This window comes from Tasmannia lanceolata, unplaced genomic scaffold, assembly GCF_043159265.1.
Source record: "Tasmannia lanceolata isolate RefF3 unplaced genomic scaffold, GAP_Taslan_0.1 ptg000002l, whole genome shotgun sequence".
In the NCBI taxonomy this organism is placed as follows: Eukaryota; Viridiplantae; Streptophyta; class Magnoliopsida; order Canellales; family Winteraceae; genus Tasmannia; species Tasmannia lanceolata.
Genome location: NW_027518679.1, coordinates 52,456,500 through 52,593,923, shown reverse-complemented (window position 1 = coordinate 52,593,923; position 137,424 = coordinate 52,456,500). Strand labels below are relative to the sequence as shown.

Below are 137,424 nucleotides of genomic sequence, written 5' to 3'. Positions count from 1 at the left end.
TTGCTTTTCTATAGCTTTTATGGGCTTTGGATGGGTATAAATTAAGGTGTTTTGGTTTTGGTTATTTTTGTAAACTGTAGAATGTAGTAGTTTTTTGTTTAGTGGAAATCTATTGAATTGTGTGACCAGATCTGAATTGTTGTTTTCTGATTGATTTGCCTTTTGGGGTATCATTTATATTCGTTTTAGGAGTGGACGAGTAGTGATGCTACTGCATCATAGTCTTGAAATATCAAATTTTAACTTTGAGTTTTATCAATTTCTTTTCTCATGTCAATGGGTTATATGTGGAATGTGAAGGATCACAAAATGTAGAGTAATTGAGTCGTCTTAGCAAAAAACCATCTAAGTTGTGGGCTTGTTCATCCTAGACTCCAATGTGGTTGTCGTAAGATGCGGTTCCAACGCTCGCCCCACGTACTAATTTTTGTGGGCTTGTGTTTCCTTTTCAGTCTGTATTTGTTGAAGTTGGAGCGAAAACACTCGAACCTCTCAGAACTTAACTAGATTCGTAACCTAGGAAGGGCCTATGACCTGTAGTTCACTCTACAATCCCTCGTCTGCATTTCTAAGCCCATGTTCATTTGGGATTGGGGCAGCCAATTGTGATTATTGGACTCAAAATTAATAATCACAATTGGCCACCACAATCGAATGCCACAATCTCAAACGAACCGTGCTTAAGTGGGTTTGTAACCAGGTTACGGAACCATAAGGTGTTAGGCACCAATTCTGGCTGATTCCAACAAGAGGGTCTCTATTAGAATACGTGGGGTCACCATATTGGTTTAAGTCATTGATTATTTAGTCAAGATGATAGATTTGGATTGTACACTATAGGCTAAAATCAGTTGCGTTGCTTGTAGGGGTGGCCAACCGGTTCGGTTCTCGGTTCTCGGTTCCTTTTTTTTCGGTTCTCGGTTCTCGGTTCCATGAACCATAAGAACCGAACCGAACTGTAGTACACAGTAGGACCGAACCGAACCGGACCGAACATAATCGGTTCGGTCCGGTCCGGTTCTTCGGTTCTAAAGGCTAATTATTAATTATTAATTATAATTTATAAAAACTTTTAATTAAAGTTATAATATAAGTTACTTTCTTATTATAAGAATAGTATTAACTATTACTTATTAATATTATAAGTAATTTATATTATTAAGTATATGTATAATAGAAATATAAAATATTATATATATATATATATATATATATATATATATCCAAAGTTCGGTTCTTCGGTTATGGAACCGAACCGAGAAGATTAGACCCGGAACCGAACCGAATAAGTTCGGTTCTTCATCAGTGGAACCGAACCGGACCAAAATTATTTTTTTACAGTTCGGTTCCGGTTCGGTTCTTCGATTCTGGTTCGGTTCTGGCCACCCCTAGTTGCTTGGTTCGGAAAACCCAAGGAAATGATGTGGAGAGAAGAAAAGAAAAGGAAATAGAAAATTGAGAGAGAGAATGATTCCACTCATTTTCCACTTTTGGAAGATGGAAAAGGGCTGGAATCTGTGTTGGGGTTTTTAGAAACATGAAAGAAAAGCTGGGGAGGACACACTGCTGCTGGGACGGGAACCAAACACGATGTCAACGAAGTGTTGATGGATTTTAACCCCCTTTTCCAACATTTTCTGCGCCAAGTCTCGTAACTGAGCAAGGCCTTAGTGACTGCGGATCCTATGCGATTGCAAATCCTTGGGAGTTACATCATTGCAATGTTGTGTGCGATTGAAAGGCATCAAGGACTTGCAATCACAGACCACTTCTAGCCAATCCTAATTTTGCATGGACAAAATTGATTTCGGTGTAAAGGTTCCTCGAGCATAGCCATTGGAGGTTGCTGGAGCCGTTTGATGAATTTAGGTAAACCCTAACATGAAAGAAAAATGACTAGCTATGAAATGATAAAAGAAACTAGCATTTATAGCATTTTAATGAACTTGAAAAACAAAAGGGGTCTTCATATTCAGGCTTCAACTCCGTGAAAAACAATGGATCTTGATACAACATGCGTAGTTTTGAACATTACACTCTCTTTAAAATACTAGTTTTCTTATATTATGCAACTTTAAAGTAGTCTTACAATGAAAAATTGCAGAGTTTTTTCATTCATGATTAGTTGAAAGTAGTCCATCTCGGCCTCCTAATTTTGTTATATATAATTATTGCCATTTCAAAAAAAAGGAAGATGGGGTTGTTCCAAAAGTATTTAAAGAGGACAAATCAAAAAGATCATATACATCCCTGATTATACTTTTGTTAAAAAAGGTATTAAAAGAGGACATGATAAAAAAGATCAGATGCATCCCTGATTATACTTTTGTTAAACTCATAGTGCACAATGCTTTTTAAGATCAGTACCGCAAGGGGCCATGAACTTACAGTTACTGAGAGAAAGGAAACAAACAAAAAGGTTCATATATGGAGTGTATCCAGATGGAGTGACTAAACCCTAGTGGTACATCTGAGAGAGAGATCAGAATATCCCAAAAACAATGTATTGGTCATGTAATCTGGCTTTGTGTTTTTTCAACCATTCCCTTGCCTTCACCACGTCAAACTTTCTCCGCTGCAAGATTGTCAAAACAAAAGCTTAGATAATTTTTCTATTCAATTTACTTAATTATCATGATCGCTTTTTTTCTCATTGCAGTAAGTAAAATCATGCCACTATCTTTATCATATTTATCTTTTTGTTCCTTACTATCTCTACTTATTTTTGGCGCATTCTTTCTTAAAATTTGAATGGAAATTCTAATGAAAACCCAAGATAAAATTTTGAAATATAGCATCAAACTAGCGAATTGGGCTCACCAAAATCTGATACGTCTGATCTCCCTAGTCCCATCAGGGAAGGACCTGATCATTAATGAGACGCCCGGTTGATCTTCTCCCACCCATTCAATCTCTTGATCATAAAAGTATCTCTTGGGGCTTGATGTGGAAGCTCCGTCCGAGGATGATGTATCTTTTATCATGCTCAAATGGTTATGACTCAAAGACTGCTGAATGTCGTCCGAGGAGCAGTGATGGCTCGAATCCGGGTTCTGTACAGATGAGCGCGAGGATACCACAGTGCACTCCTCAGCAGTGCTCTCCTCAGCAGTATTATATGGGCTCTAGGAAAGGAAAAAAATAGTGAATATTTTTCTTATGCTTCAAAGTAACTAGTAAAGTTAGATGTGTTAATATGTTAAAACTAGGAAAGCCAGAAGTGGAAACGTCATTTCTATAAAGAAATGGAGGTATGAAGTTCAGAGTTCATAGGCACTCTAATTATTCAATCAAAAGAAAATCTAGTATGACATTACTGGTAAAAGAAGAGAAATTAAGATGAAATAAAATTACCATTAAATAAATGAAAAGCATTTGAATAGATAAAAACATCTAAGATGGAGAAGTAGGAATTACAGTATTAATTGCAGTTTGCTGAAATACCAAGATTAAGCATTTAAGAAAAAAGTAGGACTAACCTCTTCTGGTGGATTTGATACTGGGACACTCTGTAGTGTCGAAATATGCAATCCATCAGAGCTCTGCAGTTCTTGTGGTGGAGTGCATGTTTGGACACTGTAGAGCTCCATGACTTTCTCATAGTTGTCTCTCCACCATGCTCGAGCATCCTCCACATCAAACATATCCTCACTGAATCCAGACAATTAAGATCCAATATTTTAAAAAGCTCAACAATCTCAACAACAAATAAGTACTGAAACAAAAACAGTGTAATTAAATATTCGATTGGTCGCAAAGTGTTAAACCAAAAAAAGAAGAAAAAAATTCTTCATTTGAAAGGTCTACCACCAAAAGTTCTACTTTTACTTAATGGATTGTCTAAATTAAGGGTCTCATAATCCACTTGTATTGTGCACATCATTCACACTATTTTTCTAATGGCAAAGAATTATGCATGCCACTATCTTTATCATATTTATCTTTTTGTTCCTTACTATCTCTACTTATTTTTGGCACATTCTTTCTTAAAATTTGAATGGAAATTCTAATGAAAACCCAAGATAAAATTTTGAAATATAGCATCAAACTAGCGTAATTTGGCTCACCAAAATCTGATACGTCTGATTTTCCTAGTCCCGTCAGGGAAGGACCTGATCGTTAATGAGACGCCCGGTTGATCTTCTTCCACCCATTCAATCTCTTGATCATAAAAGTATCTCTTGGGGCTCGATGTGGAAGCTCCGTCCGAGGATGACGTATTTTTTATCATGCTCAAATGGTTATGACTCAAAGACTGCTGAATGTCGTCCGAGGAGCAGTGATGGCTCGAATCCGGGTTCTGTACAGATGAGCCCGAGGATACCACAGTGCTCTCCACAGCAGTGCTCTCCTCAGCAGTATTATATGGGCTCTAGGAAAGGAAAAAAAATAGTGAATATTTTTCTTATGCTTCAAAGTAACTAGTAAAGTTAGGTGTGTTAATCTGTTAAAACTAGGAAAGCCAGAAGTGGAAACGTCATTTCTATAAAGAAATGGAGGTATGAAGTTCAGAGTTCATAGGCACTCTAATTATTCAATCAAAAGAAAATCTAGTATGACATTACTGGTAAAAGAAGAGAAATAAAATTACCATTAAATAAATGAAAAGCATTTGAATAGATGAAAACATCTAAGATGGAGAAGTAGGAATTACAGTATTAATTGCAGTTTGCTGAAATACCAAGATTAAACATTTAAGAAAAAAGTAGGACTAACCTCTTCTGGTGGATCGGTTACTGGGACACTCTGTAGTGTCGAAATATGCAATCCATCAGAGCTCTGCAGTTCTTGTGGTGGAGTGCATGTTTGGACACTGTAGAGCTCCTTGACTTTCTCATAGTTGTCTCTCCACCATGCTCGAGCATCCTCCACATCAAACATATCCTCACTGAATCCAGACAATTAAGATCCAATATTTTAAAAAGCTCAACAATCTCAACAACAAATAAGTACTGAAACAAAAACAGTGTGATTAAATATTGGATTGGTCGCACAGTGTTAAACCAAAAAAAGAAGAAAAAAAATTCTTCATTTGAAAGGTCTACTACCAAAAGTTCCACTTTTACTTGATGGATTGTCTAAATTAAGGGTCTCATAATCCACTTGTATTGTGCACATCATTCACACCATTTTTCTAATGGCAAAGAATTATATTAATAGAGAAAGGAACAGGTGAACCCATAGCATCCTCCATGGATCATCTTTCCAGTAAATATGCAAAAACTACCGTTTACAAAGCTGTTTTGATTAAACAATCCTAGCCTTCAATTTTGGGCCTTCATGTAGGACAGGTTTTCTTGTTTTCCCTTTGATTTTTTTCCTTTTTCTTTTTGGTTTCTTAGTCCTACTCTAATTAGAAGTCAGAATTATAGTTAAGGGTCATAGTCGAGTTTGAATATTATAAGATGATTTTTTGTAGAATAGGGAGAATAAGGTTTGAAAGTCTATAAATATGAGACATCTGTGTATGTAGAGATCTTTCATTGAATAACAAAACAGTCTCAGTTTTTTTCCTTTATCTTCCTTTCGGATTCAAGGTTTTATCCCTACAGGTTGAAGCGGAACATACCTGAAGTATACTTTCTTTATAGAGTTGCCTATAATGTTGGACTCAGAAATGAAAACTATATCTACTCCAGTCTCAACCTCGGCCGTCCATTCTACTGGCTGTTCTTCATGCCCCACAACATCTCCATTACTTGCACTGCTTGTTGTCGTTGTGGTTGTTGTGACCATCTCCATTTGTACATTTGGGATGGAACGCGGCTTCATGTGACGATAAGTTCGGAAAACTTTGACTACCTTGTCTTTGATCTGTGCTAAATGAATCCCATGTTTTGTAATAATGGAAAAAGAACAAAAAAATATATAAAAAATGGATTTTTGCAAATAAATACTTAGTTTTTCCATGGAATATTAGCTTACACAGTGGTAAGGAAGGGTGGTAGAGGGAGAGACATGAGTGAATGAGTGAGGAGAGGGCAAGAAAAGGATGAAGAAAGGAAAAAGAAAACTCCACTCAAAATACGATTTTTTTTTTCGTTGTCTAGCCACTTCTCACCCTTCCCACTCATGCTCTCTCAAGTCTCCCCTCCCCATTTTTCTCTCACAACTTGATTAAACTAATATACCAAGAAAAAATTTCATGGATGTCAAGCACAGCCTTAAGATATGATATTTTCCGAAAAAATTCTTGTTTTTAAGAAACAACTTAATTTTCTAATATGAAAAACATCAAGAATAAATATCTTAGGGAAAAATGATTTTAGAGTTGATTGAATGCATGTTGGACATCAAAACTTTATTATAGACCTTTTGAAAATATTTTAAAAAGTTAGCCATTTCATAACTTTTAATGACTAATATCGAAAAATTCTTTGCAAAGTAGGAAATTGTAGGGGAAAATCCCCACCCACCCAAAAAAGAGAGAAAAAAAGAGAGGGAAGAAAACGATAAACATCCGCCGCCTTTTAATAATAATAATGAGAAAAATGTGATCATACCTGAGTGAGAAGTCCTTTGGCTCTTCTACTGGTTTTGTTGTTGATGGCTTCTCTAGTGCCAGTTCTAGGACAGTATATGCATGTAAACATCTTATCTCCTCTTTGTTTCACTCTATCACCCTCTTCAAGCTTCATACACACAAAAATTCATGACGAAAAACGAAATTATTTATATTGCAAGGAGGGCTTAGTAAAAGTGAAAATTGAAGGAAATTCAATGAGTTTCTTAAAATGGGTTTTTTCTTTTCTTTTTTTTTAAAGTTGATTTGAGACATTTAGCCTTGAATTACGAAACGGTTACGAAACTACGAAACACATAGCTAAGAGAGGAAGGATTGAAACATGTCTTGCTAATGGCTTTTGAATTTCAAACCCATCAAATTGGACAAAAACATTTTGCAAACGTGTCTTTCGTTCGTTTTACTTTTTTAACGTTGAAATGGAGAAAATATTAGCTTCTTTCTAAACTTCTTGTCAGTTTTGCATTAATTACGTTGGTTGGATAGTGGAAAGGCACGTAAACTAATATAAATCCCTTTTGGAAATTCTTTAAAGTCTAAGGGTATAATGGTTCTTAGGCTGTAGGAGTTCAAAGAAGAAATTGATTTTGGTAAAGAAACAAGAAACGGAAGTATGGGAAAAAAAAAATGTTCTTGGCTGATTTGATATGAGGGTGTTGAATGGTTAGAAGAGACAAAAAGGGGTGTGGGTTTTACTTGAAACAAATGGGTTAATAAGATAACAGCAAGATGGTGGCTATAGGCTGAGATAATCAAGCGTAGGGATAGTGGATCGATGGGTGCAATTTGAAGCAGGAACGGCTGCATCAATGGGGATGAAAACTTGCATCAAGTTTAAAACCTGCATAAAACAGATTAGATAGATAAAAGACAAATTGAAGTTTTTGTGAAGAAAACTTACAACTTCTCTTCCGAACAAAAGAGCTAAAAGAGTAAACTTTCTCCACCTAAAAGAGAACGTTTTACAATGCCATATTTATAGGCTTTAGTTTGGACGTTTCCTACCTCTACAGAAACTAGGAAAGATAAACTAAAAGATCCTAAATTTTCTCAAATTCCTAAACTCTCTCTACCTTTCCTCAAATGTCTACAACTCCTAAATTACCCCTACTTGGACGTCCAAATCACCACAAATCATTCCAAAAATATTCTACTAACAATATAATTCTAATCAAACTAAAACTCTTTCTATTCCACGGATCAGCGTGAACCGTTGATCTCAATGATCTGATAATGCACCTGCATCAGAAAGGCAAGTTCGATGCATGGATAGGGCTGCAGGTAAGGATATTTTTGGGAAAAAAGGTGTACTACGGCATGCAAATTTGCAATATTTGTAGCACAAAAAAGAGGAATGCTGTCGTGCCACTCCTCTCTTTACTAACACTTATCTAATTATCTATTAGGATTTTTTTTTTCAAGCATAGGTAAGCTAGGATTTAACCTCTAACCTCCAGGTTGAAGAACATAGCCTTGACCATTGAGTTAGATGTCCAATCACTATTAGGAGATTTTTATATGCGCGCTGTGTGGGCGTTAAGTCCTCCGATCTTAGTATAAAATCTCATTATTTGCATCAGTAACTTCTACTTTGAATTTTGAAAAGGAAAATGATTTCATCGCTCCAATGTTTTGATAAACATGCGCTCCACATGTTTGTCGTGTAGCATTTAAAGGCTTTAAGAGCTTTTTGGCAACCACTGACAGCCCTTTAAATACTACATGACAAAAATTGGAGCGCATGTTTATCAAAACATTGGAGCGCAGAAATCATTTCCCTTTTAAAAAACAGGTGCAAAACGAAGGGGCCCACAACATTATAGAATACATATTAGGCTTAGGATTATCCTGTATATTGAGATGATTTATGAGGCACAACCTATTTACGTTGTGGCCCAACAAATGCGGAGTTTGGATCATCATATGGAGTGGGACCACTGTACTTTTTGGAAAATATTGGACTTCATGCGCACTCAATGTACAAAATCTCAGAGAAGTGATATATTCACCCCCTTTTCCTTTTCGTACCTGAGACTACTCTTTTACACTAGAGGTGGCTGTCCCAAGCAATAAAAGGGGCAAATATATCATTTCCCCAACTCTCATCTATAGAAGGTTGTTGTTGTTTCATCATCGTCGTGACTCAGGCGTGTTACCTAGAAATCAGCCTTTCACATTTTTGTGAAGGGCTGAGATAAAAGCTCACTCGAACACCATGCTTTTAATCTCAGCCCTTTACATTTTCTTAATAAATAAAAAAAAACTCAGCCCCTTACAAAATGTGAAAGGATGTTTTCTAGGTGACTGATGCAGGGTATTGGTACTGTAAATGTGCTTGCTAAGGGGATGCTCTGCATTAGTGTCCCTTTCCAAGAATCTTGCTTGGGAGCCTATTAATCAAATAACATAAAGTAAGAATGGCTTCGGACCAAAAACTTTTGGGAACATTCTTCTCAAACATAATTGATCGAGCAACCTCTAACAGGTGTCTGTTTTTCCTTTCAGACACACCATTTTGTTGAGGTGTGGAGATGCATGAGGTTTGATGAAGAATACCTTGATCTAAGAGATATTTTGAAGTGAAACTATCACTATAAGCTTCATAATTTGTTTTCTTTTAAAAAAAAAAAAAAAAACTATGTACTGTCAATCATGGACTGCGGATTTCATTCCCCCAAAAACTATAAACAAGTTAATTTTAGCTTCTTAATTACTTCATACATTATTATCCTTGACGGAAATGATATTTCCGGTCTCTTTCTCAACATTCCCAATTTTCCACCACTCCTTGTTTGCCTTTTTTTAAAAAATAAAGAAAAAAAATAAACAAATGGGAGTACAAATGCCTTATTAATTAAAAAAATATCTTATTTAATATCTTAATTTTTTTCCAACTTTCAAGGTTAGAAGTTAAGGATTCGCCATATGATCATCACTAAGCGCACGGTTGGCCACAATGAAACTTGTTTCATGTTAAATCAGTGTCTCCAAGTTGAGACCAGGGTGAAGTGGCTAAGGTCATGTTCGTTTGAGATAGTGACAACCGATTGTTAGCCCAAAACCAATTAGCAGACTCAAATTTAAATGTAATTTCGAGTCCAATAATAGGTTTGGGGCTCACCATTGGTTGTTACAATCTGAAACGAATAGGCCCTAAAAATCAAGAAACAAGAAACTAGTCTCCAAGCGATGAGAGGTAGAAACAAAAAAAATCCACTCAATATTGGATGAGTTTTTCTTGATTTTTAGCCACTTCTCAGCCCTATCTCATTCGTGCCCCCTCAAATCTCTCCCCTTCTCCCACCACCGCACCCCTTTCTCACCAATTGGAGAAATCGATTTATCGTAAAAAAAAATGAATTGGAATCAACCCGAACCCAGCCCGATTTTGTAGTAAAAACTCAACCAGAGTTGTGCCCGTAGTAAGTGTTGAATATTAACTCAGCACACACACATCTATATCCATCATTTGCATATGTTTCCATAAATTCACAGGATATCTACCGAACTTTTCATCCGAAACAAATATGTTTCTATTTCCATCACACCCAAAACACATTCCGAAACCTTAACTTCTGCTTTTGTTTTCAGTGGTTCTTCATTATTATACTAATTTGGTTGATGCTTATTGTTTTCGCATTTCTGTTTTTCCTTCTTCAAACCTACATTACACTCTCTCTTTTTCACTTATGGAATTGTTGTGCTAGTTATGCGTGTTCTTATATCGCAATCTGTGAATCAAACAATTTATCATTTCTCACATTCTGTTTCCATTATTTTGTTTTGAAAGATTCAATATTAGAACCAGTGGAATGTCCTCTCTTGTGCAGGCAGCTACCGTCATATCTGCCGAAGCAAACTGGAAATTTGCTGGAATAAAAAGCATCGGTTGGCGTTGGACTGGACTTGTTTGGCTCTTTAATATTGTAACTTACATGTTTCTTGATCCTCTCAAATTCTGTGTTCAATATGCACTCAGTGGAAAAGCCTGGGGTCTGGTTATGGATCAGAGGGTCAGTAAATTCAAATTTTACCATTCAAATACTTTTATATCTGTTATCCCATATTTTTTTAATGGCTCTTCTTCTATTTCTTTACGGTCGGCCTTATGTTTGAGCAGACGGCATTTACAAACCAGAAAGACTTTGGTAGGGAAGTTCGAAGGCGGCATGGGCACGTGAGCGGCGTACACTGCATGGACTTCAGTCGATAGAGACAAAGATGTTTGCCGATCGGACCACTTTCAGAGACATTAATATGATGGCTGAAGAAGCTAAAAGGCGTGCAGAGATTGCAAGGTTAGTAACAGAATCTTTGAAATTATTTTGGATTGTGACCCAGACGTAGATACAAAATCCAACGGAGCATTTTAGAATTTAGATCTGAATGGAGGGCACCAATGTATGAAAATACTCTTCAAGAAGGGTATTTTCATAACATTTAAAACCCCTACAACTAACAACATTTTATTATCCCTCTTCTCTTTCCATGGCAATTATCTTTATCTAGTTTGTTTCCCACTTCCCTCCCATAAACCTAATCCCTAACTGTGTACACTGTCTAATTTGTTACCATCTTTCTTATTATTGCATTTACAGGTTGAGGGAGCTCCACACTCTGAAAGGAAGGGTGGAATCGTTTGCCAAACTAAAGGGCTTAGACATTGATGCTATCAACCAACACTACACACTGTAGATGTGTTTCTTGAGGGCTCCCTACCTTTCCCAAATTTCTTCATAATCATATTACCCATTTTCCGGTACTGTGCTCCATTTTCCGGTACTGCTATTCCTGGATCTTTATTTATCATTATAAATGAATAAAATCTATTATTTATTTGCAAGTTTCATGGCCAATATGTAAAAGAAGGATTTGTAAATTTCCAAGCAATTATAGAGTTCATTTTGAGCTGGCAAGCATCATCACCATCACCATCAACTGTGATGCTTAATTGGAGCCTGGTCATTTGAGAGATAAAAAGAGGGGAAAGATCTCTAATAAGATCCTAAGCGTCTCTCAATGTCAGTATCCAAAGGCCTGTGGGCTCCACAAGTTTAGATGATCTAAAGCGTTCATTTACTGGGCCTTTCCTTGTATATATTTTGGGAAGTGATATATCCGCCCCTTTTGATTACTTGGGACACCCCGCAGCAGTGTGCATGGCAATCAGGCCCATTGAATGCTTCTGATGTGAAGTACATCAGCCCCTCTGCAGTCAGCTGCTGGGTGTCCCAAGTAATCAAAAGGGGCGGATTTATCACTTCCCTATGTTTTGCCCTAAAAATCTCCTCTACGTGATGATCCAAGCCCTCCGATTTGTGGGTCGGACCTTAAGTGGATTCCACACTGACCCCAGTAGGGGTGCAACTTTGTTGGTTGGATTGGGTTGATGCCAGCTCTAGCCCAACCAGAGATAGCATTCCCTCAACCCTAACTCGAGCCTCTGGTTGGTTGAGGATGGTCAACTCTAACCCAACCTGCCTCTAAATCTCTCAACCTTAACCTAATCCATCTAACCTGAAATCGGATCGGATTGAATCGGGTCGGTCAGAAAAATACAAGAAAATAACATAACCCCAATAAAATCATAGGAAAATTAGAGGGCGGAGGTCAGGTCGGGCTGCCAAGGCGTAAACTCCAACCCAAACCGACGAAATTCCAACCCAACTCGAGCCAAAATCAAGTTGAATCTGTTGGGTTTGGGTTGAGTCCGAACCAAGTTGCACCCCAAATAGTAGGGCTGTGGACTTTCACGCAACAAAAAGCGTAGAGAGAGAGAGAGAGAGAGAGAGAGAGAGAGAGAGAGCTGTCCATGGCAATTGCAATGGTGGCAGCAACAATAGTAGCAGCATCAGCATCAGCTTCTTCTTCAAAACCAACCTTCCTCTCTTCTAAAAAACACCCCACCCCATCCCCCCATTTCTTCCCACCAACCCCTCCCCAATCCCTAATTCCCTAAAACTCCCTCAAACCCCATCTCCCCTCTAAAGCCCCCTCAAACACTCTCCATCCCTCCTCTAATCCCCCTAGCCGCCCCCACCTCTCCTCCCCCTTCCCCCACCTTCCATGGCCAATGCTTCGTCCTCCCAGACAACATAGACACAGATCAAAATAATCCCAGCCGAACACCTAACCCTAGTCCCTTCAAACCCTAACGAATACCAAAAACTCGGAGCCCTAGCCCTAATCGGCCTCCCTTCCTCTTACCCAATCCGATTCATAGAACCAGACCAAACCCAAACCCAATTCTCAATCATAATCGCCGGCGCCAATTTCAGATGTGGGTCCTCCCATGAGCACGCTCCAGTGGCCCTCGGCACAGCCGGAGTTCGGGCGGTCCTTGCCGAGTCTTATGCTCGGATTTTCTTCAGGAATTCCGTCTCCACCTGGGAAATCTACCCGTTGGAATCCGAGGGAAAGTTATGTGAGGAGTGTTCTACTGGGGATTTTGTGACTATTGAGCTTGCAGAGTGTAGGTTGATTAATCATACTTGGGTTGAACCCAATTGGGGGATGCTGGGCTGTTATTGAAGCGGGTGGGATTTTCGCTTATGCGTGGAAGACCGGCATGATAAGGATGAACCATTGTAGTCCATTGTCCCACACAAACATACACAGATATAGAGAGAAATATGACTATAATATGATGCATTGCAAATTTCAAATCAAATGTTTATTTAATTGGTTTAATTATTTTTTTACAATAATTATGTTAAAATATTTATTATTATTTTCTTTTTTTGTATTAACCAACAAATTGTTTCATTTACCTTCTCCCACTTCGTTACCCCTTTCTCACCAATTGGAGAAATCGATTTATCGTTAAAAAATAAAAAATAAAAATTCCTTACTGCCAGACACGGCGTAAATTGCTTCATTTACCTTTATTTTTCATAGGGAAGTGATATATTTGAAGTCAAATCAAGTTACACGGCGTGTGAATTATCCTACAGGGGGAGCGAATTTATCATCTCCCCTCTTTTATCATAACCAACAAAAAGCGATCAAACCCACCCCATATGTCATCTGCCCGCACGAAAAGAAAATTCCGGGATTTATGAAAACCTTCCCAAAAGTTCCTGGAATTGAAAATAAAAAAGAAGAAACCCTAGATTCCTGCAAATCGATAATCCAAGCGTAGAAACAGCCTTGATTCCTGCAAATTCAATGGCTGCTCTACTGCTATAAATCTATCTCGTTTTCCCTAATTTTCTATCTAATTTCATGCCCTATCTCAAAGCTTTTTCATTTTGTTTGATTATAAGTCTCGTTTTTCTATTTCGAATGGCTGTATACAATCTATTATACAAAAGAAGAATCCTTTGATTGATGTTTTACATAAAATAGTGGAAATTCAGTTGCTAATTTCTATTTGAACTGTTATCTAATCATGTTTTTAAAGTTTCTAATGTATAATAATTTGTGACAGGCATTGGAGACCAATGCTGTAATCGAGGAATTGCACAGTTCACTAATAATTTAAGCAACTGGTCCAGCTCTGAAGGACATTGCATGTATGTACTGTTTCTTTTGTTTTATTTCGTGCGACATGGTGATTTTCTTTGTCCTATCTTATAAGATAACATGTCCAAACATGAACTCATGAATTGAGAATTATCTTGTTTGTTTTGCATATAATGCTAATACTCTTGCCTACACGCTGGAATTGTTCTTTTTTCACTGCATTATAAGTGATAGTTGGCAATCTGTTATGAACTTATGACAGGGGTACTAACAGTAAATTCGTTGGTGATATGTCTATGCTGGTTCAAATCCAGCTCTGCCCAATAATTTCCCGGTCCGTGAGGATCATATAACCAATTTGTCCTCCAGAAATTTCTGATATGGAGGAATAAATAGTCAATTTTTTCTGCTATATCTTTATATATTTTGTTGTTCCCACATGTTCTGATCTTTCAAACGATCTATATTAATATACTGTAAGTATAAGGAAAGGAAAAACAAGTCCTTTTTTTCATTGGAAGATTGATTATTAATCGATTGGAAATAACCACAGGATTAGTACTTACTAGTAATATGTGTAATTCTCAATATTATCTATTTTTATTTCTATATCAGTATATAAAGTTCTCAATCAATGTTTAGTGACTATAGCTAGTGTTAATCAATGATCATTACCATTTATCTTCTTTTTTTTATTGCTACATCTAAATTTGGGAAAATAGCCATTTAGACATTTTGTGAACATGCTATGGCAACCTTATTTGTGGAATTCAGCTTAATTTTTTGCCCATGGGAAGACAAGTTTTCTGGAATTGGGCAGTCTTCTGGTCCATAACCTTTGAAATAAAGTCACACCCAGGACTCCATAAAATGGTCTACGGATTAGCTTGAGACGGTGATTCTGAATGTAGCCATATGGTAAGTTGATTGACAGGTCCCTTTAGAGCTTGTGGCGTACTTGGCTAGGCAGGTCCTCGCCACCAATATTCTCCCATTGATTTTGTAGTTTTTCGTAGGATCCATTTTACCACTTGGAATTGCAGGAAGCTGCCTAACATTTCCAAGTCTAGTGGGAAGCTAAACTGTCATGAGACTTGTGGATGGCAGTGTTGTAATATTGTGTTGTTCTCATTCTTCTATCTGATTTTAAAGCTCCATCTTCTTGTATTTTATCTGAAGTGAAACATGCAAGAAGCTCACAATTAGAGTCGGGACTTCCTAATGAATGTGTGGCTGTCAATTTTAGAAATAAACTGGGTATGTAGATTATGGAAGCCCGTGATGATAAAAAGATGTCAGAACCAACTCAGACTACAAGTGAACATAAAAATGATTAAAAAAATCAGCATCGATCGTGAATATGTAGCAGATTCTGTGGAGTATCACTCTCACAACATAAAAAGTTTGTGGGTCATTCTATAACTTGTCAATAAAAAGTTCCACTAGAAGAGTGCATGTGGAGATGAGTATGAATCCAACACCATAACAGGTTTCTTAGTTACATTCTGGAGCATGTAAATGGAAGTTATATTGTTTTTAGAGTATCTGCTTTTTTAATGGTAAAATATCTGGTTACGTATCTGCAAGTTCACTTTCCGAAAACTTAATTCGTGAAACTTCCAAACACTTAGGGGCCGTTTGGATATGCGGATTTTAGAATCCAGGTTTTTAGTTTGAAAACAGGGTAAAAAAGGGTTCATGATCAAGCTGTTGTATGCTGTCTTGACAGCGTTTCTTGGATTTTGAGTGAGAAATTCAGGTTTTAAAAATCTCTCCCTCATCCTGTGATTTCTAAAACCTGGAAATGTGGGAGAATCTGGTACTCTTTGGTTAACGGAAAGAAGGCCGAGAAGTAAAAAACAAGTCAAAAACGACGACTGGTCCTCTTCTTCTCTTGTCTCTGAGCTACAATTTTGAAGAAATCCCGGATTCTAAAATCCGTGTATCCAAACAGCCCCTTACTCTCCAGTCAGTCTAAATTAAGGTTCAATTGTGAGCATTTACATTGGAATGTAAGAATTGGCTGAAAATCATATTTTTGGTATGTTTCTCTTGGTGGAACTTTGTTAAACTGAATTTTATTGGTCCTCAATGCTCCTAGTGGACCTCTTTGTGTAGATTTCTTAATAAATTCAAGCGAATACATGAATCCAGTGGTTGGGCGGCATTAACAACTAAAATTTATTGTTGCATTTATCAAGAAAATCCTTGTTTTCAAGTTTGAATGGTTTCCTTTTAAATTTTTTTTTGAACCGGTGCTCAATGCCACTGTTGTTAAATACACTTCACTAAGCTGTTCGCTCATGGAAAATTTTACAGGGGATCAATTGGCAATTGCCAAGGAAACTGGGCGTACGCTGGGAATGGGTACAAACATGTACCCATCTTCATCTTTGTTGGGGGAAAGCAAGGATGAGGCAGCTTCATCCCTTCCAATTGATGAACTTATAGAGAAAGCCGATGGTTTTGCTGGAGTCTTTCCTGGTAATTGTCCTGTTTATATTCCATGAGTTTTATGAATTTATCTTATTCTTGTCTCTGATTTCTCTGAGTTTGTCCACAGAACATAAATATGAGATTGTGAAGAAATTGTAAGCTAGAAAGCACATCTGTGGAATGACCGGAGATGGAGTTAATGATGCACCTGCTCTAAAGAAGGCTGACATAGGAATTGCAGTGGCAGATGCCACAGATGCCGCTCGAAGCGCTTCTGACATAGTTCTAACAGAGCCTGGGCTGAGTGTAATCATTAGTGCTGTTTTAACACAGTAATGCTCCATCCATTTTCATCTTTGAAAATCTATATGGTGGGTCACTTACACAAGTACCTTAATCATTTCATTTGGTATATTACACTTGTTCCTGAAAATAAGAGGCTATGCTTTTCTGCAGAAAAAGGGAAAAACATGGTGTATCATTTTCTAATGCTCATCGAGACAATTTATTTATAGTTTAATGGAGGGAAATATATTTGTCCTAAACAGATTTCTATGACTGTAGATGCTGACAGTTTCACTCATGTTTCTTTCTCGTGCAGATATATGCTGTGTCTATCACTATTCGTATTGTGGTAAGCTGTCAATTTTCCTCCCCTCCCCCCCCCCCCCTCTCTCTCTCTCTCTCTCGTTGTTCAAAATAAGTCTTTGGGTAGGTTTACCTTTCATGGATGTTGATATATGGATCTGCTAAGATATTATCTGAAGTAAATGTTTAAAATGCAATAACTTTTCCTCCAGCATGAAGCCATGGCTTCTCTTTAACATTCTGGGTTTCTGTGGAAACAGCTAGGATTTATGCTGCTGACGCTGTTCTGGAGATTCGACTTTCCTCCATTCATGGTTCTTGTCATTGCCATTCTTAATGATGGTTAGCAGTAAACTCTTAGCTTGAATTGCCTGTTTGGTTGTGGAATTTTTTTTCATCCGTCATTTTGATACACATTGCATAATGCTGAAATTTTTGTTTGTTTTTTGTCTTTCTTATAATGTTTGCTAATTTATGAGCCCATTTCCAGGTACTATCATGACTATCTCCACGGACAGAGTCAAGCCTTCTCCACTTCCTGACAGTTGGAAGCTCACTGAAATATTTACAACTGGAGTTGCCATCGGCACTTATCTTGCGCTCATGACCGTTATATTCTTCTGGGTAGCTCATGAAACTAATTTTTTCGCAGTACGTATGCCTCTTGGTTCTTCATTGTTGTAACAAAGACTTCACATTTCCGTATCTTTACCAATTTTTTCCTCACAACAAAAACACTCTTTTGTGGAATGAGAAAAACTACCGACTGTAAATGGACAAAATCCATTTAAGGCTCCCCAAAAATCCTGGTATCTGTGGGAAATGGTTTTTTTTTTTCATTTAGTTGGGTACTTGCCACCTGGAATTTCATGGCTGACATTATTTTTTCAAAAAAATAAAAAAGATGCCTGGGTCCTGGGAATTAATAAGCACGTGTTTCCTTCATCTTGTATATGTTTAGCTTTGCTTTGTGTTCTTTAGCTCGGCTGGTAATTTTCGTGCCTTTCAACTTGTGGTTTTGGTTTGTGTTCTATAGTTCTGCTCGTAATTTTCATTCCTTGCAAATTGTTGCCACAGTTCTCACTGTTCTCACTACTTGTATCTGGTTTTCTATACCCATGCTTGGTGATTAACTATTATCAGTACATTTTTCTTTAATGACCCATTACCTCCTTTTATGGGCCGTCTACAATATTAAGTGTCTCATATTCACATTTGTCACATAGAGATAAAATACACATTTTCACATGTGCTGGCACGAAGTCTTAATTCTTACTTATTTTATTTTTCAGAAAAAATTCCAGGTCAACACCCTCAATAAACACGAGATAAAAAATAACGATACAGATGCTATAGACGCAAACCAAAAGATGCTGGCATCTGCAGTATATCTTCAAGTGAGTACCATTAGCCAGGCCTTAATATTTGTGACGCGCTCAAGGAGCTGGTCTTTCCTGGAACGCCCAGGTCTTCTGCTTGTTGCCGTTTTCATCATCGCACAAATGGTATTACCTTTGAGACTTCTGTAGTTCTACTTCATTTTGATTGCTCAAGTTAGAAGCTATGTCACAAATATATCCGATATTTTCAAAATTTAGCGTTTTTATCGCAATATTTTGATAAAACGACAAAATCCCATTATAATACTCAGAATTTTAAAAATATAGCGATAATATCACAATATTTTTACGATATTTTAATGTTTTTTTTTAATTTATATATTTTATATAATTGTAAATAATTTTATTGTATCGTTTTTTTCCCGATATAAACAAAAAAATATAAAAAAATTAATATATCCCGAGATTTTCCCTTGCCGAGAAATTCCAGAGAACGATATTTGTGACATAGGTTAGAAGAAACCTTAGCAACCGGTATGCCTCTGGGATGGATTGATGATTCTTAAGTAAATTAACAGCCATCAATTCGCAGTTGGTTATTAAGTAACAACATGACATCAGCTAGCTCAACTTTTACTTGGGAAATTGGGCCTTGGATTGATTTTATTGTCCTAATTTTGTCTACATAATCTACATACCCAAATACATGTGGATGTACACATATCTAGATGCGCATGTGTTCATATAGGTAGATTGCCCTTGTCCCTTGCTTCCAATTTCTCTTCGTCTCACCCACATACCACTGTTTTTGCACTATGATAAACGATATTTTTCCACTAGAAATTGACACTTATCAGGGTATAAGTAGTTTAACAAGTTTTCCAATCAGTTGGTGTCGGGGGTACAATTTGGGCCTGGTTGGGTTGACCTTCTGCTGAAAATGAATTGGAGTCAACCCGAACCCAGCCGGATTTTGTAGTAAAACCTCAACCAGAGTTGTGCCCGTAGTAAGTGTTGCATATTAACTCAGCACACACACATCTATATCCATCATTTGCATATGTTTCCATAAATTGACAGGATATCTACCGAGATTTTCATCCGAAACAAATATGTTTCTATTTCCATCACACCCAAAACACATTCCAAAACCTTAACTTCTGCTTTTGTTTTCAGTGGTTCTTCATTATTATACTAATTTTGTTGCTGCTTATTGTTTTCGCATTTCTGTTTTCCTTCTTCAAACCTACATTACACTCTCTCTTTTTCACTTCTGGAATTGTTGTGCTAGTTATGCGTGTTCTTATATCGAAATCTGTGAATCAAACAATTTATCATTTCTCACATTCTGTTTCCATTATTTTGTTTTGAAAGATTCGATATTAGAACCAGTGCAATGTCCTCTCTTGTGCAGGTTGCTACTGTCATATCTGCCGAAGCAAACTGGAAATTTGCTGGAATAAAAAGCATCGGTGGGTGTTGGACTGGAGTTGTTTGGCTCTTTAGTATTGTAACTTACATGTTTCTTGATCCTCTCAAATTCTGTCTTCAATATGCACTCAGTGGAAAAGCCTGGAGTCTGGTTCTGGATCAGAGGGTCAGTAAATTTAAATTTTACCATTCAAATACTTTTATATCTGTTATCCCATTTTTTTTAATGGCTCTTCTTCTATTTCTTTACGGTTGGCCTTATGTTTGAGCAGACGGCATTTACAAACCAGAAAGACTTTGGTAGGGAAGTTCGAGAGGCAGCATGGGCACGTGAGCAGCGTCCACTGCATGGACTTCAGTCGATAGAGACAAAGATGTTTGCCGATCGAACCACTTTCAGAGACATTAATATGATGGCTGAAGAAGCTAAAAGGCGTGCAGAGATTGCAAGGTTAGTAACAGAATCCTTGAAATTATTTTGGATTGTGACCCAGACGTAGATACAAAATCCAACGGAGCATTTTAGAATTTAGATCTGAATGGAGGGCACCAATGTATGAAAATACTCTTCAAGAAGGGTATTTTCATAACATTTAAAACCCCTACAACTAACAACATTTTATTTTCCCTCTTCTGTTTCCATGGCAATTCTCTTTATCTAGTTTGTTTCCCACTTCCCTCCCATAAACCTAATCCCTAACTGTGTACACTTTCTAATTTGTTACCATCTTTCTTATTATTGCATTTACAGGTTGAGGGAGCTCCACACTCAGAAAGGAAGGGTGGAATCGTTTGCCAAAATAAGTGCTTAGACATTGATGCTATCAACCAACACTACACACTGTAGATGTGTTTCTTGAGGGCTCCCTACCTTTCGCAAATTTCTTCATATTCATATTACCCATTTTCCGGTACTGTGCTCCATTTTCCGGTACTGCTATTCCTGGATCTTTATTTATCATTATAAATGAATAAAATCTATTATTTATTTGCAAGTTTCATGGCCAATATGTAAGAGAAGGATTTGTAAATTTCCAAGCAAATATGGAGTTCATTTTGAGCTGGCAAGCATCATCACCATCACCATCAACAGTCTGTGATGCTTAATTGGAGGCTGGTCATTTGAGAGATAAAAAGAGGGGAAAGATCTCTAATAAGATCCTAAGCGTCTCTCAATGTCAGTATCCAAAGGCCTGTGGGCTTCACATGTTTAGATGATCTAAAGCGTTCATTTATTGGGCCTTTCATTGTATATGTTCTAGGAAGTGATATATCCGCCCCTTTTAATTACTTGGGACACCCAGCAGCAGTGTACATGGCAATCAGGCCCATTGAATGCTTCTGATGTGAAGTACATCAGCCCCTCTGCAGTCAGTTGTTGGGTGTCCCAAGTAATCAAAAGGGGCGGATTTATCACTTCCCTATGTTTTGCCCTAATACGTGATGATCCAAGCCCTCCGATTTGTGGATCGGACCTTAAGTGGATTCCACACTGACTCCAGTAGGGGTGCAACTTTGTTGGTTGGATTGGGTCGATGCCAGCCCTAGCCCAATCAGAGATAGCATTCCCTCAACCCTAACCCGAGCCTCTGGTTGGTTGAGGATGGTCAACTCTAACCCAACCTGCCTCTAAATCTCTCAACCTTAACCGAATCCATCTAACCTGAAATCGGATCGGATTGAATCGGGTCGGACAGAAAAATAGAAGAAAAAAACATAACCCCAATAAAATCATGATAAAATTGGAGGACGGAGGTCAGGTCGGGTTGCCAAGGCGTAAACTCGAACCCAATCCGACGAAATGCCAACCCAACTCGAGCCAAAATCAGGTTGAATCTGTTGAGTTTGGGTTGAGTCCGAACCAAGTTGCACCCCAAATAGTAGGGCTGTGGACTTACACGCAACAAAAAGCGTACACAGAGAGAGAGAGAGAGAGAGAGAGAGAGAGAGAGAGAGAGAGAGAGAGAGAGAGAGCTGTCCATGGCAATGGCAAAGGTGGCAGCAACAACAGTAGCAGCATCAGCATCAGTTTCTTCTTCAAAACCAACCTTCCTCTCTTCTAAAAAACACCCCACCCCATCTCCCCTCCAAACCCCCCTCAAACACTCTCCATCCCCCCTCTAATCCCCCTAGCCGCCCCCCACCTCTCCTCCCCCTTCCCCCACATTCCATGGCCAATGCTTTGTTCTCCCAGACAACATAGACACAGATCAAAAAAATCCTAGCCGAACACCTAACCCTAGTCCCTTCAAACCCTAACGAATGCCAAAAACTCGGAGCCCTAGCCCTAATCGGCCTCCCTTCCTCTTACCCAATCCGATTCATAGAACCAGGCCAAACCCAAACCCAAACCCAATTCTCAATCATAATCGCCGGCGCAAATTTCGGATGTGGGTCCTCCCGTGAGCACGCTCCAGTGGCCCTCGGCACCGCCGGAGTTAGGGCGGTCCTTGCCGAGTCTTATGCTCGGATTTTCTTCAGGAATTTCGTCTCCACCTGGGAAATCTACCCGTTGGAATCCGAGGGAAAGTTATGTGAGGAGTGTTCTACTGGGGATTTTGTGACTATTGAGCTTGCAGAGTGTAGGTTGATTAATCATACTACTGGGAAGGAGTATGGGTGGAAGCCAATTGGGGATGCTGGGCCTGTTATTGAAGCGGGTGGGATTTTCGCTGATGCGAGGAAGACCGGCATGATCGCGACTCGGTCGGTTTCGGATTAGAAGCCGGCATGATCACGACTCAGTCGGGTTCGGATTAGTAGGATATGGGCCTGGTAAGGGAGATTGAATCTTAGTTTTTTGTGTTTTGTTTTAATTTAGAATTGGGTCTTCTTCTACTTCATTGGGTTGGTTTTAGTTTGTATTAGACTGTTAGTTTTTGTGGGTTGTTGTTCTAATTTAGAATTGGGTCTTCTTCTTCATTGGGTTGTTTTTACATAGTATTAGACTGTTGCTGTTTTCCTGTTTTGATTGATAGGCATGTGGAGTTTGTTGTTTTTCTATAGCTTTTATGGGCTTTGGATGGGTATAAATTAAGGTGTTTTGGTTTTGGTTATTTTTGTAAAATGTAGAATGTAGTAGTTTTTTGTTTAGTGGAAATCTATTGTATTGTGTGATCAGATCTGAATTGTTGTTTTCTGATTGATTTGCCTTTTGGGGTATCATTTATATTCGTTTTAGGAGTAGACGAGTAGTGATGCTATTGCATCATAGTCTTGAAATATCAAATTTTAACTTTGAGTTTTATCAATTTCTTTTCTCATGTCAATGGGGTATATGTGGAATGTGAAGGATCACAAAATGTAGAGTAATTGAGTCGTCTAAACAAAAAACCATCTAAGTTGTGGGCTTGTTCATCCTAGAGTGCAATGTGGTCGTCGTAAGATGCAGCTCCAACGCTCGCCCCACATACTAATTTTTGTGGGCTTGTGTTTCCTTTTCGGTCTGTATTTGTTGAAGTTGGAGCGAAAACACTCGAACCTCTCACAATTTAACTAGATTCGTAACCTAGGAAGGACCTATGACCTGTAGTTCACTCTACAATCACTCGTCCGCATTTCTAAGGCCATGTTCGTTTGGGATTGGGGCAGCCAATTGTGATTATTGGACTCAAAATTAATAATCACAATTGGCCACCACAATCGAATGCCACAATCTCAAACGAACCGTGCTTAAGTGGGTTTGTAACCAGGTTACGGAACCATAAGGTGTTAGGCACCAATTCTGGCTGATTCCAACAAGAGGGTCTCTATTAGAATACGTGGGGTCACCATATTGGTTTAAGTCATTGATTATTTAGTCAAGATGATAGATTTGGATTGTACACTATAGGCTAAAATCAGTTGCGTTGCTCGGTTCGGAAAACCCAAGGAAATGATGTGGAGAGAAGAAAAGAAAAGGAAATAGAAAATTGAGAGAGAATGATTCCACTCATTTTCCACTATTGGAAGACGGAAAAGGGCTGGAATCTGTGTTGGGTTTTTTAGAAACATGAAAGAAAAGCTGGGGAGGACACACTGGTGCTGGGACGGCAACCAAACACGATGTCAACGAAGTGTTGAAGGTTTTTAACCCATTTTTCCAACATTTTCTGCGGCAAGTCTCGTAACTGAGCAAGGCCTTAGTGACTGCAGATCCGATGCCATTGCAAATCCTTGGGAGTTTCATCATTGCAATGTCGTGTGCGACTGAAAGGCATCAAGGACTTGCGGTCACAGGCCACTTCTAGCCAATCCTAGTTTTGCATGGACAAATGGAAAAATACTAGCTATGAAATGATAAAAGAAACTAGCATTTATAGCATTTTAATGAACTTGAAAAACAAAAGGGGTCTTCATATTCAGGCTTGAGCTCCGTGAAAAACAATGGATCTTGATACAACATGCGTAGTTTTGAACATTACACTCTATGTAAAAGACTAGTTTTCTTATATTATGCAACTTTAAAGTAGTTTTACAATGAAAAATTGCAGAGTTTTTTCATTCATGATTAGTTGAAAGTAGTCCATCTCGGCCTCCTAATTTTGCTATATATAATTATTGCCATTTCAAAAAAAAAGGAAGATGGGGTTGTTCCAAAAGTATTTAAAGAGGACAGATCAAAAAGATCATACACATCCCTGATTATACTTTTGTTAAAAAAAGTATTAAAAGAGGACATGATAAAAAAGATCAGATGCATCCCTGATTATACTTTTGTTAAACTCATATTGCACAATGCTTTTTAAGATCAGTACCGCAAGGGGCGATGAACTTACAGTTACTTACTGAGAGAAAGGAAACAAACAAAAAGGTTCATATATGGAGTGTATCCAGATGGAGTGACTAAACCCTAGTGGTACATCTGAGAGAGAGATCAGAATATCCAAAAAACAATGTATTGGTCATGTAATCTGGCTTTGTGTTTTTTCAACCATTCCCTTGCCTTCACCACGTCAAACCTTTCTCGGCTGCAAGATTGTCAAAACAAATGCTTAGATAATTTTTCTATTCAATTTACTTAATTATCATGATCGTTTTTTTTCTCATTGCAGTAAGTAAAATCATGCCACTATCTTTATCATATTTATCTTTTTGTTCCTTACTATCTCTACTTATTTTTGGCACATTCTTTCTTAAAATTTGAATGGAAATTCTAATGAAAACCCAAGATAAAAGTTTGAAATATAGCATCAAACTAGCGTAATTGGGCTCACCAAAATCTGATACGTCTGATTTTCCTAGTCCCGTCAGGGAAGGACCTGATCGTTAATGAGACGCCCGGTTGATCTTCTTCCACCCATTCAATCTCTTGATCATAAAAGTATCTCTTGGGGCTCGATGTGGAAGCTCCGTCCGAGGATGATGTATTTTTTATCATGCTCAAATGGTTATGACTCAAAGATTGCTGAATGTCGTCCGAGGAGTAGTGATCGCTCGAATCCGGGTTCTGTACAGATGAGCCCGAGGATACCACAGTGCTCTCCTTAGCAGTGCTCTCCTCAGCAGTATTATATGGGCTCTAGGAAAGGAAAAAAATAGTGAATATTTTTCTTATGCTTCAAAGTAACTAGTAAAGTTAGATATGTGTTAATCTGTTAAAACTAGGAAAGCCAGAAGTGGAAACGTCATTTCTATAAAGAAATGGAGGTATGAAGTTCAGAGTTCATAAGCACTCTAATTATTCAATCAAAAGAAAATCTAGTATGACATTACTGGTAAAAGAAGAGAAATTAAGATGAAATAAAATTACCATTAAATAAATGAAAAGCATTTGAATAGATAAAAACATCTAAGATGGAGAAGTAGGAATTACAGTATTAATTGCAGTTTGCTGAAATACCAAGATTAAGCATTTAAGAAAAAAGTAGGACTAACCTCTTCTGGTGGATCGGTTACTGGGACACTCTGTAGTGTCGAAATATGCAATCCATCAGAGCTCTGCAGTTCTTGTGGTGGAGTGCATGTTTGGACACTGTAGAGCTCCTTGACTTTCTCATAGTTGTCTCTCCACCATGCTCGAGCATCCTCCACATCAAACATATCCTCACTGAATCCAGACAATTAAGATCCAATATGTTAAAAAGCTCAACAATCTCAACAACAAATAAGTACTGAAACAAAAACAGTGTAATTAAATATTCGATTGGTCGCACAGTGTTAAACCAAAAAAAGAAGAAAAAAATTCTTTATTTGAAAGGTCTACTACCAAAAGTTCCACTTTTACTTGATATATTGTCTAAATTAAGGGTCTCATAATCCACTTGTATTGTGCACATCATTCACACTATTTTTCTAATGGCAAAGAATTATATTAATAGAGAAAGGAACAGGTGAACCCGTAGCAGGCTCCATGGATCATCTTTCCAGTAAAAATGCAAAAACTAACGTTTACGAAGCTGTTTTGATTAAACAATCCTAGCCTTCAATTTTGGGCCTTGATGTGGGACAGGTTTTCTTGTTTTCCTTTTGATTTTTTTCCTTTTTCTTTTTGGTTTCTTAGTCCTACTCTAATTAGAAGTCAGAATTATAGTTAAGGGTCACAGTCGAGTTTGAATATTATAAGTTGATTTTTTGTAGAAGAGGGAGAATAAAGTTTGAAAGTCTATAAATATGAGACATCTGTGTATGTAGAGATCTTTCCTTGCGGATTCAAGGTTTTATCTCTACAGGTTGAAGCGGAACATACCTGAAGTATACTTTCTTTATAGAGTTGCCGATAAAGTTGGGCTCAGAAACGAAAACTATATGTACGCCAGTCTCAACCTCGGCCGTCCATTCTACTGGCTCTTCTTCATGCCCCACAACATCTCCATCACTTGCACTGCTTGTTGTCGTTGTAGTTGTTGTGACCATCTCCATTTGTACATTTGGGATGGAACGCGGCTTCATGTGACGATAAGTTCGGAAAACTTTGACCACCATGTCTTTGATCTGTGCTAAATGAATCCCAAGTTTTGTAATAATGGAAAAAGAACAAAAAAATATATAAAAAATGGATTTTTGCCAATAAATACTTAGTTTTTCCATGGAATATTAGCTTACGCAGTGGTAAGGAAAGGTGGTAGAGGGAGAGATCTAGACATGAGTGAATGAGTGAGGAGAGGGTAAGAAAAGGATGAAGAAAGGAAAAAGAAAACTCCACTCAAAATACGATTTTTTTTTCCGTTGTCTAGCCACTTCTCACCCTTCCCACTCATGCTCTCTCAAGTCTCTCCTCCCCATTTTTCTCTCACAACTTGATTAAACTAATATTCCAAGAAACAATTTCATGGATGTCAAACATAGCCTTAAGATATGATATTTTCCCAAAAAATTCTTGTTTTGAAGAAACAACTTAATTTTCTAATATGAAAAACATCAAGAATAAATATCTTAGGGAAAAATGATTTTAGAGTTGATTGAATGCATGTTGGACGTCAAAACTTTAGTATAGACCTTTTGAAAATATTTTAAAAAGTTAGCCATTTCATAACTTTTAATGACTAATATCGAAAAATTCTTTGCAAAGTAGGTAATTGTAGGGGAAACTCCCCACCCATGCCAAAAAGAGAAAAAAAAAAAAAGAGGGAAGAAAACGATAAACATCCGCCGCCTTTTAATGACTAACATCTGCCGCCTTTTAATAATAATAATAATGATAATAATAATAAACTCCTGCTTACTTGACAAAGTGAAAATGTGATCATACCTGAGTGAGAAGTCCTTTGGCTCTTCTACTGATTTTGTTGTTGATGGCTTCTCTAGTGCCAGTGCTAAGACAGTATATGTATGTAAACATCTTTTCTCCTCTTTGTTTCTCTCACTCTATCACCCTCTTCAAGCTTCATACACACAAAAATCCATGACGAAAAAGGAAATTATTTATATTGCAAGGAGGGCGTAGTAAAAGTGAAAATTGAAGGACATTCAATGGAGTTTCTTAAAATGGGTTTTTTTTTTTAAAAAAAAGTTGATTTGAGACGTTTGTAAGATAACAGCAAGATGGTGGGTATAGGCTGAGAAAGAAACTCTTTCTCAGGCCTTGTTTGGGGCTGAGATAATCAAGGGTAGGGATAGTGGATCGATGGGTGCAATTTGAAGCATCAATGGGGATGGAAATTTGCATAAAAACAAGTTTAAAACCTGCATAAAAGAGATTAGATAGATAAAAGACAGATTGAAGTTTTCGTGAAGAAAACTTACAACTTCTCTTCCGAACAAAAGAGATAAAAGAGTAAACTTTCTCCACCTAAAAGAAAACGTTTTACAATGCCATATTTATAGGCTTTAGTTTGGACGTTTCTACCTCTACAAAAACTAGGAAAGATAAACTAAAAGATCCTAAATTTTCTCAAATTCCTAAAATCTCTCTACCTTTCCTCAAATTTCTACAACTCCTAAATTTCCTCTACTTGGACGTCCAAAAATCACCACAAATCCGTCCAAAAATATTCTACTAACAATATATTTCTAAAAAAACTCAAATAAAAAATTACACTTCATAGGATGACCCAAACCTTTCATTTGCTGGGCCACAACCTAAATAGGCTATACCCCATACATTGTTTCCATAGGATTATACTAATCATACAGTCTGTAGGTGTTGGACTATCCAAGGCATTGCAATGTGGCCGGTCCAACGTGTGGTCTGTTGAATGTGCGGGTGTGCCAATTAGCAGGATGGAGGTCCAAAATTCAATTCAAGAAGTAATTAACTCCGTCCCCTGGGACTAGATTTCAGGCGATGTAGAAGAGGGGAATGCAACTTTTTTCCTTGGCCTCTAATGCCTCTTTAGACAAGATTTCGATTAAATTCTTAACAGAAATACATAAACAGGTAGAAAGAGAATTAAAGAGAAATGCTCACAAGAGATGATGAATCCATTCCTTCAAATCTTCAATTATGTTGAAGATTTTATACGGTGTAAGCCCTTAGAGTCCCTTATTTTTCAAAAAGTAGGATGATCCAAACTGTCCATATGTTTGGCATAGCGTAAATAGGTTATGCCTAAAAAATCATTTCCACAGGATGACCCCAACCCTCCGATCTTAGTATAAAATCTCTTTATTTGCATCAGTAACTTCTACTTTGAATTTTGAAAAGGAAAATGATTTCAGTGCTCCAATGTTTTGATAAACATGCGCTCCACATGTTTGTCGTGTAGCATTTAAAGGCTTTAACAGCTTTTTGAGAACCATAATATTCCTCTGACAGCCCTTTAAATACTACACGACAAAAATTGGAGCGCAGAAATCATTTCCCTTTTAAAAAACGGTTGCAAAACGAAGGGGCCCACAACATTATAGAATACATATTAGGCTTAGGATTATCCTGTATATTGAGATGATTTATGAGGCACAACCTATTTACGTTGTAGCCCAACAAATGCAGAATTTGGATCATCATATGGAGTGGGACCACTGTACTTTTTGGAAAATATTGGACTTCATGCGCACTCAACGTATAAAATCTCAGAGAAGTGATATATTCACCCCCTTTTCCTTTTCGTACCTGGGACTACTCTTTTACACTAGATGTCGCTGTCCCAAGCAATAAAAAGGGGGGATATATCATTTCCCAAACTCTCATCTATAGAAGGTTGCTGTTGTTTCATCTTCGTCGTGACTCAGGCGTGTTACCTAGAAATCAGCCTTTCACATTTTTGTGTAGGGCTGGGATACAAGCTCACTCGGGATACAAGCTCACTCGAACACCATGCTTTAATCTCAGCCCTTTACATTTTCTTAAAAAAAAAACTTAGCCCCTTACAAAATGTGAAAGGATGTTTTCTAGGTGACTGATGTAGGGTATTGGTACTGTAAATGTGCTTGCTAAGGGGATGCTCTGCATTAGTGTCCCTTTCCAAGAATTTTGCTTGGGAGCCTAGTAATCAAATAACATGAAGTGAGAATGGCTTCGGACCAAAAACTTTTGGGAACATTCTTCTGAAACATAATTGATCGAGCAACCTCTAATGTTAGAGGTGTCATTGTTTTTCCTTTCAGACACACCATTTTGTTGAGGTGTGGAGATGCATGAGGTTTGATGAAGAATACTTTGATCTAAGAGATATTTTGAAGTGAAACTATCACTATAAGCTTCATAATTCGTTTTCTTTTTTAAAAAAAAAAAACTATGTACTGTCAATCAAGGACTGCGGATTTCATTCCCCCAAAAACGATAAACAAGTTAATTTTAGCTTCTTAATTACTTCGTACATTATTCTCCTTGACGGAAATGATATTTCCGGTCTCTTTCTCAACATTCCCAATTTTCCACCACTCCTTGTTTGCCTTTTTCGAAAAAATAAAGAAAAAAAATAAACAAATGGGAGTACAAATGCCTTATTAATTAATAAAATATCTTATTTAAGATTGTTGATATCTTAATTTTCTTCCAACTTTCAAGGTTAGAAGTTAAGGATTTGCCATATGATCATCACTAAGGGCACGGTTTGCCACAATGAAACTTTTTTCATGTTAAATCAGTGTCTCCAAGTTGAGACCAGGGTGAAGTGGCTAAGGGCATGTTCGTTTGATATAGTGACAACCGATTGTTAGCCCAAAACCTATTATCAGACTCAAATTTAATTATAATTTCAAGTCCAATAATAGGTTTGGGGCTCACCATCGGTTGTCACAATCTGAAACGAATAGGCCCTAAAAATCAAGAAACAAGAAACTAGTCTCTAAGCGATGAGAAGTAGCTAAAAATCAGGAAACAAAAAAATCCACCCAATATTAGATGGGTTTTCCTTACTGCCAGCCACGGCCTAAATTGCTTCATTTACCTTTATTTTTCTTAGGGAAGTGATATATTCGCTCTCTTTCTTCCCAGGGCTACCCCCCTCTAGTGTATTTATGAATTATGACATCTCTTATTACACTACAAGGGGTGGCCCGGGAGAAATGGGGAAGAATAAATCATTTCCAGTCAGAAATAATTTTGGATCCTATGATCGGATTGTAGATGTGTCTATGGGTCATACTAACGTGTCTCAAGTGAAGCACTACAGCATAGGGATAATTCCGTAATATTTATGTAATTCATGGTTTCTTTCCCACACTCCGATCTGAGAGAGTCCATACCGTGCAAGCAAAACATCCAACTCTAATACTTGTTGCAATGGGGCAGATCCTATCTCATGGGTAATGATAAATTCGCACCCCTTACAACGTGAATAGTGACAGCTTTCAACGATTTTTGAAGTCAAAAGACTCAAAACAAGTTAACAGGCGTGTGAATTATCCTACAGGGGGTGCGAATTTATCATCTTCCCTCCTCCTTTATCATAACCAACAAAAAGCGATCAAACCCTCCTCATATGTCCTCTGCCCGCACGAAAAGAAAATCCCGGGATTTATGAAAACCTTCCCAAAAGTTCCTGGAATTGAAAATAAAGAAGAAGAAACCCTAGATTCCTGCAAATCGATAATCCAAGCGTAGAAACAGCCTTGATTCCTGCAAATTCAATGGCTGCTCTACTGCTACAAATCATCTTCATCATAATCTCCTTTCATTCTTCATCCTCACTTCCCTTCATCGTATTACACGGTCAGTATAAATCTATCTCCTTTTCGCTAATTTTCTATCTAATTTCATGCCCTATCTCAAAGCTTTGTCATTTTGTTTGATTATAATCTCGTTTTTCGATTTCGAATGGCTTATATAATCGATTATACAAAAGAAGAATGCTTTGACTGTTGTTTTACATAAAATAGTGGAAATTCAGTTGCTAATTTCACTTTGAACTGTTATCTAATCATGTTTTAAAAGTTTCTAATACATAATTTGTGACAGGCATTGGAGACCAATGCTCTAATCGAGGAATTACACAGTTCACTAATAATTTAAGCAACTGGTCCAGCTCTGAAGGACATTGCATGTATGTACTGTTTCTTTTGTTTTATTTAGTGCGACATGGTGATTTTCATTGTCCTATCTTATAAGATAACATGTCCAAACATGACCTCATGAATTGAGAATTATCTTGTTTGTTTTGCATATAATGCTAATACTCTTGCCTACATGCTGGAATTGTTCTTTTTTCACTGCATTATAAGTGATAGTTGGCAATCTGTTATGAACTTATGACAGGGGTACTAACAGTAAATTCGTTGGTGATATGTCTATGCTGGTTCAAATCTAGCTCTGCCCAATAATTTTCCGGTCCGTGAGGATCATATAACCAATTTGTCCTCCAGAAATTTCTGATATAGAGGAATAAATAGTCAATTTTTTCTGCTATATTTTATATATTTTGTTGTTCCCACATGTTCTGATCTTTCGAACGATCCATGTTAATATACTGTAAGTTTAAGGAAAGGAAAAAACAAGTCCTTTTTTTCATTGAAAGATTGATTATTAATCGATTGGCAATAACCACAGGATTAGTACTTAGTAGTAATATGTGTAATTCTCAATATTATCTGTTTTTATTTGGATATCAGTATATAAAGTTCTCAATGAATGTTTAGTGACTATAACTAGTGTTAATCAATGATCATTATCATTTATCGGAATTTTATATTTTTTATTGCTACATCTAAATTTGGGAAAAGAGCCATTTAGACATTTTGTGAACATGCTATGGCAACCTTATTTGGGGAATTCAGCTTAATTTTTTGCCCATGGGAAGACAAGTTTTCTGGAATTGAGCAGTCTTCTGGTCCATAACCTGTGAAATAAAGTCACACCCAGGACTCCATAAAATGGTCTACATATTAGCTTGAGATGGTGATTCTGAATGTAGCCATATGGTAAGTTGATTGACAGGTCCCTTTAGAGCTTGTGGCGCACTTGGCTAGGCAGGTCCTCGTCACCAATATTCTCCCATTGATTTTGTAGTTTTTCTTAGGATCCATTTTATCACTTGGAATTGCAAGAAGCTGCCTAACATTTCCAAGTCTAGTGGGAAGCTAAACCGTCATGAGACTTGTGGATGGCAGTGTTGTAATATTGTGTTGTTCTCACTCTTCTATCTGATTTTAAAGCTCCATCTTCTTGTATTTTATCTGAAGTGAAACATGCAAGAAGCTCACAATTAGAGTCAGGACTTCCTAATGAATGTGTGGCTGTCAATTTTGGAAATAAACTGGGTATGTAGATTATGGAAGCCCGTGATGATAAAAAGATGTTAGAACCAACTCAGGCTACAAGTGAACATAAAAAGGATTAAAAAAATCAGCATCGATCGTGAATATGTAGCAGATTCTGTGGAGTATCACTCCCACAACATAAAAAGTTTGTGGGTCATTCTATAACTTGTCAATAAAAAGTTCCACTAGAAGAGTGCATGTGGAGATGAGTATGAATCCAACACCATAACAGGTCTGTTAGTTACATTCTGGAACTTGTAAATGGAAGTTATATTGTTTTTAGAGTATCTGCTTTTTTAATGGTAAAATATCTGGTTATGTATCTGCAAGTTCACTTTCTGAAAACTTAATTCATGAAACTTCCGAACACTTAGGGGCCGTTTTGATATGCAGATTTTAGAATCCAGGTTTTTAGTTTTAAAACAGGGTAAAAAAGGGTTCTTGATCAAGCTGTTGTATGCTGTCTTGACAGCGTTTCTTGGATTTTGAGTGAGAAATTCAGGTTTTAAAAATCTCTCCCTCATCCTGTGATTTCTAAAACCTGGAAATGTGGGAGAATCTGCTACTCTCTGACTAACGGAAAGAAGGCCGAGAAGTCAAAAACAAGTCAAAAACGACGGCTGGTCCTCTTCATCTCTTGTCTCTTAGCTACAATTTTGAAGAAATCCCGGATTCTAAAATCTGTGTATCCAAACAGCCCCTTACTCTCCAGTCAGTCTAAATTATGGTTCAATTCTGAGCATTTACATTGGAATGTAAGAATTGGCTGACAATCATATTTTTGGTATGTTTCTCTTGGTGGAACTTTGTTAAACTTCATTTACAGAATTTTATCGGTCCTCAATGCTCCTAGTGGTCCTCTTCGTGTAGATTTCTTAATAAATTCAAGCGAATACATGAATCCAGTGGTTGGGCGGCATTAACAACTAAAATTTTTTGTTGCATTTATCAAGAAAAAACAGCAACGAATTTTTATATGGATTAATTCCCCGAAATAGAATCTTATATGCCGTGGTTCTGTATTTTATTCTTCTTGCCTAGCTAATTGGAACTCTATGGGGCCGCCTCGTGATAAATAACAGGACTTCATTTCCAGTATTGTAACATTAAATATCTAGGGATTTGCTAGGGTCCATCTCAAAAGGCATTTCGCAGCTGGTCTGTCGCTGTCAGACCAGCCACCTCGTGAATGGAGACAACAGCTTTTGTCTCCATTCACGACGTGGGTGGTCTGACATGCGACAGACCAGCCGCAAAATGCCTTTTGCTATGGATGCTAGCAATTCCCAAATATCTAATAGCTGTTATATGTGTTCTGTATTTTATTCTTCTTGTCCAGCTAATTGGAACTCACTGGGGCCTCCTCTGGATAAATAACAGGACTTCATTTGCAGTATTGTACCATTAAATATCTAATAGCTGTTATATGTTTAAGGAAGGCTCTGTATTTAAATGTGTATGTGCAGATTGCACAGTATAGATGGCCTATGTTAAATGAAATGTGAAAATCAGATTGGCTTATTTCACTAATGCAGGTTCAGAAAGTATATGAATAGAAGGGAAAGTTATCGTACTACTTGTTTTGCTATTGGAAGACCCAATGATTAAAAGATGGTGGCAGTAACTGTTAATTTATTAAGTTATAGGTTGGCTGACAGAGTAGTCGATGATTTAGCCTGTGGTGGTATATTCTAGGGACCTTGTGATTGATGACCATCATCCTGTTGACGATTCGCCTTGAGCATGTTCCTTTTGCTTTCTTGACATCTACTTCTCTTTTTTGACCTCCTGGTCGGTTGAATATTACCTTCTTCTTTTTAAAATAAGGCTTCCTTGCCAAAAAAAATAATACCACATATTGTCCAAATTTTTTTGTGGATGTGTGTGTGGGATCTGCCTTGCATGTAAGCAAAACCATTTCTCAGGAGTCTTAACATGATTATTGATTTCCCCTGTAGAGAAATTGGAAAGGGATCATGGGATTCTTGGGTTATGCCCCTTCAGGAACAGGTAAAGCCTGCCATTTTAAATTCTTCTCTGTGGCGATATTATTGATGTTTTGTACGGCATTATATAACATTTTTTGGGCTCTCTTTTATGTTATGCAGGCAGAAATTGTTTGTGAGAAGGTGGCAAAGCTGTTTGGGTCATTTTATCTGTAAGTCCTATCATTGAACTGTTGAAAGATTTTGCTCAAGATTGCTTTGGTGGATTGACAGGTGAAGGCAATGAAAGAACTCAGTGGGGGTTACAATATTGTTGGACTTTCCCAGGTAATCCACAGTGATTAGGAGCTCTTTTATATATTCCAATTTCACTTTTTAATGCATATATTCCTTATAAATTCTACTTGTTTTGTCCAAAATATTCTGTGGTAATGTTGCATTGAAGGCATGGAGATTGCATTTGCTATCCATGGACATGTTGGGAAATCTTAACCCAGTGGCCATTGATAGAAGCCAGAATAATACTACAACCTTTGGAAAATAAAGAGGCTAAAAGAACACTACTTTTAGATTTGTTGTGATTCACTGATAGACATGTGTGTGAACTTATCTCAATGAATATTATTGCTTAAGTTATTTATCATTCTGATAATGTCAAATTCCAAAGGGCGTAAGGTTGCTCCATTATGACCTAGTGGTCAAGGGTTCGAGTCACGGAAACAGCCTCTCTGCAAAGCAGGGGTAAGGCTGCGTACATCTAGCCCTCCCCAGACCCCGCAATGGCAGGAGCCTTGTGCACTGGGCCGCCCTTTTTATAATGTCAAATTCAAGATATGGCACTTTCACGGTTTATTTTTGTAGCTTTAGTGCCTTTTCGTCTTACATTTTGTAATTTTAGCTGGCAGTAGATGAATATGACTGCCTTCCTTTGATATTCACTTTCTTTGCTATGTTTTATGTACTTAATCATGTTAAGAGGCACATGTTCTCGGCAGCCCTGAATTTATGAAGCACTTTTAGTTAGTAGCCATTAAGGTATTAAAAAAAATGTAACTAAGATTAATGTGGAAGCACAATTGCTTCTGACATTTTACAATTCAAAAAAAAAAATGCTTCTGACATTTTGCCGCCTTTTTTTCACATTTGCTTGATTTTGATATTGACACATTGTGCGCCAATCAAGGTTTTAAATTTCGGTTTCGGAGTGCGTTTCGGTCCTCACCGAAACCGAAATTTCATTCGAAAATCCGTCGAAATAGGAAAAAGTAATATTTTATCCCGTACGAAATTTCTGTAATTTCGGCTGAAATTTGGGGATAATATTAAATAACGAATAAAATTCAGATTTTTTAGGGACATTCCTTAAATTTCGGTCAAAATTTTGTAACGTATCAACTTAACCCAATTTCGGTTTCGGTCTCAACCGAAACCCAAAATTTCGAAATTTCGGATTTCGGTCTAAATTTAAAACCTTGGCGCCCATGACCCACCTATATGTGTAGCTTCCCCGCACCCCTACTCCCACTCCCACTCCCACCCCCACCCTCTCCTCCTCCTCCTCCTCTTCCGCTGCCATTGTTCGTCATCGGCGGGCTTATGTTGCTTATCATACCATCATGTTCTAGAACTTTGATTTACTTTATTGATATAATATCTAATAGTTTTACTTGGCCTGTTGCGATTTCTTTCTGAGGTAACTGGCACATTTACTACCAATTTTATCTGTCAATGTGATATTTGATTTCCCTAGATATTTAAAGTCCTCTGTGCTTTAGACTTGTGATTTTTCAACATGCTCATGATTTATGGTTTGCATATTGTGTGTTTGCATGGTTTTCTTCATATTCTGATAGTTCTAATCTGTCATGGTTCCACAAACTTTTTTTTTTTGAAAGGTATTCCAGAAACCTGTTTTCCGAAGTTAAATGTGCGGACATAAAGTTTCAAATTCTGATGCAAATGCCAGTTGTCTGTCTATTCTGCTTTATGTGAATATTAAAGTGCTTTGTAGCATCTGTGCTTCATGTCATGTCAAAAAAGGCTATTTCAATGCCACCTTATTTTCTTTCCAGATATCATTCATACTTGAGGATTCAAAACTTAGTCTTTACATTTATGATGCTTATATCACCTGATGATATAAATAAGACGTTAAGCTGTTTTTCTGCTTCCCAGGGTAACGTGATAGGTCGAGCAGTTGTCGAGTATTGTGATGGAGGACCTCCTGTAAGCTCTTTGAGATCCTGTACTTTCTCATATGGATATTTGCCATTTCTTGCATAGCTCGTCCTTTCTGCACCTTGATATCGGCAATTGTACTGATAATATTACAGTGAAATAACTGATAGTTTTTTATGGAATATCTGAATTAGACGCCCAAATCTAGAGTATAGCTTAAATAGTTGACCATAGGTTCAATTTGATGTCAACATTAAAATTTATATATTTGGGAAAAGATATTTACTGTAAGCGGTTGGACATTAAGGGGCCGTTTGGATACATGGATTTTAGAATCCAGGTTTTTAGTTTGAAAACAGTGTAAAAGAGGGTTCACAACCAAGCTGTTGTATGCTGTCCTGGCAGCGTTTCCTAGATTTTAAGTAAGAAAACCAGGTTTTAGGAATCTCAGGATGGGGGAGAGGTTTCTAAAACCTAGTTTTCTTACTTAAAATTCCAGAAACGCTGTCAAGACAGCATATAGCAGCTTGATCATGAACCATCTTTTACACTGTTTTCAAACTAAAAACCTGGATTCTAAAATCCGCGTATCCAAACGGCCCCTAAGTGTTAAACGATTACTTTTCTTTTAATTATTCTGTGCCCATCTTATTAACATTACCAGTATTCAGCCACTTAGTTTTTGAATAATTTTTCCTTATGTGCGAACAGGTTAAAAATTTCATTTCAATCGGAGGTCCTCATGCTGGTACTGCTTCTGTACCACTTTGTGGAGTAAGTGCTCTATTATTTACATCATTTGTAATACATTCACATACAGCATGTACAAAAAACTGCTTTTAGATCCAATGTTGGGTAATTTCTACCTGAAATAGGTATAGAAGATAAATTTTGGGTTGGACTAGAATTTGAAGCCATTGAGACATGAAAAGTGGTTAGGAAGATTCTGTAACTAACTAAAACACGGATGGCATTTACCACCAAGGTTTAAAATTTCAATTTCGGAATCGATGAAATTTTGGCTGAAATACCGAAATTTCGGCCGAAATTCGGTAAAAAAAAATCGTTAAATTCTGAATTTGGCTGAAATTTCAGCAAAAAATTAAAAAAATACAAAAAATTCAGAAATTTCGGCATTTCGGCCAAAATTTAAAACTATGTTTACCACTGCTTAATGAAGGGATAGATATTCTATAACCAACCTTAAATGTTATTCACTTCCACTGTATAAAGGTAAAACCAATTTCCTTCCCTCAGGAGACACGGAGAGTGGAAAATGGTCAGCTCTAGTTGATATTTGTCACTGCTTAATGGAGAGGTGATGGCTTGCTCACATTTTTTACGGCTTAAACAAGGAATTCTAGCATCATACCCCTTGCTTGTATACAACTAGTTTTTGTGGGCTATCACAATCAGCTTGCTCCATTAGCTGATCATTTTGACACTTATCTTTGGGTGGTGGTGTGTCTGGCCACTGGCCAGCCACCCTTTTCTGACATCAACAAACTTCCTCAGGTCTCATAGAGTCACAAATGCCACTAGGTACAAGTTCTTCATTCAATCATTCTAGGTTAACCATGTAATTGCATTAGAAATCTTGACTAAAAGTGGTTTGCAAATGTGATTTAAATTGTAAGCACTTCAAGTATAGGTCAATTTTGATGATTATGCATCCTTAGTTGCATGAGTGTTATCTTCAAAATCGGCATTATTCTATTCTCCAATTGTGGTTAATATTGTTATTGGTGCCTTCCTACTTTTGCAGTCTGGTTTCATATGCATTCTAGTGGACACCTTAATCAAGACAGAGATATATTCTGACTATGTGCAGGTCTGCATCTCTTTTCCAGTTTGTTTAGAACTCTAGTTTGCAGATAGATTAAGTGCCTTCTTATTAGATTACACTTATTTTTTCCCTTGGACTACTTATAGTGAATGCCTATGTGATTTGTAATGAAGCCTAAATTAGTACTTTGTGTTGGTTGAACTTTTTTTTTTTTTTTGAATGGTTTTGTGTTGGTTGCACCTAACTCTGATTTGATGGAATTGCAGGCTCACTTGGCTCCCAGTGGTTATCTTAAGATTCCTACTGTGAGTATATTCTTTCTATGGGCCCTTAGAGATGTTTAATCCGGGATAGTAAGCCAAGTCTTTAGCACTAACCCATGAGATATTATTTTGATATAATTTTAAAGCATGTCAGATTTGTTTGGAGTCTTCAACCATGACTGGTAGTAGACTGACAGGACAATGGGTAGCCAAGTCTTTAGCATTAAACCATGAGATGTTATTTTTTATTTAATTTTAAAGCATGTCATATAATATGTTTGGAGTCTTCAACCATGACTGGTAGTAGACTGAGAGGACAATGTGTAGACATGGAAAAAAAATTTCCTTTGGATTTGAGAGCAAAGCTACTGTGTCCATATTATGGGATTTGCTAAGCAATTTCTGAGCCATCTTTTGCATGTGATGACAGCCACAGATGTTGACTTTTTGGCGGATTTTGTCTTATTCAATTAATTCATCTGACATGAATGTCATAACTTGCAAAAGATGACTGAGAAATGGCTTTCCGAGAAATTGCCTAGCAAGTCTCCTATATTATTAGATGCAACTATGCAAGGTCCCATTGATCCACTCTCTGCATGGGTAGCCTCATATTCAGCACCTCATATTCAGCCAGTCCCCCTAGTATCTTATTTGGAGAAGTATTATCCAAAGATTTCACTTCACAATATGTAATGCTGTTTTGAGTTACTTAAATTTGATATTGCTTGTTATTTATGAAACCTGAATTTTTTAAATCTCTGTATTCTTGGTTATTTCTCACTAATGCCATAAGCTGCCAAATCAAATAGTACTTGTTCTTTATCTATGAACAGAAGTATCAACTTTTTTCTTTATTCCAGGATATTCCTGCATATTTAGAAAAATGTAGGTTTCTTCCAAAGCTTAACAATGAACGTCAAAATGAGAGAAACTCCACTTACAAGGAAAGGTTTAGTAGCTTGGAGACACTGGTACTTATCATGGTAAGTTCGAAAAGAACACTGCTGCCTTCGTTTTTGGCTCACTCCAAAGAAGCTTTGTCTTAGCTTTAGACCCACTTAAATTAATTGATCCTTTTCTACTAAAATTGTTTTAACCATTGAAATGTCTTTCTATTGGTCATCAGTTTGAGCATGACACAGTTTTGATACCTCGTGAAACGGCCTGGTTCGGATATTATCCAGATGGTTCCTTTGGTGAAGTTTTACCTCCACAGCAGGTATGTATTTTATTTCCATGCTATAAATCAGGACTATTTAAATACTTATGTTGTCTGAGATGTTGGACATTAACTTGTAATCACACGAGGTGAAACAAGCAGAGGTGCCTCCCAACAGTTGGGTGGCTTGGGTGTCTTTTAAGATAAACTGAGCTAAGGTCATGTTTGGCAACCATGAAAAATTATTCCATGGAATATTCGTGAGGCCAACTGTAAAAGGTGAGCTGAGGAGGAGGGAGGGGAGAACTGATGAGGAACAAGTGGAGAGAGCATGAGAAATTTCTAAACAAAAAAGATCAAGAAAAATAATATTCTACTTCAGATTGGGGGTGTTTTTTTTCTCTGTTTCTCAGTGGCCTTTCATGCTCCCCTCACTCCCATCTTCTCAAGTCTCCCTCTCCATCCATCTCTCATAACTGGCCCCACTAATATTCCATGGAATATTTTTTCACGGTTGCCAATCATGCCCTAGAGGTTGGATTTTTCCCCATGAGCCATCCATAGCAAGGCCTAGGAAATAAATGTTTGGATCACTGAACAAGTGGCCTCCACTTATACTTTAATCACTACAATAACCTGCAACTTTTTCCTGGGATGTCTGCCATGTCACACTATAGCAGGTCGTCTCTGTTGCAGAAAAATCATTTGTTGCTGTATCAGTAATGTTTCTGAACTATAGGATCGGCGACAATCATCCCATTGCATTCTATCTTCTATTATTTTTTCTAGCTTCGTGTGGTATTACATAATATTCCTTAACACACTTTGGATCTTGCAGACACAACTCTACATGGAAGACTGGATTGGTTTGAAGACCTTGGATGATGCTGGAAAGGTTAAATTTATTAGTGTACCAGGTAATCATCTCGGCATCTCTAGGAGCGATATGCGAAAGTACATTGTCCCTTACTTGGAAGAACAAGCACATGCGAAGATCATCCAAAAATCTTCTGCTTCTCAACAACCACCTTCCATCTGGAATGTAATTATGGGATTGCTAGGGTTTTGAGAAAATAAGTTGTGATGTATTCTCAAGTTCAGATAACCTCATCTCTCTCTCTCTCTCCGAGTGTGTAATTTCTGTGTTTATTTGTATATCTGCAGTAATATTAACTTTTTCATTTAAAGTTACTGGAACCTGGTTAAGATATGTTGCCAAGCCTAAGAAGATTTGAACCAGAGATTGTGGCATTATTCGGGAAGACAGTCTTTGCCTCCACATATGCCAAGCCTGTGTGTTGCAGCATGCTTATCATAAAGGACATAATCTTGTGCTTCTCCTATATGAAGGCCCTGTTTGTTTTAGATTATAACAACCGATTGTAGAGTCCCCAACCGATTATTGGACCGAAAATTGCACTAAATTTGAGTCCAATAATCAGTTGGGGACTCCACAATCGGTTGTCATAATCTAAAACAAACAAACAGGCCCAAAGACTCATCATTGAGCAAAAAAAAAAAAAAATTGCTTTTAGAGCATATTTTTGTTTTGAATTGTAATATTGTATGGAATGTGACTGTTTCGGCTAAATATGGTGTTGATACTTAATTGGAGTATGTTTTAGTATCATTCTTGGCCCATGCTATGCATTGTGTAAAATGGTGGGTCCCACTCTATGCAAGGGTGTGGGCGGAGATGATGGGCCCCACCCATCAAAACATGACGTGTACAAGGGTAGGAACCACATAAGCAATGGTGGCCCCATCCTATCATAATATGAGTTGTAGAATGGTGGCCTACCCATGTTATGCTGGACGAGTAAAAGAATTTCATGGGAAAAAAAAAAATCCAAAGTCTCTAGTAGGCTTGCAAAAAGTTTTATTTTAGAAAATAATTTCCGTGGAAAATTAAAATTTGAGATTAGATGATTTTGATGGATTATAAGGGATTTTTACCAGCAGCTACTCAAGGAATTCTTTGAATCATGTGATCTTGCACCATTGTAAAATTCATGTATCCAAACGGAGTCCAAGGCATGAAGTAAGCCTTTATAATTGCAATCTGTACATGAAGTAAAATAGGAAGAATAGAATAACACTACTAATAATTTTTTTCAATTATGAAAGAACCAAATAAAAAATATTGATAGTGCAAGCAACTATAATGTTTGAAAAGAATCTAAATTCACAGATGAGAAAAATCCTAAAAATTTTGCAGTGAAATATCAGAAATTTAAAACCTTCAAGCGATCTAATGGAGAAGGTTTTTGGGTCTCTTTATCTCCTATGAGTTGGTTTTAGGGTTTAAGAAGTATTAGAAAGACGCTTATGTCCTTGCCTTTAGTCACAATGACCTATCTATCCTTGGCCGTTATAAGATGGAGAAGCTTACTGAAAAATGAGAAATTATATGGTGCAAGGGCCTACAAGAATTAGGCCTTTGTACAGGCGAAGTACCATCCTTGACATTTGATCCAACAGCAGCTCCTCAAAAAGCTCAAATATCAAGGGCGGTACCCCTACCGTATTGCTGTAAACCCTTACACCAAATAAAATCTCCTGAAAAATATACTATTAGTTATCTTAGTATGAGAAGCTTGATATTGACACAACCACGTTGAAAGGGAGAGGATTTTTTCGCCCCCTCTGTAGGATAATGCGCCCCTCTTTTAACGTGAGTTGTCGGCGTTCAGTCAAACCTTTCAAAATAAACATTTCAAAAAAGAACACATGAATTGTCGGCGTCAAATCACATTAACAGTGGGGCGCATTATCCTTAGGAGGGGGGGGGGGGGGGGGGGGGGCGCGAAAAAACCATTGCCCCTTTGAAGTTAGTATGATTTTTACCTTTCATTTTATGGGTACTATCGTGGAGATGACATGACCCAAAAAACTCACACTTATATTGCGTGGTCTCAATTATTCAATAAATAAATAAAATAGCAACCGTCGATGTGCACTTTCTATGATCCAATGGGTAGAAATGTTCGATAAGAATGGGTCATGAAGGATCTGATCTCGATCATGCTGGCATCATATCCATGGGCCCAGGTCAAGCTAGAGATTTTATATAGTGGCTAGCGTCAGGTCTATTATTTTTCGAAAAATACAGTGGGATGATCCGAACCGTTCATTTGTTGGGCCACATTGTAAATTGTTTGTACCCTGCAGATCGTCTCTATAGGATCATCCTTAGGGATCGTCTCTTCGATAAGAATGGGTCATGAAGGATCTGATCTCGATCATGCTGGTATAATATCCATGGGCCCAGGTCAAGCTAGAGATTTTATATAGTGGCTAGCGTCAGGTCTATTATTTTTCGAAAAATACAGTGGGATGATCCGAACCGTTCATTTGTTGGGCCACATTGTAAATTGTTTGTACCCTGCAGATCGTCTCTATAGGATCATCCTTAGGGATCGTCTCTTCGATAAGAATGGGTCATGAAGGATCTGATCTCGATCATGCTGGTATAATATCCATGGGCCCAGGTCAAGCTAGAGATTTTATATAGTGGCTAGCGTCAGGTCTATTATTTTTCGAAAAATACAGTGGGATGATCCGAACCGTTCATTTGTTGGGCCACATTGTAAATTGTTTGTACCCTGCAGATCGTCTCTATAGGATCATCCTTAGGGATGGGCCCCACTGTACTTTTCAACAAATACTGGACTACACGCGATGGGCCCCACCATATATAACCTCTCTCGTAATATCATTCCGATCATCATAAAATGGCGAGATATTGCTTATTTTTCGATTATCGCGAGATTTTCGCAAATCTCCGCAAAGGGCAAATGTGGAAATATAATTTTGCATATCAGCAGAAAGTCGAAGCTAATGAAAAAGAAAAAGAAAACAAAGCCTAAAAACACAAAGCTCAAAGACAAAGCAAAGAAGAAAAGGGTTCTCTCTAAAACCAACCGAGGTGCGTAATACACCCCCTGTTTATTCTCTTTCAGAGTTTCTATTTTGAATAAGTTTAGTCCCTGTTGGTTCCTATAGAAACGATTCACACAATTTATTTATTTTTATTTTTTTTTGCAGTTTTATTAAATTAATCAAGAAATTGAATCATCTTTTATTTTTTCATGGAAAGGTTGGAATTCTAAGAATAAATCTTGGACAGAAATACCCATTTCTTTGTTTTTTGGGGAATTTGGGTGAAACCCAAAAATGTTACCCAGATGGAGCAGGACATATTGCTATTTCTCCAAGTTTGGATTACTGAGGAAAATGGAATTTCCAAAGGATTTTTACAGAAATTATTCTAAGGTTGCTGCTGCGGCGTCTACAACTATGGAGGATTCCCTTGCAAAAGGAGTCTCAGGCAAATCAAAGGTATAAAGGAAGACTAATTTATTTTCAATTTTAGGGTGAATATCATCGTCCAAGGTTGATATTCTTGTTTTATCATTACTATATTGAATTGGGTTTCCCATGAAATCATTATAGTGGATTGCTTGTTGGTTTTTGTTGATTTTGCTGAATTATCACTGATGTTTGTTGATTGGGGAATGATATCAGCACAACCATGTTTTAATAATTGCACTAACCCATCTTATCTTTTATTATTTAAAAAGCTGTAAAAGATTATTTTACTCCCCATAAAGTTCTCGCAAACCAATTAGAAAAGAAAAATCAAGCTGAGTTTGTGCAATTGTTAAAACATGGTTGTGTTGATATCATTTCCCTTGCTGATTTTGTCTTTCGTTCTGTTACTTTCTTTTCTTATATTTTGTATTTATCTTTCCAAAATTTCTATGATAAAATGTAACTTCAAAATTCATCTTTTATCCATAACTAAGCCCATTAATTGATGTACACTATATTATATACCATATGCTACATATTCTCAGTGTAATCTCAATCTGGTGTCTTAATTTCATGTATCGGTTGGCCTTCTCTTTGCATCCATCTCGTTAATACCTTCAGTTGGTTCATACTTATGCTTAGAGGAAACTATATGTTGTACTCTTTATTGATTGAAGCTCATAAGCCATGTGTTTTGACAGGTAAATTTAAATGCCATGTTTTGGTCTAGGCCACATTCATTGGCCTTGGCCCCGGACTCACCTTTGAGAATAGAAGAGCCAAAATATGATGGCTTTCGGTATTTTATGCTCAAGTTGTTGCTATTTTATAGTAAACAAAGCAAATCAATTAGAGGGGCAAATGCAGTATATCGGCGCATCATTTCGCAAGTTGATAGACCTGCCATATATAATGGTGAGTCTGTTTTTTTATAAGAACAATTTGCAAGAAAAAAAAAGGGTGTTTGCATCTCTCTCGTTCTCTTGCTGTTTGTACATGTTTACAACCTTCGCAGATTTTTGTTGGCCTACCTTGAAAGTTGCCAAAACTTATGCATCTATTATTTATTCCTGTTTCACTAAGGTAGAGTAGATACAATTTATGGATATCGCCATTAAGTTTGTTGTTGAGTTTGCCTAGGCTCATTTTATTGGAAGTTGGAACGAAATATATAATGTAAGTGTGTAATATTAAATTTCCTTTAAATCATCTCCGTGAGATGATCCTAACCCCACGATCTATACAGGTTTGTATAATGTGCAGTCCCTTTTCACACTGGAGGGTTAGGATCATCTTATAGAGATGATTTACGGCTGGGATACCGCCTATTTATGTTGTGGCGTATGAAATGAACAGCTTGGATCTTACTAAGAAGTGGGCCCTACTATACTTTCTGAAAACTACTGGACTTCACATGCACACATAATATAAAACCTCATATTTTAGAAAAAATTCCCATCGGTAGCAGCAAGTCCGAAATGGCCAATGTTTTGTTACATTCAAACCTTGAATAATACAACCAAGAGGGAACTTAGGAGAATCCCTTGCTGTGAAAAACTGTCTTAGAAGCTTCAAACATTGTATCAAAATCATTATGACAGGAGATTCCGAGCCAGTTGATCAATGAACTCCATGATGAGGCCCACCAAATGAATGGTCCACATTAAATCAGCTCCGCCCCGGATCCCGCCAAATTAATAGTCCACATCATATGGACACAAGGTGGTGGGGCAAAAAAGAATTTTCTGATGACTCCATGATCAAGAATTTGCCTCCACATATGCCAAGCCTGTGTATTGCAGCATGCTTATCATAAAGGACATAATCTTGTGCTTCTCCTATATGAAGGCCCTGTTTGTTTTAAATTATAACAACCGATTGTAGAGTCCCCAACCGATAATTGGACCGAAAATTGCACTAAATTTGAGTCCAATAATCAGTTGGGGACTCCACAATCGGTTGTCATAATCTAAAACAAACAGGCCCAAAGACTCAGTCATTGAGCAAAAAAAAAAAAATGCTTTTAGAGCATATTTTTGTTTTGAATTGTAATATTGTATGGAATGTGACTGTTTGGGCTAAATATGGTGTTGATACTTAATTGGAGTATGTTTTACTATCATTCTTGGCCCATGCTATGCATTGTGTAAAATGGTGGGTCCCACTCTATGCATGGGTGTGGGCGGAGATGATGGGCCCCACCCATCAAAACATGACGTGTACAAGGGTAGGAACCACATAAGCAATGGTGGCCCCACCCTATCATAATATTAAATTGCATGGATTCTTCACTCACCCATTTTGATATGCATTGGCTCAAGGGTCTTTGTGAAACACATTTTTATTATCATTTTTTTTTTTAGATTTTTTCCTGAATGGAGCTTGCCATTAATTTGCATCTACCATAGTAGTTGTATTCAGCCTTCAAATTCTATGTTTAGTTGAAAAAATCAAGATGTCTCTGCAGAATACCCATGTCAATATGGGGATATTTTTCCTTGAATACAAGCATCCTTGTAGATAAATGTCCATTTTCGGTAAATGTGATAAAAAGTTTTTTATTTTTCAGAAGGAAATTTGTTAGAATTTATCCTACTGATAATGGAGACTTATGTGTTGGGTTTTCTGTCCTTCTCGACGAAGATATCATCATTGTATAGTTATCATTCTAATATTTCATCATTTATTGTTTTCCATGTTATCTTGACTCTTGAGAGTCCATGAAAGATGTTATAACAATAACCTCTCCTCGTTATCCCTTGGTATTTATATGAAGATAAGCATCAATGCAAATTTGATGTAGTAAGATATTTCTGTCTTCCTAAACCCTTGCATTGCAGCCTTTAACCATTGTGCTTCCTGATGAGGGTTAATTTGTCTGTCATGATAGATTTACTAGACTGTATTCAATGGCAATTATTGGACTTTTGTATGCACATAGGTTTGCAATGCCATAATTTTATTTTTCCTTTCATTTATGCAGTATTTCAATTGGAGAAAACCTTTAGAACAACATTTTCTTTGCTTGTGCTTCATATGTGGCTTTTCTTACGACGCTTGAAAGAAGAGGGAAAGGAAGGTGTTGAGTTCGGGCAGTACCTATATGAGATTTACAATCATGATTTGGAACTGAGAGTATCTAAAGCTGGGGTTAGTGATCAATTCTTCATTAACTTTAAATTGATTTGGAATTTAATATAACTGAGCCATTTCTCTTCAGTTGGGTGAAATTCGCACATTATCAGTTAAAAATTAATCGAAATAATTTTCTTGCTCAAAGAATGTTGAATTTGAACTAGCATATTGCAATCCCTAGTCAGCGACATGGTTTTAAATTTCGGCCGACCCATCGAAATTTCGGATGTCAGTCCGGAGTCCGGACCGACACTGAAAGTACCAATTTCGGCCGAAATTTCCGAAATTTCGGGTAAACGTTGCCGAAATGTGGGGACAATAATGAAATTTGTTTTTTTACCGAATTTTGGCCGAAATTTCAGTTTCATCTACAGCTAAATCCGATACCGAAACCGAAATTTCAAACCTTGGTCAGTGATTCAGAAGTGAATAATGATCAACATCCTCACCCTGATGACTGGCATGATGATCAACATCCTCACCCCAACATTATACGGGCATAATGATCAACATCCTCATTTCCCGTCCTCACCCTGATGACTGATGACTTACAGAAGTTGAATCTCTGCCCCTTGACCGCCTTGTAGCATCTCAACACAGAGGTTACTTATCTTCTCTGTACAGGCCCCACTAAATAGAATATAGTAAAAGTTAATTATCTCCAATGCTCCATCTCAAATGAGTTGCACTTCAATGCATTGGGAGCTTGTAGCACATGTATGCCTGACCATCTTGTTAGTTTTTTTTTTTTTTTTTTGCAAGGATGCCACATTGATCTTTTGATGGCGGCTAACATTTCTTTATTTTGTTTGTAACGACCTTCTATTTGATCAAATCATAGTCCATCTTATGTTTATAGTGCCATATATTGGAGTAGCTAGTGGGCATATGGTCCTCCAATGATCACAACATGGAACTGTATTTTTTTTATATGGATCTGTCACAATCAATTTGTAATGGTATCATTCAAAAAAAATTTGGAATGGTGGGCTACCTGTTTTGAGTTATGTCACAAATATCTCTGACATTTTCAAAATATCACTATTTTATCGCGACATTTTGATAAAACGACAAAATCTCTACATTAAAAAAAATATATAGCGATATTTTCATTTTGATGGAGTAAAAAGAGATATTTGTGACATATCCAACGTATGCCTTTGGATGCTCCGGTGAGAAGAGGCGACTCGTGCCAAATTGATGGAGTAAAAAGTGGTAGGGACAGACTGAAAACAACTTGGGTAGAAACAATGAGGAAAGACTTGATAGCTAGGAACATAACAGAGAACATGACCTTGGATAGGATAGAATGGAAGAAAATGATCCACGTAGAAGAACCCAACTAGAACCAAGATTAGAGCCGGGTAGATTCCTTTTGCCTTCTTCATGATTCTTTTCTATGGGATTCATTTAGCCGACCCCAACTAGCTTAGGACAAAGGCTTTGTTGAGTTGAGTTGAGATTTTCATTTCGATCATTTACCATGAAAATATAATGCTAACATCACCATATTTTTACAATATATCCATTTTCTATTTTTAAATTATATATATATTATTTGTTTTTTTTTTTAATTATTTTATTTTATCATTTTTCCCGATATAAACCCAGAAAAAATAACAAATAAAAAATTATTGAGATTTCCCCTTGCCGAGAAATTCCCGAGAACAGTACTTGTGACCTAGGTTATGAATTGTGAAATGGCTTGGTTGGCAACTAATTTTGATTATAAATCATGTCAGAGAATTTAAAAGAAATCTCAACTCAAAAGATACGGAAAGTTTATGAAAAAATTCAAAATTTAATTGTATGCAAAGCTTATGTATGATCAACTTGGCTGGAAGCAAACTTAAATCCTACAAATGGGTTGAAGGCTGGTGACAGCCTGTCCTTTACGTTGTTTCTGTAACAGAGGGTTCGCTATGCATCGAAATCTATCGCGAAGATTTCCCCCTCCCCCCCCTTTTAACGTGATTTGACGTCAAAAAACGTTAAAATCTGCCCATAATTCACGTAAAAGGGGGGAGAGAGAGATTACCCTACAGGTGGGGGCGAAAAAATCATCTCCCTTATTTGTTAACCTTACTAAATGTGATTTGACTGCATAAAAGTCAAATAAATTGATTCAGATCTTTACAGTTCATTATCCCAAAGTGGCATGCATTTATCTCTTCTTAAACTTTATAACTTTTCTCTATCATGGATTCTAAGGATAGTTTATCACATGCACATCTCTTCCAGTGGAGCTTATGTGATCCTATCAGCTAGGAACAATTTAGACTTTTAACTCACTCTTCAGAAGAAAAATAAAATTAAGAAAATAAATTTTAACTTCATGCCCCACTTTATAAGCTACTAGAATAACTGCTACAGACCACTAGAACGTCCCCATCATAGCCATTCAACTTACCATGTGTTTTTCCTTGTGTACTATTAAATCACAGGTAAACTTGCTATTGAGTAAATGGATGAAAGATCTGGAAAAGATATTTTATGGGAACATTGTTGCTTATGATGCTGCCATGCTTCCTGCAGCTAAAAAAGATGAGTTTCGAAATGTGATTTGGAGGTAAAATATCCAGCAGAGCCATGTCAAGCATTTTAGCAACATGAAACTCCATTTTTTACTGATAAATCTCCCATGTTAGTGTTGAATTGGACTGGGAGTATCTACTGACTTATTATGATATGCTGCAAATTATCCGTCACATCCTTTAACGTAGGCTTTGCTTACTTTCCAAATCATTTTCATGGATGCTGATTGGAGGCTGATTATCATATGATGCTTGAAAATCTGTCTATGTTTTGGTTTAAGCTTTATAAATATTTTGGCCAGTTGCTAACTTCACTATGGTATCTGTGGAGAGTCTAACTTACGATGCCCTTGTTGTCTGTGTTAAACTATATATGTTTTGAAGCCCTCATTTCATTCAAACAAAAACTTTGAATGTTTTGAAACAGTCAAGTCATTAAGGCAAGAAATTTCCATATCATCCCACAGGGTCTTGATCCTGACTGCAAGGAATATGGGAGACATCTCGAAGTGGCTCCATTGTAAGCATGGGTCTATAATTGGTGGACCATTCTTGCTTGGGACTTAGACGGCATTCACTGATGGTTGGTCAAAATGTTGTCTGTGTAAGTATAAATGATTAAATAATGCCTTCTCCAACAGCTCAAGCTTTTGGAGTTACTGGTAGTTTCACATGGTATCAGAGCCAAAGGTCCTGAGTTCAAACCTCCTTGTTGTCAAAAATCCACATGCTATGGTCAACCCAAAAATGGGGCCACATGTGACACGTGTAGGCCAACCCAAAGAAAGAGGGGCCACAAGTGAGGGGGAGTGTTAAAGTATAAATGATTAAATAATGCCTTCTCCAACAGCTTAAGCTTTTGGAGTTACTGGTAGTTTCACATTGTCCACTGACAATAAGCATACATGGACAAGAACATGAAAATATACTTTGGTACTTGAATTGTGCCAAATTTTTATTTATTTTGTGCTATCATTTTAGTTGTGCACTGACAATAAGCATACATGGACAAGAACATGAGAATATACTTTGGTACTTGCTATAAACTAAATTTATTTTTATTTCGTGCTATCATTTTAGTCTGTCTGAATGTGACCATTTTAGCTTTAATGTATTAGGGGCTCTGACCACCCACCATAAGAGGGTTTTTCTCCCTACTTGGTGACGAGATGTGAAATCAGGTTCATTAGGAATAAAAAAAAGGAAGAAAAACTTATAGGAACCTTGAATTAGCCATAATGTTTGTTGGAACATTGAATTCGATGTAACACAATAAATTTACACATTTCTGCATTTAGAAGTGCTCTCCACCAAGAAGTTATAGAGATCATGATGGTAAGCGGATATTTCACCCCAGGTTAGGCAAAAGTATCTGTGGTTTTATATCCATTAAAATATGGAGACCTGACATCCACACTTCCACAGAGTTATAACCACTCACACTTGTTTGTAAGGTTGTGGATGGGTAAGACCATTTTATGAAATGACAAAATTGCCTTATGTGGTATTGGTGTACAAAGCAAGAAATGAGGAAGGAAGAGATTCAGGCTACTCTTGATATTCAGTTTTTAGACGAAAGACCTTGGCGGGCAGAAAAACAAGAGAAAGCACATAATCGTCGTAGCTTCAAATTTCCAATGGTCCCAAGAGTAGAAAATCCATGGATGCCTATGGGCACAACAATGATAGTAGATAGATAGATGGATAGACTATCAACTCCCAAATGATAATTAACCATGTGGTGCATGCAACCTCTTGCTTCCCTGCATAATCATGGTGCTTAGGAGAGCCACATGTAGGTTTTAGCATTAGGTTTTAGCACATTCATCATGTTCTTTGCCTCATCTCAATATTTAATGTTCGTTTCCTACTTCAAAATTTTGTGCTAGTGTTAAGATCAACCTTGTCATGGGATTGAGCTTCTAGCTCTATGGTCAAGGCTTTGTTCTTCAACCTAGAGGTCGGAGATTCAATCTCATCTTACCTAGCAAAAAAAAGATCAACCTTGTCATATTTGCACCTCTAGGTTCTCTTTACACGCCCCTCAAACAAGTAAGATGGTTTTGTACAAAAAAAGGTAACATGCTTGAAATAATGTCGAGTCAAATGATTAACTGTATAATGTGATGCCAAAGAATAATAAGGCTCATTTAATTGAATTGATGCAATTTTGATATTACGTATAAGTAACATATATTGATCATCATATTTGTAATTTTATGATGTGCATACATCTTATCGGAATATAACATATTTCTACTGATACAAACAATGTGAACCCTGGCGCAGCGACACTTGGACCCATAGTTTTGAAACTCCTCCCCATCGTCGTAGACTCCCCCGAGTTGACTCCTTTTTCCCTTGGCCGCGTCCTTGTCGAAGTCTGCTTTTTGCCCTACGAAGTCAATCAAAACTCCTTTTGACTCTCCCGAGTTATGACCGTGTCAATCAAGTACTCAGCTGTGTCAACCTGTACTCACCATGTCGTATTCAGGTCCAACTGGTTTTTGTGACTCAAATGAAGCAGAAACAAGAGCTTTATTATGGGGTCTCAAGTTGTGCGTGGAAGTTCGGATCAGCCCTCTCTTGATCAAAGATGACTACCAACATAATAGCATGGGCCTCAAAGGAAACAAAAGGCCCTTGGTTGTTGGCCCCTATCATTGCTGAAATTCGGGATCTCATTCGGATTGCAAATCCTCAAATCCAACACATGAGAAGATCAGCAAACGAAGCTGCCGACTCTTTGACAAAACAGGGAGTGGAATTGACTGAAGTACAGGTCATCGAAAATGTATTATCTCAGCCTTTAAGAGCCTAGGGCGTCGTCCGAATTTAGGTCTTTTGGCTATGGGGACTTGTTTCTTGGCAAATAGGGTAGTTGAAGTGGTACTATGGGCTGGTGATGCAATGTATTCTCGTGTAGGGATTTTGGTGTAACTGTTTATAGCATTTGTATGATGCCTCGCCCACCTGATGTATCTCAGTTGATAACTTGATAGCATAGGAATAAAGTTTCGTTACCTTTAAAAAAAGGGAAAAATACATTTACACCGCCTCCTCTAGTTTCTGACACATCCAACTCTAACCCCGACTTTCAAAACGTTACAAGTACACCCCTGAGGTTTCAATTTGTATAAGTTAGACCCCCTCCGTGAACGATCCATCAGTTTAACCTAACGGAAAGGCTGAAAGTTGAAACTAACCTAGGTTAAGATTTTGAGGACAGAAATACCCTCGTCACTGGTTTTAAGCCATTTACAGAGGGATTAGGGTTATGCCATTTCCTTCATCACTACCGCCGTCGCAATCTCCGGCCACCGCCATCGTCTACCCATCTCGGTACCCCCACCACAGACAATGAAACCCTACCCCATGGCTACATCAAACCACACATTTCAAGAAAAAACATTGATAAAGACAAAAAAGCCCTAAAATATTAGGGTTTTTGTTCAAAGCATGATAATGATGTGAAAGAAGACAAATAAAACCCCTACATTGAGGGTTTGTGTTGATAAATAAACGAGGGTTTGAATCAAACCCTAATTTTTCAGTTTTCAAGTATGAAAACCCTAATTCTCAGTTGGGGAAGATGAAGGCATTTTGGTCATTTCCGCCTCGCCGTCTACTCTGTCACGTTAAAAAAATCCATTATGACTTCAGGGGGTGTATTTGTCACGTTTTGAAAGTCAGGGTTAGAATTGAATGTGTCACAAACTAGAGGGGGTGTATCTGTATTTTTCCCTTAAAAAAATCCCATATAGAACTTTTCAAAGTCAACCAAATCATAAAAAAAAGTTACTCATGGTCAAAATAGTTATCCAAATGTTCCTTGGTCTTCGTTTCTTCTGCTGTTAGCACTTCTGATGATTGACAGGTCTGCTGGGGTGTATGTTTAGGGTGGGATTCGCTAGGTTATTGTCTAGGTGTCCTTAGCATATACACGGATACTGTAGTTGGGGGTTGGAGGTCTGCTAACTAAAATTCTGGGAATCTTTGGGATACACTATATGCTTACTGGTTGGTGGGACAACTTGTCCTCCTCTGTTGTATACGGTTATAACTTTCAATAAAATACTTGTTGCTTTTCAAAAAAAATATATATATGATTATTTCTTGTCTGGCATGACAAAATTCGGTGAGAAAGAAGGGCAAACTTTGATGCGAGAGCAAGAAAGCAATGATTCCAGGAACTTTAGGGAGTGGGAGCCCTTAGCTTATGAACTTTAGGGCTCTTATGAAGATCCCTTACTTTTTTTGGTGCAATGTTTCCATATGATTGATTTCCCATAAGCTTGTTCTTTTTTCATACTTTGTTGTTCTATTACATGTTATTACATGCAATTATTATTCATGCAATCTTGTTCGTCATTCTCTCTTCTAGGATGTTAGAGAATACATAATTCGATGTGTTTCTTTTATCCAAAATTTGCCTTTGCATATTAGTTGTCATGCAAGTTGATGATATCATGGTATAATTGCTTGGTATTGGGAATGATAATTGCACAACAATATGCCGAGACGCTTATCCCACTGATATTGCAGGAATGTTTTCTCTGATGATGGTTTGGAGACGCCGAATGATGCTGCAGCCACAGCAGTCCAGGCATGTTATTTTCTTCCTCTTTTCTGCTAATAAATCAGTTTTAGCTGTTACGAGGCATCTCTATCCTGTTTTGATGTACTTTTTATTGTTATCTTAATCACGATAAATGTACCAAACAGAGACTTGCATCCATGATGACAGCGTCAAGTTTATGCGAGACCACGTTGGCAAGCGTGCCCCTAATAAACCACGTTTAATTATTTATATTTCTTTAATCTGACAAGCCTATCTAGCTTCTAATAAATCCAAATCACCAACTATTAGAACAGACTCACTGTGATTGTGGTAAAATACTGATATACGGTTAGTTGGGTTCTTCAATCAGATTGTGTGTGTACATTTCCATATTCGATGTTTATCAATATTCAATGTCGATCAATAAAGTTCTCCTTTATGCTAGTAGGCTTTCTGTAAATATCCATATGTTGGATTGGGTGCATGTTCATGCATCTGAATCACGATTTTAAGATAATACCGTCATGTCAGTGTTCAATCTATTTGAATCAAAATTCAAACTCATGTGGACCAAATAGCTTAATTAACAAAGAATCCTTGCATTTTACGTGGACCTTCATTATAAGATGGAAGAAAATACATAGAATTGACCTGGAATAATATTACTACAGTAACCATTCAAAACAAAACGAAAAAAATAATATGACTACAGTAAATTTAATGTCTGGAGAAGAATATAATACAAGATGCATCTAAGAAAGTAGTTTAGGGACTTTTGTAGAGGCCCATCAAGCATGCGAAACGTGATCATTTTAGATTGAAAATTCAAACTGAAGTGAACTCGTCTCCCTTGCTTTCCACAGTATACCTGCTATGAATTCACAGTAGCTCACTGACCAAGTTTAAACTTACCTGAATTGTTTGGCGTGGTTCAAACTTCTGATTCCAAACTGATTTTATATGAAAAAAAAAACCCAACTGAGACTTTTTTATTTGTAAATTTGGTTAGTGCTTCATTGACTCAGCTGAGTCAAACTTGGAAACCAAAATACTTATTTTCATGTTGATTTAGGATATATGACTGTTTATGCAATGCACATACTTGCAAAAATTGCCCAAACAAACTAGTGCATCGGACACCGCTGAATGCAGATTTTTACACACTATTATCCATGTCGGCTGAACTACAAACATGAGCGTGTTTTTTAATGTTTTTCCATCTGTGGGAATTGTCCTCTAGCTGTGAAGAAACTGACTCCTGTTAGTTCATCTTATGTTTTCAGGCACTGTCGAGGTATGCTCGAAGGGAGTCTACTTGCCTGTCATTAACTGGTAACACAACATTTTTCTCTGTTCTCCGACTTTATTCATATTTTTATCTCTTTGGATGTAGTTAGCTATCTAGGTAATTTTTTAGCATTTCTTGCTAGTTAATTGTGTTTCTTTTTAGGTTTTAAAAGATATTCTTTAGAACTTGGTCTAAATCACTCTCTCTTGACAAGTTCTTGATTTTTTTTTTAATGGGCAGACAAGGAAGCAATATTTTCTGGTAACTTCATGTTCACATTATTGGAGTACCAGTTGCTTGAGGGAGCAAATTCACCGAAATAATATGGAGGGCTGTGGTGAGAATTTCATGGCATTGTGGGTATGAACAGTTGTTCCCAATGGCTCTATGGATAACTTTAATGAAACAATTGTAGAGTTTTATTTATCTCCATTGAAAGTGATTGTTTTGAGCAGCAATGGTTTAGGAAATAAATGAGCTTTGGTGTGGAAGCATTTGACTTGGATGATAATTTGATAGTTTTGTAAACATTGTTTTATTTTAGTTTTGGTAAGCAAGGTTGAGATACAAAGCAAGGTTCCCAATGGTCTTTGGATTGGCTAACTTAGCCTAATAAACGTAAAACAGGCAACTTGACTGAGTCAATGAAATCCCCTTAAATTTTGATGAAAAATATTGAAAAGAAACATCAAAATATCACAAAAATTCTAACCATGGAAGAAAAAAAGAGGGAAGGATCAGTTTTTTAATGCAACTTTGCCCACCAAACACTGTTTTCTTGTTCTTGCTAACCAAAATTTTATGTCTTTGCTTCATAATAATAAGTTCAGGTTCCATTTCTTTCAACATAAAATGGGCGTAAAAAAATAATTCTACGCTCATTTTTAAGTGTAAAAATTGGAGTAAAATTTGTCTTACACCTATTTTATGTCGGAAGAAACAGAGCCTTACAACAAAAAAAGGCAGGTGGTGCGGATCGTGGTCCAGTCAAGGCAACCGATTTGGGGTGCCAAGGACCAGAATTTCACAAGTACCATTGAACTAGTCCACACATACAAGTCATACTCTTGGGTCTAAGGTTACTGGCAACAAGCAATGAAGAAACGGAATAAGGGAGTATTTTGAGACAAAATATGGCAGTGCTGCCGAAATCAATTCCCTACATATATTACACTGAGACAAATCTAATCCAAAAACCAGAACAAGAGTGCGGATAACATCACCCAGGATAAAAGAAAAGGAACATGCAATCCTGATCACTATTCTTCCACAAATAAAACATTATTAGTATTTCCTTTTATATATACAGCCACAAGAAAAAAATATCATACCTTGTAATTATTTTTGCCCATGGTTAACAAGTAAATTTAAAATAGAAAAAGGAAGGAAAGAAAGCCTTTTTCCATCACTCACTCCTCAGTAAACAGGGATGTCTAAGCTGTCCACAGAGCAATTTTCCCTGCCCACCTTTTCAGCTGCCATTTTCTCATGGCACCGGAGCCACAAGCAAGAAAGCCTCGCAAGGGCCGCCTGTCCAGCGAACTGGACCCTGTAGACCAGGCTCAGCTCTGCCCATATTTCACGGCTTTTGTTGAACCCATCAAGATCGGATTCTGTCACAAGTACAACTGAGGAGTCGTCAAAAGGCATGAGTTTCAGAGCAGGTACAAAAGAGTGTGCTTTGGTAACTGGGTTGTATAAGCACCCAGTTTTCTTAACCCTCAGACTGTAATATTCTTCAACAGCCTGCAATTTGTAACCAAACCAATGTACATCAATGGCCAAGACTGACTGCAAACCATACAAGGGAGGTGAGAATCACAAAGAAAAGTTCCACCCTATGTTACACGAATTCTACTGAATGGGTGAAGTACCCATGTCAGATGCATGTTGGATTCCAATAATTCAGGATTCTACGTGACATTTGTAGATCTCTTTTTATCTGTTTTTTTTTTAATATTTCTACCATAACTTCACAATTACCACATGTTTAGAGTTTTATCCGTCATAATAGTAAGTTTTATATGAAAATATAATATTATATTTATATAATTTACTTAAATTTTTAATATATTACTAGTTATAATCATGTCATTACGCAAACAGCTTTAAAATTAAATTAAATTTTATGGCAAATCCACAAATCTTTCTTTTTGAGGTTTGCCAGAATCCAACACTCGGACATCTGCATACTCTGATGATTGTGGCCACAAACCAGAGACAGCTTATTTTCACATTAATCTCAGGTTCCGATCTAGTATCACTTAAAATAAGCCCGATTAAACAAACTTTTTTGACAAAACCAAGTCTTCAATTTAAAAACCTGTATACACTAGGCGGGAATGGTGCCTAGCATGGGGTTGAGACTCTAGCTCAATTGGTTAAGGCATTGTTCTTCAACCTTGAGGTCGGAATTTCAATCTTACCTACCAAAAAGAGGGAATAATGCCTAACACCTTCCATTCCCGTAATCAGGCAACTCGGGTTTGTGTTACAACACTCGTACTCATACAGATGCAAGCATGCAACATAGGTTCCACCACTTAAAAACAAGAGTTTAATGGTCTTCAGAAACGAAACATAATGAGGGCTTTAAGCAGTGCAGTAATCTGATTTCAGATATTGCCAAAACTAGCTGAAGACCCCACCTCACTTCGAAAAACAAAGCCAAGCGGCATTCTTGCAATAAAAGTGCCATATCTGGAGATTGGAACTCTACATGGATGGATCCTCCAAAAGGTAACTAGGTAAGTGACACCCAATAAACACTGCCACAATGACGGTGGCAATGTTGACAAGTGATTGCATGCTTTGTGGTTCCATGTGCATGTATATCATGCAATGTGAACATGCATTTGGGCATGTATAGGTATTTGCATGTCACGTAACTTATGAATATCTATGATAAGAACATATGTAGGTAGATGCTATGTATGTAAAATGCCTGTTTGTGCTTGTTTATTATTCGAATTACTGCCATCTCCAGAAGAATCAATTATTCTAAATTACTGCCATCTCCAGAAGAATCAATTATTCTAAATTACTGCCATCTCCAGAAAATTTGAGGTAAAAAACCAAAGCCAAAAAGAAAGTGAAACCCAGCTGAAGGTTAGAGCAGAGTACCTGCCGTTGTGAAGCAGCTAAAAGAACTCTTGGCCTCTTCAGTTTCACATACTCGAATGCACCATTAGGGGTCATCCCTTTGTGTTGCACCTGTAATAAGAAGTATTAATAACTCGGTGTGTTCGTTCCTTTTATTAGTATCTTTTAATTCAAAAAGGTTTATTGTGTCACCAACCAGGTAACATAGAACAATCGTCGTGCTGCGTCCTCGACCCGCTTTACAGTGAACATATGTTGTTTTCCCACAAGATGCATTATCTTCGTGAGGGCCCCACACGAGAACAGATAAAGAAAAAAACAATTAAAACAGAACAATGGTGAAGCACTTCACAAAGGAATGACAGCCATTTCTTACAAGTTACAGCACTTCCATCCCTAGAAGTATATACTTCACTTAACGAACAAGCACACCTTGCCAATCTAATCTGAACAAGAATCCAACAAATTTTCTTTACAAAAATTGTGTTGCAATAGAACATATTTTTTTGTACAATACTTCTACAGGGGGGATGCTGTAACACTTGAGGGAAATATTACCCAACACCATAGTTGCCAGAGTGTGAAGGGAGTGCGAGAAGCGATGTGGGAAGTGAAAGCGGGAAGCGAGGGTTTTAGAAAACAGAAAATGCGGGAAGCAAAAAGCTCTAAAGAAAGTAAAGAGAAAATGTGTGTAAAGCGTCGTTGAAAGTAAACATGAACCATTTCAAAAAAAAAAAAAAAAACCATTTCAAAAAAAAGAAAGTAAACATGAAGCATGCAAGAAACTTCATTGGAAGTGAACAAGAAGTAAGTAGAAAGAATAGGATTGTAGTAGCGTAGGGAGGAATGGTTAATACTTAATATAGATAAGATTACAAGTTGGAAAAAAAGAAGGCTACATGACTAATTGGAATTACAAGTTTTACGAATTTACAGTTTCACGTGTTTTATTCATATATATTTAATGTTTAAGAAGACATAATCACCTAAATAGGAAGTGTACTCTTAATTAAGAGGAAATGAGTAGGAAGCGTATGGGAAGTGCACTTCTCCTAAATTTGGGAAGCAAAATGCACTTAGCTTCCGAAGCGAGTTTCCGGGGAAGCGAGCTTCCCATCCCACTAGGAAGTTTCTAGTAACTATGCCCAAGACTGACATGACAAGTAGGTACCTAGGATACTTTGTTTTACTTGAAAGCATGAAAAAAAGGAACACGTCGTGGGAATTGATAAAGTATTTGAGAATGATAAAAAAAACAACAACTGCAAGATGCATCTCTTGAAAAATTGAATGAATGCCATTAAATTTGGAAGAACCATAGTTTTAATACTCCCCCGCATCATCCCGGATTCATCTTGGACCAAAGGATTCATCTAAAGCCAAGATCACTGGCTCTTATCACTGGGCTCTGTTTATATGTTAGATATCTGGGTGGAATTTTAGGGTCAAAGGGGACACATCAAACACAATTGGATGGGCTACAAGGTGGAGTATTGGCTCTTGGAGGTTTTCCCATCAGATTAACAAGTGTCTCGATCTCTGTAAAGAATTGGAGGTGCAATGTTCTCATGTTCTGAAGGAAGTGAATGGGTTCGTTTGATTCCCTTGCTAAGGAAGGCATTGGGAGAGTCCCTTGCCTTTGGAGAGCACTTCCTCTATAGTGTATATTGTCAGTCTGTCCTGTTTCTCATCTTGTTTCTTTATGTTTCTTTCTCTATTTTATTATCAATTAAGTGTGATATTCTTCAAAAGTGTTAAAAACTGCATTTTGTTTTGTAATTTAAAAAACCCATTTCATCACGTGACTTCAATAAAGAATATTGTTTTGTATGACAAACATTAGATACCAAGTTGAAATGAAAAAAACAAACCAGAAGTAAGGCTCCATGGAAAATTTTCAAAGGCTAGCATGCATGAAGTGATAATACTTACAAGAAAAGGAAAAGAACATACAAAATTAAGTAGAAAAAAATACTTTAAAAGGCAGACAATTTAAGAGAACACTTACTGTGAATAAAATCAACAGCTTGGCATATATCTCCAAATGAGGGAGCAAAAAGGTAATCTCTCGTAGGAATCACCAGATGGTCAATACCATAGGCCTACAAATAAATAAATAAATAAATAATTGGTCTTAATGAATAAATGTGTTAGTTAACATCAGAAGGAAAAATATGTCTCGTCAATGGTACCTAAAGACCAGGCATACCATGAGCAATACCCTACAAAACTAACTCTTTTACTACCAGTCATTGTAACAACTGGAAGACCACAAAAAAGGGACATATTTCAGGCCTGAAACAGCACATAGATACAGCAGACCCTGGAAACTAATACCAAACTTTGCAAGAACAAAAGAACTCTATGGCTTGCAAGTTCAACAAGCATAAAGTTGGCCACCAACAAGAGGAAAACTGGGAATACAGTTAGTTACTTATCACAAAATGGACAGATAGACCGAGTACCCTTAACCAAAAGGAAGTGAGATTCTCCAGGCTGTACTGTGAAGGTACAATATATTTTTTTCTTTGCTAAGATATACCATCTGAATGAGAGATAAATGTCCAAGGTCTCATAAAAAAATAATATAAAACTTCCTTTGAAGGCAGCCCTTTTTCCAAATCAACCAATGGTGTTATACCAAAGATGTTGGAATTCAAAATTGAAACAAGTGATGCCTGAGATGGACAATCGATGTAAGCACCAGGTGAAATTTTTCTAATGCTCAAACAGACAGTAAACATACTCTTTAAGTGACAAAGAAGCTCGAGTCAAGTATATCTGGAGTTCATACATAAAATATTATTTGAAAAGAGAAGCCCACATGGACTGACTCAACTGTGCAAGTGCAAACAACTGCAATAAGCAAACAATGAAGATACTCACAAGATATAATGCTGTAGGAACCAAGGTCTCATATGGCTCATTTAATGTGATCACTCCACGAACCCCAAGTTGTTTTAAGCGAGGGACATCAGTAGGAAATGGAACGGCGCCTAACAATATAAACTGAAAATGAAGTGTCAGTGCTACACGATAGAACAGAATTAAATAACTCCCTATATTATCTCAAAGTTACGGTTTAATACTGTTTAGGGTAAAGAGACCACAACTCTCTCAAACCCTTGAATTTTCTGATGAGGTTTTTTTTCTTTCTTTGAAAAGAGAATTTGACGACCTCCGAATGGTAGAAATTTCACCACTTTGGCACTTAAAATGAGAGAGTTACTGATGTTTTATTAAATAACTCCCAATATTATCTCAAAATTAAAGTATATTACTTCCTAGGGTAAACAACAGAGATCTCCATACATTATACATAGGGTCGATAAACCAAAATACACACGAGCATTCAGCACCAAAATGGATGTATGTATCAGATAAATGCACACACAGAAGGCAGACAATGGAAGCACTCTAAGGTTAAACATGCTAGGAACTAAATGTAAAAAAAAATTGACTGATTGCCCCCAGAACATAACAGCAACTTTCTATAATTGATCACTCAGTACAGATATTGCATGGCTTTCATCCAACTTGAAAGCTGGGAAAAGAAAGATATGAGAACTGTTAAACTTTCAGAAATAAAAAATAGTTATAAATAAGGGTTGAAGGCAAAAATGTTCACATTATTAGATGCCAAATGTAGCATCTCTTAAAATGTCAAATGAATTTTACTGCTGTTCTTGAAGAAACATCTTTACAACTATTGGTTGGGGGAAATGATATCCTCACTCCTCACCTTATAAAACACTTCTCTAATGGGATGTTGATAGCTTTTAGGGAAGTGTAAGTCGGTAACAGCCTTTAACAGCTGATTAGAGAAGTGTAAAAGATGAAGCAATATCTGAATAAATTTACTGGGCATATATAACTCCTTCAACATTACTAATCTGCAAAAGCATGGGCAGTTAAATATCATGTTTCTAGCCAAGCATAGCAACGCTATCAATCAGTAAACAACTCAGCTGGTTACTGTTGCTTTGCAATTTTTATTTTACTTGCGCAATTAATGACCTTCTTACCCTTAAAATGAGAAAAAAGAACAGAGATAGAAGCAGACAACAACGATAAAGATATTCCTATGATTTGTGGACACGGACACGTGTGTCGCGTGTCGACACTGACACGGAGTGTCGGACACGGCAAACACCCAAAATTTAGAAACGGGGACACGCCTAAAATACAAAGTATAAAAAAGGGCGGCTCAGTGCACGAGGACTAAAATACAAAGTATATATAATCATAATTTGTCGATACAGATTCGTGTGTCAAGTTTCGACATGGATATGAGTTGTCCGACATGGCAACATCTAAAAATTTAGAAACGATGACACATACATACCCATAAAATTATTAATTATTACACAAATACGTGTCCACACATCCATATTAACTCTAACACTCCTAGCAATACATTTAGAAGTGTTCAAAGGAGTGTCATGTGTGGACACGCGTGTCGTGTTGGACACGGTGAGACGTATGTCAGCAATAAATTCAATGTGTCGGTTAAATCATAGGGATATTCTCTGAGCCTTAGAAATGACAATATCACATGAAAAGAACCACAAAAACAACTGACCATGGACTCGAATCGTAAAACAGAAAGGTAGAGAATGCATGGAAAATGTACCTCATCGACCTCATCCCACCAATGAAACTCCGACTGGAACTTATTCCGGATAACATTGTACAGAAGAGTCGGGTAGAAAAGAACACGTGCGCCGGCTCCAACCAATATTCTTCTTGCATCTAATAACACAATCTCGTGGAGATAAACCTCTGCAACCGATTTTTCATCTCCACTTTCCGTTTCACCGTCCTTCAGCTCCTCAATATACATGCCTTCGTTCGAATTCGCGGATGAAACTCAACTCAATCTCTCCAAAACTACAAATATTCTTCGAATTTAACCGCCGCTATAAGAATCACACAAATAAGAAAAGAAAAACACTAATCACATAACCTAAACTGCTCTTTCTGATCTAGATCCAGATATTACAAGCATTCGGCCTTCTAAGCCAGGCCGAAATTTCAACAATTAAGATCCTTACCTCTTACATATCAAGAAAATCCCTAAAAGACACACCGATCTCCTCCGTTTTCCCATAAATAGCACTCTTCCCCTTAAATATTCCCAAATCTCCTCAAAACTAACGCTTTCTGCTTTCTCTACCAAAAAGTCCACCTAATCAAAAGGGAAAATTCACAAAAAATTGCATGATCCACGAATCAAATCCAAAACACGGCATAAACGACCAAAACCTTCGATTTCCATCTGAAAACGCGAGATTGGAAGCTGCAAAAAACAGATCTGAGAAGAAAAAACAAATACTAACATATTCTTCGGGTAAATTAATCCATTCTCCTCAAAAACAACGCTTTCTGACTTCTCTACCAAAAATTCCACCAAATCAAAAGGAAAAATTGACCAAAAAAAAAAAACATGATCCACGAGTTAAACCTAAAACACGGCGTAATCTTTACAAAAACCTTAGATTTCCAACCGAAAAAACCTAATCAAAAGGAAAAATTCACAAAAAACTCCATGATCCACGAATCAAATCCAAAACACAGCGTGATCGACGAAAACCTTAGATTTTCAAGTGAAAAAACGAGATCCGAAGCTGCAAAAAACAGATCTGAGAAAAAACTTACATATTCTTCGTCTATCAGATTGAAACTGAATTTCCAACCCAAAAAACCTAATCAAAACGAAAAATTCACAAAAAAACTCCATGATCCACGATTCAAATCCAAAACACAGCGCAATCGACGAAAACCTTAGATTTTCAAGCGAAAAAACGAGAACCGAAGCTGCAAAAAAAAAAATCTGACAAAAAACTTACATATTATTCGGCTGACTTAATCGAATCGCCGTCGATCAGATCGAAACTCGAGTGGAATATTAAGAAAGTGAGATGTTTCTACTGCAAGCGATTCCTTTCCTCTCGCAAGTAGTTTTGCTCCCAACAAACACCAAAAACAGAAAGAGCGCTCCCCAACAACTACTCAACCTCTACCAAATTAATTATTAAATAAGGGAAATGATATTTACACCCCTTTTATCACCAGGGACACCCATTTGCCAGTGTACTTTGCAATCAAAGCCTCTGGATTTTTCTGACATAAAGTACATGAGCCCCTTTTTTGCCATTGATACACTGACGCTGGGTGTCCTGGTGATGAAAAGGGGCGTAAATATCACTTCCCATTAAATAAATATAAAAAGAAAAAGGTGAGGCATGCTAACGTACACATGGTGCGTAAAGTACAGTTCTCTTCTTTAACGTACGCACAAATGGTAACGGCACCGCTTTTGAGGGAGAGGTTATAAATACTTAAATACATGTACCGTATTATAGTTAGCTTCTGCTTAGATTTTGGGCAGTGATAAATTCGCACCCATTGTAGGATAATTCGCACCCTGTAACGTGAATTGACATTCAAGTCTGCCACACCCCTCCTTTAAAGTAGTGCGAATTATCCCATAGTAGGCGCGAATTTACCATCGTCCTAGATTTTCCTGCGAATCGGTATCCTATTCCAATTTTTTCCTTATTCCGTCGTTTGATTCTAAAAAGGAACCGAATAAGGGCACGGAAATGACGGGGCGGAATTAAAGAATTCTGATTCCTCTACAAATGGAATGAACTTTTATTAGATTTTTTTTAAAATTAATTTTTTTTATTAAGGAATGATAGAGTGAAGGGCGCCCTTGAAGTTGATTTTTGCAAGGCGCCCTTCATTCTATCATTCCACTTTTTTATTTCACAAACATGTTTCTTTCTAATTTCTATTGCCATTTGTTTTCTTTCCAAGAAAAGATTTTATTGGAATACATTTTATATAGGGAAGTGATATATCAGCCCCTTTTTTTTTTAACTTGGGACACCCAGCAGTAGTGTAATCGACTGCAGAGGGGTTGTTGTACTTCATGTGGGAAGGATTCAACGGGGCCTGATTGCCACGTACACTGGCGTTGGCTCTCCCACCTAAAGAAAAGGGGCGAATGTATCATTTCCCTTTCTTTATACCTTATGTTTTGTTTCGACGAGGTGGGGCCAATATTTTATACCCAAGCATAACATTGGTAGGGCCATCATTTTACACTATTTTATACCTCATGCTATGATTATGATGGGCGGGTTCCAACTTCCATTATTTTATGGCTATGCCCAGCACGGGTGAGGCCCACCATTTTACACCTCATGTTATTGGTGAGATGGGATCCACCATCTCTACCCAAACCCACACCCTAGCATTAGGGTGGAGCCCGCCATTTTACACCTCATGTTTTGATGGTGTGGGGCCCACCATTTTACACCAATGCATAGAATACTAGTTGTCTTTACAGGAGAAGAAGAATGATTCGTAAGTCCACAACGCAGGCATTGGGTAGTGATAAATTCGCTCCTCTAAATTCCACGGCTATCCCTCGTATTGGTTTTATAACTAAAGAAAGAAGTCACCCATTGTCTCCAGTTGCAACTTTAGACTCCAAACTCCACCAAATACAACATCCATCTTGCATTGGAGCCTACCACCTCTGTTGCTATCAGAATTCTTCATGTCCCTAAACTCTTTCACATGTAGACGTACATGTACTGTGGAAACATTCCCCTTGGCTACGATTTTGATTTTGATTCTTGATTTTACCTTTTATTCTTATTCTGATTCATTCGAATTAGAATGTGACTTCATATAAAATTATTTATTTTTCTTTGGTACAAAATCATGTCTGGCTTTCAAAATTTATTATGACCTACAAGTAATAGAGAATCAAGAGATGCTATTAAAAGAAGAGAGAGTAAAATGTGGAAGTGTTACATATGAAATGACATTGCACCGAATGTTGGTATCATCAATCAACCAAGTAGTAGAAAATCGGGAGTGATATATATCTTGGTGGGTTGCTAGCAAAATGAAAATCTGTTTTGTAAAATAAGATGACATTGTTTATCATGACACGTGCACAAGAAAACAAAGAAGCTCGAATCCCCACAATCACCAAAAAGACTGAAAATCATTGGTCAATTCCACTTTCATCTTAATTTTCGGAACGGTTTCCTGTTTTAGAAGTGTTTCCTATAGGGCTGCAACTCGGGTCGGGCAGGTCGGGTTTTGGAGAACCCAACCCTACCCGAGAAATATCTCGGGTCGGGTCAGGTCGGGTTTTTTTTTCGGAAAACCCACGATTCCCAAACCCAGCCCTACCCGTGATAAATCTCGGGTCGGGTCGGGTAGGATTTTTTCACGTTGACGCAATTTTTTAAGGAAAATTCTTGTTTGGCAAGGCAACTCAGCTCATAGAAGTAGAAATTACACTCACAGTACACTTGAATCAAACAATGATGTAATTACACTCACATTATACTTGAATCAAACAATGCTGTAATCAAACAATGTTGTAATTACAATCAAACAATGCTGAATCAAACACTTGAATCAACTCAACTCATAGAAGCAGAAATTACACTCACATACAATAACAGTGGGTGCGTGGGTTTTCACTTTTAACTTTTAACTAACAGTAGAAAAAAATGTACATACTATAACTTATGTAACTCGGGTCAGGTCGGGTCGGGCCCCTTCAAACCCGGCTCGACCCGAGATTCATGCGGGCTTTTGAATGCTCAACCCGGCTCGACCCGAAACCCATGAAACCTGAACCCAACCCAGGCTATTTTCGGGTCGGGTCGGGTAAAACCCGGCTCAAGTTGCAGCCCTAGTTTCCTATATCTTATTATCATCAATTAAGCGTCAATAACAAAAATTAGAGTAAATGTATGTCCAAATAGGGCAGTGATATCTCTCCCCCCTGCGTGCGTGCGCCCTTTTATAGTTTTCGTTAACTTTTATGAAGGGGTGGAGAAGCAACAGTTAAGTCCAAAAGCATAAATGTTAACGATTTCTGTTGGGGGTGGGGGGTTATCACTACCCAAATATCATCCAAAAAAATGTCTACAATCATTTAAGCTCCAAGTATTCATTGGGATCTAGTCAGTTCATTTGCAATGAAGTTCCTAATAAGACATGTCCCTGATGAATTAAATTCATTTGAAAAATGACCAAAATACCATCTCATGAAAATAACCAAAATACCCTCGTTGCATAACAATTATCCAAGTACTCCTTGTCCTATCTCATAGAATATGACAAAAATGCATTGAATCCTTATGAGGTGTCAGTGAATAAAATATAGGAGTATTTTAGATGTATTATATTAGATCGAGATATTTTGGTAATCCTTTCTATTCTAAAAGCCCAGAGCAACGAAAGTTCGTCAACCATCTTCTTTTCAAATTCCTCATGTATCCCACCACATGTACCTTTCACCCACCTTAGATTTCACACTTATCCACTAAAAGCCATCTCTTTCGTTCATTACCGAACCTATTTTGGTCTTTTCATCCTCAACATTACCCTTGTAGAAACGCCCAGCAATCACCGTTCCATCTACCAATGCATGCTTTGCTCTTCTTTCATCAAGCACCACGTATAGCCCAAATGGCAAACATCTTCTACCATTGATTTGCTTTTCTGCTATCAGCTATCATTTGTCTTGATTTCTACGAACCCTAAACAGGGCGACCGAGAAGAAGACGTATATGCAGAGGGTATGTGGAGCTTATATTTATCGGATGGTTTTCTTCAATCTTCTCGAAGAGATTATGGATGATTTCTTATTCTATTTACTCTCTGAGGTTTTGTGGCTTTCATTTTCATATGGTGTGTGTAGAATTGTGTTTTGCTTTGGTTGAGTCTTCATTTTTTCTCGATTGTTTTCTCTGGGTTCTTTAAGGTTAGTTGATAGTTTTTGTTTGTTCTTTTGTTAATTTTTTCTTTCTTTTGTTTCATGGAATTTTCATTTATTAATTTCTTTTATGCCTTATTTTTTTCTGTTCATTTTGTACTGCAACTCTCTCTCTCTCTCTCTCTCTCTCTCTCTCTCTCTCTCTCTTAACTTGCTTTTCTGCCATAGCTGTGAGCCTCATAATGTGAAGTTCATAGGTTCAATCCCAGCTTCCCACCATACGGTTGAAGGGGTGTAAACTTCATGCAAGGTTCAGGTTTGTTTGCATTTTTCTTAAATGTTCATATTTTTCTTTCACAAGGCTGATTCTCATGAAATTCTGCTTTGCTGTTTTGTGATTCAGCATCCATGATATGCTTTCGGGTTAGGTGCACACACGATGTTTTGGTGACCAATTTTGTGGAAAATTAGATACTAAATTAATGTCAAGTATATCTGAAGCTAATTTATGCTTTATTACTGTTAATCTAGATTGTTTTTTTTATCATAAACATGTTCTACAAACAGAATTTTATTCATAACCCTGTTTGGATTGCAACAAAAACATTTCAGAGGGAAATTTTTTTCGTAAGAAGATATTTTCTTTCTACAATCTAGACGAAAATGATATAATTATGGCTAATTAAGAGGGATATTATCATAAATGGAATGGCACTTCATAAGTAAAAATTGAATAGGGTTTGTTTAAATCATCTTTTTGTGTGTAAAAAATAAATAAATTTTAGAAACATTTTTTCCTCTCAAAACTTTTCAAGAAACTTCCAGCAATCCAAACAGAGCCTAAAACAATATTATCTCATAAACCAGTCAAACTAAGTTAAACACTATACAAAATATTTGATCTGTTGATCATAATCTGCAACAATACCTTACTATGTATTTTGGGAAACTAAGAAGATCGAAGGCATAACAAGGAAGCTCATAAATCTGGAAACAGATGCCCTCCATAGATTGATGGGCAGGGTAACTCACTTTCATTGGTAGTGGACAGGCAAAGGAGATGCATCTCCAAATCTTTTCTCCCTTTGAGGCGAGACCTCTGAAGTGTGTCTTCCTCTTATCGTCTCATGATATAGAAATAAAACTTCCCAATGAATCACTTAGCAACAACGTCTCACTCAATCCAAAATACAATGTGCATTGACCTTTTAATATGTAAATGGCCGAATAAGGTCTTAATTTCTTTTGATCTCAACTGCACTACATATACACGTGAAAAAACATATCTCCACCTACATAAAGCAGCTAGCCATGTTCACTTAAATCAGATAAGAAACATGTTGAGTCACCGCCCAACTTAACATTGATACATACTGCAATATCTTCCCTCTCAAATCAGAGAAATTTATTTGCAACTAAGCCTCGACCAAATAAAATGTCGAAGATTTGCTGATGAGTCTCCTACTCCCTCATGAATAGATGATATGAGTGGCTAAAGATGGCAGTCATTAAACTGGTGCGCTTAGGCGTAGTCATTGTATGTTAAGATGATGAATTGATGATGACGCATCTATGTATTATGTCTAAATCTTGTAATTCTTCTCTCTTGAAAAGTCGGCGAGATGAAATCATTTATTTTCTGTATTTTTTTAGAGAGGCGACATTTTATTCTACAACTTGACTATATAGTCTCTGCCATAAGTGCTTCCTCTTTAGAAGAATGAGTCCAAAATGGTAAGAGTGCCACTACCTTCCTGATGATGATTGGTGAAGGTGACACTAAGTCTACCATTTAACATCACCCGCAAGATCCTTCAGCTCGGCAAATAACTCTGAAACTGAATTTATTAAATCAGAACTTACAATAATAGTCCTTGTTCATCCTATAAAAGATGAGTTTGTCTAGCCAAAATAGGGCCTTCTCTTGAACTCATGTCAAATTTTACATGATGCTGATACTTTTATTTTTGCAGGCTTTTGATGAAGCTATCTCAGAGCTGGACACTTTGGTCGGGGAATCGTACAAGGACATCACATTGATCATGGAGCTTCTCAGAGACAATTTGACACTATGGACATCTGATATTACGATAGGTCCTTTGCTTTGTTGATGATTGTTGCCTTTGTTGACTTGCTTGGCCTGATTTGCTGGGTGTTGTTCACTGCAGGAGGATTTTGGGGATGAGATTAAAGTAGCTCCGAAGTTTGAATCAGGAGAGGGATAGTAATGAAGAGTTCATCTTCCTTTGGGAAAAGGTACAGTTACTGGGTTTGTTATGCAGATGAACTAGGTGTAGAGATTCTATTGGATATGTCATAGCATGATTTAGGAATTAAAAGTTCTCAACCCTGTGAGGTGTGGATGAATTTAAGTTTATCAGAAAAAGAACATGGCTTAGCGATTGATTCTTATGCTACTTGAGTCAATTCTACTATATTGTAGTCTTCTCCGCTGTGATTGGCGAGGCAAGATCTATATAATCTTTGCTTATCTGAAAATTGTTGTTTTTTTTGTTGCATAACCTGGTGCGATTCAAAGGCTAGAACTGATTTATCCTAAATTTTGATCCATTTTAGAATATTGATCTATAGAAGAAACTAGCAGCCCTAGACAACGACAACCAAGATTTTATAGTCATCTTCGAGCTGAGGACGATAAATGAAAAAAAAAACCAATCATCCCCCCTCAACAATTCAAATAAAACTATCATGTTCCTTTTTGTATTGATAAGTTGCTTGTAGAGATTTTCGTCATTCAAGGCAACTCTGTGTAAAATTTCCTATCGAGCCAGGCCCCATTGGTGCCCCACTGGTATCACGGATTTAAATGAGATGGAAGTTTGGGCTCTTTGTACCATTGACAAAGCGGATTTGGAGCATCTCTTGATAGAGGGAGACTCTCCTAATGTTATTAGATGGATGGATGGATCTCACCTTCCCCCGTGACAATTGGCAGAGCTTTTTGATGAGATCCAGGATTGTCTTCCCGTCTTCCCAGTTAGATTTCCTCATGTTAAAAGATCAGATTGCCTAGCCCGATCAGGAATTTCTCGCCCCAGGTTTTACCATCTCCCCCCTGATTCTCTTATTTTAATGAAGAATAAAAACCAAGAATAAATCCAAGAGGAACGTGATTTCATAAAAATATAATTATGGAGTAAATCCATTGATAGATTTCACAACATCCCAAACCAATATCAAACCAAAGATTAACATATATCCATGGATACATGAATAGAAAATCAAGTAATAGCGTAATTAAAACCAGTCAAAAATATTCTCTTCAAATAGCTAACAATTTAATAACAATAGGATTAAAGCAGAGGATTGATCAGTGGTGAGCATTAATCCTAGAGATTATGATTGAAGTGGGTTGATGTCACCTTAATTGATTTCTCAATTCGTTTGCTAGGTATCGTTTTTTTTGGGTGAATCGATCTCAATGGTGAATGTGTGTTTTGCTTGCATAGTAGTTTTATGGTTTCTGTGTGAGCCAAGCAGAAATGAGGATTTTTCTGCCACTCGAATGGAAGAGTGCTAGATATTGCCTGCATTTGCTCTTCTTTCTGTCTTCTTGCTTTAACAAGCCCAAATTGGAGATCTTGAGGCATATGAAGAGAACCCAGTGCTGACAGCATAACATGATTTACATGTTGAGTTCCTAACTGATTCTTTCTCAGTGTCACATTGGTCCTTTAATTTTCTTTTAAATGTCCATTTGGAAATGATCTGAATTTTTTGATTCTTGAGCTCAGATTTGTAAAAGCTTTCATGTAGTTGTGAGTCTTGTGACCATATTGCCGACCCTTATAGTCAACAAAAGACACTAGCAAACAGTTCTCAAATAAGTTGTGTTCTGTCATGAACAATCATTTCGTTGGGTGCTTGGAGCATAATGGCAGATGTTGGCAGGATAAGGCTACTGACCTTACTGCTTCAAGGAATTCCATTAAACGTTTTTAGCATATGAAGCTTTACCTTTTGGGGATCTAAGCTGTTTTCCGGAAATTCGTTCTGATATTCCATTATATATGCCTTTGACTGTAGGATACTATTCAGGTGTTTATTCTCTACCGCAGTTGATGTGAATCTTGTGGATGATAGGTACATCCATTGTGAAGGTAAAAGTTCAACCTTAGATTATTTTATGAAGGTTAAATTAATCAAATATGACCATATGATTTAAGATCATATTTGATCGCTCTTTAGCACGTTTTGAGTTTGACCATAGGATTTAACCTTCGCTTAAGTGCTATGGTCATATTTGATTATTTGGACATGTTGCAGCTGTTTTTGTTCCACTAGATCTTTCTACCCAAGTTTTAATAAAATATTTTCAAATATATAGCACATTAGTCGCTATCTTACCACTTTTTACAGTTGCTAATTGTGATTCCTACAATAAATATTCTGGTTATTTTTAGTAGCGTAACTTGTGTTGGGCTTGTTTAGACAAACACAAAGTTGATTTTTAGTGTGGCTTTTCTTAATGACTGTTTCTTTTTCCGCTGATATACACTCATTAATAATCTTCACTGTGTCGTGATATTTCCACCAAATTCATGATTCTATCTTGCATATTCAAGAAGCCTCCAACCAATTGTAAGAAGGCAAACTACTAATACGAGTTCAGATTTAATGTTTGTCTCAAAATTGAAAAGCTCTAACTATTGTATTGCCGATTAATCTTAGAAGAAACCTAAAAAACCAAATCAACATTTTATCCCTTTTTGCACTGCTTGATAAAATGCCTTTCCAATGAATCTTTTTTTTAATGGTATTCCAATGAATCTCTATCACATAAAAACCAAAAAGCTTAAAAGCATGGTCTTCGGATGCATAAATTAGTGCCCTGTTTGTTTTTATTTTTAGAACCACTTGTATGTCCAAAACTGATTGTTGGACTAATTTTGATTCCAATAATAAGTTTTGGGCTCACAATTGGTTCTCAAAATCCAAAGCCAACAGGGCCACAAGAAAATTGAGTGATGTGGGTTTGCATTCATTGATATATATCAGGCCTTCCATGTGGATCACGGTAGCCTTATTAACCATCGGGGAGCCCTTCACATTGGCCCTGGTTCCTTCATTGGTCATTGGACCTCCAATGTGGACACTAGCTTTCTTAGTAACTGGACCTTAAATGAGATTTTTCTCTTATGTAATTTTGAAATTTTGTATATGTCACGATCTACTCTTAAGAGATTCCATATTCTAATTGGAACCGTCTTTCACATTTTATAATTTTTATTCTCAAGGTGCTGTTTATGACCCTCTTATTTTTCAATGACTTGCACAGGGTGGGAGGTCCTGAAAATTGAACAAGTTAGTAACATTTCCCTAGATTTTGGACATTGTAAGTACATGAACGAAGCAGGAGATGGTACTCATCTATACAGTTGATGTTCATGTGGACATGTTGAATGCTTCTTTTTTTGGCCATTACATATGCTATACCAAGGACATCGGTGGGAATTAATACAGGAATACTGACGGAAGGTAATTGATTTTAATAAACTTATCAGGTATATTTTACTTTTCGATGCTTTGTTTTGATTAAAACACATGATATTACATACAACAAACACATGAATTCTTAAATCTCACTTGTGGCTTTCTTTGCCATTAGTAGTCAGTATTTAAAGAACATTATTATCACCCTCAAATAAAGTAATCTCCTTATAATTTTTTTTTGCTTCATCATTGGTAACTTCTTTTAAGCCATTCGTATGTAAGTATTCATGACACTGATTTATGTTTGTCAATTCACACTCTTATTTTGAATTGTATGGTTGGGTACAATAAGCTCTAGCCTTGAGTTCTGGCTGAAGTTGGGCAGCCTTTAATTTGAGAAGGAAAACTTCTTGACATTTACAAATTAATTACCATATACATGTGGTTTCAAGGAAAAGGATAATTTGGCATTTTTTGGATAAGTAGCACAAGGAAACATTACTGAAAAAGGAAAGAGATGAACAGACACTAAAGAAATATTAAACTAAGGGCAGACTTCACATAGTAAATTTGAGTCCAATAATCACAATCGGCTGCCACGATCCCAAACGAACATGCCTTGAGTCTGTCAGGTCGTTTCTTTTAATGTGATGCAACCTTGTAATGAAAAGAAAAGTCTACACAAGTAATACTCAATCATGTAGCATTTCTGAATCCAATTAACAGCAACCTCTTTAACCAATGGAGAGGGCCGCGATGGGGTGTGAGGTCGGGGAAAAAGGAAAAGCAGAGGAGTGAGAAAAGGAAAAAAATTAAATAAATGTCATACCCAACATTTGGGAATAGGCTAGATACCATGGAAAAATGAAAGAATTCTTTAAAAAAAAACTGAACAGTATTTACAATCAACCAAAAAAATGTTATAGCTGCATCAAATAAAATCATTGATAGGTAATTAGGAAGAGATATAGCTGTCTATCTACCTATGGTTTGTAGGGATATATCCAAGAAAAAACTGTAGGAAAAAAATATCTGTCTTTTTACAGTATTTTTTGTTCCCTTAACGGACTTTATATATGCTTTCCTTACCTTACCATCCAGAGTTGAAAACTGTCTACTTGAAAGCAATAATTTAATAGGGAAATACCCATTTATTCTTTTTTCTTTTATTCTATTATGAAAGGATGAGTAGAAGAAGAAACTAATTTTTATAATGATGAAGATTTATTAAGTAAGACGAACAAACTCCTTAGCTAAGGCCCTGTTTCGTTTGAGATTGTGGTAGCCTATTGTGATTATTGGACTCAAAATTAATGTGAGTTAATGAGTAGAAGAAAGAACTAATTTTTTTAATGATGAAAATTTATTCAGAAAGATGGATAAAGCAAAAACTCTTGAAAACATCAGTACAAATGTGAGTTAATGGTGAACCATCATATATTTTGCTCAAGGTAACTATTGGTAGATTCCAGAGAATATAAAAAAAATGGATAATGCAAAAAGATATTAATAAACAAAAATGTAACCCATGTACCTTTATGAGGTACCCATTCCTATTAATAATACGTAAGCGGCATCGAGTAGATAAATAGATTAGTGGCAAAAGGGGGAAAACGGCAACATGAAAGAACACACAACAGGATATCAGTAACTGATTTGAATTACATGCAGTAAAAGAGAGTTGGTACTTAAGAAACTCTTTGAATGGTACTTGCCATTACAATTTGTTGGGCACATGCCTATTTGAAATAAAGTAACATTTCGTGTTCACCCAATTTCGATTTTGGTATCGACCGAAACCTGAAATTTCGGATTTCGGTAGAAGTTTAAAACGTTGCATGAAAGTAGACCTAGAGGAGGTTATCTTAGGGAGCGTATATGCTTATATTTAGCCAGGTAATATCAGCATTATCCTTTTTCGCATTTTGAAAATATCCATTTCGTGTTTTGATAGAAGAACAAACATTGAACAAGCCAAATTTCACAGAGTTTATGCTTTATGCAGAGTTCTATTTACATCTCAAGGTTTATTTTTCTTCTAAAAGTTGCATAAAGCCTCATAGTTTAGGAATTAGGAAATGCATGATTTTCTTTGACCTCGCATTCAACATATGGGGAGATCAGCTAATGAAGTAACAGATGAATTGGCAAAAGAAGGTGTAGAGAGATGGAAGTAGAGTTTTTTTAAGGATTCATTGGGTTAATGTTAGTAGCCTAGGGGTGGGTGGGTGGGTTAGTTTGGAATAAATTTGTCTATTTAAAAAAAAAATGATTTTATAAATTATGTAGTACACGTTGGGGATCTTTGGTAAGTCATCTATTGCAGTCTTGCAGTGTAGTTGGCCTTGAGTGGCTTTTGTTTTTGAGTGACATCTTAGTCGATAAGATGATTGAAAAGCATGTATTTTATCTATGGTTTTTTTGGGTTCCCTCTTATGGTCTATATTTTACAGCAATGTATGTGATCCAGTCCACGAAATGAATGAAATCGTTGCTAGATGGAATGAGCATGTTCTTTCCACTGACTGTGAAGGGAATCTTGAACAGCCATATCTGATTCTCTTACAACATTAGATTATGTCTTCGTAATGTTTTGTTGCAATATGAAAATATGTTGCATTGTACTAAGTGGTGAGGCTTATGTCAGGGCTCAGTTGACAGAATCAGTTGGTCCTTTATCTTATGGTAAAATACAAGTACTTTGAATTCATATGGCACCTTTGCAAGGATTGGTCCTCTTCGTGGAGAATTTAATTTTAATTTGCTCATGAACGCCATCATAAAAGGGTCATCTGATGTATTTGGATTTAACAAGAATCAATTCTCTATTAAATTGCTTAGTGACCATTGATATTTGTTTTCTTCTTTTTAATGTCTAAAACTTCTCCATCTCTTATCATCAGTAGTCACACGTGTTCAACGCACGTGCACTTTTACTAGTTTTATAGGAAAGGGATATTTTGGTCAGTTTTGATGAGACATGGGTGTTTTGGTCATTTTCTATGAGTAAGGGTATTTTGGCCATTTTATAAGCTAAGGGTATTTTGGTTATTTTAGGATGATGTTTTATATGGTGTAAGCCCTTATAGTCCCATGATATTAAAAAAGGTACTACTTTAAGGACCACACTATAGGATGATCCAAACCGTCCATGTGTTGAGACACAACGTAAATAGGTTGTGCCCCAGAAATCATTTCCATAGGATGATCCCAACCCTCCGATCCATAGAGTTCCGTAAATAGGTTGTGCCCCATAAATCATTTCCATAGGATGATCCCAACCCTCCGATCTATAGAGTTCTCTATAGATCGGAGGGTTGGGATCATCCTATGGAAATGATTTATGGGGCACAACCTATTTACGTTGTGTCCCTACACATGGACGGTTTGGATCATCCTATAGTGTGGTCCGTACAGTACTTTTTGAGAAATACAGGACTAAAAGGGCTTACACCATATAAAATCTCTTTTATGAGATAAGGGTAATCCAACGTAGTCCTTTGGATGCTCCAGTGAGAAGAAGTGACTCGTGCTAAGTTGATGGAGTAAAAAAAGGTATGGGCAGACCGAAAACAACTTGGATAGAAATAGTGAGGAAAGACTTGATGGCTAGGAACATAAGAGTGAACATGACATTGGATATGAGAGAATGGAAGAAAATGATCCATATAAACGAATCCAACTAGTGTCAGGATTAGACTTAGTCGATTTGAGCAGGGTAGAGCCTTTCACCTTCATAAAAATTTTCTAAAGGATTCATTAGCCGACTCCAACTAGTTAGGGACAAAGGCTTAGTTGAGTTGAGTTGAGTTGAGTTTATGACATAAGGGTAATCCGGGTTTTTTTTTGGCATTTTCCTAAGGGAGCTGCTAGGAAGAAACCCGAGTGAGCTTCCTGGCGCTCTCTCTATTTTGGGCACAACCAATAATGCATTTGTAATAATTTTTAATGACAAAAACACCCGTATACCAAAGGGAAAATGTCTAGATGTTTGGGAGAAATCTGAGACAAGCTAGTCTTCATATCATTTCCTTTTCAAAAATAAAAATAAACAAAGGTCATGCCAGCAACATTGAGGCATTGATATTTGCAGTTTTGCACCCCTGATGGGATTCTTTTTTGAAAAGATGGATTATAATTGGAAACCATCCTCCTGCAGTCGCCAGTCACCGTTGTGATTTAGGGAACTCTAGCTCAAATTGTTTGAAGATCTCTCATCAAAGAAGCCTAAACCTTCAACTCACTGGAAATGGGTTCTCTTTAATATGAAGAAGAAAGATGATAATCAGTCTAATTCAAATTCTGAGGGACCAGTTATCATATATGACGACCAAAATTCAGTTGATGTCCATCCTTCTAATCTGGATGCAAGTTTTTTCCTCATAAATCAGCCCCTGAAGGTGAAATTCAAGAGGATTTGAATTAGAATTTATCCGGCCCTGATCTCAACTCTCTTGCATATAAAGCTTCGGCCTCTATACTTATATATTTGAACACATTCCATGGTAAAGTGTTGAGTTCCTGCAAAAGCAAAGATCCCATGTCGGAAGAGAGAACCTTATGTGGATGGGCTTATAAGGACCTGGGCACCCTCCCCTTAACGGCTAGCTTTTGAAAGTGAGTTCTACCTGGGTCCCACCAAACGGTATCAGAGCTGGGGCATGGTAACTTCGATTCACCTTCGAGGGCGGAGAGAATCACCCGGGATGGAAAATCTCCTAGATCCCACATTGCTTCCGCTTGGAGGGGAGATTGTCTTCGAGGGCGGAGAGAATCACCCGGGATGGAAAATCTCCTAGATCCCACATTGCTTCCGCTTGGAGGGGAGATTGTTGGAGTTCCACACGAAAGCAAAGACTCCCACATCAGAAGAGGAATAAACAGGCAGAGATTAAGCATTTTCAAGACAGGATAGATTAAGACAGCCAAATCACTGAGTAGAAAACCAACAGACGCTTGTTCCATATTGCCACCAAATTTTTACTCTCTGCCTATTTATTCCTCTTGTGAAACAACCACTTACACGAAAAGCTTAAGCTGTTATATTTGGCTTTATTTAATCATTTATACTTGAACACTCCCCTCGCGTGTGGCCCATGTGGCCTCATTTTGGGTTGGCCTTACAAATGGATTTTTAATACTAACGAGCTATTGGGTTAGGACCTGGATAAGCAGTAGCTCTAATACCATGTGAAACAACCAATTACTCCAAAAGCCTAGGCTGTTAGAGTTGGCGTTATTTAACCATTTATAACATCTTTTCTTTGTTTAGTCCCACCCAAATACAGAAATGATGCAAATTGAGAAAAGCTCAGCTCTGCACTTGTGTAAAATGTGTATCAACCCCCTTCTCTCCTTCTCAGATCTTGAACCCATTTATGTAAATGTAGAATCAAAATGAATTCATTGACCATTCTATATAATTCAATTAAGATATTGTATGAAAGTATGATTCCTTCTATTTTCATTTGAGAATTGAAGGAGTTTTTATTTGGTTTATGATCAATTTCACCAAGCCAAGCTTGCACAGCAATCCCGTTGCAAAATCAACAAGTTTTTATTTGGTTTATGATCAATTTGACCAAGCCAAGCTTGCACAGCAATCCAGTTGCAAAATCAACAAGGCGACGAACTTTTTAACATATTTGTAAGTACAGCAGTCCCCAATCTTGTGAATGAGCATCTGCTCGTTGATCATGTAGCAGTATACATTATGATTACTTCTCATATATTTCATTAACCAAATTCAGTAATCTGGTGCTCCACAGTTAAAACGTGCATTCGTGGAAAGAACAGGACGCTTAAAATGGTTACCCTCACCTACACAAATGTTTGAAAAAATGAAAAATGGTGATCAAGAAACCACTTTCAGAATCTTATGGATTAATCAATTCAATGAGTTGCAATTAGATCAAAAGTTTTCCTTGTTCCAACTCAGATAAAATAGAGCTGAAATCAAATGATTAAAACAGACGAAAAAAGAACAAATATCCCCTGAATATCTAAGAAAATAACAAACGACCTTCATTCTGTAACTAAGACCGAGTGGTGCAAGTACTCAGTTAAAACACATTGCTATCAGCTATGATTGAAGCATCCAGTTCAAAAAATTGGAGACTCCCATATCCAAACAGGGCCCCTCTTAGTAAAGGAAATTTCAATCTCATTTTTCATTTATCCGGATTGAGCTTGCATTGGCCATTTGATCTTGCATTGGCCATTTGATCTTATCTAATTTGATGACAAAATGCCAACAAAGGTCTGTTGGTTTTATACTCAGTGATTTGGATGTCTTAAACTATGGTGTCTTGAATTGGTTGGAAGATGCGCAGGGGCTGTTCCAAAAGAGATGCTACAAACATGACATCAGAGCCTTGATTCTACCAGACGTGGGTGTGGGAAGAGGGGTCCTTATATGCCTTCCAACATGGGTATGAGTTCAGAGTTAGTACTACAGTGTTGGACAGGGAATCAATTCCACCCAAATGGATTTGTTACTAAAACCTCGGCGAAACTCTTCTTGGTGCATCCAGTACAATGTATTGTGAGAAACCCATGTTACAAAGGTATATGAACAGCAAAATGGTGCATTGTGCATCTCCTTTTAACACTTTAGTTATAGTATGAACAGATAGCGCATGCATAACCAAGAAAAAAACAAATGACCTTGATTCTGTAACTAAAACTAAGTGCTCAGTTAAACACATTGCTATGTGATTGAAACACCCAGTTCAGATCCATGGAAACTCCCAAATCTAATGCCTTCCAGAATGGGTATGAGTTCAGAGTTAGGACTGCAGTTTTGGACAGGGAACCAATTCAACCCAAATGGATTTGGTACTGAAACCTCAGTGAAAGTCTTTTTCGTGTATTCAGTAAAAGATACTGTTTAAATTGAGGAATCCATATTACACAGGTACATGAACAGGAAAGATGGAGCACTGTGCATCTCCTTTAACACTTCAGTTATAGTATCTGATATAGGTCTACCACTAAAAAAAGTATCTGATATAGGTCTACACTCTTTTGACCACCTCGGTCATTGGGCCATTGACCCCTTTTTAATAATAATAATTTTTTCATCATTCAAAAAAAAATCTGATACGGGTCAAAAAGAGTTGTTTGAATCTTAGCGAGGAATTAGCTTAATGTAATAGAATTACCTCTTGTATATGCTCTCATTCATTATGGTGTCTAACTGAGTGACTGAACAAATCTCTCTAGCTGTGGAGTCATAATTTCTTCTACTTTCACAACCATACCAAGAAGTGGAAAAGAAAAAAAAATGGTAAAAAACACAACCTCGCTACAGTAAATTATCCATGGCAGCACAACAAGCATGAAGTAGAACAATCACACATTTAGACAAGTACCCTGGTTTTTAAAGCAGTGCATCTCGATAGGCAATAAAATTCCATTGAAAGGATGATACTTTCAAGTACAACAACAGGGCATGTGATAGAATGCAATGACAATGCCATCACCAAGAAAATTAACGATGCAAGGATGTAAGGACCGTCGAGCAGCAACACAAGATAGAGATCACACAAAGATCAACTAAAACAACTCGTCGGGGTTTGAAAACCCCATACCACGGTTTTGGATAAAAACTCCAGTATAACACGCGAAGGAGTCAAGCTCATCTACACCATGTAGTGCTCAATCCAACGGTCAAATGCTGTGCTTCCGCATCAATTAATAACAGCAACTTTTGTCCAACCTTTTTACTGGTTTTACAAACTGTGAACCATGTAAATCATTATAGAGCATGACAGTAATTTGAAAACTCCGATATCCAATTAAAGAAAACAAAGAAAAAAAAGAAAAGTAGAAACAGTAGAATTGTTAAAATACAGAGAACATCATCTGCAACTTCATGTTGTTTGAATTGTGCGATAGAAGATTCGAGATTACCTCGAGTCTGTACTACTTCGCTGTCTGCTGCTTCTCTTGATTGATGCAATCCTCTGAAGTCTGATCTGCTCTCTAAACTTGGCTATGAATTCATCGGCCTTCTTATCCACCTCGTTCGCACCAGGACCCGCATCCACAGAAGATGTTGGGGTAGGTTCCTCTCCATGAGAGCTTTCATAAGAATCATCACTATCCGAATCTTCTAACTCTCCGATAATCTTCTCAGTAAGTTCCTTCTTTTCTTTCTGATATTTCTGTGGAGTGCGAGGGATTTCACGGCCCTGTTTATCAATACCGATTGAAGATTGATCAAATCCTTTTTTTGTTCCCATTTTCCCAGCATTCACCTCCAATCCACCATCGTGGATTTCTCTCGATTTTCTCACTTCTTCATTAGCTCTGATCGTTCGAACAGACTTTCCCATGGATGAGCCTTCAGTATATCGTCTGAGTTTCACTTCAGACCGAAAAGAACCACTACCCACATCTCTACTGCTCAACATACCAGACCTATTCACATTCTTTATCTCTTCTTTGAAGCTTTTCATCCCATCATTCTTCTCAGACGAAAACCCATCACCAATTCGCGTAGAATTTATCGATTTTCGACTAATAGGTGGCGGGGGAGGCGGGGCAGGAGGTGGAGATGACATGTAACAGCCCTTTTTCTTCCCTGAATCTTCAACAATTTTGGCTCTAAGTTCGCGGGACGGTGAAGGGGACAGGTTCTTTGGAGAGGGATTTGTAGAGGAATTCGAACGAGACGACCTAGAACGAAAAGACACAGATTCTAACCTATCAAAATCAGTTTCTTCATTACCGTCTTCATCTTTCATCTCCATCCTTCCTGATCGCGATCGCCATGGAATTGGCGAGGGAAGGACTACATTTTCCTTAACCTTGTTCTCAAACCCTACATGATCCAAACCCCCAATTTCCCCACTACCATTCCTTAATCTATTTGGACTATTAAAAGAGTCCTTCAAACCAGACCCAGACCCATGATCAGAACCCACAGACCCTAATTTATTAGGACTATTAAAAGAATCCTTCAAACCAGAACTAGAACCCAGAAACCCTAACTTATTCGGACTGTTAAAAGAATCCGTTAACCCAGATCCGGACCCATTACCAGAACCCAAAAACCCATCAATTTCATGATCAAAATCGCGCTCTTCCTCGTTTGAAACACGAGATTTCAAGCTCCTAACAGGCAATAAAAGAGATTTTTCCACAACCATTGGTTCATCACGAAAGTACTGAGAATTCCAAGTTTGGATCTTATTCTCATCGGACCCAGATGGGCTTTCCGGATCCTCATCAAAAACTGACGAAACTTGAAGGATTTTAGACACATAAGTCTGAGCATTATCAAATTTTGGTGGGTTTTCTTTCTCCGTATCCACATTTCGTCTGCTAAAAAGGCCATAAGAGACAGCAATTCCAACAAAAAGGAGATGGAGAAGCTCCCAGCTTCTGGTAATGAGGGTTTGATTTATAAAGTCAGGGGCTTGAGAAGGGAAAAAGGGTAAAATAGCGACTAAAAGGACAATGAAAATAGCTCTGTAGAGGAAATGAGAGTAGGACTTACTTGGGCTTGCTTGGTTTTGTGGAACTGGAGAGGCAAGACTCGAACTTGGTCGTGGGGTAATGTTGTAAGAGTCTGGTTCTGCCATTGAAGGAGGAGGGAGAAGGTATTTTAGGATTTTTTTGGGAGTTGCAGAGAAGGAGATGAAGAAGAAGGTGAGAAGGCTTAGAGGCGAAGGTAAATGAGAAGGGAAAGGTGATGGGTTTGGGAGAAGGATTGACAAAGCAGATCTCACGCTTTGTCTGGTTCTTTTTAGCCGTTTGGAGTTAAAATGACGGATACGGTCTTGTTTTTAATGAGATTAGCAAAAATACCCTTTTTAGAATTTATCTTTTATGAGATTAGCAAAAATACCTTTTTTAATGAGATTACCAAAAATACCCTCATGCTTTGAAGTTTGGTTATGAATCATAGTTTTCTAAACGTGATTCCGCGGTGAGGTCCAACCCGAACCCGACCGCGAGGAACCATTTACTCAACCTGAACCCGACCCCAACCAAGTTCCAACCCGATGAGGTCCAACCTAACCCGACCTGAGGAACCCTTTTTTCCAACCCGAACCAGACCCAAACTCAACTTGAGATGGGAAAACTTAATCCGAACCCGACCCAACTTTTTTCGGGTTGAACCCGACCTCAGCTGCACCCCAAGTTTTGGTTAAAAAAACGTAGTAAAAAACGGAAACACAAATTATACGTTTGAAATTTTATAATTTACAAAATATAGTTTGGAGAGGTAGCGTGGTTATAAATTGAAAAGACAAGAAAGGGAAAAAAAATGTGTCTATTACATCCTATCCCAATATGTGGAGCTGTGAGATTATTAAGGCTACTGATCTAGTGGGCCACCACATGGGTGGACTATATGTATAGCCCATAAATTAGAATCATCGCATAATCTTAACCATCCAATAAATGGTTAAAAAAGGTAAAATTGAGCAACAATAGGAGCTCCATAGGCAAAACTTACCCTCCAATTGTCAAAATGGTGGTTCACCAAATTAACACTTTGCAATGGGACTTGACTGTCATGGAAGCCTACTCCGTAGAAGGTGTATTAGTATTTTCTTTTGGTAGGTGAGAAGCTCACATTTACACGCTGCCATGGTTGGTATATAGATCTGCAACATGTGGAGATAGCATTAATTTTATTTTAATTTTGAAATATTTATTTTATTCTATTTTTTAAGGGAAGGAGGGAGATAGAAGACTCACTCAATTAAGCTACAACCAAGATTTCTTGTAAGGTTGTAAGATGATTTAGATTTATTTAAGACGTCTTGGTGTAGAGGTATTATTGTAATTATAAGAAATGAAAGGGAAATGATTTCTGCGCTCCAGTGTTCTGATAAACATTCGCTCTACTTGTTTGTCGTGTAGTATTTAAAAGGATGTCAGAGGATATTACGGTTCTCAAACAGCTCTTAAAATCCTTTAAATACTACATGACAAACAAGTGAGCACATGTTTATCAAAATATTGGAGCGCTGAAATCATTTCCCTTCTTTTAACATATTTTAGACTTTTTGACACAGAGAAAACCACCAGAATTTGAGGAAGAGCCTCCTGGAATGTTAGGAGTTAATGTGGTTCTTGAGATCCTTTGTGTTTTCACTTTTCCTTAGATATTGCTTCTAAGCATAGGTCTTGTTTTTGTTTTATTGGCTTGTATGCCAATTCTTGTGATAGGGTTAGTATTTTGTAGGCTGATTGTAATATCTTTCTCATTGATAAACCAGTAAACCCTAGCGTACATACCAAAAAAGAAAAAAGAATAGAGGTATTATTGTAATTATAGGAAAAGGAATGGGCAATTGATACTTGAAAATTAATTGTTAATATTTTTAGATAGGTGCTATATTGTCCTTTTTTCTTTTTACTTGGGACAGCCCCTATCCTGTATTCATGACTACTCTTTTACACTAGAGGGGGTTGTGCGGCTGTCCCAAGTCACAAAAAGGTGTGAATGTATCATTTCCCTATTTTTTTAGCACATTTACGACGTTTTAGATCAGAGGTAATATTGTTATTATAGGCAAAGGTAGGGTCAATTGATTCATGCATAGTTGCAGTTGGGATTCTTCTTTTGGGTAGCGTACGCTTTCTTTGGGGGGAGCGTAGAAATTTTGCGTGCTTCGTGAGATGCTATGAGCATCTTGCACTTTCCATTTTCTTGTTATCGTTATTTTAGGAGACTGATATTGAACTACCATATTTTGATAACAGCACCACTCTTTGTAACAGTACTTTTTATTAGGGCTGCAACTCGAGCCGGGTTTACCCGACCCGCATCGGCCCGACCCGAAAATAGCCTGGGATGGGTTCAGGTTTCATGGGTTTCAGGTCGAGCCGCGTTGAGCATTCAAAAGCCCGCATGAATCTCGAGTCGAGCTGGGTTTGAAGGGGCCCAACCTGAGTTACATAAGTTATAATATGTACATTTTTTTCTATTGTTAGTTAAAAGTTAAAAGTAAAAACTCACGCACCCACTGTTATTGTATGTTAGTGTAATTTCTGCTTCTATGAGTTGAGTTGATTCAAGTGTTTGATTCAGCATTGTTTGATTGTAATTACAACATTGTTTGATTACATCATTGTTTGATTCAAGTGTAATTACATCATTGTTTGATTCAAGTGTAATGTGAGTGTAATTTCTACTTCTATGAGTTGAGTTGCCTTGCCAAACAAGAATTTTCCTTAAAAAAATTGCGTCAACGTGAAAAAATCCGACCCGAGATTTATCATGGATAGGGCTGGGTTTGGGAATCGTGGGTTTTTCGAAAAAAGACCCGACCCGAGATATTTCTCGCGTAGGGTTAAGTTCTCCAAAACCCGACCCGCCTGACCTGAGTTGCAGCCCTACTTTTTATTTAGCTTTTCACGGTGGTTACTGAGTACTAACTATACTTAATATGCTGCTATCAACATCCAACCACTATAGCGTAAAATAAAGTAAGTAGTGCCATTAACAAATTATAATATTTTAATTTGGCTTTATAAGAGGTTAGATGCTCTTGAGGACCACGCACCTAGACAAATACAAAAGCGAGGAAGATATGCTTCTTTTACACGTGTCAAAGGGAGTCATGCGTGCTGTAGTGCACGCTTGAAATGGAAATTGAGTCAGCATTGGATGTTATGATAAGAGGATCTAAATTACATCGATACTACTGGGAAATAATATATTTGCCCATTTTTGTTAAAAAAAGGGATGAATTTATCACTTCCTTGATACTATTTAGGGGGATTTGCTAGCGTCCATCGCATAAGGCTTTTTGCGGATGGTCTGTTGCATCAGCAGCCACAGATTTTGTCTTCATTCACTCTGTGGCTGCTGTCAGACGGACGCTAGCAAATTCCTAATGCTCTGTTTGGTTGCTGGGTTTTTTTTGTTCCCAGGATTTATGTGGGTAAAGGTTTAGTGGTCACATCAGCTTTTTCTTGTCTTGAAAAGGGTGTTCTCTCTTTCTCTCTCTACCCTCTCTCTCCACTCATCATAATATCTTTCTCTAATTAATGCTTGTCCCCTCTTTTGTCTCCTACCTTTACCCACATAAATCCCAGGAAAAAAAAAAAAACCCGGCATCCAAACAGAGCATGGGTATATATTGAACCAACAGTGTATATAAACACAATTTATATCGTGAAACGATATCACCACAACTATGTTTTGATATATGCACGAACCTAGCCTTTTTTTCTCTCTTTAATTGGCTTGTAAGAGATATTTGGGAACTGTATTAACCTTTTGGCTTGTAAGCGATATTTGGGAACTGTATTAACCTTTTTGACAGCTCTTTAAATACTAAAAGACAAGCTAGGTCCGTGCATATAGCAAAACATTGTCGTGGTGATATCATTTCCCTTTATATCTCCTAATACTTTTTTTAAACCCGGACTTTAATTATCTAGGAACTGGGGCGGCACCTTAAAATTCATTTGGGATTTGCTAAGGTTCATCGCAAAAGGCATTTTGCACCTGAAAATGCCTTTTGCGATGGACGCCAGCAATTCCCAATTTATTAATATATTTCCTAATAAATTGATGGCAATAATGATAAATTGGAAGTGAGGTATTCGTTCCCTTTTATTTTCCCGGGCCACCTGCTCTAGTATCCCCTTCTATTGTATTTATACTTATTTTGCACTAAAGGGTGTACCCCCGGAAAGAAAAGGGGGAGAATATACCATTTTCCTAATTTGTGATGAAGAAGTGTGAATCTCAGAGTTGGGACTGCAGTAGAATCTAGAGGCACAACAAGAAAAACACCTTATCCCGATGGAAAATAATCCGGCATCACTCTTCCATCGCCATTTTTTTTTCTGTTGCTAATAGTTAAAGGATTCTTGCCACAAATTATAACTCTTTAGCGACAGTTTTTTGCCATCCATCGCCATATATAAACAAAATTAAGTGAATCATTTCCTTAATAATTAGCGATATTGAACTTAATATCAATCGTTGATTGTTCTTTTTAATCAACCCGCCGCCAGTTCCCGCCAATCAGGTCTTTTTAATTGATAATCTCGCTAACTTTTGGCAACAAATACTTTTTTTCAGTTGTCACAGGACTTGTTAGCAACAGAAATTTGTCTCTTCCAAGACGTCTACGTCCACAGGCGAGAACACGATCTTCCACTATGAGAAAAAAACAAAATACAAGGATTACAACGGATTAACATAAAACCCATAAACCTACAACCCTTTCCTTTTCCTCTCAACCAAGACTGTACACAAGAGAAACCCGAGAAAACCCCGAGAAGAAACTCTCTTCTTCTCCCTTTCTCTCCGGTTTCCGCAACCGTAACCATTTGTCACTCCAATTACTTCATCCATAAACCCTTTTGTATTATTTAAATAGCGCTAAGCTCTAAAAAAAAAGTAAAGGATAAGCTTGCATTCTAGAAGTTGAGTTCTGGCTGTTGGAATTGGAATAGGTTCGGCTTACGCATTGAATTTTTGGTAGTAGATCCATAATAATAATAAAAAGTGTTTGTGATTATTCCAAAAGAAATGAAACAAAAGAAACGGTAGAACTAGGACCACGCCAAAGATTGACATGTTTTCTCTTCTTATTATAAACCTGGGTTTTAGAAAACCTAGAAAACTTTCTTCGTTTGTTTCCCACCAAAATAATTTAGGAAACAAGGCAACTTTCCTAACAAATCGGCAACATATCATAGTCCTTAAAATTAGAAATTCCACTCTTTTAGATGATGGATTTGTAAATTTTGTCGTTGTAAAATTTATTAGCGATGGAAAACAGATTCGTCGCTAAATGTCCTTGCCATAACTTAAGACCCGAGGCTTCCCCTCCCCCCTTTCTTTCCACCCCTCCATCTTCGCAGGCCCTCCGGTACACTGGCCTTCACCCTCCGCCCTTGTGGATGACCAAGAAGTAGAAGAATGAAAGAAAGAAGTAGAATAATGTATTTGCAGAATCGTTGAATTGTTTTTCATCACCCGTCTTATTTGCCAAAATGAAAAAGCAATAGTAAAAACATACACTATATTCTTTTTGTAGGAGACTAAAAATTATATACTAAAAATTCTAACTTTATAAGTAATTTTAATTGTGTAAAATAATTGTAGAACCCAAGAGACTCTAGTGGACATTTTCATATTTATGGAACATTAGCAGGCAAGGAAACTAGAATCCGCAGCTCTAACGGAGTAGGACTCAACCAAGTTAGAATTAATTTAATTGGATTGTGATGAGGACATTGGTGGATCTAATTCTGTTGGGACCAGGAGAGAACTCACCCTTAAAAGCCAGTTGTTAAGGGGAGGGTGCCCGAGCCCTTATAAGCCCATCTACATTCATTCACTTTTCTAATGTGGGATCTTTGCTTTCACGTGGAACATCCAACAATCCCCCCCTCCATGCGGAAGTAACGTGGACAATCTCTCCCCTTCACGCGGGAGCAACGTGGGACTCCGAGATCTCCCCTGAGGGATTTTCTCCATCCTGGAGGGTACATTGGGGTTACCTAAAATTTTCCGAGGGCACACAGGAGTTGCTGCCCCAGCTTGATACTAGTTGTTTGGGACCCGGGTAGAACTCACCCTTAAAAGCTAGCCGTCAAGGGGAGTGTGCCTAAGTCCTCATAAGCCCATCCATATCCATTCGCTTTTCCACTGTGAGATCTTCGCTTTTGTGGACAATCTCCCCCTCCACGCGGACACAACATGGACAGTCTCACCCTCCATGCGGGAATAATGTGGGAACTACAAGATCTTCCTTGATGCTCCATTTGGTTGCTCGGGATGGCTCAGAAAGTAGTGGAATATGAAGTCAAAAGAAGTCAAATGGGAGTAGACAAGCATTTTGATTTGTCTAGAATTACCCCAGAGAATAGTGAAGCAGTGTTTGGTTGCAAGGCATATCCTCAGAAAGTAGAAGAATAAGTAGGGGTGCCATTACCAATATAAGGATAGAGGAAAGACAGAGGGAAGAGAGAGAAAGAGAGAGCATCATTCCCGAGAAAATTCAACCAAATTTATTTTTTCTTGGAAGGATTTGCTTTTAGAGGGAACAAAGTAATTCACATCATCACACAAGTAATTATTACATGGGAGAAATCCAAGGGAGTCCAATGCTATTTTGGCAACCAAACATGGAATGTCATGCCAAATCCAAACCAAATTCCGACGGCTGCCGAGCTTTTATGCAACCAAACGAAGCATGAGGGATTTTTTTTCATCATCGAGGATACACCGAGGTTACCGAGATCTTCCTCGAGAGATTTTTCCATCCTCAAAGGCACACAGGAAGAGCTACCACGTCCAACTCCGATACCACTTGTTGGGACCCGGGTAAAACTCACACTTGAAAGCTAGCCATAAGGGGAGGCTGCCCAAGTACTTATAAGACCATCAACATCCATTCCCCTTTCCGAGGTGGGATCTTTGCTTTCACATTGAACACCCAACAAATCTTAATTGGGTCCACTGAAAGCCATGCTCTTTTTGAGGAATCATTAGATAATCAATGACAGGTTGGTGATAGTAAAAATGGGAGTAAATTTTGTTTTACTCCCATTTTATGCAGAAAAAATGATACATGGATTTTATAAGCTGAAACTTGGATTTTATATGCTAAAATCTGGATTAAATATTTTAAAAGATTGTAAACTCCAGGTTTTGGCTTATAAAATCCGGGTTTTAGCTTGTAATTAAAATCCAGGATTGTAAAATCCCGAATTATAAAATCCGTGTATCCAAACTGCTAGCATTGAAGATTGGGTGAATCTTCATGGAATCAACATCATTTGGGTCATATATGGGAGAGAAGAAAATGTGAGAAGAGCCAGAAGAAAGAGGTAGGGATATCCTTTATTAAATGAAAGTATGGTGACAAGGTATATCTGTTTCATTTGTAAGCGACCGAAAGTAGTAGAAAAGACTCGTATAAAAACAATAGAACTTGATCCCATGCTTTATACAATAGAACTTGATCCCATGCTTTTGTGCTACATATTCATCACGTCCTACTCCAACCATGCCAATGTGATGTGATTCTAAGTGTGCCCCTCTTTCGAATATTATACATCTAATTGCTGCAAGCAAGACTACGGCCAAAAAACAAAAGAATGAAGAATTCCATCCTATGTATTATCTTTTAATTGCTAGATAAAGAAAAATAATACAGAAGCATGTAGCACAAGTGATCCCTGATTCTGATAGCAGTAAAATACAGGCTACTGATATTTGCACTGCCCTGTTTTGATAATAACACAAACTCACCTTGTCTTTTCCTATCAAATTGGCTGCCGACAGCTTTTTTGGGAACTGTAATAGCTTTGGACTTTTGGTAGCCGGTTAAAAAAATAAAAAAACAAGGTGAGTTTGTCTCATTATAAAAACATAGTAGTGGGAATATCAGCCACCTAAATCATTGATGGGTAAATCTTTTATTACTCTAGAGGCACCTGCTGGAATTCTCTATGGACTTGAAAGACATTGGGGCTGGGCCCCATTTGTGTAGTGGGATACATTTCGTCAAACCTGTGGCTCAATCTTGAAGGAGGGTTTTGACTTTTGATGTTTCCATAATCAATTTTGGACTCAAAATCCAATAATCAGCTTGACATGCATCCAATTAAATGCAATTTTAATCATGGCATGGCACGGCATACCACTGATTAGATAGTGGGCCCTTCCTCTGATTGTCCGTACCCTCTATTTAACAGGCCCTATGTTTGATGAAAAGTGGGGCCCGCTATGTAATAGTCTGGACTATTGTGTATATAGAAAGCCAAATTGAAAAGCTAAGGGAAGTGAGTGCTATGCCTAAATGTTGAGGGGCTGTTTGGATACAACGATTGCTGGATTTTACAATTACAATCCAGGATGCTTAAAAAAACCCAGGACTTAGCCTGTAAAATCCTGGATTTTACAACCCCGGATTATAAAATCGTTGTATTTAGTCTCTGTGTGAGGCACTCGTGATGTCGGACAAGATGAATGTTCTGCTCGACATAGGCAAATGGCAAAGATTAACATAATCTGAGTATTTTTATATGGTGATCCAACAAAACATTTTAATAGGATAATCCCAACCCTCCAATTTAGAGAGGTTTCCATAATATGCAGTTCCTCTATAGATCGGAGGGTTGGGATCATCCTATTGAATTGATTTTTGGCAAATGGCACACAATGTTAGATCGTGGCCCATCAAATGGATGTTTTGGATCATCCTATGGTGCAAGCCCTACGGTAGTTTTTGAAAAATACTAGACTACACTGCTACGATAAATGCGCCCCTTCTCATCACTTAGGACACCCAGCTCATCACTTGTGTCCCAAGCATGGTTTTAAATTTCAACCGAGGATTTCCGTGGGGACAGAAACCGGTATTCGGCGAAATTAGAAATTTCGCCATTTACCAAATTTCGGAATTTCGGTCCGAAATTTCGAGAAATGCATTTTTTATTTTAAAAAAAAAAACGTTACAAAATTTTGGAATACTTGTCCGGAATTTCGGACGAGAGTTTTCGGAAGTCCGAAACCAGTACCGAAATCGAAATTTTAAACCTTGGTCCCAAGTGGCCAAGTGATGAGAAGGGACACATTTATCATTTCCCTTTATAGAATCTCCCAAAATGCAAAGGACTTTTTTGGGATTAAAGAAATTGCAAGGGTCTTGATAGAAATTTCAGAAAGGGCAAAGAGAGTTATTTATAAAGGAAAACACTTTGAAAACGGGATTCCATTTGGAAAATAAAAACAGGACTGAAATGACAGTTGATTTGAGTCATCTGACCCTTCTCTTTTCTATGTGTAGTAATTGCTTTTATGGGGATTTGAGCTCCTTCATTTGTCTTTTAGTGGACGTGGATCCATTTTTAATGGCCGTTTTTTAACCCAAAACGCTATCCCGTTTTCCTAGCAGTGCTCTTTTAAAAAGGGCGGGAATGACGGGGAAAAGTGGAACACAAGAATCAAACACAAAACAAGAAAAATCGAAACCCAAAGTGGTCTTCATTGTTCTTTTTTTTTCCCCTTTGAATTTACCAAAATTGTTTTAGATTTCTTATTCAAATTGAATTGAGTATGTTCTGTTGACATTATGCAAAAAAGACTTTTCTAACTATTGTTGTTGGGATGCATTGGGTGGATGGTGTGAAACAACCAATTGGAGATCATTCCAACACCGATATATTTCCATTCGGGAGATATATGATATAGTCATCAACCTAGCTGACCGAATCATGAACCTCGAGACACACTTGGGAATAGTTGTAAATCCAACTAACCCGGTACGTGACCTCAGCGCCAATCTTGATGAGGTTGACCAGATGATTAGAGAAGATTCTGTAGAGGTTTCATCTGGCCCTAAAGACTGTTAACTTACCAACTTCTCCAACAGCTTAAGCTCTTGGAGAAAGGCGTCATTTATCTTTTATACTTTAACACTCCCCCGCACACGTGCCCACCTGGCAAACACGTGGCACATGTGATCCCACTTTGGGCCTGACCATCGCATGTGGATTTTTGTTATCCGGGAGGTTTGAACTCGAGACCTTTGCTCTGATACTTAAGCTCTTTGAGAAAGGCATCATTTATCTTTTATACTTTAACAAAGACACCGACCCTACTTTATGAGTGTTTCCTAGAGCCCCTCAAATGGTAAGCTTTACACTTACAATGATGAAACCCATGGCATCTTAGAGCGAAGAAGATGCAACTACGACCTTGTAGTCGATATTATGAGGAGGGACTCTTCTAAATTTGGCATTGACCTAAGTCCCATTGGCTCTATCGATTGGCTTGCAGTGATGAGAGAGTGCCTTGATTGGTATAAAATATCTAAGGACTGGATTGGTGGGTTCGTCAGAATGAAGATAGTTGGTCGTGCTCGCATATGGTGGCAGAATTTTGATAATAATGAAAACATTATGGATTATCCACCCATCGTTCTCTTGCGAGAGATGAAAGACAAACTTAAGGAGAAAGACCTCCCTAGAGGTGACAAAGATTTATAAGAGAAGGTTGCCAGAGCGGGAATCGAAAGCGGGAATCGAAGGCTCCCAGGGAAGAATCCTACTCAAGGTTGCCAGAGCGGGAATCGAAAGCAGGAATCGAAATGGGAATCGAAGCGGGAATCGGAGGCTCCTAGGGAAGAATCCTGCTTCCTTGAGCAGACCCCAGTTTGTATACCGAAGGCACTCGCCACACTCCTTGGCTGATGGTCTTACCAAAAGTGGTGTCGATTTACTGTCTACTTCTGTAACAATTAGGGAGGTCTGTTGATGTAGAGTCATCGATTATGTACATGTTGTTTGGGACACCTTGTCCCCTCTCTGTACTTTGACTCTTCTTTGAAATGAAATCGTTAATTATTATTTTTTTTAAAAAGAGTTATAAGAACAGACAATCACTTTACGGCAAGGCGCCCTGACTGTTTCCAAATATACACACAAGCTCGAGGAACTCACTATGTGATGCCATATGTCAGAAATCCTTACACAAACACTTTCACATTATAAGAATGGACTGTGGGCAAGTGTTTTTTTCTTTTTTGATAATTAAGCTGGGGTTAGGCAAGACCCCCACCAGAAAAATACAACAAAAGAAAAAAAAAAAAAAAGAAGAAGAAGAAAAGAAAGAGAAAATACAACCAAGAGGAATTTTGAACTAAATTCTTGTTAGTGATTTTGCATTTTCAAAATCATGTATATTACATGTTTTAGTGTTTTGGAAAATATTTTATCAAAAGCGTTTGGGAAAAAGAAAATGTTTTCTTGGAAATATTTGCTTTTACAAAAGGATGTAGAAGTGTAGTTGAAAAAGATAGTTCCACATCGGATGAGAGAAAAGAAAAAGAAGGGCTTATAAAGCACTACATTTTCTAACTCTTGTTGATTGCACATTGGGTTGAACCCATGGTTGGACCCGCGGGACGGTGCAACGCACCGTTCGCACACGCGCGCGCGCGGCGTGGGCAATGGGCTATAGGGCGCATAGTGGCGCTTTTTTAGGCGCTTTTTTAGGCGCACTTTGCACTTCGCACGTACGCAACGTCGCGAGGAGCGATTGGAGCCTTTAATTTTTCCAGATTTGATCTGCACCGTTGGATCCAGATGAAGGTGGACCGGTCGGATGGGTGGGTCAAATGGTTCGCAGGCCCATCAAGCCGAATGGTTCAGTTGGGTTGGGCTTCGGTTCGGGCCTAACGGTCGGCCCAACGGGCCCATGACTCCAACGGTCAAAGGGTGTGATCAAATGGGTTGTGTCCCTTTCCCCAACGGTCATGTGCCAAGGGGGTGCGATCCACACCATAGATGGTTGATCTAACGATGACTGGGTTGGAGAGAGGTTTTACTCAAGCCAACAGTCACATCTAGGATCGATCAGGACCGTTCAATATAAATGGGTGCGATCTAACGGTCAGATTTCAATCATTCTGGAAAGGTGCCCTGTAGAGGTGTTTTTCACACTGAAAGGACACCAGATGGTCTATAAAAAATGTGCAAACTTCAGTCATTTTACATAGAAATCGAATTGGCAATTCTGACTGACTTTACACTCTCTTCTACACTCCTACAAAAATCCCCAAGTATTTCTACATACTGTTTTTCTTTTATTTACTGTTCTAGATACTGTTTTTCTGCAGAAACAGAATCTAGAGATTTCTCTAAGGCTTGAAATTTCGGAAGGGCATTTCGGGTTTGATTCCGCTAGTGCTACGCGTCATCAAACATTAGTAGGGCTTCCCTACTAGGCTTCATTGTATCTTGGAGGCAATTCGCGGATCCCCTTTGCACACTACTAGTGGGGGCGAATCTTGTCTTAAGGAAAGTGATATCACGCCTTGAAGCAACAAGTTTCTGTTTTCTATCAACAACAGTACCCTCAACAAATTTTCCAACAATCTTAAGACAAGAATTTCTACTGTTGTTTCAATGGCACTTTATTCAGTTCGTCAAATGACCCAAGACTTTGTCAAACTCGAACGTTTCGACGAAGGAAATTTCAAGCGCTGGCAGAAGAAGTTGCACTTCATTTTGACATCACTCAAAGTGGTCCATGTTCTCACCACTCTAAAGCCGTCAGCAAATGAAAATGAAACTTTGGCGGAGGCTCGTGCAAGGATGAAGTGGGAACAGGATGACTACATTTGCAAAGGGCACATCCTAAATGCTATGTCAGATACACTATTTGACATATATCAAGGCATGGGATCAGCAAGTGAAATCTGGAATGCACTTGAAGCCAAATACTTGGCGGAAGATGCCAGTAGCAAGAAATTCACTGTGAGTCAATTTTTAAATTTTAAAATGGTAGATGATAAGTCTGTTATTGATCAATTACATGAAATACAACATGTAATTAATCAAATTCATTTGCAAGGCATCCTTCTTGATGATTCCTTCATTGTCCCGTCAATTATTGACAAACTTCCACCAAATTGGAAAGACTTTAGAAAAAGTCTAAAACACAAGAAAGAGGAAATGTCTATTGAAGACTTGGCTCAATGCCTCAGGATTGAGGAAGAGTCAAGAATCAGAGACAAGAAAGAAAATGAAACTGTATCCTCTAAGATCCATTTGGTGGAAAATGTCAAGAATTCGAACCAACAAAGAAAAGGCAATTGGAAGAGAAACAAACACCCTGAAAAGAATACTAATAAGAATAAGAAAAGAAAGGGTGCTTGTTTCAACTGTGGCAAACCAGGCCATTACAAGAGTGAGTGCCGACTTCTTAAGGATAAGAAGTCGGGTGCACCAACAGACAAAGAAAAGTTTGTCGCCATGATTTCAGAGGCAAATATGCTTGAAGATGGCAATGATTGGTGGATTGACTCTGGTGCGACGATGCATGTCTGTAAAGACAGGAACCTGTTTTCAACTTATGAAACAGTTGAAGATGGAAGCGTGTTATACATGGGAAATTCGTCGACAGCAGAAGTCAAAGGGAAGGGCAAGGTGGAACTTGAGTTCACATCCGGCAAGCGACTCACTCTAACCGGTGTCTACCATGTACCAGAAGTTAGAAAGAACTTAGTGTCTGGAAGCATTCTCAACAAGAATGGCTTCAAACTTGTATTTGAATCTGACAAGTTCATTCTTTCTAAGGGGGGTACTTTTGTTGGGAAGGGATATATGTATGAAGGAATGTTCAAACTTAATATCAATAAAGTGAATGTCTTTGCTTATGTTTTGGATTCTTCTTTATCTTTATGGCATAATCGTTTAGGACATGTAAATACTAGAAAAATGAATGATATGGTTAAGTTAACCTTAATTCCTAAATATGAAAATGACTTAGTAGATAGATGTAAAACATGCATGCAAACCAAGATAATCACTAAGTCATTTCCTAAAGTAGATAGAACTTCTAACTTGTTAGATTTAATTCATAGTGATGTATGTGACATACATAGTGTTCCCACAAAGGGAGGTAAAAAGTACTTTGTTACATTTATTGATGATTATTCAAAGTACTGTTATGTTTATCTACTTAGTCATAAAGATGAGGTTTTAGAAAAATTTAAGATTTATAAAACTGAAGTAGAAAACCAATGTATAACAAGCATTAAATGTCTCAGATCAGATAGAGGTGGTGAATATCACTTTCCTCATTTCTGTGAATCAGTAGGCATAGTCCATGAAACTTCTGCCCCTTATACACCACAACAAAATGGTGTAGCAGAAAGGAAGAATAGGACACTTACTGAAATGATTAATGCTATGCTTGTTAATTCTGGTTTAAATAAAAGTTTTTGGGGTGAAGCCTTACTTACAGCTTGTCACATTTTGAATAGGGTACCTAGTAAGAAATCTAATATAACCCCTTATGAATTGTGGAAGAAAAGAAAACCAAACTTAAGTTACCTTAAAGTTTGGGGTTGTAGATCTATAGTTAAAGTCCCTAAACCCAAGTTAAGGAAATTAGGTGAAAAGTGTATTGAGTGTATCTTTTTGGGATATGCTAGTCACAGTAAGGCCTATAGGTTCTTAGTTATAGAACCTAATGATTTCATAGATGTCAATACCATAATTGAGTCTAGAGATGCTTTTTTCTATGAAAATAGGTTCACTTCAATTCCTAAAGAAATTGAACCTACAACTTCTGTAGATCATCCTTTAGAATCACAAACAGAAGTTGGTGAACCTAGTGTACAACCTAGTAAAATAAGAAGAAGTTCAAGAGATAGAAGGGATAGGAGTTTTGGCCCTGACTTTGTAACCTACCTGGTAGAAGGGACAAGAGAAAAACTCCAAGGTTCTGTCTTGTTAAACTTAAGCATAGAAAGTGACCCTCAAACCTATGGAGAAGCCATAAAGTCACAAGATGTTGCTTTTTGGAAAGAAGCAATTAATGACGAAATGGATTCTATCATGGGTAATAAAACTTGGATTTTGGTTGATCTACCACCTGGGTCTAAACCTATAGGATGTAAATGGATCTTCAAGAAGAAGATCAATGTAGATGGGACCATAGAAAAGTTTAAGGCAAGGTTAGTTGCCAAAGGGTTTACTCAAAAACCCGGTATTGATTACTTTGATACATATGCACCTGTTGCTAGGATTTCTACCATTAGAGTGTTGATTGCCCTTGCTTCCATATACAAACTTCACATTCACCAGATGGATGTGAAAACCGCATTCTTAAATGGTGAACTTGATGAAGAAGTGTATATGGAACAACCTGAGGGATTTATTCTGCCAGGCCAAGAGCATAAAGTATGTAAGCTTATCAAATCTTTGTATGGGCTTAAGCAAGCCCCTAAACAATGGCATGAAAGATTTGATAAAGTATTAGTATCAAATGGTTATAAAATACATCAGTCAGATAAATGTATATACAGTAAATTTAAGGGTTGCAAAGGTGTTGTTATTTGTTTATATGTTGATGACATGTTAATTTTTAGTACTGATATTGAAAGCATTCAAAGTACTAAATCATTTCTTTCTCAAAACTTTGATATGAAAGATATGGGTGAAGCTGATGTGATTTTGGGTATTAGAATCATAAGACAGGATAATGGTCTTATTCTAACACAATCACATTATATTGAGAAAGTTCTCAAAAAGTTTAACCATTTTGAATGTTCACCCATTTCAACACCTTTTGACCCAAATATAAAGTTGTATCTTAATACTGGCAGGATTATTTCTCAACTAGGGTATGCTAGTGTAATTGGTAGTCTTATGTATGCTATGACTTGTACTAGGCCAGACATAGCATATGCTGTAGGTAAACTTAGTAGGTTTACCAGTAATCCTAGTTTTTCTCATTGGAATGCAGTCTATAGAGTTTTAAAATATTTAAAGAAGACTATAGACTATGGTTTATGTTATAGTGGGTATCCAACTGTAATAGAAGGATACTCTGATGCTAGTTGGATAACTGAGCGTATAGACCATTTATCAACCAGTGGGTGGATTTTCACCCTTGGTGGGGGAGCAGTCTCCTGGGCCTCTAAGAAACAGACATGCATAACAACTTCAACTGTGGAAGCAGAGTTTATAGCTTTGGCAGCATGCTGTAAAGAGGCGGAATGGCTTCGGAATTTGTTATTGGAAATTCCGTTATGGTCTAAACCAATGCCATCGATTTATGTCCATTGTGATAGTCAGGCCACACTATCAAGGGCATATAATCATGTTTATAATGGTAAGTCCAGACATATAGGACTTAGACATAGTGCTATAAGAGAGTTACTTACTAATGGAGTAGTAACTATTGATTTTGTGAGATCGAGCCAAAACTTGGCCGATCCATTCACTAAAGCTCTTTCAAGAGATCTGGTGTGTAAAACATCATTAGGGATGGGGTTAAAGCCATTAACCAATAGTCACCAATGATGGAACATCAACTCAACACTTGAATAAACATCAAGTCTTGAGTTCAATGAGTCCAAGTACATCATATGGAGTGATTGCAAGCACTATAATCTGTATTATTTGCCATCCCAAGGTAAAGTGCTTGGTACCTGTAATGTTTAAAAGGAGAAGGCTGAGTATTTAAACTCTTAATAGGCTTATAACATAGTGTTGGAGTGTTTTAGTTACAGGGACACTCTTGATAAGCCTACCTATGTGAGTGTGGAAGTGGTGCCGCTTCCTATGAGACATGGCTAGTCTCTAGAGCGCTCATGAAACCAAGATATAGACACAAGGCCAGTACATGTGTCGGTTTTAGAAATTGCCCAAAGAGGTGAAATCTTGTGTGTGAGACGTATCCGGTTAACCAAATAGAATAGCTAGTTCAAAGATACGTCTACTATGCAATTCTGGTTAACTTTGATATGTCCTCACTAAGTGAAGGTTCAAATCGAGAGATACCTTCATCTATGCATAAGATTTCCAAGCCTGATGAGAAAATTTTCTTTGATTTTGAAAATGGTGGGGGATTGTTAGTGATTTTGCATTTTCAAAATCATGTATATTACATGTTTTAGTGTTTTGGAAAATATTTTATCAAAAGCGTTTGGGAAAAAGAAAATGTTTTCTTGGAAATATTTGCTTTTACAAAAGGATGTAGAAGTGTAGTTGAAAAAGATAGTTCCACATCGGATGAGAGAAAAGAAAAAGAAGGGCTTATAAAGCACTACATTTTCTAACTCTTGTTGATTGCACATTGGGTTGAACCCATGGTTGGACCCGCGGGACGGTGCAACGCACCGTTCGCACACGCGCACGCGCACGCGCGCGCGCGGCGTGGGCAATGGGCTATAGGGCGCATAGTGGCGCTTTATTGGCGCTTTTTTAGGCGCACTTTGCACTTCGCACGTACGCAACGTCGCGAGGAGCGATTGGAGCCTTTAATTTTTCCAGATTTGATCTGCACCGTTGGATCCAGATGAAGGTGGACCGGTCGGATGGGTGGGTCAAATGGTTCGCAGGCCCATCAAGCCGAATGGTTCAGTTGGGTTGGGCTTCGGTTCGGGCCTAACGGTCGGCCCAACGGGCCCATGACTCCAACGGTCAAAGGGTGTGATCAAATGGGTTGTGTCCCTTTCCCCAACGGTCATGTGCCAAGGGGGTGCGATCCACACCATAGATGGTTGATCTAACGATGACTGGGTTGGAGAGAGGTTTTACTCAAGCCAACAGTCACATCTAGGATCAATCAGGACCGTTCAATATAAATGGGTGCGATCTAACGGTCAGATTTCAATCATTCTGGAAAGGTGCCCTGTAGAGGTGTTTTTCACACTGAAAGGACACCAGATGGTCTATAAAAAATGTGCAAACTTCAGTCATTTTACATAGAAATCGAATTGGCAATTCTGACTGACTTTACACTCTCTTCTACACTCCTACAAAAATCCCCAAGTATTTCTACATACTGTTTTTCTTTTATTTACTGTTCTAGATACTGTTTTTCTGCAGAAACAGAATCTAGAGATTTCTCTAAGGCTTGAAATTTCGGAAGGGCATTTCGGGTTTGATTCCGCTAGTGCTACGCGTCATCAAACATTAGTAGGGCTTCCCTACTAGGCTTCATTGTATCTTGGAGGCAATTCGCGGATCCCCTTTGCACACTACTAGTGGGGGCGAATCTTGTCTTAAGGAAAGTGATATCACGCCTTGAAGCAACAAGTTTCTGTTTTCTATCAACAACAGTACCCTCAACAAATTTTCCAACAATTCTGACATAATCTACTCCATTCCTATCTGAATTCAAATTTTGAAGAAGCTTTTGAGGGCCTATGAATGGAGGAATAAATTTCCTTTTACAAGGGAAGTTCCTTTTTGATAAAAAGTCAGCTGCCGAATTTGCCTCCCTCCGTGTGTGGGTGATTCTCCATGCGTTGAAGCTCTTTAGATTTTCCATGATTTCGCTAATGATAATTTCTTTTCGCCAAGGGCGATCGATTTTTCCTTCAATGACAGTAACCGCGAAACTAGAATCAGATTCGATCCATAATTACAAATTCCCTGATCCATCGCTTGCCGAACTCCTTCGTGAATAGCTTGAATTTTCAGAGCATAGATCTCCTCTCTGTTTGTGTTTATAGAATACACGCTTAATGCCATACCTTGATTATCTCTGAAAATGCCGCCTATACTACCTCCCTCAATGTCAAGGGAAGCATCAGTATTCAACTTGACCTCGCCATTATCTGGAGGTTTCCATGAACAATGCTTCTCTTCCCTGGTTTTTTCAAAGAATTTGTACCAAAAAACTGAAGCTATGTTTCTTCTTCCTTCAAAATCTTCATCACTGATCTTGATTCCATTAATGATTGTCTTGATGTCCAATAGGATGTCTTGAAGAATTGCCAGTTTATGCCTCTTTTTGCTCAAAAATCCTCTCATTTCTTTCTCTCCAATTCTATAGATTGCAGACGAGAATGCAACTTTTAGCACCATCGAAGCTTGATTTCTTCCTTTCCAGTTATTCCTTATCCAGTCTTCCTCATCTTGTAACTTTCTTTTTGGTTTTCTTCGCACTCCCATTCTCCACAGGATTGATCTCCAAATCCATGTGGTATAGCTGCAGTTGAAATAAAGGTGGTCGATACTTTCATTCTCAGAATTGCAGAGCACACAGGAAAGGTCTGGGATTGTATTCACCAGCGCTGGATGATCTTTAGTAAGCAACTTATTTTGGATCGCCTTCCAACTGACAAGAGCTTGTCTCGGCACATGACCAGAGAACCAAATAGTTTTGGTCGATGGAATGATCTTCTCCCAATACATTTCATGCTGAATTTTCCGTTGACCAACAGTCTATCCTATCCAAGGTCATGCTCTCTGTTATGTTCCTAGCTATCAAGTCTTTGCTCACTGTTTCTACCCATTAATAGTCTACTACGAGTAAGAAAGGTTATCGCTTTGGCTACTTGTGCTTATCCATTCATTCAAAATGTTTTATTGTTGATACAAATACCTGTGTTCACTGTGATGAGTGGAATAGTTTGTGTGAACTCCTGTGAACTCTTACACAAGTCTAGTATTGAGTCCAATCTTTCTATTGAGCTGTTGTTGGCGGGCTTTAGCTATTACAGTTAAAATTAACTAGGGATGTGACTCGGGTAGATTTTTGGGAATTCTGGTTGAGCTTTTATCATAAAATCGAGTTGGGTCGCCTGTTTTTATTCCAATTCATCTTTTAACAAAAGCTCAACCCCCCACTCGACTTGCACCCCTAGTTAGAATACATATATATCTCCAACCGTTCCAAAAGATTAGCCTTGATGAAGAAACTGATGACACTGATGAGATGAAAAACTTTACAAAACTAGCCTGTGGGACTAATATCTATGATGTGTCGACTTTTCTCCTTCCATCCGAGTTGTGCAATCATGTAGGTGATTGCATGTAATCGGTGGCTTGGGCTGCATTGTGTGTTCACTTACTGACACTGTAAATACTGTTTGATACTACTGTTTGGTCATATCTAAATTCTCAAGGCATCCGTAATAATCTTTTTTCCTTCCTTTTTGCTATTTATTACTGTAACATGGTCATTTTTCATCTATATATGTCGACATATCTCCATGTAATAAACATTTTCATGGTGAAACATTTGAGATCCCGAGTAATTTAGGTTGCAGAAACACATTTGGCACCATCAGGGGTGCAGATATCTATTTCATAAAATTCAGCATACAGATGCCATTTTCTTTCAAGCTAATGTGTTCTTTCTGTGAATGTTGGAATAATGTCTTATGGGGTTGGGTGATGGGATTGGCTAACCTGCCTGTTATAGAAACAGAAAGATTTGAGGTACAAACAGTGATGATTTTGCAGATAATTGCAGATTACGCAGCTGATTGGTAGAAGCAGTGGGACCCATAAGAAATTACATTCCCGTGTTCCTCAAACGTTTCAAGGGTCCCATAAATGTAGAATAAGAAAAGAAGGAAAATATTTCATGGTGTCTAACAATTCTCAAATACCCATTCAAATGATGAATGATGTATGATGTAGACCGGATTAGAGACACTAATACCAAAAACAAGGAGCCTTCCTCCACCAACATAAACAAAAGTCAAAAAGATAATACAAAAGAGTAAATTACGGCAAAGAATGCGCTCTTGAACCACAGCTCCATATCCCTTTTTGGAACTCCTTCAACTTATTCTATAACTCTTCTTTCTTTATTTCAATATTTTAAAACTGTCCCAAAGCTTATATGAACCACAGCTCCATATGTGGGCCCGAATCCACACACTACCAAAAACAGTGTGGCCACATTGTTTGGATGATCCAAAGCGTTCATTTGATGGGCCCTGATATAGATAGGGTGTGCCTAAGAAGCAGCTCCATCGGATCATCCTAACTCTTCAATCTGTGGACGAGCCGTCAACTGAGGGGGTCTATCTTACACAAATTGAAACCACATGGGGTGTAGTTGTCATGTTTTAAACTATAGGAGTAGAAGTGGATGTGTGAAACTAGAGAGGGTGAAAATGTAATTTTCCCTATAATTTTCTATCCGCCAAGCATAATATTGAGAAAAGTACGGAATGCAGGTACAAGTTTCGAGAAATTACAGATTTCGGGTACCTTTTAAAACTATCATCAAATGCAGGTGGAAAAAAGACCCTTCTGACATCAACAGAAATCTCATTTTTCAATACTGCCTATTAAATTAGCGCGCTTCACAAGGATTCTTTTGGTTCGTCTGAATGTTTTATTTGAACCAACAGAACCTTGGGTTCATTTTTATCTTGGCCATCGGAAATAACTAGAGACGGGTGGATGCTTGACACGTGTCGAAAAACTTTTTGGAACGATGGCACCTTTATATGGAACAGCTACGTCTTCTAATAATATCACCTCTTTGTATGAGATTCCGCCGGCATACCTATTATTTCTGTTTACACCCTATTTTCGACGGGGTACCCCTTGATATTCCTGCGGCGTACTCTAGAATCCGATGGCGTACTCGATATGTTTGGAAAAATGTACCCAGAAAATCCGGCAGCGTACTCGATATTCCGGCGGCGTGCTCCAAAATCCGACGGCATACCCATTATTTCCCCCGGCGTACTCCTGAATTCCGCCGGTGTACACCCTATTTCCTCTTACACCTTATTTACGGAGGCGTGCCCCTCAAGAATCTTGGAACACATGTTTGAAACCAGAAAATCGGGCGCGTACTCTATATTTCGGCAGCGTACTTAATATCTTTGAACAATGGGTGTTTCACGTACTTGATATTCCGGCAGCGTTCTCAGCCAAAAGAGACGTGAGAAATAATAAAATATTCAATAATGTCGTCGTTCTAAGTCAAAAGAGACGTATTCAATAACGTTACCGTTATAAGCCAAAAGAGAAGTGAGGACCAAAAGAGAAGTGAAAAGATTCTAAGCCAAAAGAGACGTATTTAATAACATTACCGTTCTAAGCCAAAAGACAAGTGAGAAAGATTCTAATCCAAAAGAGACGTATTCAATAATGTTACCGTTCTAAGCCAAAAGAGAAGTGAAGACCAAAAGAGAAGTGAAAAGATTATAATCCAAAAAAGAAGTATTCAATAACGTTACCGTTCTAAGCCAAAAGAGAAATGAGAAACGATAATGATTGACTTTGGGTTGTCAGCGTTCCAAAAAGTTTTCCAACACGTGTCAAGCATCCATTCGTCTCTAGTTATTTCTGACGGCGAAAATAGAAACAAACCTAAGGTTCTGTCGGTTCAAATACACATTCAAACGAACCAAAAGAAGCCTCGTGAAGCGCACCAATTTAATAGGCAGTAATGAAAAAGGAGGACTCTGTCGAGGTCAGAATGGTATCAGATTCTTTTTACTACCCGATTTTGAAGAATCACCCGTGTTTCATTCTTATTCTAAAAAGAACTCAAAATCCGTAATTCTTCGAAACATTTGCCTCCATTCCGTACATTTTTCCATGATATTGAATGACGTAATCAACTTAAAATCTTCTGGCGTAAAATCCGGGCAGTGATAAATTCACCCCCTTTGAAAGAACAATACACCCCATGTATTTCTGTTTCAGGGGGTGTATTCTTCTTTCCAGGGGGGTGAATATATCCCTTCCCGATCCACATCAATTTACTATTAAAATGGTGTAATTTTCTATATTTCCCCAGACAAAGCGTCGCCGAAAGTGCGTGCTTGCTGTCCCACGTGTCTCTCTGTTTCCACCGACAAAACCCATCATCTCCTCCGTACGGCTTCCCATTTCGAGCGCCCACGTGAGCCATGTCCTCCTTTTCCTTACCCGTTAAATTTACCGATATACCCATTCTCTTCTTGTCATATTTCCGTCAACCCCTTGGCGTGACAATTCAAGGGGGGCCACGGGCCACCCATTGATGTCTAACCATTCGTGGAGAAATTGAGGTCCCATTATCATATCTACCTACATCTCTCTTGTTTTGGGCCACTCTTTCTTGGACGGTTCAGATTGTCTCTTGGAGTCTCTCGAGATGGCCAGTATGCCCATCGATAGGGGCGTCAACGGATTCACTTAGGATTGAATCCACCTATGTCTTAGTCATGATCTATTTAAATCTCTTATCGGTCGAATCAGATTTGGAGTGTTCTTCGTCCCGTGTCCTGGTCTGTATGTCAGATCAATTTCAAATTGGACCGGACCGTCCATCGGAGTGTCCTTGTAGGTCCTAATTATATTTTACATTGTAAAAATTATCAGAAGAGGGAGAGTGCAAGCATGAGCCAAAATAGTATCGACACAGTGGGCTGATGACTTAGGGTAAATGGTTAGAAACGGATGAGAAGGGGGTTAAGTTCCAACTTGAGGGAATTAATGATACACAAAAATAGAGGGAATTCTTGTAAAATAATAGAGTAAAATCAGATCTAGGACAGTCCCAAGGGCTTTTATTAGCTTTTGCTAGTTGTCGATCGGTAATAATTTCAGATCCTATAATAGGGTTTCAAAATGTGTCCGTAGATCCTAGTAATGCGTCTACTTCATGTCCATTAAAGTTTGGATTCGAATGGTCCATCGGACTGTCTAGGTCCATTGACACCCCTATCCATCGCCTTGTAAAAATGATCATATTATGACTTCTTTCATCTATATCTATATGAAAGTTAGTTTCTAATCCCACGGTTAAGACTTTTTCAAGATTAGACGAAAAGGCGTGTGCATCCTCACTATTTTGAAGGCGGGTAGTAGCATTCCGGTTAATTCACAGACAAGAAGGCTATTATCTTCTAGGGCAGTTATAAATTCACCCCCTCTTAGGGCAGTGATTTTTCTAACCTGAGCTCAGCTTCCTGGTGCCAAATTGCTGATCCATGTGAATGGGCTTAGCTGGTTCTCACGTGCCCTTTGCCGAGGGAAAAGAAGGAAAAGAGACATGACTACTTGAGGTGCACGTGCGGTGTACGGACTCTTCCATATAGGACTATACCGAAGCGGAGGTTGTGCTCTTCATGTCAGCTTGAGCTGATTTAGGGATCAAATGGAAGGCAAGCTGGACGTAGAAGGGGATTTGTCAAATGTTATTTCTGTTAAAGTATAAAAGATTAAATACTGCCTTTCTCCAACAGCTTGAGCTATTGGAGAAGTTGGTAAGTTAACATGGTATCAGAGCAAATGCCTGGGTTCAAACCTCCTTGATAGCAAAATCCACATGCAATGGCTAAATCCAAAAGTGGGGCCACATGTGCCACGTGTAGGCCAACCCTAGAAAGTGGGGCCACACGTGAGGGGGAGTGTTAAAGTATAAAAGATTAAATACTGCCTTTCTCCAACAGCTTGAGCTATTGGAGAAGTTGGTAAGTTAACAATTTCTTGGGTTCAAGGCAAGAGCATTTGTCAATGGAGATTAGCAAAGTTTTTGGATGAGATTAGTTGTGCCAATGATATAGCGGGTCACCTTGCTAAATCCTCCATTAACGTTTGCATCATTCGGATCCATTGGACCATCCTATAATCAATAATTTTCTAACATGCATTTTTTCTTTTGGAAAATTAATGTTGACACTCTAGTGTTTCAATAATGGCACAAATAGCTTCTAAAGGTTGTTATCATTCCCAATATGCTCTTAGCATCTAATTAGAATAGTGGTTAACCAAGAGAGTGCGGATTTCATTTTCATTTTCTTTTCGTTTAAATCTCATTTGTTGGTTTAAAGTGGACGGCACGATATACAAACCCCAGAAAAATAGAGCTGACTAATTTATTTATTTATTTTGCTAAATTCACTAGCTCGAGTTCACCATATAAAAACTCAAGAACAAGAGAGATACATTAAGAAAATCTCCATTTAATTGATTATTTCGGAGATATATCTCAAATATAAAGAGAATTAATGACTTAAATTTAAGTTTGGAGGAAACACAACTGTTTCTATTGGTTGAGCCGGTAGCTTCTTCCGCGAAAGGCAACGCCAGCAGATGGGTTGGGCTCCACTGGACTGTTTATTTGAGCTCCCTTACCCCAAAACATAACCAGCTTGTGACTACAAACATGTTAAGTATAATAACATCTCATAACAAAAATGTAATGGATATTATTAACAGTTTTCAATAGAATTCCAATCGTTATTGTTTCTTTACTGCTGGAGTATTCATATACAATGTCTTTAGTCAAATATTAGTACTAGGGATTTGCGAGCCACCTTCTTCGAAGAAAGCACCTTCTCGCCCGTCCTTTGCATGTGATGACAGCTATCTATGTTGATTTTTACAGATTTTGTCTTATTCACTGCGGTGGCTGTCATCACATGCAAAGGACGGACGCGAAGGTGCTTTCTACGAAGATGGCTAGCAAATCCCTTAGTACTAATACCAGTGTTTTAAAACATTGCGGGCCAAAATGCGGTCAAAGCAAGCAAGGCCTAGTTGACTGTTGCGGCACAATCGAGTACTCGCTTGATGGGCTCAGTACTCGATTGGCGTGGCCAAGTACTCTGTTGACTCAGTCATAACTCAGGAAAGTCAATGTTGACTTTATAGGGAAAAACACAAACTCATAGTTTTACCTTATCTATTCATTGGTCTGTTCCTTCATGTTAGTGGTATTCTTAATTCGCTTACAAAGCAATTAAGAGTCTGGAAAAGAGAGGTTTAGTTGTCTTAGAGCCATATAATTTTAGAATGATGAGGATGCATAGGTTTGGCAAAAAAAAATGTAGTATTGTAAAAAGGATACACCCATAGAGGAGTCTTTAAGTATGTTTCTTCCACTAGAGAGAGGATAATCACTGTTAAGAAGTAATGCAGGTGCCCAGCAACTATTCCCATGAGATCAGGTTTCAAAGGAGATCCAAAGATCAAATCCAGTGCAAGCATCACCCAAGGAAGATAGAATCCCTACAAGTTCAGTACATTAATCATTAATGGTATAATTTACAACACATCAGTTTAGATGCAAAATAAGGAACACTAGAAGATGCAGGCTCATAGTTTGAGCTTCGAGTGTCATACTCGACAAACTTCAAAAAGAAAGATTCGCAGATTCACCAAAATATTTAATTTAATTTTAAATTTTAACTTTTTACATAATCATATGATTATAACATAGTAATATATCAAAATTTTAAATACGTTTAAGTCAGTATAAAATTGTATTTCCATATAAAAACTTACTATTAAAATGGATAAAACTCAATACCACAATATTTTCCATCCATTTTGCCAAGTATGTCAATATTGGCACAACTAATATATGTGCAAACAGTTCTAGATTTAACCATATCCAATTACATGACTTAAATGATTACTTGTAACTTAGATAAGTTGAGGATGTTTCCATTATTTAGAGTAATCTGCTTCTTAATCTGAGAACAGTATGCTCATTTGATCCTAAATAAGCATGAAATTAAGCATCTAAAGGATTTGGCTTCCAAGATAATATGTGAATCACTTTTTAAATGTGATAAATTAACACACCTTTAACGTCACAATGCCATAGATGCTGATTCTTGCATTTGGGTTCTCCCTACTCCAAACATAGACAAGCATGAAAACAAGAGAAACTCCCATGAAGGGAGACCATAATAGTGGCATGGCAGCAATTACAGTCAGTGTACATAATAAGAAAAAAAAAAAACGAGAGCCAAAAGTAAAAATGAAAAAAAAAAAAAACATGTATGTAGTGTTGGGATTTACGAGGAGTGACAATGCTCCGAAAATCATCATCCACAGAAAATCTGCAGTCCTCTTGTCAAATGCCCCCTTCTCTAGTAGAACTCCATATCTTGCTCTGTGGAGTTCAAGCTTCAAAGTGTTAAGATTCATCTTTAAAGAAACAGATGTTCTGTATTATTCAAAATACAGAATATGATAGAACTTGCAGAGTTGAAGTTTAGATTGAAATTGAGGGCAAATTGGATTTTGGGTTCAATTGTTTGTAAACTTCCAGTATAAAACAAAAAGTGTACTCAAAATCCAATCAGATTGCGCATCCAAGCTAGTCATATGGTTGATTTAAAGAAGGGGAAGATTGTTAGCATTTTCAAAATATTGTATATTACATGTTTTAGTGTTTTGGAAAATGTTTTATCAAAAGCGTTTGGGAAAAAGAAAATGTTTTCTTGGAAATATTTGCTTTTACAAAAGGATGTAGAAGTGTAGTTGAAAAGATAGTCCCGTACCGGATGAGAGAAAAGAAAGAGAAGGGCTTATAAAGCACTACCTTTTCTAACTCTTGTTGATTGCACATTGGGTTGAACCCATGGTTGGACCCGCGAGACAGTGCAACACACCGTTCGCACACGCGCGCCCGGCGTGGGCAATGGGCTATAGGGCGCATAGTGGCGCTTTATTGGCACTTTTTTAGGCGCACTTTTTCCAGATTGGAGCCTTTAATTTTTCCAGATTTGATCTGCACCGTTGGATCAAGATGAAGGTGGACCGGTCGGATGGGTGGGTCAAATGGTTCGCAGGCCCATCAAGCCGAATAGTTCAGTTGGGTTGGGCTTCGGTTCGGGCATAACGGTGGGCCCGTTTCGGTTCGAGCCTAACGGTCGGCCCAACGGGCCCATGACTCCAACGGTCAAAGGGTGTGATCAAATGGGTTGTGTCCCTTCCCCCAACGGTCATGTACCAAGGGGTGCGATCCACACCATAGATGGTTGATCTAACGATAAATGGGTTGGAGAGAGGTTTTACTCAAACCAACAGTCACATCTAGGATCGATCAGGACCGTTCAATATCAATGGGTGCGATCTAACGGTCAGATTTCAAACATTCTGGAAAGGTGCCCTGTACAGGTGTTTTTCACACTGAAAAGACACCAGATGGTCTATAAAAATGTGCAAACTTCAGTCATTTCAAATAGAAATCGAATTTGCAATTCTGACAGACTTTACACTCTCTTCTACACTCCTACAAAAATCCCCAAGTATTTCTACATACTGTTTTTCTTTTGTTTACTGTTCTAGATACTGTTTTTCTGCAGAAACAGAATCTAGAGATTTCTCTAAGGCTTGAAATTTCGGAAGGGCATTTCGGGTTTGATTCCGCTAGTGCTACGCGTCATCAAACATTAGTAGGGCTTCCCTACTAGGCTTCATTGTATCTTGGAGGCAATTCGCGGATCCCCTTTGCACACTACTAGTGGGGGCGAATCTTGTCTTAAGGAAAGTGATATCACGCCTTGAAGCAACAAGTTTCTGTTTTCTATCAACAAATTCTCCAACAAGGATAACACACATGGAAAATGGACAAGAAAAGAAATTAATATCAACTGAACAAATATATAATATTAACTTTGACATGTGCTGGGATCAAAGACAATCTTTCACTATCTCAAAAACCAGTATCAAAATTGATCACTTTTGAAAAATGGTAAATTAATACAAACATAATGTGGTAAAGGAAATATAGTATAACTAGATAGTTTATTCAGTTTCTTACATCATCAGAAGACATACAGTAAATCGTACAGAAAATGGACCAAGGAAAAAGAAATTGGTAACGAGCCTCCATATCTGCATTGTAAATAATTTGGTGGCCAAAATCATAAATACAAATCAAGCTATAGAAAAAGTTAGAGTTCTCATAATAAAGGATTCAGAATCTCCAATCCATAATAGATAGATGCAATGTTCTGAAAACTTAATTGCGGTATAGAATCATAAGAGGGTCTGAAATTTGAATTACAGTATAAAATCATAAGAGGGGTTATAAAATCTTATTCTAAATTTGGAAAGAGTTGTTAACCTTTTATATATGTTTAATTAAAATGCAGAAAATACATATTGTATATAGAAACAAGGTAGAAACAATGAAGCTTATTCCAACACTCCAATGACAGTTTAGTAACTCTCCATAAAAATGTGGATGGAATGTTCTAAATTTTCTTTTCGATCTTGCTTTTGCCCAAGATCCTAGAGTCTATATCGGTTAATTATGTTAATTAAACATAAATAAATACCTCTTTGAAGAAGAAATCAAGGAACCGCGTTGTTTGATCTACTCCTTTGACGGTTGCGATCGTTCTCAATACCACGAACCTCACAAGTTGAACCGATAGATTCTTTTCTTTGCACTGTTGATAGTAAATGTGAATAACACTTATGCACTTCTTTAACGTCTGATCTAATCAATACCTTTGATATAAAGTTCAGAGAATTATATTGGAAGCCTGTCTCTTTGAAACTATGTAGTGTAATTCCAACAATTGAAGAAGAAGAAGAGAGGGTGTGTGTGTGTGTGTGTGTGAAAACGATTTTCTCAAGGGAGGAGAAGAGGTTGACGAATTTTGGAGATGGAATACATCGAAAATTCGTTCAGCCTTCTCTCTTAAATAATAAGAAGTGTTTAGTTTGATATTCTCCTTGTTTATCTCTCCCAATTCCTATCCAATACGAAGACTAGTTGCATTAAGACTCCTTGATGAATTGAGACTCTTCCCAAACATCCAAGGCTTTGTGGGGACGCCCAAGATACATAGGAGAATGCATATTGAAGTCTCTCTCCAGCCCTTGTGGCCTTATCTCATAAGAGTTGATGTTGGAAACAAATTGCTTACTTTGTAGATTCTACAATTTAGCAATTCTTATCCAAAAAGAAGTTTGAGTGCAACTCAAAGTCCTTGATCAATTGGGAACGTTTTCCCCAGCTCTCCAACTGTTTTGGGAGTGTGGTGGGTCCTATAAACCTTATCCAAATGTGTAGTCCTATGCCAATTCCCAGTTCCGTTCCAATTCTGCAACTTTTGCAAAACCGGTTTGGGAATAACTATCAACATTTGGATTTCATATTACTATACATATTATTAATCAAATTAATAATGTATAATTAAGTATAATAAATGAATAATTTAAAAAAAAAGTATGAATAATTTATTAATAATTAATTATCCATTTAATTACTAGCTCGCATCCAATGACAGTTATTTCGGCTCCAATTTGTCTTCAAAAAATTATCTCATTGTCTCTTGGTAACAATTAACAAAGACATGTATACATATACATATATCAACATATATATATATCAACATATATATATATATATATATATATATATATATATATATACTTAATTAATGTCCACATTGATCTAATGGATCATATCCGTCCATGCAATTACGTAAAATACGGAATCCTGATCTGTTTGGATGTTATCAGGTCATTCTAGTTGTGAGTGGGATAGTCGGAGGGATCTGACGGTCGATCCTGCAGAACCCTATGGTGGGCCCACTTCGATATCGCTCTGTAGTTAAACTACACTCGCATTAGGTCAGTAGCCTCCATCGAGACATAATCATGAAGAAGATTGTCAGATCATCTTACCCCTAATCACATCTTATATGTGCAAGTTCTTTCTTCTTGACTACATCTACTGAGTTGAGTCATACGGGGGGTGGACATCTCTTACCCCCTTGGCCCACGCTTGGTATACCATTGTGGTCAAGCAGTGTTCGGCCTCCAAATGCATTTATAAAATCCTTTAAAAACTTTTTAATGTTTCATAAAACATTCCGATAAACATTTTTTCAATTCCTCATTGCCATGCTATTTTATAGGCCTACCGCCCTGACAAAATTGTAGATGTCAATCTCTAAATTTTAGGACGAAGAACCCCCTGTTGAGTATCACTATTGGTCTCGAGAGTTTGCCCTAGGATAAAGCTCTATCCGATTGTGACTCTAAATTAGAATCACTACGAGTTAGAGTAAGACCCTAGAACGGGCCGACAGACCAATAAGATCCCTCATGTCTAAGGCATGTGAAGGGTCATGTCTGGAAGAATAACTTTATAATCTCTTATCCACAAGTTTATCTTTATTTGATCTGGTTCGGATGCGCGATCCAATCGTCGCACCCACTCTTCCTGCTTAGGATCCGCTGCCCAGATGACCGAGATAAGTCAGCTCATGACACGTGCATGTAGGTAAGATTAGTGCTAGTTGTTTACAAAAAGAGATGTCCAGTCTCTTTCCCAACTAGGAATTATCAAGGCTTGCATAGAACCGAGATGCCATATCTCCTTTGCTCCCTTAGATCTGTGAATCCTTTAAGGATGGCATTTCTACTATGCTACCTGAAGACGAACATGCGTTAATAAACAAGCACATCACACACATTCATTAATTTAATTACCCATTCATGTAATGAAATTAATAAATCTTTATTGATTAATGAATGTCATTCTACTAGCTTTTCAGGACATATAATCTAACAGATATGTGGTAGGATCTCATTATAGGAATTTTAGAGATCAAAGGATATCATGATCAAACCTAAAAAGTGGAATCGAAACGACGTTGGACACAAGATTCCTAATGCTGAAAAGGGAGTGGGAATCAGAACTAAGGAATGCGATTGAGCCAAGGTTCCTAATGATAAAAAGGATCAGGAATCATAACCAAGGAATGAAATTGAGCCTAAGATCCTAATGATAGAAAGGATAGGAAATCAGATCCAAGGAACAAAATTGAGCCTAAGATCCTAATGATAAAAAGGAGCGGAAAACATAACCTGAGCTAAGGCATAAGACCATGGCGGGGATTAAAGTTTTGAAAAATACTGCTTCCTATTTTTCCTATGTAAACTCTCAGTTAAAGGATTAGGTTGCTTTCCTATTTTGTAGTTATTTGATTTTATCCTATGAACGTAAAACACGTTATTTAAGGGAGGTTGATGATGGGTGTGAGAATGTGAAGCATTCCTTATCTTGTATTTTCTGTTGCTGGTGGCGATTGAGGTCCAGAGAGGCTATAGATAAGAGATGGAGCTCAATAGAGAGAGAGAGAGAGAGAGAGAGAGAGAGAGAGAGAGAGAGAGAGAGAGATGGAACAGATGGTGATTCAGGTCCGAAGGGCGTTTATTGAGTGTTTAATGGGGTACAAAAGTGACTATTCTGCCTTGTCTTCATCTGATCCGAAATTGTGCTTGCTTAGTTAATAGCTCAATGTATTTAAAAGATGCAAGTTCCAACAACTAAAGGAGAGAGGTTATGGAACCGAGACCCTTGGAAAATGAATATATATGGAAATGAAATCCCACCTAAGAATTAGATCAATTGCCACTAAGTTTAATTTCTCATGGCTTCCTGTCATCAAACTTTCCAACCCTCTTTCTTTAATTCACTTATTGAGATTGAATGTATACTAAATTGGGGGGCCATGGCCCCCCTCATGCAATATGTACCTCTGCCCCTGTGTGTAAATGAACAAACCTATGCTGAGGAGACATATCGGCTACAGGTGCCATTTTGTTTCAAGCTTATGTTTTCTTTTGCGAATGTTGGAATAATGTCTTATGGGGTTGGGTGATGGGTTTGGCTTACCTGCCTGTTATAGAAACAGAAAGATTTGAGGTACAAACAGTGATGATTTTGCAGATAATTGCAGATTATGCAGCTGATTGGTTCTTAATTACAGGTCTAGTAGGGTCCAGATTGATTGAGAGAATATGCCATGCCCCACCTCCGGAGTTTTGACAGGTATAAGTGAGATGGATCTGGATTAGGTGCATTTTTTCAAACCCATGACTTAAATCCACTAAAAAGGCATAAGTTCGAGGTTGTCTATCTTTCCTTATCTAAGCTTTTTTTTTTAAATTATTTTCCATTTGGGACTTGGTGTTTCCAATCCTGTGGATGCCATCATGTATGAAGAATCACACCGGTTGATCCTAACCATCCGTTGAGAAGCCTTTTCTCCCTCTTTTTTCTTAGGAGTATGGTTTGGGACAATTGTATTGGTAGAAGCAGTGGGACCCATAAGAAATTACATTCCCGTGGTCCTTAAACGTTTCAAGGGTCCCATTGATGTAGAATAAGAAAAGAAGGAAAATATTTCAGGGTGTCTAACAATTCTCAAATACCCTCTAATTCAAATGATGAATGATGTAAGATGTAGACCGGATTAGAGACACTAATACCAAAAACAAGGAGTCTTCCTCCACCAAGATACACAAAAGTCAAAAAGATAATACAGAAGAGTCAATTAAGGAGAAGACCACAGCTCCATCTCCCTTTGTGGAACTCCTTTAACTTGTTCTATAACTCTTCTTTCTTTATTTCAATAGTTTAAAACTGTCCCAAAGCTCACGTTGATTTAATGAGACCAACAACCGTTTATTTAAAGGTCGATGCACACCTTCTTCAAGTAGTCATGTGCACCAAAAGAAGGAAATTTTTATCATTTCGTCCAGAAAAAACAGGGGCACGTTGTCTTAAAAAATGGTCACTTATGTGTTAGTGTACATGTGAAGCAAGAAGAAGGCATGCAGATATAAGGCCTTCTGTTCTCCAATCAAAATATTTGTTATTATGTACTTGCTACCTATACTATAAATATGAGATTTTATATGTTGTGAGAAATTTTCCATCAGTGCTGTGCGGGGCTCGCTCAATACGATGATCATATTTTCGGCCACAACGTACATAGGTTGTGCCCCAAAACTCATTTCCATCGGATGATCCCATCTTATCTATAAAGGAAGAACAACATATTTAGTTAAATGGGTAAACTTGGGTAGCTGTGGACGAGTCCGTAGGTTATTTTAAACCTTATAAAGTTCATGTTTTGTGCATATTAGATACCTTATAAATATAAATAGGCATTAAGCATATTACTAAGACAACTATATTTAAGGAATCTAATATATATAGACTATATTATAATAGGATTTAAATGTATGCAAGTATTTAATACGATGCCAACGTCTCCCCAAAAGAGGAAAACTGAGCAATATCCAATATAATTGAAACAACTTAATTTAGGGCCCGTTTGGATACCTCCCATTTTGTATTTGGATTTGAAATTGAGTTTTGAATGCAAAATGAATAGATCCGTCAGCTCATGTAGAGGGAGACAGAGAGGGAAGGGGGTACTTCCTAGTGGAGGGGAGAGGTTGAGGAGCAAAGAGGGTGAAGGAAACTCCCAGTTCTGTGGATTTCCAATTTCTTATTTCCACAGCAAACTTAGAAATCTGATTTTTTTCACTTTCAGCTGCTGAATTAGAAATCCAAGAATTTGATCCTAACGAAATTACAATGCAAAAAGGGCTGCAAATGTGAGAAATCCAAATCAAAATCTTCTCGGCATCCAAATGGGCCCTTAAGGAATTTAATATATTGTTATAAACTATATTATAAGAGGATTTAAATGTAGAGAAAAGCGTTCATGGGCTGCAGCGCAGTTACGTTCCCTGGTTCGTATAGCGGGTCCTCCTTTGAAAGTATAGCAGGTCCACAAGAAGTGACGAATGGGAGGCTTCATAAACCACTAAAGCGCAGGGAGCGTAACTGTACTGTAACGCAGGATGTATGCAAATTCTCATACAAAGAAGAAAAGTGAGCAATGTGAAATGAAAATTAAAGAGCAAAACTCTCCCACACCCTAAATCCAAGAATTATTATCCTTCAAATTGATGGGAAAGAAAATGGCAAGACCATTGCAGCCGGTCCTACAATAATTGAAGAATCTTGGTACTCTAATCAAATTTTAAGAGCCTACCAAAAGAAGCTAAAATGCTGATTTTAAAAAAAATTGTTTTATATTATTGATCTTGATGAATGATGAGATGGTGAATGTGGGGTGGGTCCATCATCCATGGTAAGAGAACTGGGAAATTTTCCTTTGCAAGCCCAATCCACCAAACATCCACCAAACCAATTAAATACTTATATCATCATTGTCATGTGATTAGAAAAAAGTTGCAAAAATTTACAGAAAGTTGGGAATACCATGATGCATGACAGCGTAACTCCCATTAAAAAAAAGTAAGAAACTAAAGTGAAGACCTACGCCCACCTTTCTTTTCTTCTCTGTGTCTCTTAAATAACAAGACAAGAGAATTTTTGCCAACGTTAGCCAAATCTCACCCCCCATCATACAACATCAAGATCTACAGTACTACAATTCAGTATTAAATATTATCATCGGATAATCAAAATCAGATCCGTAGGTGGAAATGACCAACATGCCCATCCAATTAATATTATTTTTCCGTTTCAGGAACGGGAAGGAGGGATCTGGGGTGGGGCCAATGGAGAGATGGTGCGGGGGTGGTGGTGGTGGTGGTCGAGGGCCATCCGCTCGCAGGACGGGCACATGGTCAGTGTAGTGGGCGGGGTCATGTGCATGTAGAATTGAGGGGAGAGCTTTAAAGCCCTCAGTTCATGCGCCTCTTTCTGCAGCTTTCTGTTCTCCTCGGTCAGATTCTCACAGCACCGCTTTAAGAACTCGCAGTCCACTTCCGTCTGCTTCAGCTTCGTCCTGATTTTTTTTTTCATTACGATTCCTTGTTAGGCACCATAAAAAAATGAGGCTCGACTTAAAAAAACTAGTGATTTGCCAGTCAATTTCACGGAAAGCCAGTTCGCAGCTCACTGTTGCAGGCGAGAACAACCACACACACAGGCTCGATCACTTTTTAGCAGATTTTGTCTTATATTCATGTGGGTATGTCTTAATGCATTTGAGGTAGCTGTTCCGCCAAATTGGCTAGCAAATCCCAAATAAAATTAGTCCCTCACCTTGCTCTGCGGTTTTGGAACCAAACTTCTACTTGTCGAGGTTGGAGATTCAGTTTCTTAGCCAAGGCAAGCTTTTGCTTCTGAAAAGAAATTTAAACAAAATTAAAACTTGACGATTAGAGGGGTGCGAATAATCCTAGAGAGGGTGCGGACTTATCATCTCCCTTTTTTTTAATTTGATTTGATTAAAGAAGAGAAGTACAGATTGAAATATTTCACTTACAGGATTGAGAGTGCTGTGTTCTTTGAAGGTGTCTTCAAGGATAGCGGACTGATCTTTGGAGAGTCTGAGCTTCTTCCTTGATGCCTCTCCGTCTTCCTCATCGGAAATCCCTCGAGAGGAAGACCTCTCTATCTCGTTCTCCTCTCCATTTTGATCTCTCTCGCTCCTCTTCCCGCTCACGCTTGATACCGTGCTGTTTGGAGAGGAGACAGTGGCTTCCTGCTCATTTTCACCCGTTGATGGCATCCGATTCACGTCGATTCCTTTTAGAAAAGATCGAGTCTCACCATTGTAGATCTCGGAATTCCTCTCTGCAACATATAAGGAGGAAATTAAGGGAAAATTGAATGAAAAAAAAAAGGTTGAAAAGTGAGAGAGAAAAATTGCAAATGAAAAAGAGAAATCAAAACAACATGAAAGAAAATCATATACTTCACTAGATCTAGAGATTCCTAAAGCTAAAAAGGCAGAAAGCAAGAACAGATCCCACAATCGGAAAGGAAAACCCTAAAACTCAATCTCAAATACCTGATGATGCAAGAATTTCATTCCAAGGGGTATTCTGAAACATGAAAGGAGCCGGAGAAGACGCGATCGATGTAGGCATGAGATTCAACTGCAAAGGATTTCGATTTTTCGAAGAGCTTAAACTCAAACTCAGCCCTAGATCTTCCTTTTCAATCACCATTCTCCTGCTTTTTGTATAGTTATCCTTCTTTTCTTCTGTTAGAATTTCGCTTTAGACTTCTCTGAAGCCGATCTGCTGTTCTTCTTCTCCTCGAAGATCTTTTTAGGGTTAGGGTTAGGGTTTTGGAAAGCGAGGTAACCGACGGAGAAAGGAGGGGAATTTGTGCTTTTCAGAAGAGGAGTTTGTAATTCAATCATGGACCTGTGTCAGGCTAGCCAATTATCTAAATCGTGTGGCCTTCCTCTCTGTTTCCTATTTAACCTAACCATGGTTTGGAATTCTGACACTTATTAACCTAACCATGGTTAAGTTGTTTCAGTTCTCGAGCCAGGCAATTATCGTATTTTTTAGTGGCAATTTTTCCTTGGAATATAAAAGTAGGCGGGCCATCTGCCATCGACTTCCACCAGATGGTACCAACGGTAAATTTGCGATGTTCCTAAAATGACTACAACCATTTGTGATAATTGCACTAACTCACTTTGTCTTCTCCCTCTTCACTTCTTATTTCACTGCTCTTTGAGCTATACCGTGCTGCCAAACATAGCTATATGCTATATTTGGTTGCTCATTTTGAGGGGATTGTAGGAGTTTCAATGTTTGAGATCTTCCAAAGATCTTCTCAAAGCATGTTTGGTTGTCATTTAGACCTTTGACCACTAGACAACTTCTAGACATGTTGATTGCAGCTAAAGAGACCAGTCGCCAAGAACCCTCGGATGGAAGTGAAGCAGAGGACAACAATAGAGAAGAGGCAGAGAAACCTCAATCTCAAGGAATAACTTGTAGAAAGGAAAAGCAAACACACCAATCCCACGAAAAAGATGCATGGCATGAGCAGGAGGTGAGTAGAAACCCCCGGAATGTGCGGAAGAGCCAGACAGCCACGAAGTTTAGTCGAAGGATGATAGATGCCCTTGATTATTAGTGGTTCTCAAGATTTCTTGCGCTTTCACTTTTCCTTAGATATTTCTTCTAAGAGTAGGTCTTGTCTTTGTATCTCTATTCATGTGATATGGCTTGTGTTTTATATGCTGATTGTAATACTTTTCTTATTCTAATAAACCGGTAGGTGTCCCCGCCAAACCCTAGCTTACCTATAAAAAAAACACTTCTAGACGTTATTATTATTTTTTATCCTAGGTGGCACCAACGTGGCAAAGATGTTTCCCCCAAAATCTTCTCCCCAAATTTTACCATTTTGGTGGAATTTGAGGAGAAGATCACCAATCTTCTATATTTCTGCTCGCAATCTTCCATGCTTGTCTTCTCTCTTTTGCCCACTTTTTCTACTAGTCACCTACCCAACTTCAAGCAACTTTGATTTTGGATTCCATTTTAAGCATACAAGGGCGTTTGATTTTTTATTCCATTTTTTAGTTTCATGAGATGAGCTGAGCTGAGAGGTGGAGGCTTGAGCTGCCAAGTCCCGACAAAGAGGTGTGGCCGTCACATGGGCATAAGATGTGTCGTACTGACATCGGGGCCCCACATCGGGAGTACGTGTCATCTTGTTCTCCCCCCCCCAACACCCCGCACTCGCCCACAATCATTGGCACTCCCCAATCCATCACGTCATCCACTTTTGGTTCATAAATATAATTTTCTATCCCAGAACTACCCCCTGCACAGTATTAAATGACGTAAAAGCCAATCCCCATTTTGGTAATTGCCATCTGCACCCCATTAATTGAATACACAACAATGATCTTCGATAAATGAACAGGCGTCAAAGTAATCAACTTTAAATCTTTCTTGCGTAAAATTTGGGCACTGATAAATTCACCCCTTGAGAGAAGAATACACTCCCCCTATTTCCGCTTCTGCTAAAAGGGGGTGTAATCTTCTTTATGGGGGTGAATTTATCACTTCCCTATCCGCATTAATTTACTCCGAATGAAAAAAATGAGAGATTTTATATGGTGTAAGGCCTTCTAACAATAAGGTAAGGTAAGGAATGGTTACCGTACCGCCCTTGATCTATTTGATCTAACGGCGAGGAGCTGCCGTTGGATCAAATGTCAAGGTTGTAAGCCGTTAGACCGTATAATTTCTCCGAACACGGTGTAATTTTCTATATTTTCCCGGACAAAGTGTCGCCGAAACTCCGTGCTTGCTGTCCCACGTGTCTCTCTGTTTCTACCGACAAAACTCCATCATCTCCTCCGTACGGCTTTCCATTTCGAGGGCCCACGTGAGCCATGACCTACTTTTCCTTAACCGTTAAATTTACCGATATACCCATTCTCTTCTTGTCATATTTCCGTCAACCCCATGGCGTGACAATTCAGTGCGGGGGCCACCCATTGATATCTAACCATTCGTGGAGAAATTGTGGTCCCATTTGTTTGGGCCACTCTTTCTTGGACGGTCTAGATTATCGCTTGGAGTTTCTCGAGATGGCCAGCATGCCCATTATTGGGAGTCCAAGGATCCACTTAGGATCGGGTCATGATCCATTTATACCTCTTATCGGCCGGATCGGATTTGGAGTGTTCTTCAGATTCTTCGTCCCATGTCCTGGTCTGTCTGTCACGATCAATTTTAAATTGGACCATCCATCGGACTGTTCTTGTAGGTCCTACTTATATTTTACAGTCAAAATTCTCATAAGAGGAAGAGTACAAGCATGAGCCAAAATAGCATCGACGCAGTGGGATGATGACTTGTGGTAAATGGTTAGAAAGGGATTAGAAGGAGGTTAAGTTCACACGAGAGGGATGACAGGAAAAATAATTAAAAGATAGGAATTATTCAAGAAAAAAGTATATGGCTTATTTTTACTAAAATATCCTTAACATAACAATTATGCTTGAATTGGGACTGTATGGTGCATATATATGGTGTATTCTGACCTCTATGCTTTGATATTGAAACCCTTTCTTTTTATAGGAATTCAATTGACATTAAGGGAGAAGTAAGGTCAAATTCAAATTCGGAAATAGACGATGTACGGCATGGCCCATTTGGATACCTCCCATTTTTTATTTGGATTTGGAATTGAGTTTTGAATACAAATTGAATAGATCTAGCAGCTCATGTAGAGGAGAGAGGTTGAGGAGCAAGAGCAACCGAGCGAAGAGCGTGAAGGAAACTGCCAGATCTGTGGATTTCCAATTTGTTATTTCGACAATAAACTTGGAAATCTGATTTTTTTTTTCACTGTCAGCTGCTGAATTAGAAATCCATGAATTTTATCCAATCCAAATTACAATGCAAAAAAAGCTACAAATGTGAGAAATCCAAATCAAAATCTTCTCGGCATCCAACCAGGCCCTAATGATATACACAAATAGAAGGTATTTTTGTAAAATAATACAGTAAAATCAGACCTAGGACTGTCCCACGGTAATTGGGTTTCAAAATGTGTCCATAGATCCTAGTAACACGTCTACTTCATGTCCATTAAAATTTGGATTCAAAAGGTCCATCGGACTGTCTAGGTCCATTGACACCCCTATCCATTGCCATGTAAAAATGATCATATTATGACTTCTTTCAGCTGTATGTATCTGAAAGTAAGTTTCTAATCCCACGGTTAAGACTTTTTCATGATTAGACGAATAGGCGTGTGCATCCTCACTATTCTGAAGGCGGGTAGTAGCATTCCGGTTAATTCACAAACAAGAAGCCCATTATCTTGTAGGGCAGTGATAAATGCACCCCCTTTTAGGGCAGTGATTTTTCTAACCTGGGCTCAGCTTCCAGGTGCCAAATTGCTGATCCATGTGAATGGGCCCTTTGCCAAGGGAAAAGAAGGCAAAGAGACTCTTCCTTATACTTTATCGAGAGTATGCATAATTAAATGACCATAATGCCCTCACCAGTAATGAGGCCTGGAGTAGGGGTCAATAGACAATTTCGGATCATGACCTAGACATAGCCACAAAATCCGATGGAGCGGATCTAAGTAGATGGTGCCAAGGTATGAATTGCCTTTCATATTTTCATTCATTAACTTCATTTAATCATTCATTTATTTTTAGAGATAGCAATGGCACCATCATCTACGTGTCTTCTCTGGGCCGCTTAGAAAAGCGGCCTGTACCGAAGCGGAGGTTTGTGCTCTTCATGTCAGCTTGAGCTGATTTAGGGATCGAATGGAAGGCGGCAAGCTGGAAGTAGAAGGGGATTTTTCAAATGTTATTTCTTAGGTTCAAGGCAAGAGCATTTGTCAACGGAGATTAGCAAAGTTTTTGGATGAGATTAGTTGTATGATTAATGATCATTTTCTGTTTTTTTGTTCATATCCCTAGTTGTGCCAATGATATAGCGGATAGCCTTGCTAAATCCGGGGCATTGTAGGAATCTTTTTAATTTAGGGCTTCTCTCCCCAATGATGTGAATATATAATCTCTTAATTTTACTCTTAATATAGTTATCTTTTACTCAAAAAAAAAAATTTCATTCATTTGTGTAATTTTGAGGGTATTTTTGTAACATTAAAAACCCTACTAAAACCATGAACATTTCATTTTCTGCTTTTAATTTCAATCATGATCCGCCTCTCCTTGTGTTTCCTTTTTTTAATGACATAGGGTATCCCCACCCCAATTTTGAGGGCAGGACTATTCCCTACATATGCGCACAATCACCCGTAAACCACGCACATCGGGTAAGCTCGAGCCGTAAGCTCGAGGGGACTCGAACTTGCGTCATCGTGGCCTAGACTCAATAAGATTCGAAAAACACTATGAAACAGATCCAAGGACATAGGTCGATCTAATCCTAAGTGGATCCATTTACACCCCTAGCCATGTGAGTAATCTATGCCCCTAAAATTAGGACAGTTTGGTCATTCACATATTGACTCTGCTCAGTTTCAACTTTTAAAATGGAGGTCTTTAGACATAAATGAACCAAAATATGAAGGGTGTTTGCATACATTGGTGCCGTCCATTCAAATCTAGGACACTGTTGTATTTCGTGGCTACGTTTGGGTCACGATCCAAAATAATTTTGAACCTCAGGATATAGATTCGACATGGTTCGGATCCAGATGTTGGGCCCAAATCCTCCATTAACGTTTGGATCATTCGGATGCATTGGACCATCCTATAATCACGAATTTTCTAACATGCATTTTTTCTTTTGGAAAATTAATGTTGTGGCACACAATAGCTTCTAAAGGTTGTTATCATTCCCAATATGCTCTTAGTATCTAATTAGAATAGTGGTTAACCAAGTGTAGAGTTCACCATATAAAAACTCAAGAACAAGAGAGATACATTAACAAAATCTCCATTTAACTAATTATTTCAGAGATATATCGCAAATATAAAGAGAATTAATGACTTAAATTTAAGTTTGGAGGAAACACAACTGTTTCTATTGGTTGAGCCGGTAGCTTCTTCCGCGAAAGGCAACGCCAGCCGATGGGTTGGGATCCACTGGACTGTTTATTTGAGCTCCCTCACCCCAAAACATAACCAGCTTGTGACTACAAACATGTTAAGGATAATAACATCTCATAACAAAAATGTAATGGATATTATTAACAGTTTTCAATAGAATTCCAATCTTTGTTTCTTTATTACTGGAGTATATGAATACAATGTCTTTCATTATATATTAGTACTAGGGATTTGGTAGCCACCTTCGAAGAAAGCACCTTCTCACCTGTCATTTGCATGTGATGACAGTCATCTATGTTGACTTCTGACAGATTTTGTCTTATTCACGGCGTGGCTGTCATCACATGCAAAATTGCAAAGGACTGGCCCGAAGGTGCTTTCTACGAAGGTGGCTAGCCAATCCCTTAGGACTAATACCAAGTGTTTTAAAACATTGTGGGCCAAAATGCCGTCAAAGCAAAGCCTAGTTGACTCGTTGCGGCACGATCGAGTACTCAGTTGATGGGCTGAGTACTCGATTGACTCAATCATAACTCGGGAAAGTCAATACTGACTTACTTCATAGGGAAAAACACAGACTCATAGTTTTACCTTATCTACTAAATGGATTTAGTCCCATATTGTCCGTGACAGCTTTATATAGGTCTGCTCCTTCATGTTATTGTTATTCTTAATCTGCTTACAAAGCAATTAAGAGTATGGAAAAGAGAGGTTTAGTTGTCTTGGAGCCATATAATTTAGAATGATGAGGATGCGTAGGTTTGGCAAAAAAAATTGTAGTATTGTAAAAAGGATACACCCATAGAGGAGTCTTGAGTATGTTTCTTCCACTAGAGAGAGGATAAATCACTGTTAAGAAGTAATGCAGGTGCCCAGCAACTATTCCCATGAGATCAGGTATCAGAGGAGATCCAAAGATCAAATCCAGTGCAAGCATTGCCCAAGGAAGATAGAATCCCTACAAGTTCAGTACATTAATCATTAATGCTATAATTTACAAGTTACAACACATCAGTACGTTTAGATGCGAAATAAGGAACACTAGAAGATGCAGACACATAGTTCGAGCTTCGAGTGTCAGATTCAACAAACTTCAAAAAGAAATATCCGCGGATTCGCCAAAATATTTCAATTAATTTTTAAATTTTAACTTTTTACATAATAATATGATTAAAGCATAATATATCAAAATTTTAAATAAGTTTAAGTCAGTATAAAATTTTATTTCCATATAAAAACTTACTGTTAAAATGGATAAAACTCAATACCAGAATATTTTTTATCCATTTTGCCCAGTATGTCAATATTGGCACAACTAATATATGTGCAACCAGTTCTAGATTTAACCATGTCCAATTACAGGACTCAAATGATTACTTGTAACTTAGATAAGTTGAGGATGTTTCCATTATTTAGAGTAATCTGCTTCTTAATCTGAGAACAGTATGCTCATTTGATCCTAAATAAGCATTAAATTGAGCATCTAAAGGATTTGGCTTCCAAGATAATATGTGAATCACTTTTTAAATGTGATAAATAACACACCTTTAACGTCACAATGCCATAGATGCGGATTCTTGCATTTGGGTTCTCCCTACTCCAAACATAGACAAGCATGAAAACAAGAGAAGCTCCCATGAAGGGAGACCATAATAGTGGAATGGCAGCAATTACCTATAATTTGGACTAGTCAGTATTCATAACAAGAAAAAAAAACAAGTGCCAAAAGTAAAAATGAAAATAAAAACATGAATATGATGTTGGGATTTACCAGGAGAGACAATGCTCCGAAAATCATCATCCACAGAAAATCTGCAGTCCTCTTGTCAAATGCACCCTTCTCTAGTAGAACTCCATATCTTGCTCTGCCGAGTTGAAGCTTCAAAATGTTAAGATTCATCTTTAAAGAAACATATGCTCTGTATTATTCAAAATACAGAATATGACAGAACTTCCCGAGTTGAAGTTTAGATTGAAATTGAGGGCTAATTGGATTTTGGGTTCAATTGTTTGTAAACTTTCAGTATAAAAAAATTGTACTCAAAATCCAATCAGATTGCAGATCCAAGCTAGTCCTATGGTTGATTTAAAGAAGGGGAGAATAACACACATGGAAAATGGACAAGAAAAGAAATTAATATCAACTGAAAAATATATAATATTAATGTTGACATGTGCTTGGATCAAAGACAATCTTTCACAATCTCAAAAAGTAGTACCAAAATTGATCACTTTTGAAAAATGGTGAATTAATACAGACATAATGTGGTGAAGGAAATATAGTATAACTATACAGTTTATTCAGTTTCTTACATCATCAGAAGACGCATGGCAAATGGTAAAGAAAATGGACCAAGGAAAAAGAAATTGGTAACGAGCCTCCATATCTGCATTTTAAACAATTTGGTGGCCAAAATCATAAATACAAATCAAGCTGTAGAAAAAGTGAGAGTTCTCATAATAAAGGATTCAGAATCTCCAATCCATAGTACATAGATGCAATGTTCTGAAAATTGAATTGCGGTATAAAATCATAAGAGGGCCTGAAAATTGAATCACAGTAAGAGAGGTTATAAAATCTTATTCTAAATTTGGAAAGAGTTGTTAACCTTTTATAATGCAGAAAATACTTATTGTATATAGAAATAAGGTAGAAACGGTGAAGCTTATTCCAACACTCCAGTGACAGTTTTAAGTTAGTAACTATCCATAAAATTGCAGATGGAATGTTCTAAAGATTGAATTGCAGTATAAAATCATAAGAGGGGTTGGATCAAATCTTATTTTAAAATCAAATAGTTGTTAACCTTTTGTTATGTGTTTAATAAAAATGCAGAAAATACTTATTGTATATATAAATAAGATAAGAACAATGAAGCATAGTCTAAGATTCCAGTGAAATTTCTGAATTAGTAACGCCCGATGTCATTTTTTTATATGATGAACTGTACTGTTGATCATTCAGTCAATCAGACGAGTGAAAGTAATTGGTTGTAGAATTATTTTGCTGTTCCATTTCATTAACTTAAAATCCATTTAAATCATGAAGCCCTGCTCATTCCATTTTCCAGTGGCAAAAAATTCATCACAAAAACTATTAAATTCCTCAAAGCATATCTTTATTACTTCTGAAACAAATCAGATTTTCTCAAATTTTTGGGGCATCAGTGATCTAAAGATAGTACAATAAATTCAAGTAATTTAAGTCTGGACAAGGAAAAGGGGATAACACCCTTCCCATTAATATAAGTTTCTATAGCTCATGTCTATCAACAGATTAAGCTTATTCAAGCTTTACAAATAGTGATTTACCATTCCAATTGGAGATGTTTTGTTGAAAAATGATCTTTGTTCATGACTACGGTAGATCTCTACTAAACACTTGTAAACATTGTGGCAGAGTTCTACTTCCAGGTGATCGACACAGAGTTATTCTGGTGCTTAAAGATCTTTTTTGCGCCCACCAATATTGGTCCCTATTTGCAAATTTTGGTGTTGGAAAAGTTGCCTTATTTCCCACAATCGATGGGAAGGCAAAAAAAAGTGAAATTAGAAACTGATTCTTATTAGGCTTTTTGGAAACCTAGTATAAAAGGTTGGTTTTCACGGCCAAGGTGTTGTGGGAACGGCAAGAGGCTTGGGTGTGCTCGGATGCCCAAGGGGAGAGAGAGAAAGAGAAGGGAAGAGAGAGAAAGAAAGAGGTTCTTCCTGGGGTTTCATCTCAGGTTCCTCTCGGGGTATTTTCTCTTGGGCTTTTTCTCTTGGATTACTCTCTTGTAGGGACTTGGGTTGAGAAGCAAGGAAAGGGTTGCAGGTTTTGGATTTTGAGTTTAATCCATTGTAATCCTTGTATATTATTTTCTTATAGTGGAAGATCGTGTTTTTTGCCCGTGGACGTAGGCTTGGTGTTCATCTTATGGGTTGTGGTTACTTTTATTTTTCTGTTTAATTTGTGCATGATTGGATTGGATTTGCCCAGCAGATTTTCTCAACATTTGGATTCTTTTATTTTATTCTTATTTGAAAATGGGACTTTTGGGGCTCTGTGTTGTAGTATAAATGATTAAATAACACCAACTCTAACAGCTTAAGCTTTTGGAGCAATTAGTTGTTTCACACTCTGAAAGCCATTAACTATATCTTTTCTAAGACTATTACAATCATTTTCTGCAAATTATTAAGACCCTGTTCATTTTGGATTTTGGGAACAGATTGTGAGTCCAAAACTGATTACTGGACTAAAAGTCGGTTCTCAAAAATCTGAAAAAAAATCAGGGTGTATACTTATACTTAACTTCAAGATCATCTGCATATAAGATTATATGGTATCCAAAGAGGGCTTAAGATAATACCTGAAAATGTTTCAGCGCTAGCTTGTAGGATAAAAAGATATTTTCAGGCTTAAGATAATACCTGAAAATGTTTCAGCACTAGCTTGTAGGATAAAAGGATCTTTTCAGCATCATATAACTGGAGGTAATAACCAGTCGTTGTCAATAGGCAGAGCATGCCATACGCCTTGCTCACAGGTGGAAGAGATCTATAGTATCTGAAGCAGTATCAAAATGAAAAATTAGAGCAACTAGTATCTAAATCGAATAAGAAAAGCATAAGAAATGAGGGAGATCCTCACTTCAAAGATTATATTCTTTCTTAACTTGGAAAAAACTTGATTTTGAGAGCTAGGCCCCTGTTTGTTTTGGATTTTGAGTGCGAACCAACCAATTACTCCAGAAGCTTAAGCTGTTAGAGTTGGTGTTATTTAATAGTTCAGACTTTTTGGGAGTCCAAAACTGGTTATTGGACTCGAATTCACATTTAGTTTTGAGTAGTTGGAGACAATGTCGAATGAATGTACAAAAAAGTGGATAAAAAGATTAAAAGAAAGCAGAAAATAATATATCTAAATTACAGTACCAAGCAACAAAAATCTAATGTGTTACCCAGAAAGACAGAATTGCAAAAAAGAAAAAAAAAATCAAGAACATAACCTTCTGACTAATGTTAAAGTATAAAAGATTAAATAATGACATCTCCAACGGTTTAAGCTTTTGGAATAATTGGTAGTTTCACATGGTATAAGAACAAAGTCCATGTTTCAAAACTCCTTGATATTAAAAATCCACATGGAATGGCCAACCCAAAAGAGGGGGCCACATGTACCACTATAGGCCAACCCTTAAAGAGAGGGGCCACACGTCAGGGGGAGCGTTAAAGTATAAAAGATTAAATAACACCATCTCCAACAACTTTTAAGCTTTTGGAGTAGGGGTACAGTGTAAATAAGCCGAGCAGAGCTGAGCTTGGCCCAGCTCGGCTCGGCTTGTTAAGCTCGATACTTGGTCTCGAGCTCAGCTCTGCTCGTCCAGGCTCATGAGCCTTACCGAGCTCCACTACTCTTTTTAGTTTTTACAGCACACGGGGTGGTCCAAGCAACAAAAGGGGTTCCAAAAACGGAGTGATATATTTTGCCTCCCTCTTTCACTCGTTGTACGCCTGTACCACTCTAGCTTAGTAATCTTATTTGCCATGATATATTAAATCCTTAACGAGCCGAGCTGAGCCGAGCTCGGGCTTGGCTCGTTAAGCTTAACGAGCCAGCCAAGCTCGAGCGAGCTTCCAAGCTTGAGCCAAAACTGAATCCCTATTTTGGAGTAATTGGTATTTTTAGAGTTAGAACCATGAAAACATGATAACTGAAGAAAGATGGTGAAATATGTGAGCATGTTAAACAAAATAGTATCTAATAATAAGCGATCAGATAACCCAAGATACAAAAAAAGAGAACTCTTTAAGATTGGAGAGATAGAGAGATGGCTTACTCTCCAGGTGTAGACATTGAAAAAAGGTTGTGATAGAGTGAATATGAGAGTAGAGAATTGAGATGGGTTCTCTCTTCTTTATGAAGATGACTTGGGTGGCGGAAAACACCAAGTCTTGCTCTGTCGTTTTTCCTACGGCAAAGAAGAAGTCTTTGTGGCATCTTTTTCTATATGAATTTAAATTTTCGAAGACTAGAATTGTGGAAGTTGCTTTCCATTTCCAAGTCATGGACCCTTGTGGAAAAAAACATGCATGACTTATTTTTACTAAAATACCCTTAAAATAATACTTAAAGTTATAAAAATTCAGAGGGTGTTTTCATAAAATAGTCTAGTAGGACTATCCCGCATGCTTTTTGTACTTGTATGGATCCGATTGATAATAGCTTCGGATCCCGTCCTTTTAAGTTCGGATTCGGATGATCCGACCTTCTGGGTCCATTGACACCCCTATCCAAAAGGGCCAAAACCTTAATAAGGACAAAACCGTAATATTGTAAGAATAGAAGGCTAAGCTTGGACAAGCAAAACGGAGTGAAAGTTTTAGCAAAAAAAGGGGCCAACTCTAAACCCTACATATCATTTCATCTTCTTCAAGATACGGAGGCCCATCTCAGGGAGCCATAGAAGAAAGAGAGGGTGATGAAAGATGGAGGAAACGAGCTTCGGGTATTGGTGGTGGGCCCTTAGCTCGGCTCAATTGGTTCTGGGCCTGGCTTCTTATCGAAGAGGCTGTTCAAATTCTTCGCTCATGCCTTTCAAAGCCTTCACCGTTGCCTCTCTCTTCGTCGGCGCCGGAGTCACCTCCTTCGCCGGAATCCTCCACTCCTCCGGCGTTCATAAGGTAAAAACCCCTCCCTCATTTCAGATTCCGGCAACTTACTCGTGGCCGTTGCTAAATTACGCTTCGGGTGCGAACATGTCTTAACCTACGCATCTCTTTGAAAAGACTATAATAAATTGTCTTTGGTCGATCTGAGCCATCCATCTAAGGGTTTCGATTTGATAGTTCTGAACGGTTCCGATGTTCAGATCTTATAGGTGTCTTCAAGTGGGCCACAATCCATGTTAAATTAAGTAATATAAATGGGCGATGATATTTTCACCCCTCTGCGTACTCATTCGCCCCACTCTTTTGGGAATTTGACGTCAAAAAAGTGTTAAAGTTGCCTACTGTTCACGTTATAAGGGGGGGCGAATGTGCACGGCAGAAGGGGTGAAAATATCATCTAAAACCTCTTATTTCTTTGCTGTGGGACCGGGTATTATATGATTGGTCTAATGAGTTTTTTCCTTTCTGATTTTTTTTTTTTTTTTTTTACTTTCTTTTGGAAATTGGAATTTTCAGGTGGATGACTTGAAGGAAGTGGGAGCTGGAATAAGGAAAAGGCTTGGAATTCCGCCAAGGAAAACAAAATAATAATTTTTGGGAAGTGAAATTTACGCCCCTTTTGATAACTATGGACACCCATCGTCAATGTATCAGGACGATCCAGTGGCTCTGATTGCAAAGTACACTCACATATGGGTGTCCCTGGTGATAACAGGGGTGGGGTTTTTTTTTTTATCTGTGGAATTTCATTCTTATTGTAATGCTTTATGGCTTTTGAAAAATGATTTATGGAAATGGGGTGGCCCACTTTTACACATTGCACAGATGTATGGTTATTATGGTCGTTATTTGTTGATCTTGTGGGCCACATGATGAATCAGGACGATCTAGAATCTACGCCCAAATGGCTCAAATTTGGGTTGAATTTTTGAGTGTGTACTAATCTTATTTTCCATGGAATTTCTCCAAAATTAAAAAATTTACCCTATTTTCAATGAAAATTACAAGCCTAGCGGATTACTTTCTCTCCTTCGCGTTACAGAGAGAAAGTGGAGAGAGAAAGACACATAAATAGGGTGTGTACCAAAAATCAGATCATCCTCACCCTCTGACCCATCCAAAAGTTAAGGAAAAAATGGGCTCCACTTTTGGGATGTGTTAGGCTGATCCTATAGATCTGAATTTTTTTATCACCCCAAAAATGTGGGCCCACCCTGTTATATATAAATCAGCAGGTGGGGTCCATTAAGTTTTAGATGGGTCAGTCTATCTATCGACGGATGGGAGGGAGGAATAGTGAGACTTTCGCACCATGGTCATCATGTACACGTTTTATTTAAGGTCTGAAATTCGGAATTGGAGAAAGAAAGTTGTAGAGAAGAAATGGGAGAAACCCTAAACCTTCCTTCAATCGACATATCTTCTCCAGATCGCATCTCCACTGCCAAATCGATCCGTGAGGTATTGCTCTACAAATCGAGTCTATCTTACCCTTACTTTTTCTTTGTTTTTTATCACAATCTGACGGTATGAAATTGAATCATGTGAGGAGATAGGGTTGATTATGAATGTGTTTTTTTCCTTCATCGTTAAATTATTTTCTTCTCTTACATCATAATTCTTGGATTTAAATGGTTTCTTTCAATATAATCTCCATTTTGAATTTCAAGGCATCTGAAGTCGCCTTCAGATCATAACCTGGTTTCAGAAAATATTCGGCACACTGACAGTGCAGTTGATGGATAGCTGAATAGTTCATTTACAGGCTCTTATGCTTCAGCAACCTCAGAAACCCCCTAACCCCTTTGATGTCCATTTCTGCACTTTGTGGATACCACTAGCAAGTAGGTGGTTTCGTAGATGTCTTTAGTTTACTGTCTCCAGAGGGTTTCTTGTCAGCCATGTCCGGTTTGGGCCGGTACAGTGCAGAAATACTAATTATTCTCTCCAGATTGCGTGTCAACTGCCAAATCCATTCTCATGTGATGCTCTTAAAATCTATCTTCCAATCATTGTTGCATTATTTTAATAACGTAGTTATTGAAAGCTTCTTATTCGGGTTGGATTTTTCGCTTTCATGGAAGCTCGCCTTGGAAGCTAAATACTTCCTGCTTCCCAAATTTAGGGGAAACACACTTCCCAAATACTTCCTCTTAATTAGGAGCATGCTTCCGATTTGTGTGATTATTTCTTTTCCTCAAAGAGTTTTCTCTTTTTGATAATGCCAAAGGAGTGTGTTTAAAACTTTAAGACCTTAAGTTTCAAAAAAAACTTATATGGATTCTTTTTCCAAAAGAAAAAATAAAAAGAAAAAAAGAGAGCCACGTCCTTACCCACATCTGCATTTTTAAACACACACACACACACACACACAGAGAGAGAGGCGTTTTCTTGCTGTTAGCGCATCCGTTTTCTTGCTGGTTTCAGTGGTTCATTTTTAGCAGGAGAGAGAGAGAGAGAGAGAGAGAGAGAGAGAGAGAGAGAGAGATCTATCCTGTAATTACATTAGGCTGATGTCTCTCAAACCATAGGTTCTGGTTTTCGTATGATTCTAGCACATTATGGTTATCTGGATCTCATGGCAATCGATGTTTTCCCTGGAAGCCTGTTTCTTCTTGGCATGTTGATGTTGCAAATAGCTTCATTCCACCGTAATTGTGTCTTTCAATTTCATCTATTTTCTTCATTTTATTACGAATTCATCACATTGCATAGGAAACTATATCATAAACTTTTAGGTATTGAGAAACTAATTTATTCTTATGATTCACTCAGTTGGAGAGATTTTATTTATCGCAAATGCTCTTACGTCCTTTTTTTTGCATCATTAAGTAACATGCGAAGCTTCCTTTTATGAAAGTTTAGGGGTTTTAAATGCTCAACTTTACGCTTTTATTTATTTTAAGTTTGTTGTATCGTGAATAACTTTGATTATGGAAATGGATGTTCTGGAAGCTTTTTTTGTTCTGTAGTGTGATCCTTTTTACTGGAATTAACTGTTCAGAGCATCATCCTTATAGCTCTTGTTATTTTGCTACAAAAATTCGAGCATGCTTGGACTATGGTTTCTTCTTCCTTGTAAATCACGGGATTGAGGAAGAGATATTTAAGCGAGTGTTTGATGAGAGTAGAAATTTCTTGTCACTGCCTCTGCAAGAGAAGATGAAAGTCGCACGTAATAAGGAACACAGAGGTTACACGCCCTTGTACGCTGAAACCCTTGATCCTTCTATACAATCCAAATGTCCCTTTTCTTAATTCTATAACAGTCTGTCTTTCAATTATAGTTCTCTTATCTGCAATTATTTATTAATGTATTACATAAGAACATTTTGTAAGGTTTTTCTTATTTGAAATTTCTATAGATTCATTTTTTAAACAAGGGAATGTGGATATCGACGAGCCAACCGTATCACCTGTTTGGAGAACTGAAATGCTCGAACTAGCAGCTCTCTCTTGGGTCACCCTTTTGTCATCTTTTGCTCTGTATCCCTGGCTTATAGTCCTCCCATTTGGTTTTCTTTGTCTGTATTTGACTGTACATCCATATAGACCCTTTAGCATTAACTCCTAATGCCTTTCATGATAATGAAAGATTTCCTGAAATAAGTATGTTTTCTTTCTGTTTTCGATGAGAACTGCGAAAATTCAGGTAGGCATGTTAGTAGGATTTCTATTTGAAGATTCCAAACACTTTGTGAATTCATTCTTCTTCTTCTTCTCAGCAGCTTTTCTGTACCTTAAACTGTATATTGCATTGGTCGTTTTGGCTTTGCTCCCAAAATTTGTCAAGTTAAGGGATTGGTAACTGGGAACCAAAAAAGTTCAAAAGTTGATTTAGTTGTGGGCCGTTTTATTTTGTAAACTAAATGGATGATGTTTCCATCTTCTGAATTTCCTGTTGTTCCAAGACGTTCTGTTATGTGCATAATAATTATGGTGTGGATGTTAGTTGTGGGAATGTGTTTTAGAGTTATGGGTGTTAGTTATGGTGTATGTGTTAAGTAGTGGGTGTTAGTTATTTGTGATGTGTCTTGTTAGTGGGTAAGTGTGCTTGTGATGTGGCACTCTCTCTTGCTTGTATTTATGTAGTAGTAATCTAATGAAAGGAAAAAAAGGAGAGAAGATAATTTACAGCAAAGGAGACTTTGTTTAGGAGAGTCCTGGCTCCTCTCGAATCGAGCCGTTAGGAGGTCCGGTTGCCTCGAATCAACCATTCCCCCCTCTATTTCTCTTTTATTTTGTTTATTTCTGTTACGGCCGATCAGGCACGTAACAATTGGTATCAAAGCGGTAGATCCTACGCCATGGCTGTGCCGTTAGAGCTTTTGGAATCCCTACGCGATGATTTCCGGCAAATCAAAGTGAAGTTTTTTAAAATGATGGAGGAGTATTGGCGAATCACGGAAGGCTTGGAAAAAATCGGCGTAAAGAAGGAGCAAAGTTATATCTTGAGAAAGTTGATGCTCACATAGAGAAAATCGTGAAAATCAATGGTGATGAGGATGAAAAATTTTATTCCTTTCCAACTTCGAGAGCAACAAATTTTAAAAGCAGGTTCGAAAGATCACGGTTGTTACTTTTGAAGAATACGTAGGTCTAAAGTTGATTGTGTTTCTCAATCGAAGTGTGCCCAACAAGATTGGGACCCCAGCGGAATACAATATTTTCTACCGTAATTCGACCTTGAGGACAAGGTCGATTCTAAGGGGGAAAGAATGTTATGTGCATAATAATTATGGTGTGGATGTTAGTTGTGGGAATGTGTTTTTAGAGTTATGGGTGTTAGTTATGGTGTATGTGTTAAGTAGTGGGTGTTAGTTATTTGTGATGTGTCTTGTTAGTGGGTAAGTGTGCTTGTGATGTGGCACTCTCTCTTGCTTGTATTTATGTAGTAGTAATCTAATGAAAGGAAAAAAGGAGAGAAGATAATTTACAGTGAAGGAGACTTTGTTTAGGAGAGTCATGGCTCCTCTCGAATCGAGCCGTTAGGAGGTCCGGTTGCCTTGAATCAACCATTCCCCCCATCTATTTCTCTTTTATTTTGTTTATTTCCGTTACGGCCGATCAGGCACGTAACAATTGGTATCAAAGCGGTAGATCCTACGCCATGGCTGTGCCGTTAGAGCTTTTGGAATCCCTACGCGATGATTTCCGGCAAATCAAAGTGAAGTTTTTTAAAATGATGGAGGAGTACTGGCGAATCACGGAAGGCTTGGAAAAAATCGGCGTAAAGAAGGAGCAAAGTTATATCTTAAGAAAGTTGATGCTCACATAGAGAAAATCGTGAAAATCAATGGTGATGAGGATGAACATTTTTATTCCTTTCCAACTTC

At 37.8% G+C, this 137,424-nt stretch overlaps 7 protein-coding genes, 2 long non-coding RNA genes and 4 pseudogenes across 21 annotated transcripts; 8 read left to right on the top strand and 5 right to left on the bottom strand.

Annotated features, from left to right (window-relative positions):
* The first annotated feature begins 10,335 nt into the window (after positions 1-10,335).
* Positions 10,336-11,359, top strand: LOC143892903 (plasma membrane ATPase 2-like; annotated as a pseudogene). The gene is made up of 3 exons (XR_013255653.1): positions 10,336-10,536; positions 10,644-10,821; positions 11,122-11,359. The product of XR_013255653.1 is annotated as a plasma membrane ATPase 2-like (transcript).
* A 976-nt stretch (positions 11,360-12,335) lies between these two features.
* LOC143892893 (3-isopropylmalate dehydratase small subunit 1 pseudogene) lies at positions 12,336-16,497 on the top strand (annotated as a pseudogene).
* Positions 13,545-20,777, top strand: LOC143878316 (plasma membrane ATPase 2-like; annotated as a pseudogene). The gene is made up of 10 exons (XR_013250934.1): positions 13,545-14,037; positions 16,307-16,471; positions 16,551-16,729; positions 17,025-17,057; positions 17,272-17,353; positions 17,502-17,662; positions 18,304-18,516; positions 19,766-19,948; positions 20,055-20,233; positions 20,534-20,777. The product of XR_013250934.1 is annotated as a plasma membrane ATPase 2-like (transcript).
* A 976-nt stretch (positions 20,778-21,753) lies between these two features.
* Positions 21,754-26,782, top strand: LOC143892884 (3-isopropylmalate dehydratase small subunit 1 pseudogene; annotated as a pseudogene). Its single transcript, XR_013255645.1, has 2 exons — positions 21,754-22,557; positions 26,433-26,782. The product of XR_013255645.1 is annotated as a 3-isopropylmalate dehydratase small subunit 1 pseudogene (transcript).
* LOC143892873 (protein Brevis radix-like 2) lies at positions 24,974-26,685 on the bottom strand. Its single transcript, XM_077397787.1, has 3 exons — positions 26,450-26,685; positions 25,639-25,810; positions 24,974-25,282 (listed from the first exon to the last, which is right to left on the bottom strand). Exons 1-3 carry the CDS (start codon positions 26,683-26,685, stop codon positions 24,974-24,976), a joined length of 717 nt encoding a protein of 238 aa, XP_077253902.1.
* Positions 26,783-31,049: 4,267 nt separating the features above from the next.
* On the top strand, positions 31,050-41,438 carry LOC143878297 (uncharacterized). Its single transcript, XM_077380605.1, has 12 exons — positions 31,050-31,297; positions 31,544-31,628; positions 34,800-34,851; positions 34,950-34,970; positions 35,061-35,114; positions 36,963-37,013; positions 37,677-37,739; positions 38,731-38,796; positions 39,018-39,056; positions 39,878-40,000; positions 40,144-40,236; positions 41,015-41,438. Exons 1-12 carry the CDS (start codon positions 31,216-31,218, stop codon positions 41,243-41,245), a joined length of 960 nt encoding a protein of 319 aa, XP_077236720.1. The 5' UTR covers positions 31,050-31,215; the 3' UTR covers positions 41,246-41,438.
* Positions 41,439-43,956: 2,518 nt separating this feature from the next.
* On the top strand, positions 43,957-56,579 carry LOC143878283 (ubiquinol-cytochrome C chaperone family protein). Of its 2 annotated transcripts, none has more exons than XM_077380585.1 (8): positions 43,957-44,104; positions 44,276-44,517; positions 45,192-45,405; positions 47,474-47,640; positions 50,070-50,194; positions 54,705-54,765; positions 56,004-56,052; positions 56,249-56,579. In XM_077380585.1, the coding sequence occupies exons 2-8, from the start codon at positions 44,353-44,355 to the stop codon at positions 56,329-56,331; spliced, it is 864 nt and encodes a 287-aa protein (XP_077236700.1). In that variant the 5' UTR covers positions 43,957-44,104; positions 44,276-44,352; the 3' UTR covers positions 56,332-56,579. The 2 variants fall into 2 exon arrangements, with proteins under 2 accessions (XP_077236700.1, XP_077236709.1); XM_077380594.1 differs by having other exon boundaries at positions 43,986-44,104; positions 44,224-44,517.
* Positions 56,580-57,237: 658 nt separating this feature from the next.
* Positions 57,238-65,118, bottom strand: LOC143878263 (Phosphotyrosine protein phosphatases superfamily protein). Of its 3 annotated transcripts, none has more exons than XM_077380563.1 (8): positions 64,960-65,118; positions 64,165-64,298; positions 63,744-64,029; positions 61,997-62,119; positions 61,119-61,212; positions 59,307-59,389; positions 59,132-59,221; positions 57,238-57,754 (listed from the first exon to the last, which is right to left on the bottom strand). In XM_077380563.1, exons 3-8 carry the CDS (start codon positions 63,951-63,953, stop codon positions 57,425-57,427), a joined length of 930 nt encoding a protein of 309 aa, XP_077236678.1. In that variant the 5' UTR covers positions 63,954-64,029; positions 64,165-64,298; positions 64,960-65,118; the 3' UTR covers positions 57,238-57,424. The 3 variants fall into 3 exon arrangements, with proteins under 3 accessions (XP_077236678.1, XP_077236693.1, XP_077236687.1); XM_077380578.1 differs by having other exon boundaries at positions 63,744-63,955; XM_077380572.1 differs by having other exon boundaries at positions 64,165-64,409; positions 64,960-65,117.
* A 3,566-nt stretch (positions 65,119-68,684) lies between these two features.
* Positions 68,685-77,187, top strand: LOC143886812 (uncharacterized). Of its 4 annotated transcripts, none has more exons than XR_013253925.1 (7): positions 68,699-68,730; positions 69,125-69,183; positions 70,841-70,961; positions 71,036-71,123; positions 72,915-72,988; positions 74,167-74,366; positions 76,775-77,187. It is a non-coding gene; the product is annotated as an uncharacterized LOC143886812 (long non-coding RNA). The 4 variants fall into 4 exon arrangements; XR_013253926.1 differs by lacking the exon at positions 68,699-68,730 and adding an exon at positions 68,795-68,915 and having other exon boundaries at positions 69,096-69,183; XR_013253927.1 differs by lacking the exon at positions 68,699-68,730 and adding an exon at positions 68,806-68,915.
* Positions 77,188-79,990: 2,803 nt separating this feature from the next.
* Positions 79,991-84,066, bottom strand: LOC143878238 (uncharacterized). Of its 3 annotated transcripts, none has more exons than XM_077380555.1 (2): positions 82,236-84,066; positions 79,991-80,141 (listed from the first exon to the last, which is right to left on the bottom strand). In XM_077380555.1, the coding sequence occupies exons 1-2, from the start codon at positions 83,909-83,911 to the stop codon at positions 80,138-80,140; spliced, it is 1,680 nt and encodes a 559-aa protein (XP_077236670.1). In that variant the 5' UTR covers positions 83,912-84,066; the 3' UTR covers positions 79,991-80,137. The 3 variants fall into 3 exon arrangements, with proteins under 3 accessions (XP_077236670.1, XP_077236658.1, XP_077236664.1); XM_077380543.1 differs by lacking the exon at positions 79,991-80,141 and adding an exon at positions 81,860-82,061; XM_077380549.1 differs by lacking the exon at positions 79,991-80,141 and having other exon boundaries at positions 81,860-84,066.
* A 24,381-nt stretch (positions 84,067-108,447) lies between these two features.
* LOC143878222 (derlin-1.1-like) lies at positions 108,448-131,408 on the bottom strand. Of its 2 annotated transcripts, none has more exons than XM_077380535.1 (7): positions 131,257-131,408; positions 129,848-129,983; positions 127,748-127,821; positions 127,206-127,299; positions 126,980-127,108; positions 126,232-126,392; positions 108,448-108,691 (listed from the first exon to the last, which is right to left on the bottom strand). In XM_077380535.1, exons 1-7 carry the CDS (start codon positions 131,271-131,273, stop codon positions 108,580-108,582), a joined length of 723 nt encoding a protein of 240 aa, XP_077236650.1. In that variant the 5' UTR covers positions 131,274-131,408; the 3' UTR covers positions 108,448-108,579. The 2 variants fall into 2 exon arrangements, with proteins under 2 accessions (XP_077236650.1, XP_077236643.1); XM_077380528.1 differs by lacking the exon at positions 108,448-108,691 and adding an exon at positions 125,201-125,520.
* Positions 118,383-120,289, bottom strand: LOC143886804 (homeobox-leucine zipper protein HAT4-like). Its single transcript, XM_077390934.1, has 4 exons — positions 119,921-120,289; positions 119,393-119,703; positions 119,170-119,249; positions 118,383-118,909 (listed from the first exon to the last, which is right to left on the bottom strand). Exons 1-4 carry the CDS (start codon positions 120,078-120,080, stop codon positions 118,645-118,647), a joined length of 816 nt encoding a protein of 271 aa, XP_077247049.1. The 5' UTR covers positions 120,081-120,289; the 3' UTR covers positions 118,383-118,644.
* A 379-nt stretch (positions 131,409-131,787) lies between the features above and the next one.
* Positions 131,788-132,903, top strand: LOC143886801 (uncharacterized). Its single transcript, XR_013253924.1, has 2 exons — positions 131,788-132,100; positions 132,605-132,903. It is a non-coding gene; the product is annotated as an uncharacterized LOC143886801 (long non-coding RNA).
* Positions 132,904-137,424: the final 4,521 nt, after the last annotated feature.

Excerpts from the sequence above, each read along its gene's own strand:
- LOC143892873 (XM_077397787.1), bottom strand. The coding sequence starts at position 26,685 with ATGGTGGTCAAAGTTTTCCGAACTTATCGTCACATGAAGCCGCGTTCC. Across the intron at positions 25,811-26,449 it reads ATAAAGAAAGTATACTTCAG|TGAGGATATGTTTGATGTGG; the intron begins GTATGTTCCGCT and ends GTCTGGATTCAG. Across the intron at positions 25,283-25,638 it reads TAACCGATCCACCAGAAGAG|AGCCCATATAATACTGCTGA; the intron begins GTTAGTCCTACT and ends TTCCTTTCCTAG.
- LOC143878297 (XM_077380605.1), top strand. The coding sequence starts at position 31,216 with ATGGCTGCTCTACTGCTACAAATCATCTTCATCATAATCTCCTTTCAT. Across the intron at positions 34,852-34,949 it reads TTATGCCCCTTCAGGAACAG|GCAGAAATTGTTTGTGAGAA; the intron begins GTAAAGCCTGCC and ends TATGTTATGCAG. Across the intron at positions 38,797-39,017 it reads TATATTCTGACTATGTGCAG|GCTCACTTGGCTCCCAGTGG; the intron begins GTCTGCATCTCT and ends ATGGAATTGCAG.
- LOC143878283 (XM_077380585.1), top strand. The coding sequence starts at position 44,353 with ATGTTACCCAGATGGAGCAGGACATATTGCTATTTCTCCAAGTTTGGA. Across the intron at positions 47,641-50,069 it reads TGAGAGTATCTAAAGCTGGG|GTAAACTTGCTATTGAGTAA; the intron begins GTTAGTGATCAA and ends ATTAAATCACAG. Across the intron at positions 56,053-56,248 it reads TACTTGCCTGTCATTAACTG|ACAAGGAAGCAATATTTTCT; the intron begins GTAACACAACAT and ends TTTAATGGGCAG.
- LOC143878263 (XM_077380563.1), bottom strand. The coding sequence starts at position 63,953 with ATGTATATTGAGGAGCTGAAGGACGGTGAAACGGAAAGTGGAGATGAA. Across the intron at positions 61,213-61,996 it reads TTCCTACAGCATTATATCTT|GCCTATGGTATTGACCATCT; the intron begins GTGAGTATCTTC and ends ATTTATTTGTAG. Across the intron at positions 59,390-61,118 it reads AGCTGTTGATTTTATTCACA|ATAATGCATCTTGTGGGAAA; the intron begins GTAAGTGTTCTC and ends GCCCTCACGAAG.
- LOC143878238 (XM_077380543.1), bottom strand. The coding sequence starts at position 83,911 with ATGGCAGAACCAGACTCTTACAACATTACCCCACGACCAAGTTCGAGT.
- LOC143886804 (XM_077390934.1), bottom strand. The coding sequence starts at position 120,080 with ATGGTGATTGAAAAGGAAGATCTAGGGCTGAGTTTGAGTTTAAGCTCT. Across the intron at positions 119,250-119,392 it reads AACACAGCACTCTCAATCCT|AAGCAAAAGCTTGCCTTGGC; the intron begins GTAAGTGAAATA and ends ATTTCTTTTCAG. Across the intron at positions 118,910-119,169 it reads TTCCAAAACCGCAGAGCAAG|GACGAAGCTGAAGCAGACGG; the intron begins GTGAGGGACTAA and ends AAAAAAAATCAG.
- LOC143878222 (XM_077380535.1), bottom strand. Across the intron at positions 126,393-126,979 it reads ATGGCATTGTGACGTTAAAG|GGATTCTATCTTCCTTGGGC; the intron begins GTGTGTTATTTA and ends CTGAACTTGTAG. Across the intron at positions 108,692-126,231 it reads CTCAAGACTCCTCTATGGGT|TCACAAGCTGGTTATGTTTT; the intron begins GTATCCTTTTTA and ends ACATGTTTGTAG.